The 138,752-nt window shown below is 51.6% G+C and overlaps 6 protein-coding genes, 2 long non-coding RNA genes and 1 pseudogene across 21 annotated transcripts; all 9 read right to left on the reverse strand.

Moving 5' to 3' along the window:
• Positions 1–25,747: 25,747 nt before the first annotated feature.
• On the reverse strand, positions 25,748–26,532 carry LOC130682286 (uncharacterized). The gene is made up of 2 exons (XR_008995529.1): positions 26,269–26,532; positions 25,748–26,183 (listed from the first exon to the last, which is right to left on the reverse strand). It is a non-coding gene; the product is annotated as an uncharacterized LOC130682286 (long non-coding RNA).
• Positions 26,533–26,550: 18 nt separating this feature from the next.
• On the reverse strand, positions 26,551–48,238 carry NCR1 (natural cytotoxicity triggering receptor 1). Its single transcript, XM_057496675.1, has 14 exons — positions 48,061–48,238; positions 47,945–47,980; positions 47,468–47,752; positions 46,106–46,384; positions 45,826–45,873; positions 44,994–45,041; positions 44,669–44,858; positions 34,395–34,821; positions 31,161–31,212; positions 29,729–29,806; positions 29,351–29,626; positions 28,833–29,132; positions 28,392–28,436; positions 26,551–26,947 (listed from the first exon to the last, which is right to left on the reverse strand). The coding sequence occupies exons 1-14, from the start codon at positions 48,092–48,094 to the stop codon at positions 26,658–26,660; spliced, it is 2,388 nt and encodes a 795-aa protein (XP_057352658.1). The 5' UTR covers positions 48,095–48,238; the 3' UTR covers positions 26,551–26,657.
• A 1,048-nt stretch (positions 48,239–49,286) lies between these two features.
• Positions 49,287–56,652, reverse strand: FCAR (Fc alpha receptor). The gene is given in 6 exon segments (XM_057496676.1): positions 49,287–49,308; positions 51,576–51,792; positions 52,141–52,414; positions 56,121–56,332; positions 56,335–56,409; positions 56,631–56,652. Coding segments are annotated over 6 exon segments (822 nt in total).
• A 2,110-nt stretch (positions 56,653–58,762) lies between these two features.
• Positions 58,763–81,930, reverse strand: LOC118911582 (leukocyte immunoglobulin-like receptor subfamily A member 6). Its single transcript, XM_057496652.1, has 10 exons — positions 81,882–81,930; positions 81,700–81,735; positions 81,235–81,519; positions 80,792–81,094; positions 65,003–65,299; positions 61,815–61,967; positions 60,679–60,840; positions 60,232–60,322; positions 59,342–60,097; positions 58,763–59,033 (listed from the first exon to the last, which is right to left on the reverse strand). Exons 1-7 carry the CDS (start codon positions 81,913–81,915, stop codon positions 60,821–60,823), a joined length of 1,128 nt encoding a protein of 375 aa, XP_057352635.1. The 5' UTR covers positions 81,916–81,930; the 3' UTR covers positions 58,763–59,033; positions 59,342–60,097; positions 60,232–60,322; positions 60,679–60,820.
• LOC130682283 (leukocyte immunoglobulin-like receptor subfamily A member 6) lies at positions 77,213–93,294 on the reverse strand. Of its 10 annotated transcripts, none has more exons than XM_057496621.1 (11): positions 92,881–93,293; positions 92,438–92,740; positions 91,947–92,228; positions 91,469–91,771; positions 90,982–91,098; positions 90,635–90,677; positions 90,525–90,559; positions 90,306–90,355; positions 89,980–90,137; positions 89,529–89,570; positions 89,022–89,346 (listed from the first exon to the last, which is right to left on the reverse strand). In XM_057496621.1, exons 1-11 carry the CDS (start codon positions 93,272–93,274, stop codon positions 89,316–89,318), a joined length of 1,758 nt encoding a protein of 585 aa, XP_057352604.1. In that variant the 5' UTR covers positions 93,275–93,293; the 3' UTR covers positions 89,022–89,315. The 10 variants fall into 10 exon arrangements, 9 of the variants coding, with proteins under 9 accessions (XP_057352609.1, XP_057352604.1, XP_057352607.1 ...); XM_057496622.1 differs by having other exon boundaries at positions 89,190–89,346; positions 89,529–89,573; positions 89,984–90,137; XM_057496617.1 differs by having other exon boundaries at positions 89,190–89,346; positions 89,424–89,573; positions 89,984–90,137; positions 92,881–93,291.
• Positions 93,295–95,876: 2,582 nt separating this feature from the next.
• On the reverse strand, positions 95,877–103,642 carry LOC118911578 (leukocyte immunoglobulin-like receptor subfamily A member 6). 4 transcript variants are annotated; one of them, XM_036883815.2, is made up of 8 exons: positions 102,531–103,641; positions 102,291–102,326; positions 101,858–102,139; positions 101,437–101,736; positions 100,981–101,259; positions 100,385–100,684; positions 99,961–100,068; positions 95,877–98,533 (listed from the first exon to the last, which is right to left on the reverse strand). In XM_036883815.2, the coding sequence occupies exons 1-8, from the start codon at positions 102,577–102,579 to the stop codon at positions 98,412–98,414; spliced, it is 1,476 nt and encodes a 491-aa protein (XP_036739710.2). In that variant the 5' UTR covers positions 102,580–103,641; the 3' UTR covers positions 95,877–98,411. The 4 variants fall into 4 exon arrangements, with proteins under 4 accessions (XP_036739710.2, XP_036739711.2, XP_057352631.1 ...); XM_036883816.2 differs by lacking the exon at positions 102,291–102,326 and having other exon boundaries at positions 102,531–103,642; XM_057496648.1 differs by lacking the exon at positions 100,981–101,259 and having other exon boundaries at positions 102,531–103,642.
• Positions 103,643–110,292: 6,650 nt separating this feature from the next.
• LOC118911577 (leukocyte immunoglobulin-like receptor subfamily A member 6) lies at positions 110,293–114,578 on the reverse strand (annotated as a pseudogene).
• A 6,967-nt stretch (positions 114,579–121,545) lies between these two features.
• LOC118911526 (leukocyte immunoglobulin-like receptor subfamily A member 5) lies at positions 121,546–126,449 on the reverse strand. Its single transcript, XM_057496650.1, has 12 exons — positions 126,352–126,449; positions 126,170–126,241; positions 125,713–125,988; positions 125,270–125,572; positions 125,023–125,073; positions 124,060–124,176; positions 123,711–123,753; positions 123,601–123,635; positions 123,382–123,431; positions 123,064–123,216; positions 122,612–122,653; positions 121,546–122,429 (listed from the first exon to the last, which is right to left on the reverse strand). Exons 1-12 carry the CDS (start codon positions 126,383–126,385, stop codon positions 122,283–122,285), a joined length of 1,323 nt encoding a protein of 440 aa, XP_057352633.1. The 5' UTR covers positions 126,386–126,449; the 3' UTR covers positions 121,546–122,282.
• Positions 126,450–129,759: 3,310 nt separating this feature from the next.
• LOC118911575 (uncharacterized) lies at positions 129,760–132,572 on the reverse strand. Of its 2 annotated transcripts, XR_005024495.2 has the most exons (4): positions 132,487–132,572; positions 131,710–132,007; positions 130,870–131,311; positions 129,760–130,330 (listed from the first exon to the last, which is right to left on the reverse strand). It is a non-coding gene; the product is annotated as an uncharacterized LOC118911575 (long non-coding RNA). The 2 variants fall into 2 exon arrangements; XR_005024494.2 differs by lacking the exon at positions 130,870–131,311.
• Between the last annotated feature and the right edge of the window lie 6,180 nt (positions 132,573–138,752).

The raw sequence follows: 138,752 nt of genomic DNA on the forward strand, positions 1-138,752 counted from the left end.
AGGGACGGAAGGAGAAAAAAAAACAGCATATAGGTAAAGGTGAAGATAAAGTAAGCTGGGCCTGGAAAAACCTGGACTGGATCACTGACCGACGAACCAAGTGGCACTGGGAAGTCTTGGAGTGTTGAGGGTTTATTTTACACCGACGGGCTCAGAAGGGAGTTATCTACAAGGTCTGAGCCCCCAAGAAAGGCAAGGGGAGCAATATGTGTCTTTCTGCTTTGCATCTGCACCATTTCTACTTACACAGCAAACGAGCAGCAGAAGGGAGCCACCTGGGCCAGACTGCTGTCCTTGCAAGGGGTTCCCTGTGAGTCACACTGCTCCGACCGCAAACATCCTGCCCTTCCTTTCCCGGAGGCCCTCCCCCTACTCTGACTACACCCGCGCTCCCTGTCTCACAAGGACTGGCGATCTGCATCAGCACGAGCCTCTGCCCTCCACGCCTTCCTGGCCAGGTCTCCCTGGGCAAGTCTTTGAACACAGAGGAGGGTTGAGCTCTGACTCCAGGACGAATGGCGAAGTGCAAGGGTGGTTACTGGGGTGTCAGTGTGAAGAACCGCATTCCCCTCAGGTAGACTTTTCGTTTCACATTCTAGTTTCCATGTCCCTCTGAGTTCCAGGATTTAATTAAATTGCTTCAATTGACTTTAATTGCAGGGAGGTTCCTGGATCCAACCACGGCTCCACGGCCACCTCCAACCCCCCACCAAGGTCCTGGTTCCCAGCTTCTCAGTTGCTTCAGCCTCACTGGCAGAACTTGTGTCCATCCCGCTGGAAAAAGCTTTTCACTTGAACTGTTCTTCACTGTGAGGGAGAAGCCGTCTTTCCCAGCGTCAGTGGTCCTCACAAATCTGCAACATTGTATCTTGAACTGTCTGAAACAGAGATAGGCAGGATGCAGCCCTTCGCGGAAAAAGGAGGAAAAGGTAGTGAACTAGGGACCTTCCAGCAGGGGGCGGGGCTGACCCCGCCCAGCTCAAGGGCTGGGCCTCACCCTCCGCGGTCATGCGCAGACCGGTCCGGCCCCCGCCCCGCCCCCGCCCCGCCCCCAGGCCGCCCGCCTCATCGTGCCCCGCGCTCAGGTCCCCGCAGAACAGGAAGCGCCCAGCGCGAGGGGGTGGAGTCCGGGAAGAGCGTGAGTCCTGTCGACCTCCGTCCCCCACACGCGGTCCGGGGTCCCAGTGGCCTGTTCCCTGCCCACCACCGTGGTACCACCGACGTCGGTGCGGGCGCCGCGAGCACCCCTCGCGGTTCACAGCCCCCTGAGGCTGGGACCCGCCCCCGGCCTCGCTTCCACGCGCCTTTCTCGTTTTCTTGCCCGAAGCCCTTCCCTGGCGTCTCGGGCCTCCCGCGCCGGGTGACCCTCCGCCACGGGCTGTGCGGCCCCCGAAGCGCGGCGCCGGCCGCCCAGCTCCAGGACGAGGCCCACCGCGCCCGCCGGTCCCCTGCTGGCCCCTCCCGACTCCCCTAACCGCCACCCCGCGGCCCCTCGCCGGGCCCTCTGCCCCCCAGGCCGCCCCTGCGAGGCGCCTTCTCCCCGGACTGCGGTGCTGGAGGGGACACCGGGCTCGAGCCCCGGATTCCGCCGACGGTGAACGTGCTCTCCCGGGAACGTGCGCGCCCCTGGGCTCGCGGGCGACGGCGCTGGGGAGAAGCCGGGCGGGAGCGGCGGGGACAGAAGCGGGACGAGTGCGGAGGCAGGGAGGCTGCGGGAGAGCAGGCGCAGGGAGAGGACGGGCGAGCCCGGGAAGGAGCAGGCGGCGGAGCCGGGGAGGCTTAGAACCTGCGGGGCCTCGGGGTGGACGTGAGTCCCCGGGGAGGGAGGCCCTTGGGGGGCGGTGGGGAGGCGCTCGGGGCGGGAGTCCGGGGAGGGTGCGCGCTGGGAGCCGTGGCCGCAGGGCGGCGTTGTGCAGGGCCCGAGAGGACCGGGGCGGCCCGGAGGGCATCCGAGCGAAGCAGAGCCGCCCGGGGTGCTGGAGAGGGGACGGGGAGCGCGTGACCGGGCGGGAGGGCAGGGGAGTGACTGCGCTGGAGAGTGTAAGAGGGCGGGCGGAGGGCGGGAATGCGGGGAGAGCGGGGACCGTGAGGAAGGCCGGGGAGAAGGGGCAGCGGGAGGGGGACCAGTTGCAGTGCGCGGAGCAGGGGGGAGAGGAGGCACCGAAGGGAGAGACGGCCGGAGAGGGGAGGGCACCTGAGTGAGCAGCAACCCAGCGGAAAAACACAAAATCAAAGAGAAAACGAAATAGGGAGGTGGATATACAAAGTGAGAGACGGAAACACAGCATTAGAGAGGCGGGGGTGGAGGCTGGCAGGGCGGTGGTGGTGAGGCTCTGGATCCTGGTGATGCTCCGTGATGCAGCTGTGATGCATCGGTGGCTTTGAAAATACATCTAAAATTCGTTTCAGTGGTGGAGGGAACACTGAGAATTTCAAAGCTTCTAATAGGCCTGGGCAATTTATATTGTATGTCAGAGAACAGCTGACATTTGCGACTTCTTTTAGCCTGAGGGCAGTGACCTGACTTGGTCAGTGGTGGGTCACCCCCTTCCTTTTTCCTGGGGTGAGTTAGAAGTTGGGAAAGACAAGTGTGGACGAAACGACTGTCACTATACGGTGCTCTTTTTAAGGGTACAGTAAAATGAATGCTTTGTTTTTTAGTTTTTTTATCATGGAATTTTATATATGTACATATATGATATATATAGACACATTTAATTCATAATTTTGTAGTTTGAGATACATGTTGGTTCTTTCATTTTCTACTTCCTTATTCTCAAATAAGTTTTGGTGGCCTTTAATAAACTCATGTCATTCTTTTATCAGTTTGATATATTCTAACATTTACTTTTGACATCAAAATGACTTAGACTTGAAAAACTTAGACATCATTTCCTTTTTTTTTTTTTTTTTTTTTTTGAGGGCATCTCTCATATTTATTGATCAAATAGTTGTTAACCACAACAAATCTCTGTATAGGGGGGTCAATACTCAATGCACAATCATTAATCCACCCCAAGCCCAATTTTCGTCAGTCTCCAATCTTCTGATGCATAACGAACAAATTCTTACATGGAGAACAAATTCTTACATAGTGAATAAGTTACATGGTGAACAGTGCAAGGGCAGTCATCACAGAAGCTTTCGGTTTTGTTAATGCATTATGAACTATACACAGTCAGTTCAAATATGAATATTCATTTGATTTTTAAACCTGATTTATATGTGGATACCACATTTCTCTATTATTATTATTTTTAATAAAATGCTGAAGTGGTAGGTAGATACGAGATAAAGGTAGAAAACAGAGTTTAGTGTTGTAAGAGAGCAAATGTAGATGATCAGGTGTGTGCCTGTAGACTATGTGTTAATCCGCGCTAGACGAGGGCAATAAACATCCATGTATGCAGAAGATTTCTCTCAGAACAAGGGGGGTGAGGTTCTAAGCCTCACCTCTGCTGCTCCCCATTTTCTCACCAGATGGCCCCCTGCGACTGTGCCTGTCTTAGGTTGTTCCTCCCTTGAGGAATCTTACCCGTCTCTGGCTAACCAGTCATCTTCCGGGGCCATACAGGGAAATGTTAAGTTGGTAAGTGAGAGAGAAGCCTTATCGTTTGAAAAGGTTAGCTTTTTACTTCTTTGCATATTTATGCCCTGTGGCTTCTATGCCCAGCATTTGTCTTGAGGTGTCTTTACCACTTGGAAGAATTATGATACTCGGTAAATTCGACATGTGGCACGAGTTCTATTTAAAGGTTGTGATTAGGTAGGAAGAAGAAAAGCTACAGAAGTAGCAGGCGGAAGAAAACCTGGGAAGATTGATTATTTCTTTGACATATCTTCTTGTAGAGTAACTTCAGCATGGATAGGTTTTAAACGACTAATTAAATTGTGCACACACATTAACATAATAGGAATATAGTTACCTAACCAAAGCATACCTGTAATTACCAGCCATCTCCAGTGAAACCAAGAAAACCAGTTAGGCACCTTAGGCATTTGTGAAAACTTATCTATGATATGGTGGATATTGTCCGACTGAACTTAAACAGTCTGAGAGAATTCAGATAAACTAGAACACCCCATTCCTGGGGACTGCTCATATCCCATATGTTCTTTTAACGATAAATAGTCTGTGGTTGTAAGATTTTGGAGTGCTACAATTTGCACTTCTCCTAATTCTTGGTTGAGTTCCAACAGTATAGATCCAGTCCAATTTTTGTTTTACTGCATACACAGGCCAGCTTAGATATCTCCTTCATTCCCATGGCAAGTCCAGGAACTGGTGGGATGAGTGCATCTACACCTGTGACAGTGCGTGGATCTTTGTTGAAGTTTTTTTTTTTTTTTTTTTCTGATCATCTTCTGTCATGAGTCTTCCCGAGAGTGCTGATGTTGGAAGTTCTTTTTCATATCGTATCTTAGTTCATTTTCGGGGTAGCCAAATTAGGCTTTGATCCTCTGTATAAACACAAACAGACCCTTTGCCTACACTTTTATATGTCCTTTATATCATTGTGTAGAACTCATTAGAGGTCACCACATAGGAACTGCATTTTTTTTTTTTAATCATTAATCTACACTTACATGACGAATACTTTGTTTACTAGGCTCTCCCCTATACCAGGTCCCCCCTATATACTCCTTTACAGTCACTGTCCATCAGCGTAGCAACCTGTTGTAGAATCACTACTTGTCTTCTCTGTGTTGTACAGCCCTCCCCTTTCTCCCACCCCGCTATGGATGCTAATCTTAATACCCCCCTACTTCTCCCCCCCTAATCCCTCCCTACCCACCCATCCTCCCCAGTCCCTTTCCCTTTGGTACCTGTTAGTCCATTCTTGAGTTCTGTGATTCTGCTGCTGTTTTGTTCCTTCAGTTTTTCCTTTGTTCTTATATTCCACAGATGAGTGAAATCATTTGGTATTTCTCTTTCTCTGCTTGGCTTGTTTCACTGAGCAAAATACCCTCCAGCTCCATCCATGTTGCTGCAAATGGTTGGATTTGCCCTGTTCTTATGGCTGAGTAGTATTCCATTGTGTATATGTACCACATCTTCTTTATCCATTCATCTATCGATGGACATTTAGGTTGCTTCCAATTCTTGGCTATTGTAAATAGTGCTGCGATAAACATAGGGGTACATTGGTCTTTCTCATACTTGATTGCTGCATTCTTAGGGTAAATTCCTAGGAGTGCAATTCCTGGGTCAAATGGTAAGTCTGTTTTGAGCATTTTGATGTACCTCCATACTGCTTTCCACAATGGTTGAACAAGTTTACATTCCCACCAGCAGTGTAGGAGGGTTCCCCTTTCTCCACAGCCTCGCCAACATTTGTTGTTGTTTGTCTTTTGGATGGCAGCCATCCTTACTGGTGTGAGGTGATACCTCATTGTAGTTTTAATTTGCATATCTCTGATAATTAGCGATGTGGAGCATCTTTTCATGTGTCTGTTGGCCATCTGTATTTCTTTTTTGGAGAACCGTCTGTTCAGTTCCTTTGCCCATTTTTTAATTGGGTTATTTGTTTTTTGTTTGTTGAGGCGTGTGAGCTCTTTATATATTCTGGACGTCAAGCCTTTATCGGATGTGTTATTTTCAAAGATATTCTCCCATACTGTAGGGTTCCTTTTTGTTCTATTGATGGTGTCTTTTGCTGTACAGAAGCTTTTCAGCTTAATATAGTCCCACTTGTTCATTTTTGCTGTTGTTTTCCTTGCCCGGGGAGATATGTTCAAGAAGAGGTCACTCATGTTTATGTCTAAGAGGTTTGTGCCTATGTTTTCTTCCAAGAGTTTAATGGTTTCATGACTTACATTCAGGTCTTTGATCCATTTTGAGTTTACTTTTGTATATGGGGTTAGACGATGGTCCAGTTTCATTCTCCTACACGTAGCTGTCCAGTTTTGCCAGCACCATCTGTTGAAGAGACTGTCATTTCGCCATTGTATGTCCATGGCTCCTTTATCAAATATTAATTGACCATATATGTCTGAGATAATGTCTGGATTGTCTAGTCTGTTCCATTGGTCTGTGGCTCTGTTCTTGTGCCAGTACCAAATTGTCTTGATTACTATGGCTTTATAATAGAGCTTGAAGTTGGGGAGTGAGATCCCCCCTACTTTATTCTTCTTTCTCAGGATTGCTTTGGCTATTCGGGGTCTTTGGTGGTTCCATATGAATTTTTGAATTATTTGTTCCAGTTCATTGAAGAATGTTGCTGGTAGTTTCACAGGGATTGCATCAAATCTGTATATTGCTTTGGGCAGGATGGCCATTTTGACGATATTAATTCTTCCTAGCCATGAGCATGGGATGCGTTTCCATCTGTTAGTGTCCCCTTTAATTTCTTTTAAGAGTGACTTGTAGTTTTCAGAATATAAGTCTTTCACTTCTTTGGTTAGGTTTATTCCTAGGTATTTTATTTTTTTTGATGCAATTGTGAATGGAGTTGTTTTCCTGATTTCTCTTTCTGTTGGTTCATTGTTGGTATATAGGAAAGCCACAGATTTCTGTGTGTTGATTTTGTATCCTGCAACTTTGCTGTATTCCGATATCAGTTCTAGTAGTTCTGGGGTGGAGTCTTTAGGGTTTTTTATGTACAGTATCATGTCATCTGCAAATAGTGACAGTTTGACTTCTTCTTTGCCAATCTGGATTCCTTGTATTTTTTTGTTTTGTCTGATTGCCGTGGCTAGGACCTCTAGTACAATGTTAAATAACAGTGGGGAGAGTGGGCATCCCTGTCTAGTTCCCGATCTCAGCGGAAATGCTTTCAGCTTCTCGCTATTCAATATAATGTTGGCTGTGGGTTTTTCATAGATGGCCTTTATTATGTTGAGGTACTTGCCCTCTATTCCCATTTTGCTGAGAGTTTTTATCATGAATGGATGTTGAACTTTGTCAAATGCTTTTTCAGCATCTATGGAGATGATCATGTGGTTTTTGTCTTTCTTTTTGTTGATGTGGTGGATGATATTGATGGACTTTCGAATGTTGTGCCATCCTTGCATCCCTGGGATGAATCCCACTTGGTCATGGTGTACGATGGTTTTGATGTATTTTTGAATTCGGTTTGCTAAAATTTTGTTGAGTATTTTTGCATCTACGTTCATCAGGGATATTGGTCTGTAGTTTTCTTTTTTGGTGGTGTCTTTGCCTGGTTTTGGTATTAGGGTGATGTTAGCTTCATAGAATGAGTTTGGGAGTATCCCCTCCTCTTCTATTTCTTGGAAAACTTTAAGGAGAATGGGTATTATGTCTTCCCTGTATGTCTGATAAAATTCCGAGGTAAATCCATCTGGCCCGGGGGTTTTGTTCTTTGGTAGTTTTTTGATTACCGCTTCAATTTCGTTGCTGGTAATTGGTCTGTTTAGATTTTCTGTTTCTTTTTGGGTCAGTCTTGGAAGGTTGTATTTTTCTAGGAAGTTGTCCATTTCTCCTAGGTTTCCCAGCTTGTTAGCATATAGGTTTTCATAGTAGTCTCTAATAATTCTTTGTATTTCTGCGGGATCTGTTGTGATTTTTCCTTTCTCATTTCTGATACTGTTGATTTGTGTTGACTCTCTTTTCCTCTTAATAAGTCTGGCTAGAGGCTTATCTATTTTGTTTATTTTCTCGAAAAACCAGCTCCTGGTTTCATTAATTTTTGCTATTGTTTTATTCTTCTCAATTTTATTTATTTCTTCTCTGATCTTTATTATGTCCCTCCTTCTGCTGACCTTAGGCCTCATGTGTTCTTCTTTTTCCAATTTTGGTAGTTGTGACATTAGACCGTTCATTTGGGATTGCTCTTCCTTTTTTAAATATGCTTGGAGTGCTATATACTTTCCTCTTAAGACTGCTTTTGCTGCGTCCCACAGAAGTTGGGGCTTAGTGTTGTTGTTGTCATTTGTTTCCATATATTGCTGGATCTCCATTTTGATTTGGTCATTGATCCATTGATTATTTAGGAGCGTGTTGTTTAACCTCCATGTGTTTGTGAGCCTTTTTGCTTTCTTTGAACAGTTTATTTTTAGTTTAATGCCTTTGTGGTCTGAAAAGTTGGTTGGTAGGATTTCAATCTTTTGGAATTTACTGAGGCTCTTTTTGTGTCCTAGTATGTGGTCTATTCTGGAGAATGTTCCATGTGCACTTGAGAAGAATGAATGTGTATCCTGTTGCTTTTGAATGTAGAGTTCTGTAGATGTCTATTAGGTCCATCTGTTCTAGTGTGTTGTTCAGTGCCTCTGTGTCCTTACTTATTTTCTGTCTGGTGGATCTGTCCTTTGGAGTGAGTGGTGTGTTGAAGTCTCCTAGAATGAATGCATTGCATTCTATTTCCTCCTTTAGTTCTGTTAATATTTGTTTCAGGTATGTTGGTGCTCCTGTATTGGGTGCATATATATTTATAATGGTTATATCCTCTTGATGGACTGAGCCCTTTATCATTATGTAATGTCCTTCTTTGTCTTTTGTTACTTTCTTTATTTTGAAGTCTGTTTTGTCTGATACCAGAATTGCAACACCTGCTTTCTTCTCTCTGTTGTTTGCTTGAAATATCTTTTTCCATCCCTTGACTTTAAGTCTGTGCGCGTCTTTCGGTTTGAGGTGAGTCTCTTGTAAGCAGCATATGGATGGATCTTGCTTTTTTATCCATTCTATTACTCTGTGTCTTTTGATTGGTGCATTCAGTCCATTTACATTTAGGGTGGTTATTGAAAGGTATGAATTTATTGCCATTGCAGGCTTTAAGTTTGTGGTTACCAAAGGTTTAGGGTTAGCTTCTTTACTGTCTTACTGTGTAACTTAACTCGCTTGTTGAGCTATTATAAACACAGTCTGATGATTCTTTATTTCTCTCCCTTCTTCTTCCTCCTCCTCCCTTCTTCATATGTTGGGTGTTTTGTTGTGTGCTCTTTTTAGGAGTGCTCCCATCTAGAGCAGTCCCTGTAGGATGCCCTGTAGAGGTGGTTTGTGGGAGGCAAATTCCCTCAACTTTTGCTTGTCTGGGAATTGTTTAATCCCTCCTTCATATTTAAATGATATTCGTGCTGGATACAGTAGTCTTGGTTCGATGCCCTTCTGTTTCATTGCATTAAGTATATCATGCCATTCTCTTCTGGCCTGTAGGGTTTCTGTTGAGAAGTCTGATGATAGCCTGATGGGTTTTCCTTTGTAGGTAACCTTTTTTTTCTCTCTGGCTGCTTGTAATACTTTGTCCTTGTCTTTGATCTTTGCCATTTTAATTATTATGTGTCTTGGTGTTGCCCTCCTTGGATCCCTTGTCATGGGAGTTCTGTGTACCTCTGTGGTCTGAGAGGCCATTTCTTCCCCTAGTTTGGGGAAATTTTCAGCAATTATTTCTTCAAAGACATTTTCTATCCCCTTTTCTCTCTCTACTTCTTCTGGAATGCCTATGATTCTTATATTATTCCTTTTAGATTGATCACTCAGCTCTCTTAAAATTCTTTCATTCCTGGAGATCCTTTTATCTCTCTCTGCATCAGCTTCTCTGCGTTCCTGTTCTCTGTTTTCTAGTCCATTAATGGTCTCTTGCATCTCGTCCATTCTGTTTTGAAGTCCTTCCAGAGCTTGTTTTATTTCTGAATTCTCCTTCCTTAGTTCTTGCATATTTCTCTGCAAGTCCATCAGCATGGTTATGACTTTTGTTTTGAATTCTTTTTCAGGTAGACTGGCTAAATCTATCTCCCCAGATTCCTTCTCAGGGGAAGATGTAGCAGATGCTGAAGCTGTCTGGGTTAGTCTTGTCTGGATCATATTTTTTTGCCTTTTCATGTTGACAGGTGCTATTGACTGTCAGCTGGGAGGGCCAAACTTTTCACTTGCTACTGGCCTTTCTTTACTGGGACAACTGCGACCCCTAGTGGCTTGTGTTGGGTAATTGCGTGTAGAGTGGGTCTCTGTGTCTTGCCTGGCCGGGAGGGAGAAATTTCCCTTTCTGTGGGCGGAATTTGTCTCAGGCTGCTTCTCTGCTTTCGCAGCTCCCGGTGGGGTAATGGATGGGGGGGCTGCTTGACTGTTTGCCTCTGTGAGGGGTCTCAGAGCTGTTGCCCAGGGGGTTAGTGCGCCCGGTTTTCCCTGTAGTTTCCAGCTGCTGCACTGTGACCTGGGTTGTTTCCGTCAAGCTTTTAAGTCCCTGTCCCTTTAAGACTTTCAAAAAGCCCCCGCTTTTCTTTGTCACAGGTGCATCAGCTTCAGCACCTGCTCAGAGGTCTTACTCCCTGTTCCCCCAGTATCCAGGGCCCCCTGGGCATGTACTGTGTCTGCGCTCTGGCCCGGATGGCTGGGGCTGGGTGTTCGGCAGTCCTGGGCTCCGTCTCCCTCCCGCTCTGCCTATTGTTCTCCCGCCGGGAGCTGGGGGGAGGGGCGCTCGGCTCCCGCGGGGCCGGGGCTTGTATCTCACCCCTTTCACCAGTCGCTGGGTTCTCGCTGGTGTAGCTGCAGTCTGGCCACTGTCCTGCGTCTTCTGGTCTCTCTTTTAGGGCTAGTTGTGTTTGTTGTATTTTCAAAAGTATATATGTTTTTGGGAGGAGATTCCCACTGTCCTACTCACGCCGCCATGTTCCATTTCCTTTTTTAACTTGTTTGTGGTTTAAGTCAGGCCTGCAGGCTTTCTCCCCTGTATCTTCTGTCTTGGACGTGTTCTTTGGTGACCAGTTAATAATTTTAGACTGTTTGACTGGTAGTTGGTAGGGATGTCGGTAATGTTTTAAGAGTCAAAGACTAATTTAACCAGTTTTGTAGTACTCAGTTTTCCTCCCTTTTATGTGATTTCTTAGCATAGTGACCTGTGACCTCAGAGTAGTTGTTCCCCTCTGGTCTCTCCCGTCTTTTTTCTGCAGTGTTGAAGATGTGCCGGATTGACTTGGAAGCTCTGTGCAACAGAGCCCAACTATGTCTGGTGCAGCAATATTCTCAAAACAAATAAAAACAAAACCTCACCCATCTGTAAAGCTGAAATGAAAAGGAAATACGCTCAGCACTTATTTCTGTAACTTACTTGTTCAGTGTTGTGCACACCTGTAGTCGCTTTTTCACAATTCTGCATTTTAAAAACACTTCACAATGACTTTCTGGAAAGGAATTAAGTGTTGGTATCAGGGTGAGAACCTGGATGTGTAATCCTGACTCGTGGATGTTACTTCGGTCGCAGCCACAAATGGTGGTATGTGCATCCGAAGCACACAGAGGATCCCCGCACACAAGCACAGGCCCACTATGCCCTCCATTCTCCCATCTTTAAAAGCAAACGTTGTTGTACACACTGCAGCAGTGGGGACCCTGGCTGTCCCCACACCCCTCTTCAGGTCACAGACCTGGCCTTCATCACACCCCATGGAGGCCTGATACCCCTCCCTGCAGCACCGCCAGCCTCAGGAGGCCTGACACCCCTCCCTGCAGCACCACCTGCCTCAGGAGGCCTGACACCCCTCCCTGCAGCCACCCCCAGCCTCATGAGATCTGACACTCCTCCCTGCAGCCACCCCCAGCCTCAGGAGAGGGGCTCAGCGCCCTGGTGCTCACTGCTGCACACAGATGACTACGTCAAGGCTGGTCCCGTCTCACCTCCTGGAAGGAGAACCTCTGGTCAGGTGACACTATATAAAGGTTTTCACGCCGATAGTAACACATAACTCCGTTTCCAGGAAATAATTGTTAAATATTTAAAAAATACAGAATTGCAAAAACATAGCTATATGTGTGTAAAATATTGAAAGAGAGTCAGTTGTAAGCTCTGAGCAGATTTCTTTTTAATTTCACCTTTACTGATGCGTAGGTTTTTGGTGCAGAGTGTGCGAGGGCTTCCCAGGAGGGCGGGATCTGAAGAGATGGTGGGGGAACTCACCGGTTGGCCTAAGGAGGCTTCTGTCCGCGAGTCCCTCCTCAGCAGTGGGCAGCAGGGGACCGTCCTTTCCACACCGGGAGGTCCTCCATGTGGTTGTAGCAAAGGAAGGGAATGCGATGACTCTAAGCATTAAACGGCATGTTTTCTGCCTTCAGGATTGGCTTCTAAGACAGACTCATGTTCCCTGAGGCCAAAGTCTGGAAAAAGAGGAGGAGGACGGCAGAGAAGGAGCCAGGAATGGCTGTTCCTCAGGTAAAGTCCCTACCCTTTGGGTGACCTTCTGTGTCTCCTTCCTGAAGGGCCCTTCCTGGGTCTCCCTGAGCCCTGACCCTGACTGCGTGTCCCCTGGTCACTGCACTCGCCCGTCCGCACCTCTCATCCCCACTTAGGTTCCATGTCAGCTGACCCAGTGACATGGGGCCTGTGCGGGGGCTCCCTGGGCATCGTCCTGGGCAGGGCTTCCCACCGTGTTCAGGGGACAGGGCGTCGGGGTGGGTGGGCAGCAGGGATGCGTCGGGGGCTGTGCCTGGATGCACCGTCAGCTCTCCGTAGCCCGGATGAAAGAGGCTGCAGGGGGAAGCCACGTACTGATGTTCATAAGTATGTGGTAAGTTGTGGGAAAGGAGACCAAAAAGGGGCAATCTTCTCTGCCTGATTTTGAATATATTTGTAGCTGGACATGTGAGTCACTGGCTCAAAATCTTAATGATTGGAAACACCATCAGAGACAGAGGGCGTGGGATTCTATCATGCATTTTAAGCTATGGCGTCCACCTTTCCGGCACGGATGGCTCCTGCTTCGTGTGCGTCGTAATGACCTGGCTGGGACTTCCGGTACTTCAGCACTTTGCACGGTACTCCGGGCAGGGTGCATCCTGGGCCGCTCCCCAGGCTTGAAGGGGAGCTTCCAGTCTCAGCACTGCGTGTGCCGTTCTGTGTGTGCCTTTCATATAGGGCCCTGCTCGCGTGTACTATTCCTGGTTCCTTCAGTGTTTATCTTCAGAGTTTGTCAAACGTTGTCAACGACGTTTTTCCCATTAACTGAGATGATTGTGTGTTTCTTTTCCCTTCCTTCCTATTAATGGAGCGCATTAACATTGAGTGGTTTTGTATGTTGAATATTCCCAGCTGTGCAGGAATAATTCCACCTGTGGTGGTCTGTACTGGTTTGAATGTGCTGTTGAGTTCCATTTGCTCGTGTGTTAAGGATTTTTGCATCGATGTCCTTCAGGAATATCGGTCTCTACTTTTCTTCCTGTGTCTTTTTCTGGGTTTGGTATCAGAATCATGCAATTCCATAGAAGTGTTTCTGAAGATTTATAGCAGGATTCGTGTTTATTCTTCCGTAAGTATTTGGTAGGCTCCTGGGGAAGCCTTCTGGCCCTGGGTGTGTGTTGGAGGTTTCTGAGGACCGCGTGACTCTCTCTAGTTGTTAACTGTTCCCATTTTCTTTATTACTCGGTGATGCGGCTGCGAGGTTGTATGTTTCTCTGAATGTTCCCGTTTTTCTAGGATATGTAATTTCTTGGCATATAATTGTTCACAGTATTTTCTTGTAGACCATTTTCCACATTTCTGGGACACCTGTTGCAGTGTCCCCCTTTCATTTCTGATTTTCCTTGAGGGCTCCCCCTCTCTCTCTCTCAGCCTAGCTAAATGTTTGTCAATTTCTAAATCTTTCAGAAAACCTGTTGTTGGTCTCTTGATTTTTAGGTTTTCCTAGTCTCTGCTTCATTTCTCCCTGCTCTGATCTTACTCCTTCTGCTAAATTTTGGGCAGTTTGTTATTTTTCTGATTTCTTGAGGTATAAAATCCTATTTCTGATTGGAGACCACTCCTTTTCTGTAATGTAAGACTTACCACTGCAGGCAGGCATCCTCCTCAGTGCCGCTGTCACTGCGTTCCCCGAGTTTGCTGTGTTGTATTTCCATTTTTATTGTGATAGTTCTAAAAATCCATGTGATTTCTTCTTTGATCCATTTATTATTTAAGCACGAGGTGTATTATTTCCACATGTTGTCGAGTTGTCTCTTTTCCCTCTGCTATTTGTTTCTAGCTTCACTGTGGATAGAGAAGATACATATTATTATTTAAATCTTCTGAAATTTTTAGTTTTGTGTCACAACATGTGGCCTGTCCTGCAGAATGTCCCGCGTGCGCTTGCGTAGAAGGTGCCCTGCGGCTGTGGGGGGGGTGTCCTTCCCGGCTGTCGGGCCCGTCGGGCTGTGGAGCCGTGTGAGTCCTCGGGCTCCTTGCCCGTCTGGCTGGTTGTTCTGTCCGTGTTAACACTGGGGTGTTGGCCCTCATACTGTTTCTGCGATGCTGTCTGTCTCTCCGTCCCCTCCTTCCGTGTTTGCGTCATCGCTGTGAGAGTGCGGGCATGTTCGTAATGGCTGCATCTTCCCGGGAATGGTCCCTCTTGCCATAATACTGCCCTTTGTCTCTTGTGACATCTCCCGTCTGGCCTCTTTCCTGTGCCCTGATACGGCTGCTGCTGCTGTCTGGGGCGTCCCGGTGGCACCGAGGATCTTTCCCTCCTTCCTTTTGAGCCTCTCCCTGTCCTGAGATTCATGCGTGTGTAGTTTGCCTTGACAGGGGTGAATGGCAGGAGCCCTGGGCAGTGCCCTTTTCTCCACAGTCATTTCAGAAGAAAAGCACCCAGTGTTGTAGTGATCATGGCGTTTGTTGAAATTTCTAGTGTAATAACAGTTTTTTTCCCCAATATCCTTTCTTCATGATTTTTCAATTATCCAATAGTTGCTTCTAGTGTTCATTTTTGTGGTCTTTTATTTTTCTTAATGAGCTGTAATGTAATGTGTAAAGCTGATAACTTCCTAAGCTCGAGTCATTATTAGTGTCGATTTTTTTCCTTGTACTTTCCCCTTGTCCTCCCTTTGAATGATGTTGACAAACTAAAATTAGTACCATTGATTTATTTTCATTGTCCCAAAGATGGTGAAATACATACACATTTTTATGTGTATGTGTCGAAAAAAATCGACACTAATAATGATGAAAAAAGAACAATCCAAAAATTTGTCAAGAGACACCTTTTCCCACGGCAGGTAATTGGTGTATTTGTAGGTACATGTTACAAGTACATAGATGTGTAAGTCCATTGTTGTTTTAAAAGATACCTTATGGTAAGCAAGTTTATATTTTTAGCAATGGAAATTATATCTTCAGTATGTTCCTTGGCCTTCTACCTATTTCTTCCACTGTTGTGTTAATTATTTAAATGTACTTTTTGCATGCATATGTGTGTACGTATAATTTCCTTTTCTGCAGTCCCATGTTGTTAACCTTGGCGTTATTTCCAGTGTCCTGGCAGAGGACCCTCTGTCCGGGTACTTGAGTGCTCTGTTACTTAGCTGTTGGATTCTTTCTGTTTAAATGTAAAGGTCGACCGCCTGAGTTCAGGCGCTTGCTGTGTTGTTTCTTAGCTGTTGGACCAGAGGCCAGTTTCCTACAGTGTCTATGACACAGTTTTACCTCTGTAACATGAGATGGGCAGAGAACTTCCTCAGATGAACTATTAATGCTGATAACATGTTAGTACATGTAAAGCATTGAGTAGCACCCAGCATGATAGAAGCGTTAAAGCCTTAAGCCACTGCTCTTGCTGTCCTCACAATGTTTAGTTTAGGTTCCTTCTTTTCTTTAAACGTCCCCTGCTTTACTTCGTCTGCATATGGGACACCACTCATTATGCAGAACATGCCTTTACACTTCTCTATAGAGCATCCAGTGCTTCATTTGTATTTCTGTGTTCAGTGTGTGGTCCACCCGATTGAGAAGTGCACAGATTTAGAGCACATCGTGGCCTCTTATGGAAAAGCATAAGATAGTAATGTTAGAGGCACATAACTCACTCAGAATTCCTATATGCGTATCTGTCAGAACATACAGTTCATCCACATCTCCCCCGACACCTCTGTCTCCTCATTTCGTGTGAGGATCTCCCCTCATGCTCCTTCATGAAATCTGTTTTCATTTCAGGGACGGTTGGCCTTAAGGGATGTGGCCGTCAGATCCCCCAAGAGGAGTGGGAATGCCTGGACCCTGCTCAGCGGGCCTTATACTGGGACGTGATGCAGGAGAACTACAGGAACCTGGTGTCCCTGGGTGAGGATGGCGTTCCTGCAGAAGTGGGGGTTGGGTATCTCTGCCTTTTCTCTGGTTTGCCCCCAAGGAACCCTCGCAGTGTGCTACTGAGGCCAAAGCCCCTTCAGTCAGACATGGAGAGCTTTGTAATGTGGCGTCTGCACCTTCACTTTACTCCTTTTTCAGATGACACGGCTGAGATAAATATGTGTAAAGCCCTGTGCTGTGCTTTCCAGTAGCCACTTTCCTGTTTGCTGCCTCTCTGCTTTCCATTCAGCAGTTCTTGGAAGAGACCAGATGTCTCACTGTTCTGTTCCCTGTGCATTCAGGAGGCAGGTGGTTGGAGGGGTTTGTGCAGTAGGTTTCTAGACCTGTCTGAAGTGTCCTTCTCTCCTCACCTGAGCCCGGAGCTAGGATTCTAGAAATGCCACAGCACGTCCCATTCCTTTCCTCATAAACTGATTCATCCTGTGGCAAAGTCCATGGAAGGTGTGAACTTGGAAAATGAGGAAATTATCTGCTTTCCAAAACCCAGGGGTTGAAGAGGCAGAGGATAGGTATTCCTGTTGGACGAGGGAGAAGCAGAGAAGAAGGATGCATTTATGGCCCCCAGGCAGGTCCGAACCCCAGCATGGAAAAGTCCGTGAGGTTTAAGGCTAGAGAACAATCCTTTTTACTTTGTGTTCTGCCCTCCAGACCTGCTGGACAGCAGACCTACTTCTGGACCCAGTGTGTCTGGGGTTCTGCCCCACCCTGGGTTCTCCTCGGCTGGGATGAAAGCCCACAGTTCTTTGGGGAGGCATCTGGCGTGTTGAGTGTGAGGCAGTGCCCTGCACTTTGAAACTGGCCAGGAAGCCCTGGTGGCCGCTGACTTGCCTTTTGGGTCATTCTTTGTGCTGACAAAGAGAGCAAGTTCGCAGGCAAGTATCTTAGTGGTCCCGTCTTGTAAAGTTCAGTCTTTCTTTTGTCTCCCCTTTCCCTTCAGTTCAAACTGACAGTTTTCCTTCTGATGTAGTTTATTGAGGCCTGTAGTTCAAACCCCTAGTAACCAAGCAGTAGCTTGGCCACCGCCTTAGTGTTCTCCTGCACATGCGTCCTCATGTTTTTGCAATACGTTAGGCTGAGGATTTCCAAATCTTGATGTTGCTGTTTGCTTCATAACTGTCTTCAAGTTATTTCCCTCATCACATTTAAGCACGAGCAGTTGGAGAAACCAACCTGTACTAAAACCCTTGGCTTAGAAATCTCCTCAGCTAAACATGCCATTTCATTGCTTATAACTTCTATCTTTTGCAGAACTCTAGAACATGAACACGAGTCAGCCGGGTTCTTTGCCACTATGTAGCAAGGCTTGCCTTTTCTGCCTTGTACAATAAAATACTTCTCACTTCCTTCTGTGAGTGCATCAGAATGGACTTTACCGGATTATCACCATTTGATACACGATTAGATACGTTCTCTCTAAGAAGAGGGTTGCTTTGCTTTCTGCACACCTCTCTCCTTTCCTCTCTGAGCCATCTCCTGAATCACATTTGACTTTGCCTTCGCCTTCATAGGCCTCACCGTAAAGCATGCACCTCAAAACGTCCAGTCTTGGCCGATGACCCCGTTTAAAGCCGCTTGCATATTTTCAGTATTTCTTAGAGCAGCACCCACTCCTCGGTACCAATTTCTGTCTTAGTCAGTTCATAATGTTACAGCAAAATACCGAAAACTGGGTGGCTTAGGACATTTGTCACATTTGTTTCTCACCATTCTGGGGATGGGAAATCCAAGATAGGGTGCCAGCAGGGTCAGAGGAGGATCCACCTCCTGATTGGGGCTGCTGACTCCTCGTGTCTTCTTGGGGGACAGAGAGAGAGAGAGACAGGGCTGGTGCTCCGCCCCCTCGCTGTGACGGCACTGCTGCCATCTGTGGGGACTCCACCCTCACGCCTCCTCACCTCCCAGATGGCCCACCTCCAGACTGGACGTTTGATCACAGCATGTGAATTTAGGGGGATCCACAGGTACTTCCTTAATTGCATATGCAAATTCCATTTTTAGTTTTCAAGGAACTGCTCTACCGCTTCCGGTTGCAGCTGCATTTTACTTTTCTTTCCAGATTAAAGAAGAATTCCTATTTTTTGACATCCTCAGTATTTCTTTCCTGTTTTTTTTTTTTAAATAGTAACCATCCTCATACGTGTGAAATGAGAGATTTCTTCGTGGCTATAGAACTTACATTTCTCTACTGGCTAGTGATACTGAATGTCCTCTCCTATGTATGTTTGCCGTCTGTAAGTCCTGTGTAGAGAAATGTCTATAGGTCCTTTGTCTTTTAATTAGAATCATTGGGGTTAGTTTTGATTGAGTTGTAGGAGTCTGTGGTATTATGATTTATAATCGAAAATATGTATTCGGTACCCATCACCTTTTCTGCTCAAAACTCCTAGAACCCGTGTTACTTCCTGAATGATAACACCAATGGGAACATCTCTTGTTAATATATTTGGTCTCTTGTCCTTAGTTGCTAAAATTCTTTCAGTCATGAAGGTGAAATGGGTGTCTTAGTCATTACAAGCCCCTTCAGACACATCTGAGTTTGGGAATGAGGTGCATTTTTGGAAATCTAAGGATGGTGGGCTGCTTGCCAGGAAAGCCCACCCTGTGGGTACAGGGGTCCTCTGGTCCCACCCCCTGACTTTGAGTCCAGTCAACAATGGCCAACGATTCAATTCGTTACGCCTGTATACTGAAGCCCCCATGAAGACCCAGACGGACCCTTTGGAGAGATTGTGCATCGATCAGCACCTGGAGGTCGGGGAGTGGGGTGCGCGGGGAGAGGTCGCGGATGCCCCACAGCCTTTGCCCCTCTTGTGCCCTATGTGTCTCTTTCATCTGGCCTTTCTGGACTTCCCTGAGGGACTGGTAATTTAGTAAGTAAAACGTTTCTGTGAATTCTGAGAAATAATTGAACCAAAGGAAGAGGTTCATTTCAACCTGTACTGTACAGCTATTTGGTCAGAAGTCCAGGAGTGACACTTAGATGTGATTGGAATTGGAAGGTGGCCTGGGTCCGGGGCAGCCGTTTACGACTAAGCCTTTGCTTAACTTGTCGTATCTGACACTGTCTCCAGGTAGTGTCCAGATTGCGCTGAAGTGTAGGACACCCAGGGGGTGCCGGAGCACTGCTTGTTGGTGTGGGAACCCCCCGCCCATGGAGGAGAGACCAGACCGTTTCAGCATTCTTATATGTTCTCAATATTACCCCGCACGTGATTTGTAAAATTTTTCTCCCATCCCGTATATTACCCTTATTTAACTCTATTGTGTCCTTTTATGTGCTTCACTTTCTGATTTTGATGTAGTTCCACTTACATGGTTTTCCTTTGTTGGCTGTGCTTTGTGTATTTGACAAATCTTTGCTGAGTCCAATATCATGAAGCTTGTCCCATTTTCTTCAGGAATTTTATATTTTTAGCTCTTCAGTCTAGGAAGTTGATAACATTTTGAGTTAATTTTTGTGTATGGTGTGAGGTAATACTATAACTTCATTCTTTTGCATGTGGATATACAGTGTTCACAGCACCTTTGTGGAATAGCCTGTTTTTCCCCCTTTGAGTGCCCTTCACAGCTTTGGGGACATCGATTTACCACACGTACAAGAGTGTGTTTCTGATGTGTCTGTTCTGTTCCACTGTCTCTGTATCTTGTCTTTGTACTAGTACCATGTTGTTTTGATACAGCTTTTTAATACGTTTGAAACTAAGGAAGTATGAGAACTCCAACTTTGTTCTTTTCAAGGTTGTGTTTGCTGTTCAGCGGCCCTTGAAATTTCATACAAATCGAGATGGATGGATGGATTTCTTCAAAAGATGCTGTTGGGACTTCGCCGGGATTGCCCTGTGTCTGTCAGTTTTTTAGGTAGTGTGACGTCTAGACAGTTTTGAGTCTTCCATCCGTGAACTTGGGATGTTTCGTATTTGTGTCTCTAATTGCTTTCAGTCATCTTTTCAGTTTACAGTGTACAGCTCTTCCGTTCTTAGGCTAAGGTTATGCCAAACTGTTTTAGCCTTTTCAATGCTATTGGAAATGGAATTATTTCTTCATTTCCTTGTGGATATATAGGAACAATTAATTTTTCCGTGTGTATATCTTGAGCGTTTTTTAACTCATCCAATACTTTCTGCACTTTTTTTTTTTTTTTGCTATTGAATCTTCAGGGTTTTCTCTGTTTCTATCATGTCAGCTGTGAACAGAGATAATTTGCCTCTCCTCTTTCTAGTTGGCAGGCAGCACAGGCTTGTTCCTGATGTTAGAGAGAAGTTTTCACTCCGTCATCAGTTTGACGTTAGCTGCAAGCTCTTTATGTGTGGCTTATTATGTCAAGGTTTTTTTTTTTTTTCTGTTCTTAGTTGACTGCGGGTTTTCATCAAAAGGATTATCTGTTGACTTATTCATGAATTTAAATGAATGATCATGGGGGTGTTTTACTCATTCTGTTAATAGGGAGTATTACGTGGAATGATTTTTATATGTTGAACCATCTTACATGGAATGATTGTCATATGTTGAACGATCTTTGCTTGCCAGGAATATATGCCCTCTGGTCATGTTGTATAGGCCTTTTTATGTGCATTTAAAAATGGTTTACAGTTGTTTTGTTGTTGATTTTTATGTCATCCATTAGGCATCATTGAGTATTCTCGTGGGTTTTCTCATTAATCTTGCTGTGGGTTTTTCAATTTTGTCAGTCTTTTCAGGGTACCAGCACTTGATTTACTGCCAACTGTTATGAACTTTCATACATTTTTTTGTCTCACTGTTTTGGGGGTAGTCATTTGAGAGCTGCAGCTTTTGGACTAGTTTTATGTAGATTCCAAAATAATTTTTTCTGTGTATATCATTGTTAATTTAGTGTCTCCATGGGTAGTGAGTGCCTGGGGTTTACTGCTCTCCTTTCCTGATGGCCACGTCTATTTTATTAAAGAGATTGTGTGAAGAGACTGAGGGATATGAGTTTAAGTATTTACAGAAGCCCAGCAAAAAGGACACTATGTTTTTAACAAAAAACAAAGGATCTACTCCTATCACATTTGTATGTGAAATTTAAGCTTCTTTTTAAAAACTAAATTGTGTAATTCGTGATGAAGTGAGATTCCTTTTTAAACTCATTTGGTTGCATCCTTGAAATGCTCTGTCTTGTAAAAAAGCCTCATACTAGCTTTGCTTCCCAAATAAACTGCCCACCAAGCCAGGAGATGAGCATTCAGAACCCGTCTCCCTACTTTGTTTTACTGGTTGCAAAATTTTATTGTCTATGAATGTGTGTGTACAGAATAAACTCATCCATCATTTTTGATGGGCATTTCTTGGTTTTTCTTCCCCAGTCCTGCTGAAAACATTGCCCATATCTCCTGGAAAATCTCTATATGTTTCTCCTGAATATATTCTTAGAAGTGGAGCTCATGGGATATTAATCTTAAAAAATTTTATAGCAAACATTGCAATAGACAAAATCTTTCTCTGTGCAACATCACGTATTGTCCCTTTTAAATCTCTTCCATTTTTTCCCATGCTTATAATTCTAAAAGTCAGAAACAGCATAGTATTCTTGTACTTTTTAAACAGTTCTTTTCTAAAAAGAATGGTATTTTAGTTGCCCTTGTATAATTACATTTGTACAGATGTGCGAGCAGAAGCTCTGCTCCCCTTGCCCCTTGGCCCTCTGCTCCTCTCCTGCCCTGCCCAGTGCAGACCTGTCCTCACGTGGGAGCTCGATCGGGATGAAATACACTGTTGCTTCCTAACTCATTAAGTCTGTACTCCTGAGCTCCCACTTTCCACAGCACTTCTTTTACCCTCTCTCCTCAACAGTGCAGTAAACACACTATAAAAATGCTCCCCCCTTTAAAAATTTTTTTATTAAGCTATTATTGATACACACTCTTATGAAGGTCTCACATGAAAAAACGTGGTTACTACATTTACCCATGTTATCAGGTCCCCACCCAAACCCCAGTGCAGTCACTGTCCATCAGTGCAGCAAGATGCCACAGACCCCAGTGCAGTCACTGTCCATCAGTGCAGCAAGATGCCACAGATTCACTATTTCCCTTCTCTGTGCTACACTGTTCTCCCCGTGATCCCCCACACCATATGCAGTAAGCATAAATACCCCTCAATCCCCGTCTCCCTCCCTGTCCACCTGCCCTCCCACACTTCTCCCCTTTGGTAACCGCTAGTCCCTTCTTGGAGTCTGAGTCTGCTGCTATTTTGTTCCTTCAGTTTTGCTTTGTTGTGATACTCCACAAATGAGGGAAATCATTTGGCACATGTCTTTCTCTGCCTGAAAAATGCTCCCTTTTTAGCCACTGAACAGCTTTCTCGAGACGATGTAATTGGGTGTGCACAGGGGTGATGTCTCAGAAACCATTCGTAGGAGGGATGGCTGAGTAATTGTTACTGACTCAGCTCAACTCTTGTATTTCTTCCCTTCAAGTATTTCTTTCTAAACTGGTGGTATTTGTTGTAATCTTTTGTAACCTGTACTGCCTGGGTGGGCAGTCATTTTTTTGTTTTTTAGACCTTTTTTTAAAGGTATTATTGATATACACTCTTATGAAGGTTTCACAGGAAAAAACGTGGTTACTACATTAACCCATATTATCAAGTCCCCCCATACCCCAAGGCAGTCACTCTCCATCAGTGTAGTAAGATGCCACAGATCCACTATTTCCCTTCTCTGTGCTACACTGTTCTCCCCATGATCCCCCACACCCTGCATACTAAACATAATACCCCTCAGTCCCCTTCTCCCCCGGCTTCCCACCCCTCCCCTTTGGTAACCACTAGTCCCTTCTTGGAGTCTGTGAGTCTGCTGCTATTTTTGTTTCTTTGGTTTTGCTTTGTTCTTATGCTCCACAAATGAGGGAAATCATTTGGCACTTGTCTTTCTCTGCCTGACTTATTTCACTGAGCATAATACCCTCCAGCTCCATCCATGTTGTTGTAAATGGTAGGATTTGTTTCTTTGTTATGGCCGAATAGTATTCCATGGTGTATAAGCACCACCTTTTCTTTATCCATTCATCTACTGGTGGACACTTAGGTTGCTTCCATATCTTGGCCATTGTAAATAGTGCTGCCGTAAACATAGGGGTGCATATGTCTTCTTGAATCTGAGAAGTTGTTTTCTTTGGGTAAATTCCTAGGAGTGGAATTCCCGGGTTGAATGGTATTTCTATTTTTAGTTTTTTGAGGAACCTCCATACTGCTTTCCACAATGGTTGAACTAGCTTACATTCCCCCCAGCAGTGTAGGAAGGCCCCCCTTTCTCCGCATGCTCGCCAGCATCTGTTGCTCCTCTTCTTTTCTGTGCTGGCCGTCCTCACTGGTGTGAGGTGATGGCTCATGGTGGTTTTCATTTGCATTTCCCTGATCATTAGCGACGTGGGTCATCTTTCCATGGGCCTGTTGGCCGCCTGAATTTCTTCTTTGGAGAATTGTCTGTTCATATCCGCCCATTTTTTAATAGGGTTATTCGGTTTTTGGGTGTTGAGGTGTTTGAGTTCTTTATCTCATACTGTAGGATGCCTTTTTGTTTGGCTGATGCTGTCCTTTGCTGTACAGAAGCTTTTTAGCTTGATGTAATCCCATTTGTTCATTTTTTATTTTGTTTCCCTTGACTGAGGAGATACATTCAGGAAAAAGTTGCTCATGTTTATATTCAAGAGATTTTTGCCTATGTTTTCTTCTAAGAGTTTTATGGGTTCACGACTTACATTCAGGTCCTTGTCCATTTTGAGTTTACTTTCGGGTATGGGGTTAGACAATAATGCAGTTTTATTATCTTGCATGTAGCTGTCCAGTTTTGCCAACACCAGCCAGCTTATTCTTTAACTTAACCTGTTTGCTGTTTCTTCCTCTTCTTCCAGCTCCTTAATGGAATAACTTTGTAACCAGGGCAGGAGACAGACCTCCAAAGTGTAAATAAACTTACATGGACAAAGAATGCTGAAGTCTGAACCAATGCAGTCACCTAAATAACCCTATTCTTAAGACAAAACTTCGAGGGAATTATGAATCACCTGTGTACATCATGCCTTATGCAGACCCTTACCCAAAGGCCCTATAAAACCCCAGACCCTAAACCCTTAAGTGCACCTCCTCTCTGAGGTTGCCCACACTCCCCTTTCTTTGAGTGTGTTGCTCTCCCTGTTCTACTCCAGATGAGTAGGGAGGGGCTACTGAGCTCCGATCCTGGTGGGCTCGCAAGTCCCTGCTGCCTGGGTGACCCAGACAGGACTGCAGCTTTATGATTATGCTCTTTAGTAGCCTGCCTGAAAAATGTCCTTTCTTTGCCTTTAGGAAGTTCTCAGAGCATCATCTCACTCCATCCAGTGCTCTGAGGCGCCCCCAAATCCTGGGGTGGTAGGGCTTAGTCCCCATGCTGTGCAGATCCAAGCGGACAGTGGACGCCAGGCCACCCTGGCTTTGGGAGTTGGCAGGGGATCTGCCCTATGCGGAGCAGCAGTTCAAGAGCTCCCCTTTCCTTCCTCTATTTCTCCTTCCTCTCTGCTGTATTCAGGCACACCTGCCTTTATCTGTCTTGACTCTAGCCCACTCTTCCCCCCCCCCCCCCCCCCCCCCGTGTGTACGCAAATACCCCTGCCTTTGTCTGCCTTGACTCTGGCCTGCCCCTCCCTTGAAGTGCTTTCAAATAAAACCTCCACTCTGCTTCACTCCTGTGTCTCCGCCCTTCAGGTCTTTGTTGCGGTGGGACAAGGACCGAGGCCAGTGAACTCAACCCACAAAAGAATTAAAAACAATTTTTTAGTTGATTTGAGTATGCAACCAAGCTTGAAAATCACAGTGCTAGACCCTTATCTCTTCAGGGGTTGTCTGGTAATTGTCTGGCCTGGAACAACTGGGGATTTTGTAAAGGATGCTGTTTGCTGCAGTGTCCTTGGCTGGGTGAAGGAGCGTAGAGTCAGTCCTTAACTTCCTCCTCCATCGGTCACCCCCCCTCCCCCGCCTGCCCTCCCATGCCCTGTTGCGCCCAATTCTGACTCAGACTGAAGTTTGGGAACCATTGCACCCAACCAGGGGTTGGCAGGTGTTTTCTGTCAAGGCCCCAATAATGAACATTTCAGCCTCTGAGCCACCTGGTCTCTGTGACAACTCTTGCCATTGTGACATGAAATGAACTATTTCACAGGTAATTTTGTAAATGAACATGCGTGGCCATGTTCCAATGAAACTTTACTTATGGATACTGAAATTTGAATTTTCTGTAACTTCCATGTGTCAGAAAATACTATTTTCTTTCATACGCTCTCATCCTAGACCCTGGGCTTCGTGGGCATGTCTGTCCCCTCGATTGTGGAGAGAGGTTTGCCTGCGTTCAGACGCACTAAATTGTTCACATTTACCATGTACGATTCTTTGTAAATCAATTATCCCCTAGTAAAGCTGTTAAAAATACGATTCCTATTCTGATTTTTTCCAACCATATAAAACACAGTGGAGACGATGGTTGTACAGTGATGTGAAATGTACTCAATGCCACAGAACTTCACACTTGAGAATGGTTAAGATGGTAGATTTATGTTCTATTTACTTTGCCACTAAGAAAAAAAGCCAACAACAAAAAAAAGCGAAAAAATGTCAAAATGCAAAATGTAGGGACTGTACACAAACAGGCGACTTGCCAGATCGGGCTGACCCTGTACTGGGCGGCCAGCTCTTTGACGATGGTTTTAGGATCTTCGCTGTGCACCGAGTCTACAACATAAAACCTGGCACTTACGAGGATTTAAAGTATATTTGTTTAATCAACAAATAATGAAACCTTTGCCGTGTGACCCTATCATTCTCCCGATAACTTTGGAGGGTCTCAGGCATCGCTGGGCACTTTATTGTCGTGGTTCTGGAGCTGACTGAGTGAAAATGTTGAGGTCTCTAGATTCAGGGGGCAGCGGGGCCTTCTGAGTGACACAGGGCCCCTCAGCTTCAACTTCAGGACCAGCAGCTCCAGGGGGGACCTCCCCACAGGCAGCTGGAAGTCCTGGTGGCCGGATGAGACGCTGGGCTGCGGTGCATGACTCATCTGAGGGCCAGGGTTGCATACTCGCTGGGCTGGGTCTCCCTGGGCACTGAGGAGGGCGTCTCAGCCGTACCCCTGCTGGGGGTGCTGCAGGTCAGCTGGGAGTAGGTGATGTCCTGTGAGCCTACGACTTCAGAGGCCTAAGGAAGGAAGGGAGGATATGAAACGGTGCTGTACACGGGGCCCCAAGGGGCTGTTGGGGGTGGGGCAGGGGAGGAAACTTACCTGCCCGCGCAGCGGTGCGGCCGCCTCTGGCTGTCTATCTCTCCGGGCAGCATCTAGAGGGTGGAGGAGGGGAATTCTCACCACAGGGTCAGTGTCCTTGAGGCTGAGGACGGAGCTCTGGCTCCCTCCCCACTGTGAGGACCCCGCACGAAGGCGGCCATCTGCAAGGGGACCCTTGCCAGGAACCGGAACGCCTGCCTCTCCATCTGGGACCCCCAGCCTCCAGAATGGGAGGAAGAAGCCCACTATTTGTTGTGAAGTCCCCAGTCTGTTCTGTTGCAGCTGCCAGAACGGACAAGGACAGAGGTGGTCACGTCTCCACACAGGGCTGTTGGAGGTGATCCCAGGCCTGGCCTCTGACTTCAGTGGGAGCCTGGGGCAGGGCACTATCAAGAACACGGGGCCAGCCAGCAAACCCCAGACCTGCCCCACACTCCCTCTCCCCTTCTCCTCCGGCAAATGCTGCCTCCCATTCCGGCAGCCCTGCGGCCCTGGGGCTCTGGGCAAGCTTGCCGGCCCTCTCGGGACCTGCTGCATCTCATGGACTTACTGTTCTTGGCTTTGCGCAGGCGGAGGAGGAAGAGGAAGATGAGGAGGACCACGAGAAGCATGGTGGCCCCTGGGATGGCAATCAGAAGGTTCTGGTGTCTCCCCTGGAAGGTGTGGTTGGACGGCAGGGCTACAAGGAGGACATAGAAAGGAGAATGCGTTGGAAAGCTGTCCCTCACCACGTCCTGGGCCTGTGTGTCCCCTCAGACCCCGTCCACTCCTCTCCAAGCACAGGGCTGCGGTCCCGCTCCCTACCCAAGGGAGGGGCTCTGAGCCCCTCATTTGCTTGCTCCATGACGTCATGGCTACGAAAGAGCACTTGGAAACGCGGCCCCATGTGCATCCACACAGGGTCCACACGTGATGGCCCCGGGCACCCCTGGGCCACGCTGGTTCTGTGGCCGCGAACTCAGAATGGAGTTTACACCTTAAAGCCACCGACGTGGATCAAAAGCACTTTGCCACCTGTACCAACAACCTGAATCCACATTTCAGTGCCTGTGCCGGGTGTTTTGTGGGCATGTGGATGACACTCGCTCTTGGCTGGGTATTGTCTGTGGCTGCTTTTGTTTACAGGGCCAGAGGTGAGGACTGGTGAGAGACCAAGAGTCCACGAAGCCCCAACACCCACCAGCCGGCCCATTGCACCCTGGCCACCCGCCAGGGCAGAGGGAGAGCAGGTTGGAGCCGAGCCGGTGGAGGGAAGGCGACAGTGTGACCACAGCGAGGCTGATGGAGGAGCTCATTTCAGGAATTAAGAATTGAGTGGCTGTGTGGACATTTGTGGACACAGGGTGCCTTTGTATTACACAGATGCAACTGGATTCTCAAAAACCTTTCACGTTTCCTTTTTAACCAAACAGGCAGGGAGCCGGATTTAGCCCTCGGGCCACGGCTTCCAGATCTCCATCCTAGATTTTGCAGGTCCATGTCGTCCCTGAGGAGTCCCTTCCGTCCACCACAGTGCCTGGGACGTCCACCACTTACTCCGCAATCCTGGTGCTCATCAGCTCCACACCCACTTCTCCAGCCTGCCCTCTTCTAGCCCGAGGCTTACACAGCCAACCTCCCGTTGCCCATCTCCCTGGGACTCGGGGCTCCAACTCCAAAGCAAAGTCTGACATGAAAGTCCTCACGTGTCTGCCGCCCCAAGAAAGGTCCTCCACAACCTCAGATGGTCTAAAGACCAGCAGGGCGACATAATGAATTGGCTGCAGATGCAACCCTCGTACTCTTTGTGTCAGGGCAGTGTAGGGTCAGAGCCTCTCGAGCACAGGGTGAGCCCAGAGCCGCCCCTGCCATGATTCTGAGCTGATCCAAGCCTCCCTTCTGGGGGTAGAGCTCAGTGGTGAGGGGTTATCAGTTCTGGGAGCTCAGGAATATCGGCAACACGGATGGCAAATGGCTTCTGTGGGTCCCAAGGACATTATCTGTGGTCTGCAGACCCCTGCCTGCCGCGTCTCTTCTCTCCCTGCCCACAGCCTCTGTCTCTGGTACGGAGCCCTTCTTCTGCTCCAAGTCAGAGAAGAGAAAATGGAAACTCCTAAGTCCTCCATCTAAACTTGGTTACTTACCCGTGGACCAACCTGGTCTTGTGGGATTGGGACGGTCAGGAGCTTCTGCAAATGGGGATGAAACAGGAGGGGTTTTTCTTGACCTCTGCTCAGACTTCTATCCAGATGCCTGAGCTCCATGGCCCTACGCTGAGGGTGGCATGTCCATGCTGGCAGTGTGGCACTGCCTCCCCCCCACTGACCTGCGTTCCCCCCGCTGACCCGCCTTCCCCCTGCTGACCTGCTTTCTTGCCACTGACCTGCCTTCCTACCCTTCCTGCCTTGCTCCCACTGACCCGCCTTCCCCCTGCTGAACCGCCTTCTCCCACCATCCGCCCTCCCCCCTACACCTGCCTTCTCCCCACTCACCCATCTCCCCCAACCACCCACCTTCCCAATCACTGCCCACACGGGATAGTGTCGTCTCGGGGGCACACAGGCTGATGGGCAGGGCTTCCTCACCTTTGATCACAAGCTGGAATGGGTCACTTGGGTGAGACCACACGTAGGGGTGGTTGTGGAAGGCACCGTAGCATCTGTAGGTCCCCCCATGTGCGGAGGAGCTGCGGTTCAGGAGGAAGATGGCCTGGCGTTCGGAGCCCTTGGGGCTGGAGGTTCTGTTCTGGGTGGTGGGAATGCCTTCTTTGGTGAGAATAAATATTTCAAACGTGGTTTTGGAGAAACACCGCAGCTCCATGTCGTCGTCTCCTGAAGGCACCACGGTGCCAGGAGCACACGAGAGGGAGGGCTTGTCGAAAGCCCCTGAGGAGGGAGGGTGTTGGTGGCAGGGGCAGCTGCCTCCCTGCAGGTCCCCTCGGCCCCCTGCCCAGGCCAGGCTCCAGTTCCCACCGTCCTTGTCCCGTCCTGAGGGATCCTGGATCCCTCCCCGGGGACAGAGGTACAGCTGCTCTGTGCTTCCCAGCTCCACGACCGGACTCTTCCCTTGGCCGAGGTCGCTTCTGGCTCTGCGGCCCACTCACCAGTCATCACCAGCTTCAGAGGCTCGCTGAGCCTGGACCAGCGGCCACGGCTCTTGTAGGAACAGCGGTACGGCCCTGAGCGGTCTGATGTGATCTCTGTGAGATTGACCTCCCCGGACTTCTGTGCTTTCAGTCCATCCGTGGGCTCAGGCCATCCTTCTTGAGAAATCCTGAACATTTCCACATCTGCAGCCGCGTGGCACCGGATGGTCACAGGACGCCTAACTGGAATCATGGACCCAGGCCAAGCTGTGATTTGAGGTTGGGGGAGATTTCCTAGAAGAGAGGGCCAGGTCACGGACCTACAGGCGTGTCTGCCCCTCCGCCAGCCTTCCATGCCACCCTCGTCTTCCAGCCACTGGCTAAGGGCGCTGATACCTGGCCCAGCAGAGGGGACCTCAGGAGTTTTGAAAGTCTCGCCACCCTGTGCCTGAGCTCCCTGGGCCGCAGACAAGCCTAGAAGGGAACAGCGGGTGAGCAGCGGCCAGCCTAGCAGACCGCCGACCTGCCCTCCCGCCCCCTCCCGTGTGGACCCCGACCCCCTCCCGGGCTCACCAAGACAGAGCAGGGTGGGAAGAACCAGGGCCATCTCTCTGGCAAGCGGCATAGCCTCCTAGGAAGCGGGCGGGGCCCACTCACACTGTGACAGCGAAAATGGCCCACTTCCTCTTCCTGCACGCCCTCCCGGCGGGCCGGGGGACGACTGGTCGCAAAGCCGTCCCTCATCAGAGCTCCAGACCACAGCCGGGCTGGATCATCTGATTCCTCTTTTCTGCTTCCGATCCCACACCGGCATTTTATTTATCTGTCTTTTGAATGTTAAATTATTTAAAAGCATTTCCATCCATTTTAATTTGAAATATAGTTGACAGATAACACCCTATTGGTTTCAGATACACACAGCTTATGGTCATCGATCATATACATGATTAAATGCCCAGTAAGGTGAACTGCAGCAGTATTTTACTCTTTCCATAGGAGGCAGGGGGTGAGGGACTCACCGGATGGAGAAAGAAGAAGAAACAGTTTCCGATCGAGGCTGCACTGAGCTACCATGTGGGACGTGGCCCCTGCTTCTTAAATCTGGGTACACAAGACGGGGCAACGGGCTGGCTCTGAGCTCTGAGCAGCTACCGTCACACGGCTGTAAGTCGTCCAAAAGAGCCCTCGCTAGGGGGGTGCCTGCATCAGCACCCCCTCCCGTCCTGCTCTGTAGACCCGGCAGGATGGCCGCACAGACTCTGCGCCTGGGTTTCGACGCTGCGATCCTCACATGAGGCTGTCACACTTCGGTTCTTAGACGTTCTCATGAACCTTTATGAAAGTCCCCGCATAGCTGCACTGTGTATTCTGGAGAAACAGGGTTGATTCAAAGCCTCCCCCACCATACCTGCATGGCGCTATCTTTGCAAAAACCCTGAGAGAATGGAGAGCCCGCCTGTCGTTTTATTCCAGATAGGCGGGTTACCCTGAGCAGGTTTGCAGTTCGTCCTCCTGGAAATGGTGGTAGTTTGGACGACTGTCGGTGGAAACCTGTTGTAGATCTGAACGTGTGCAGCTAGGATTCCACCAGAACGTTGGCCCTGTGAGGGGCCCTTATCTCAGGGATGAGAATTTGTGCAGTCGTGTTTGCAGGTAAGGCTTCAGATGAAGCCATTGGGGCTGCAGCCGGTGCTTGTCCTGGTGTCACAACGTGCATGTTGCCAGGGTGTTGGAGGGAAAAGCTGTATAGGATGAGGGGCAGATTGGGCCATGCCGCACTCTCAAGAGAAAGCACTGTGGCCGGCTCCCACATCTCTGATTTCCGTACACCTTCCGGCATCTGACGCCACGTCGTGGTCAGGCCGGACCCACGGCAGTTTCTGTGGAGGCACAGCAATGACTTTGTCCCAATGGCAGCAAATGCTGGGCTGCCCTCTCCCCAGCCTCCATCCTGTGAGGTCCCTCGTCCAAATGTGGACATGCAAGCTGGCTTTGACACGGAGCATGCACTGCTCTCTCTGGTCTCAGGGGTGGTGCTGCTCGGTGGAGGAGTGGGTGCTGCCTGCAGCGAATGAAGTCCCAGCGAGCCGGCTGACGCGCCCGGGCCTGGCCCACATCAGACCTGGCTGCCAGGGACTCAGAGGGCTGCTCCTGCAGGCCGAGTGTCCAGGCTCACTCACCAGCCCTCCAACGTTCTGAAGCTTCAAACCCTTATCTAACACTTGTTCACGAAGCAGTAGTAATGGCTTCCACTGAAGTTATCTAAAAACGGCAGATTTAAAGTGAGGGGGTGGTTCTGGGGCTGATAGGAAAGGAAGTAAGCATCACCCAGGTCTTACCTGAGTTACTGTTTCAAGGCTGGTGCCATGAGCAAGGAGGGCAGGAGCTAGCACGTGCGTGCATGTGCGTGTGCGAGCAGGTGTGCGTCCTGGAGTCAGCATGTGCATGTGTGTCTGTGAGCAGGTGTGCGTCACGTCCACATGGCATTTTCATTCACTGTATTACCTTCAGGCTCTATGCCTTTAGAACAGAGTGGGCCCTGGAGGGCTGGGCTGCAAACTTGTGCCTCTGCTTGTGTGGGGATTCCCTTTACCCGTTGAAATGCCTCCATGTGTGACCATTTCATATATCCCACGCTCTCTGATGCTGGCCACTGCTTGCCCAAGTCCACGGTGTAGACACGTATACCCACAGCTCTTCATCTGTTTGCTTCTCGTGTGGCCTTGTAGACGTCGGGAGAACCACACCTGTGGGCGCGTGCACCCACACCCATGGGTCTGCTTCCCATGGGATTCCCCCCACTGGCATCACCACGGCCTGGCCCACTGGGCCCTGGCCAATTGGATCCTCTGTGTTTATACACCCAGCTCACAGGGGCACAGAGAAGTGTGTGAAGAGGTTGTAATTTGAGATGTCTGTGGAGGACGGGTTTCCCCAGGACTGAGAATATAATTGAACATTATCTATGGTGTCTATTCTAACAGGTGTGAGAGGCAATTTCATTGTGATTTTTTAAAATTGAAGTATAGTTCATGCACAATATTATGTTGGTTTGAGGTGTACAACATAGTGGCTTGACAATTATAAACATTACTAAATGCTCACCATGACTCACAAGGTTACCATCTGTTATGCTACAAAAATAATGGAATATTCCAGTATTTTAAGCAGACTGTATTCCATAGCAGACTACATTCCCTCTGTTGTCCTTTATCCCCCAAATTTATTTTATAACTGGAATTTTGCACCTCTTTGATTTGTATGTCCCTGATGATCAGTGATGTGGAGCATCTTTCATGTGTCTGTTGGCCATCTGTATGTCTTCTTTGGAAAAATGCCTATTCAGATCTTCTTCCCATTTTTTAGTCAGGTTTTTTTTTTTTTCCTACTGAGCTGTATGTGTTTTTTATGTGTTTCGGTATTAACCCCTTATCAGATATGATTTGCTCATATTTCCTCCCATCCTGTAGGTCACGTTTTCATCTTGTTGCTGTTTCCATGCTGTGTCGCGTCCAGTTATATGTCTGCTTGCACGTGTGCTGTTCTGCAGGGGCCCGCGTCTGTCTCCGTCTCTTCCTCCTAGGTCACAGGAGGGCCGTCTCTCCATCTCTGGGTGCATCTCTGCTCTGTATTCAGTTAAAAAAGAACCTGAGCTTTCTGGGTGTGAATCACAGCTTCCTGAGTGTCCTCAGTGAGGAATCTTTGTAAGCGAATAATCTGTCACCTGTCACCTCCAGGAAGTGTTAGTGCAAGCTGGTCTTGGGACAGTGACCCTGGGTGTCTTTAATGTGAGAGCAGTGTTTGAATACCTGAGCAGGCTCTGACCAGCCAGGTGCTCAGAACACAAAGAAATGAGATGGTTCTTCCCTTCCGTGTGTCTACAGGGCAAACCATACGTCACAGTGAGTCGCTGTCATGAAATCTGGCCAGGAGCCTGGATGCCTCCGTACATCTGCTACGGGCCATATTTGAAACAGACTGGAGGAAATACAGGTACCTGCATGTCAGGGGACCTGGGAGGGAATTGGGGAAATATTCTAGAGAGCAGATCCAAATTCATGAATAATAGTGTGTTGGTGAGGCCATGGTGAATTCACGACGGAAAATCTGAGTAAGGCAGGTCGCGGCAGGTGTAAAGCGTGATATGGGCCACCGAGGCAGGGGACGATTAGGACATCCTTTTAAACTAACACGGTCAAGGGATGAACCTTCCAAGTCCTGTTCAAAATTACATACAGAACATTGCTGAAACCTTTCCCCGACCAGCATGCCTAGAAGGCTTTAATTAAGCCACTGAAAATATCATGCTGTTTACTTGGAGCAAATAGCTGTGCCGAACATCAGTTGTACCTGCTGACACAGGTGACGGGCAGCTTGCTTGCCTCCGTGCCACGGGGCTTGTGGGTTTGGGGAGGAGGCTATTTCACAACAGGGGGGTGGACTACCGGTTTAGAGGGACTAGATTAGAACAGATTAAGAAGCTTTAGAGAGAGAAGTGAAAATGAAGATCCGAAATAAGAGTGTAGCAGAGGAGGCGGGAATGTGGGCGTCGATTCTATCTTCCCTTCGGAAGGATTAAGCGTGCTTTAAAGAGTCACTTCCTGCTGTGTACGTGGGGTAATTTATGAGCTAGATTCATTATCGCGTAACATGAGGTTGATTCCTTCTCTGAAGAAGGTGACACAGACCAGGTGCCGAGAGAATCTTACCTTTTTTTAAAAATGCTGACCTGTTTCTGGAAGCCCAGAGTTTGATTAGAGAAAATCTGTTATATTCCATTTAAGATTTACTTCAATCCCATTTAAAATTCCACAACCATGCTAGATGACAGGAAAATTAAAGATAAAAAAACAACTCTTATGGTCCATGCCTTCAAGGAGTCTGTCATTCGCTTGCTAACATATAGACCGTAACTTACGGCGTAAGTGAGAACCGAGCTGTGAAAGGCAGATGCACCGCGGGCGCATGTGAGGTGTGACCTCTCCTGACGAGAAGGCAGGAGCCTGCGGGGGAGGGAGGAAGTGCGTGCGCGGAATGTGGGAGGAATTGACGGAGGGGATACCGACATGAGGACCGCGACATTTTGTCTGAACGGCGGCTTGAGCAAAACCGAGGGCGTGGCTGCCCGTGCGCCGCCGTCCCCCCTGCCGCTGCCGCGAGTAGGCCGCCTCTCCTTCCGGCGACCCCTGCAGGCTGCCCTGTGCCGGTGGGCGAGCTGGAAAGTGAGCGGCCGCCCGGACTGGATTCCGTGCTGAGCCGGGGACCGTGTTCCCAACAGAACACGGACGGGGCTCCGGCCTCTCTTCCCCAGCCGGCTTGTCTGCGCATTGAGTGCTGAACCCCGATGGGAGAGAATCACCCAGAATTGTGCGTCATCCTCCAGCTTACGAACGTGGTATTTCAGATGCGTGTTGCCTGCCTTTTGTGAGTCAGAGCGGCCGTCCGCCCGCCCGACCGTGGCAGCCGCAGAGGCGTCCAGCGTGGGGCTCCTGGGAGGGCGCGGGTCAGCACCCGCCCCTGGGCACCGTGTTGCCCCCTCGACGTAGCTGGATTCGCTGGGCTACCTGCGGGGCACCTCCCGACGTAGACACCTGCCCCCCCCCCTTGGTCTCCTGCATTTGGCTCCCCTTCTCTCACCCCTGCCTCCCCAGGCTTTGATCACTAGCGCAAGACGGGGTGGGAATGAACACGCAGGACCGTCTGCAGGGAGCGCGGGCGTCGGAGGTGTTCTCTCCGTCTCTGCTCGGGCGGCACTTTCGGAGGCCGGCGGACTGTCACCTTACCGAAGCCTTTGCGGGGACCTCTCTTTTCTCTGATTGTCAACCAGAGGCCGACACACCTGTGCTTGGCCGATGACAGCCTTGGCGATGGTGGGCGGAAACCTCCGTGTGAGGGCTTGAGTCACCCCGAATGCCAGCCACAGACCCTGGCCTGAGTCAGTGCGCACACACCCGTTTCATGTAGACAGATGTGAGGGCACGTGATAAGTCCGATTGAAACTGGCAAGACCCTGGTACAAACTGAGTCCGTAGGACGCGGCCGCATCGTGGCACAGTTAATGCGTTTATCAGGTTATTTTGTGAGCTTGTCAACCTTGGTATAAGCATTTTCTATGACAAGCGAGTGGATCCGTATTTGTTCCGTGGCAGAGAGCGTTCTCCATGGCCACGCCCTTCCTGTCTGTCTGGCTTCCTCTCTGCTTTCTGCCCACCTCGGGGTGCATCTTCCACCAGCCCCTCTCTCAGGTCCCCGAACACGCCCAGTCTGTCTCCACTGCAAGGCCTTTGTCCTCACTGCTTATTGTTTCCTGACTAGGTGCTCAGCTCCTGCGATCTGCAGGGCTGTCTGCTAATACTTCCCTTCCCACCTTGGTTATTCTGGGGGAGCAAACTAGTTGTGAGGATTCTGAGGTCTTCCACTCTCCTAGTGCACCACGCTCTGTTCTCTGTAAGAAAGAATATATTGGCCGTTAACATCTCCTTGCCCTACCTAGAATGATACAATTTTTAATTTATTTTTTATGGAAGTGAAATTCACATAATGTAAAGGTAATCACCTTTTTTTTTTAAAGTGTCCAACTCAGTGGCATTGTGTATACTTAATTTGCAACTCCTACCCCTGCCTAGTTCTGGAATGTTTTCATCACCCTAGGTGGAAACTCCAGACTCACATACAGTCACCGTCCATTCCCCTCAGCCTCCTGGTAACCACAAATCTGCTTTCTGTCTCTTCAGATCTACTTATGCTGTACATTTCATATAAGTGGAGTCATACAATAGGCTTTTGCTTTGGGCTTCTTCAGTTGATATAATGTTTCCAAGAGCAAATATTTCCTTCCTTACATGGTCAAAAAATATCCCATTCTATGACCATACAACAGTTTGTTAATCCATTTACCCACTTTACATTTCATTTTGGACAGGAATTGAATAGATTTTCTGTATCTCCAGTGCCTCCAGTAATACCTGGGACGGCAGAAGGCACCACACCGGTTGAGGGGTCCGCCTGGGTGGCATCAGCTTGCAATGCTACAGATCAGCTAATAGGTGCTGCGTCTCCCCTACGTGGTACCTGCCTCTCTCCTCCACTGGCCAAGGCATCTTTTAGTCTGGAAGGAGCTCTGGGAAAGGGAGGCGATGACAACACACCATGCCTTACTGAGCATAATTAACCTGGTGTAAAGTCTAAAGGAAAACAATCTAATTCTTCTGTCCACTGACCCTGAGGCCTCCCATCTTATTCCTTCATTTGACCCCTCACATGCACATCATTCTGAGGCATCTTCTTCCAGACCTAGGGCATGTCCCGCGCCTCTCCGCTGCTGACGCTCTCACCGGAGCCACCAGCGAGCACGCGGGTTGTCGCCGAATCTCTGAGCCGGGCTGCAGGTATGGTTTTGGCCCTCGATTTCCTCGAGTCTGTTGTCAACCCATCACCCCGAGGTACCTTTCAAGTTGCAGGCCAGACCCCAGGACCTTTGTGTCCAAAGACTCAAAAGCTCACATCTGGATGTAGATAAAACCCTGTGATGTACAATAAGCTACAGTACCCTACGGGGTCCTCTTACCAGCTATGAGCCACTCTTTCTGCTCCCCCTTTGCTTGGTATTGCAGCTGCTCTGGCTTATTTCCCCAGTTACTGTAACGGCCTCCTTTCCACCTTCCTTTAGCTCCTTCCCAGGGAGGAATTCACTGACCACAGTCTGCCAGATCCTTCTCTGTGCGGTCTACCTAATCTTATTTCTTTTGTCCCACTACCATTATCCTCTGTCTTCAGTACAACACATCCTGACGTCTGATGTCATTAAAATCAGCTCCATGAAGTATATATATTTACTTCATTTCTTTGCTACTAGGTCCCCAGCAAGGAAGAGTGTCTGCAACACGGTCAGTTCTAAATGAGAACTGCGACCTGCGCAGCGAACCAGCGGGTCTGTGCTCTCTCTCCGCAGGCTCTGGGGCCGTCCTCCGTGCTGTCAGCATCTCGCACCTGCTCTCGTCAGCAGCCCACGGCCGGAAGCTCCGGACAGCACGCCTCGGGGCAGAGTGGAGTATTGGTGCTCTTTGCGGCTTTCAAACAAAACAATGGCCCCTTAAAGACACTGAGGTTGAAGAGGGATGAATCTAGCGTGGAAATGCAGAAGCTGTGGACGGGGGTGAAGGACCGAACCCAGACGTGACAGCTGAGTGCAGAGACGGCGGGGCAGCAGATCCCCGTGCCGGGGCCCCCTGGCCTGGGCACCCTGACATCATTCTTTAGTCGTTACTAAAGCGCGGGTGCTCTGATGTGGCTAAGACATCTCATCAAGGAGACCGGAGGTCAAATGTAGAGCTTAGGACAAATAAAACCCCTTTATTTTTATGCTTTTGTCTGGAGTACACTCACTTCTGCTCAAGCTGCACACCCACTTGGTGTCAAGGTGTCTGTTCTCTCTCCCAGGACATAAGGGCAGCAAAGGCACAGCTCGCTGCCCGGAGCCGGACTCACTGATGTTCCCGTGACGTCACGTGAACTCCACTCTGGGCGCACTTAGTCCAGGAAAAATATTACAGAACTCACAGGTGACTATGTTGGTTTCTTCTGTTTTTTGACCCCACCTCAGGTATTTCCTGGCCTAATGTAATGGCTGTCTGATAAGCTACACGATCGCTGTGGTTTGTGGCCTCTTTAACCCGTTTTGTGATCCTCTAACCCAGGAGTTGGTAGATGTTTTCTATAAAGGGCCAGAGGGCTGGTATTTTAGATTTTGCAGGCCATCCGGTCACCGTCAAAGTGACTCAACTTTGCCTTTGTAGCATGAAAACAGCTAGAGACAACACATAAATGAACATATGAAATGTCATTTATAGCAGAAGACGGCTGTAGTTTGCCGAGCCCTGTTCTAATCTATCCTGTTACTTACGCAGCACAGATCTGATCATGTAAGTGTTCTCTTTACACTTTCACTGGTTGTGTGTGTGTGTGTGTGTGTGTGTGTGTGTGTGTGATCCACTGCCCTGGAAAACAGCCTCTTCCGAAATTAATGCACAACCTATTGCCAGTAATTCACAGAAAAGGCATCAGAACTGCTCTAGAACTTTCTTTAAAAAATAATCCATAACCACCACTGTGGGGAAGTTGGGGTTCCAATGGCCAGGATCCTCACTGAACTTAAACCACCTGATGACGTAACTGGCCTGTTGCTAGGCTACCGCTTCCACACCTTAGGCAATAGCCACTATTGTGCTATACAGAGAGCTCGGCCCAGTGCTCTGGGTGGAGGCAGAGACGCTAGTGCTCGACCTTCCGCCGGGGGAACAAGCCGGGTAATAAACCCCTTTCACCCCAAAGAACGTTTTGCTGTCAATTTCTTTGGTCACATGGAATCCATAGCAAACTTGCCCCGGGGCTGAAACCCATTGGCAAGACAACCACTTGGCACAAATTCCCAGGCACTGACAGAAGTGAGTCTATACTTAAAGCCTCACTTAATTTTCCCACCGGATGTACGGGTAGCTGACAGGATTGCTCCTCAGAACACTGACCCGGGGCGCCATCCAGCCCCAGTCACAGGAACCACAGCCTGTGCTTAGCTGCTTACGTGGAACTGGGCTCAGGATAGCGTTTTGTCTCACTGAGGTTTTCTCCCCCACAGGTTTTGCCCGGTGTAACTATAAAAAAGCCCCAGATTGTCAATTTTTAGGTGAGATGAAAAATAGCTTTCTAAAATCGTATCCTTAACGACTGCACGCTCTGCGGTGGACAGTGGAGGTGCCCCCCCGCCTGCCCTCACTGTTGCTGCTGGTCCGGCTGCTGTGTCTGGGGGTCATTCCGTTCCTTTCGTTCTGGCTGTTGTCGAGAGATTCTCTTCCCTGAGCCCTGATGTTTGAGGTGTGGATTTCTTTTCCCTTTGTTTCCGATTTCTTATTTCCTATTTTTTCTGCTGGTAGGGACTCAGAATTTTGCGGAAAAAAGTTCAGCCTTTGTGTCTTTATATACTGTCTGTCTTCCGAATTCCGTGCAATCTTGTTTTATCTTCTGTGTCTTTTACTCTTGTTCACATTTTGGTCACTGGGCCACACACTAGGAGATAGAGGCCACAAATGAACGCAGAATTCTTCTTATTAACTCCAGTGTGGAAGGGGTGTGGCTTAACACAGCTGCTCAGGGGGCCTTGAAGGAGACAGTTTCCTTGACCATTTCAGGCCCTTGTTAAGATAAATAGGCTCAAATGCTCAAGGTTGCTGCTGTGCTTGGGGTTACACTCAGCTGATAGCAACTTAGTGGGACCTGGACAGGTGCAGATGTCAGGGGTGTGTGTGGTGGAGGGATTGAATGTGGGTCAGGAGAAGAATCAAGCTGCTAGGCTGAGTCAAAATTCGGGTTTTCACTGGGGAGACAAAGCTCATGGGTAAGATTTATGTTAAAACAAAACAGATACAAACACGGTGGAGGGAGACCCTGCTGGGGAATATCTGGATCAGACCCTCTGTTGGAGGCTGGGTATTTTAAACCCACTTAATTGAAACTTGTAAGAGACCCCTATGCGCCTCCCCGCTCCCCCAGATCATGTTGTCCTCTATCTATTTGTAAGTAAGGAAACATAGGACTCAATGGCCTGATGTGACACAGCCCCTAAGAAGCAGAGCAACACTCGAATCCAGTGTTCATCAGACAGTAGAGCCCACAGCTTGTGCCGAAGCTCCCTTTGTGCAGACATTAGAGTCTCGAGGGCTTGGGGGACAAACCAGCATAGACATTAGGACACTGTGGGTCAGTGTCCCATGGACACCGGGCAACGTTTGGAGATATTTTTATTGTCCCAACTGGAGAGGGGCTCTCCTGACACCTAATGGGTGGAGCCCCGGAGAAGCAGCTAACCTGTCAGGAGGCAGGGGACAGCCCTGCAGCAAACGACCGTCTGGCTCAAAAATCTCAGAAGTGCTGAAATCGCAAAACGCTCCAGGCGATCCATCACCAGAGGGGGACAATGGGCCTGGCCTGGGTGCGATTTGGCCCCCAGGGGACACGAGGCAAATGTCTAGAGACTTTTTTTTACACATAACGTCCAGTTTTACTATTTTCATCATTTCACAGCGTACAATCCGGTGGCCTTTCATACATTCACGAGACAGTGCCGCTGTCACCCCCATCTAGTTCCAGAGCACGCCACCCCGCCCGCATGCGCGCGGCTGCTCTCCGCCTCTGTGGAGGTGACGCCCCCAGGGACTTGGGGCCAGAAGTGGTTGTGCTACTAGCTTCTAGTGCGCAGAGTCCGGGGTGCTGCAAAACACCTGACAACACGCGGCAGCCGTCAGCAAACAATCAGTCCCGCGTCCGGAGGTTGAAAACCAGCCACAGGGGGAGAGCGGGCGAGGCCCCCTGTCTGATCCACGTCTTCAGGATGCTGTGCCCTCCCTCTCGCTCCACACGGGGTAGACAAAGCCCTGAGGAGGAGGCTATTTTTCCTTCTCTCTCCCCTGCCAGAGAGCAGGTGTTGAGAACCTCAGCCTGGAGGTGTCAGGTGGCCCCGCACCCCAGCCTGCGGCTCCCCCTGCCCACCCTCAGCTCTGCAGGGGCCCAAGGGCCTCAAGGGCTGCAGACTCACGTCTCCTTCTCTTACCACCCTGCTGAGCCTTGGCGAGTCTCAGAGAGAAGGTGAGGGGCCGGACTGAGCCCGGAAAAGGGGGGAAAGTGGTAAGTTTGGGGCTGACCTCACCAGTCACCAGGGCTTCTCTTCCCGGCGTGGAAGGGGGCTCCTTGTTGAGCACAGGTGGGTGGGAACACAGATTGGGGTTATCAACTCACTTCCCTTACGAAAAGTCTTAGTAGAGGATGGCTAAGACCCAAATCCAGGGAGACTCAGGGTTTGATCCTCTTTTGCCCCCAAAATACTTGCCAGCCCTTCTCCAGCTCATCCTGATTCCAGAACTCCGAGCCAGGGGCCTGTGGCCGCCACGTGTCTGATGTGTGTGACTCACCCTTCCAGCAGGCAGAATAGGGAAGGGAGCAGGGTGGCCATGAGCACGCTTGGGGTTGTGCCAAGTTAGAGGAACAGCTTTGGTCCAGGTTGGTTGGACAAAGCTGGTAACATAACCTGAACAGCCAGGAAAAAATAATTAGGGGTTCAAAGAAACAGATGTGGGCGCCCAGCTTAGAGAAACCGAAGCCATGGCATTAGATGAGATTGATCCAGACTTGCATCCAGAGAGAGGTGAGTCTCCCAACAGCCCCCCGACTGCCGCCGGGGAGCCCGTGGCGTGCCCGTGTCCTGGAGGAAGTGGTCGGGTACAACCGACAGAGGAACCGACCTCAGAGGAGGTCTGAGAAGGTCCACTGCGTGTTCCAGGAAGCTTGTTGGCGATTGTCACAGAAACAGCTTCAGAGGAAGCCCGGGGTGAGAAACCTGTGGTTGAGGAGTGAGCCTCCGGGGAGCAAAGAGCCGGTGTGGGCGATGCCTCGGGGGGTCGGCTCTCAGGGCCGGGCTGGGAGAGCAGAAGGGGTGGGCTTTCTCCCACTGGAGGGCCGTGTTCTGAGGCTGAGCTCCTGGCCCGCACCCAGGGCTGCGGAGCTTCGGTTCCGGTGGGGCTGGGAGGCACATGGATAAATGCCCAGCGCGGCGTCACCGCTCACTACAAGGCTGTAAGGAGCCTCCCTCCGTCCTGTCGGCAAATGAAGGTGGAAACAGCAGGGACCTGTCTTGCCACAGGGGCGCAGGTTTTCACAGACTCGGTCTGGTCCTTCCCCTGCCTCCGGGCTCTGCAATAGGTGTGTTGTGCAAAACGAGATGAAGAAACCAGGGAGGGCAGACTTGGGGTCCCGTATTCCGCTGCCACTGGGAATAGGGAAGAACCCGGGGCCAGTGCAGAAGGAAGGGCAGCAGGGCTGAGTAGGGGAGGGAGACGCCACCTTCCCTCGTACCCGTGAAACGGGGGTGCTGTGGCATCGACCTGCAGAGACAGATTCTCCAGCCCAGCACCTTGAGAGGAAGGGAGCACGGCCTGCTTTGCCAAAATGCTTCAACGTATATGCACAATGTAATATTGTTTAGTCGTGAGAAAGGAGATGCTGCCATCCGTGGCAACGTGGATGGGCCTGGAGGGCACCGCCAGGTGAGATAAGGTGGACAGAGAAATACCGTGTGACCTCACTTACACGTGGACACGCAGAAACAGAGGGGGACCCACGTTTCCCAGGGGCTGGGGAGGGGGAATGGGGAGATGTGGTTTCAGGGCACAAACTTACAACTAGTAAATGAATTCGTAAATAAATTAGACTTCATGCACCTCATTGTGATTATCAACAGCTCTGCGTTATAAACAACAATGCTGCGTGACTGCTGAGGGGCGAGATCTGAACTGTTCCCGCCCCAAGAAAAGAAAAGAAAAAACGTGGCACGGGATGGCGGTGTTGGTGGGCTCGTGCCAAGGCGGCAGCGGTGCTGCGGTGTGCCGGCGCGTCCCATCAGCAGGTGTACATCTTAAACTTAGACAGTGTTGTATGTCAGTTAAAAAATGGAAAATGCTTCTCAGTTTGGGAAGATGGACCCCTCGTTTGTGTCCCTGACTCTGCCCCAAATGTGCCCGCTGCACCTCTCATGGTTCATCCACAACATCACTACCAACCAGACCAACTCCCTCCCTCCCTCCCCCACGTCTCCCCTCCCCATGCTTCATCTTGCTGTCTGGAATATAAGCCATGTTCAGTATTTCAAAAAGAGGAACGCGGCCCCTGCCCATTTGGCCTCGCCCTGTGGACCAGTTCTGCAAGACTGACCTTGGTGAGGAGGAGAGCAGGACCCCAGTGGCAGAGGCGCCTCCCGTCCTCTGAGGGGGCCCCTTTGCCCAGGCCAGGCCCCTGCTCCTGTATCTGGACGCCAAGGCCCCTCTGCCTTATGCACTCTCCCCATGAGGCTCTAGATCTCTTGCAGTAAGTTAGGTTATGGAAAACCTGGAATGCCACGACGCTCCAAGCAAGTCCATCTTATATTGGGACGGGAACTGTAATTTGATAGGAACTTAGAAATTCCTGAATCTCAGAACACCTGGAGGCAGAACGGAAGGAAGAAAATTCAGGACTGGGGCCACTGGTAATGAGGTAATAATTGGTGGGATTTTCAGTCCCCTATAGGACAAGGAATCCCCTGTAGACAAGAAAACTGATGTACAGCTTTACATTGCAGATGGTAGGAATTCCAGGGGGATTGCGGATGCTAGGAGGCACGGAGCAGCTTCTGTCAGAGCCCTGTGCTGCTTACTCGGTGTTCTTTATATCATCAAATATCCACGTTATCCCTCTGAGGCTGGAATTCATGGTCTCTGATATTTAACAGAAAACTCAGATTTAGAGAATGGATTTGACCTGGGTGAGGGGTCGGAACACTGGGGCGGGTGGGAGGGGCCCACGTAATGGGTATATTCAAGGGCCGATCACGTAGGAATTCTCAGGAGCACAGAGCTCACGGTGCCCGACGGCATTGCAAGGACCATCGTCGGGAGCCTCGAGTCCTAAGCTGTGCTCTGGCCCCGTTTATGTATCCGCTGAGTCAACGTACCTTCCCCGCGGGAGCTGGGAACACGGCCATCAGACCTGCCATGATTTAATGCACGTGAGTGCCTGGCAGAGACGGGAAAACGGACACGAATGCCGTGCTGGAGTTCAAGTACCTGCTAGAGAGAAACAGCAGGTGCTCCAGGAGTATGAATGTGGACTCGTAAGTCAAACTGGAAACTTCTTTGGAGGAGATGATGTGTACTTGGAGACATGAAATGAGGCAAGGTGTGGATGAAGAAGGGAAGCAGACAGCATCTTGGGGTGGCATAGGGTAGGGGGTCGGCTCGTGGCTGAGATCCGGCGGGGACAGGCTGCCGTAGCTGTGCATCAGTTTTCTTGCCTACAGCCTGCATCTCCATGACCTGGAGGTTGCCTCTCTGGCTCCTGTTCCATGTGCTAAGAGCCTATTCTGTAAGGGTTGCTAAACATATTGAATGACATGTTGCAGAGAAAAGACAGAATACTTAGGAATAAGGACCCCAGTAGGAAGGCAATATTCCCGTGGCCACAATGTTAATGAAGGTGATTTCAGGGGAAACCAGAGGGGTTGAAACTTTGGTTTGCAGTAAGAAGGCACAAAAACACACAGACTCTAGCAGAGTTGATGGGATCTGTCTGCAGAAGAAATTTAGCACCCTCTCTCCTGCCCACTCCAGCATGCTTCGCCAGCCCCCACGCATCTGTCCCAGTGTCCAGCAGTGGCTCCCTCCTCCGAGGGCTCAGTACAGAGCTCACACAGCCCAAGGTCACCACCCAAGGTCACCATCAGCTCTCAGCTCTACTGGGGGCCACCACATCTCTTGTCATTCGTTCAGGAGTCTTCGAGTTCTGAACCTTCTCCTGCCTTCCCGGCTTGCAGCGGTGTTGGCTTCCTCTCTAGCCCTCTTCCTGCAAAGCCAGTCTTCAGCCAGGAGGCCCCCGAGGGCCATCAGGACCAGGAAAGCCAGGCCAATCCGCAGGAGATTCTGGGCCGTGTGATTCCAGAGGGCAAGGTCTGGGGTCAGAAGAGCAGAGTGCGCGCTGGCAGGGACCCACGACAGGGTGAGTGGCAGGGCGCCTCACCGTGCCCTCGCTGCCCTCTGACCCGCTCCTGCCCAGCTCCTCCCTGGGGGGCCGGCTGCCCGCTCACCTTGCTGGAATCCTGCCTCCGTGGTTAACGAGGGCGGGTCCCCCGAGTCTGCAGATGGTGAGGAGTGTGAAGACGTCAGGAAGAAAGCTGGCGTCGGCCTCTTCCATCCCAGCCTCTCCTTCCCTGGACTACAGCCCCCCCAACCCCCACATCCTACAGCTTTTCGAGGTCCCCACCCCACATCCCAGGTCCTGGGGGCTCCATCGGGCGGCTACAAGGGGAGGGTCACCTGGGCCTCAGTTTCACCATGAAGCTGATAACATCATTTCTTCTTCCTCACATGCAGTAAAATACAAAGTCTTACCATTCTCTTCAAGGCCCTAAACGAGCTGTCTGGTGCCCGCCATCACCTCCCTGACGTCATTTCCAGACCCACTTTGCTGTTCTTTCATGAGGCTGGCCATCCCTCCGCCTTAGGGCATAGGCACTGGCCAGTCCCTCTTTCTGGAAACTTCTTTCTCCTGCTGGCCACGGGACTGACGCCCTCAACTCCTTCAGATGTTTGCTCTGATGCCCCCTTCTCTGTGAAGCCAGTTCAGACGACCCTTGCCCCCTGCCCTCCCAGTCACCTTTTCCCTGTTCTGCCTTTTTCCCATATCATCGCCTCCTCGCGTGCTATGCAATCGGTTCCGTTATCCTGACCTGGACTCACGGTCTGCCTTCTGCTGGGCCACACGGGCCCCAGAGGCAGGGCTGCTTGTCTGCCGGGCCGACGGAGCCACAGCTTGCAGCCCATGCTGTGTGCTCAGCGGGTATCCCGAGGGGACAGCACGTTCGCAGGGCCCCTGGGGGGTCAGTTCCTCCCCCCATGCTAGAAGTCACTGTCACTCACCGGAAGAGGTGAGCTCTGTGGGCGCAAGGCTGCTGTCCCCAGCATCTCCTGGCAATGGGGACAAGGGAGAGCAGGGGTTTGGGCTTTCTCTGGGCTTCCTCCCTGCCTGGCCCTGTGGCATGTCCTGTGGGCAGCCTGCTGCGCCTGTCCCCAGGGAAGGGGCGGATGCGGGTGGCGGGATGTCCCCTCCTGTCCTCCTCTCGCACCTGCCCCTCCACTGCCATCCTCGGTGCTGCTGGGGGTCCCAGAAGGACACGGAGAGGGCGGGGGCTTTCCTCACCTGTGACCAGGAGCCTCACAGGCTCACTGGGGAAAGACCAGGCATGGCTGTTGTAGGAACCGAAGCACCTGTACGACCCTCTGTGGGCCGTGCTCACGGGGCCCAGGAGGAACGCCGCCTGGCCGCTCCCGTGTCTGCGCTGCGGGCGGCCGGGTTGGCCCTCCTTGAGCAGGAAGAAGGTGCTGGTCGCAGTCTCTAGACGGCAGTAGAAGGTCACATTCCCTCCTGAGACCACCTGCGGCCCGGGATGGACTGAGAGCGTGGGGGTGTCATACATTTCTGTGGGGGAAGGTGGCCGGTGGGTAAGGGGCGTCTGTGTCCTTCTGCAATATCTCCCATCCCCTCGTCCATGAGACCCAATGTCGTTCCCCAGAATCCTGGTCTCTTCCCTTTCCTGGCTGCCGTGGTCACGGACACACGCTCCGTGCTCTCCCCCATCAAGACCGAGGCGCTTCCAGGGGTGTTTGGGGTGAACTCCCCCCATCAGTGGTCCTTAGAGTAGGTTCCTGGGGCAGCAATGTCAGTGTTGCCTGGGAGCGTGTTAGGAACGAGGATTCCCAGACTCCACCCCAGACCCACTGCGTCTAACATCGGGGTGCAGCAGCCACCTGCGTTCTTAAAAATTGTTACTATTTTCAGTTGCTGTAGAATACAGGTAACACGAAATGTACCACCTTAACCATTTTTAAGTGCACCGCCGAGAGGTGTCTAGTACATTCACACCGATGCTCAGCCGCCACCGCCACCACCCGTAGCCTTCTTCTTGTCTTGCAAAACTGAAACCCTGTCCCATTAACCAGTGCCCGCCCTGTCCCAGCCCCTGGCCAGCGCTGTTCTACCTTCTGTCCCTACGCAGCTGACTATTCCAGGGACGCCATCGAAGTGGAATCCCACAGTGTCCGTCCTTTAGCAAACGGCTCTGTAGGAGGGGTTCTCATCTAATCACTGGTTGAAGCTGGGAGGCCCAGAGCCCCCGGCCTCATTTCGAGACTCCCCTGAAGGGCCGTCCCAGGCCTGGAGCTCCACACGTGCTGGGCTGGGGTCTCTGGGACGCAGCACCGCAGTCCGCCTGCGCCCTCTGCCCGGCCCGCTGCCCTTGCCCTCCTCAGGGGCTGTCTTTGAGGACATGCCCCAGGAGCCCCCTGCACAGAAACATCCACTTCGACCTCTTAGCGGGAGAACCTGCCCTAAGTCACTAGGCCCCTCGGACACAGACGGCAGTCAGTAGGAGACCCCACAGGTCATCACGGGTTACTCAGTCTCTGCGTGGGGCTTGGAGGGGCCCGGAGGGGCCTAGTAAGCGGTGACGCTGCCCTGGATTCAGGCTGAGATGACTCCACAGCTGCAGAATGGGGCGCTTACCTGTTACCACCAGATCCAGGGGGTCACTAGGCTCGGACCAGAGCTCCCCACTTCGGTACAAGCAGCTGTACTGCCCCGCAGTGAGGGGGGTCATGGCCGAGAGGGAGAACTTCACTTTGCTCACCACTCCAGGTGGTTTCTGTCTCTCCAAGGCCACAAGGCGTCCCTCGAAATATAGCCGGTACTCAACGGCGCCGCGAGCGCCCTGGCACCAGATGGTCACCGGCCTTCCCTTTGGAACCATGAAATTGGGCTTGGCCCAGATGACGGGTTTCCAGAGAGTCTCTGGAAGGGAATCAGAGCCTGGGGTTGCAGGCAAAGTCCCCCCCACCGCCCACCTGCGCCCAGCAGCTGGCCCCACACCCTAACCGGATCCCCGGAGCCCGAGCCCCGGCCTGGCCCCCAGCTGTTGCTCCCAGGAGGATCCTGAGCCTGAACCCCCAGGAGTGACTCTGGGGCTTCGAGGGAGGGGCTCACGTGTCTGGCCGCTGATCCTCTGGCTCAGATACAGCCCTGGAAGACAGGGTAGTGAGCTTCGCTGTCTCGCCCACCCAGACCCCTGGGTTCCGTCTCCCTTCCATGCAAGACCTCACCGAGGCAGAGCAGGGCAGCCAGAGCAGAAGACATGGCACAGATCCTGGCACAGGTCCTGCCCGGCTAACGTGGAGCAGCCGGCGGCACACAGCGACCAGGAGGCACAGGATGTGGGGGCTGAAACTAGCACCTGTGACCATGGGGCTTTTTACGAGAGTCACAGCTCTCCCCTCCACCTCTGACCACGGGGCACCAGGAAAGGACATGATTCTCACCACACAGCCGGTCGTATCCGGGGCCTAACCAGGTTCACGGACAATGGTCTGCCTCATCTGAAACTCATTTCTGGGTCCAGTTTTTGAAATGTGGACATTATATGCAGGGAAAGCATAGGGCAGGGTACAAAACAAAAACCTTAGAATCACCAAAAAACTGAGTTTGACCTTGGTTTTCCTGTGCACCATGTGTGTAGGCTTGGATAAGCTAACTGGCTTCATCAGAATGGAAGAGATTTGTCGCGTTTCAACAGAACGCTGCTTGTAAGCAGAAATGTTCTATTTCTTACCTAAGCACATGCCTTTAGTCTGTTATAAAGCAGGCATTAAATATTAAAATCTCAGATATTCTAATATATTTTAAAACTCAAAATGTGCCCATTGTTCTTCTGTTTTAAAGGGTTTAAACAGTTTGTGGAAATGAAATGTGTGTCAGTTTATATTTTGCCTCACATCCTATGAGAAAAATCTCCGTCCCCAATCTATTTTCTTTTGTTCTTATTTCTGGATGTTGTCAAACATTCTCCATTTACTTTCTTATTTATATACAATAAAATTTACTCCTTTGGTGTCCAGTTTTATGAGTTTTGATAAATGCATATAGTCCTGTGACCAACACCTTAATCAAAATATAGAACAGTTTCACCCTCATGTAAGTGAAACCAGTGTTATTTGTCTTTGCGTGTCTGGCTTATTTCCTTTGGCCTCGTGTCCTCTGGATTCAGTCATGTGATTGCAAACAACAGCTTTTCCATTCCGTTCTTTTCTTTTGCCTTCAGTCCTCAGCTCCCAATGCCAGAATGCCCCTTCTCCAGCCAGCCAACAGCCATCCAGTCTGCCTGTCTCGAGACTCCACCTGAATGTCCTTATAACATTTTGAGGGGAGGCTTCATCCTCGTGTGTGTGACGCCGTGCTCAGAAGCCCCCCTGAGGAGGACAAGCTGCAGTGGATCCCTCGCTCTCGGTCAAGAGGAGAGCGTGGACAGCAAACCCCGAGGCAGGTTCTGACCTCAGATCCGGTGCGCGGCTCCCCTGTGGACAGGGCCACCCACCGGACTGTTGCTGTCTTGTCCTCCTACTGGGGGTGTCCAGTATAGGGCTCAATGGGCATGAAGTTGGGGGCTTCTCCAGCTGACTCTCTGTCTTGTGTGATTTGGAGACTTTAGCCTTGAAAGACAGGAAAGACAGTGTGGAGGAAGTGGGTGACGACCCAGGGCCACCCGTCAGTTTCCATGTCGGCCACATACAGAGAGAGCAGACACAGAGCACGCCAGTGAGAAACCTGGCTGAACGCTATGGTTTTTTCTTTTACTGAAGTGTGCTTGATACAAAAGACTATATTGGTTTTCAGTGTACAACACAGTGATTGGACAGTTACGTGCATGATTACATCTCCACCCAACTAGTCTAGTTACTATCTGTCAACATACAAAGATGCTACAGAGCTATTGACTATATTCTCTATGCCGTACTTTTATCCTTGTGACTAATTTATAGTATGATTGAGATTTTGAGCCCCTTTATCATCGCCTTCACCTGGTCCATGCACCCATCCCAGCCCCTCCCCCATGTGAGCCTCCGGTCACTTGTCAGTGTCTCCGAGTCTCCTGCTGTTTTGTTCATAGATTCCACATGTGAGTGAAATCGTATGGTATTTGTCTCTCTGCCTGGCTTATCTCACTTAGCATATACCCATCTATGGTTTTTGATCACACTTGGCCTGAGCGGGAGGCAGGGAGAAGACGCGGGGCCAAGAGGGCGCGTGGCCTCCCCGCCTCCCGGAGTCCATCTGCTCATCTTGTCCCGCCAGACTCCATCCACAGCCTGAAGGGAAGTCGCTAATGAGTCCCTGTCAGGAGGGCTCATTGTCCTTTGGGGGTAAAGCGACCCAGGGCATAGAAATAGCTCCCCTGCAGAAAGCTCCTTAGAGACACTGGGATTCTGTTTAAAAGGCTCATTGATATCATGTTCCTGGGAAATTATTTTGCAAGTTGGGAGGGAAGTCCCTGGAGTCTGAACCAACCCCCTGGCACCACCGAGGATGAAGTTAGTATCTCCACACGTGGTCCTAACTGGGGTCGGCAGGGACTTAAGAAAATGGGTCAAGCCTCTGTGTCCTTAGGGTTTCCTCTCTTACTATTTTAATAATTAATATAGACAGAAAGCAGTTCTATGTCTCAAGTCCTTTGGGGTTGCTAATTCTTCTGTAATAATTTTGGGGTTCTTTGTTTCCGCATGAGGTTTGCAGTACTTACTGATGGTCATTTACAGTGAGTTTTCCTACCTAAGGGGTTCCAGCACCCATGTTTCTGTGCACTGACAGCAGGTCTTGTCTTCCGCTCTCTTCTCTGGGGTTTCTCAGATGTCCAGTGGGCTGCAGACAATTTTACATTCGTTTATGGGTTTGGTCCCACACAGCTCAGAAAGGAAATTTAATCTCCTGTTCTTGTGAAAAGACATCTGTGTTTTTGATTTTTCATAAGTCTGCTTCCAGACTTTCTGGCAAAGGCAAGTTTTCTTGTCATTCTGAGATGGTGATCGGAGCAATTCTAGAAATGCTTTTCCTAAGAGGGAAATCCTCGCAAAGACTTGCCTTCACACCAGTGTTTTCTCTGGGCAGTGTTAACTCTGTGCAGAGGTCTCTGTTCAAAAGACTTGCACCGTGAGGTCTTAAGACCAGGTCTGTTTTTTCTGGAAGGTACTGAAACCACATCCCAGCACTTAGACATCATATTCTACCCAGGAGCCAAAAGTTCAGAACTCCATTTAATCAAGACAGTTTGAAGTTCCCATTCTGGGAGTGGGTGAATTCCCTTTTCACTTCCCCCTATTTGAAAAACTTCCTGGCTTTATTAAGGATAATACACAAATAGAAAATTGTGTATATTTAGGGTGTACAACACAATGATTTAATATATTTACACATTGTGAAATGATTAATACAATCAAGTTCAACACATTCATCACCTCCCCTGTTATGGTTTTGATGAATTTGATAAACATTACTACATTTGAGACAAACTGAAGATAATGAGCTAGAATTTCTACAGAGGAAGGGTGGAAAGCAGTCAGCAAGGAGAACTGAGAATGCCTTGCATTATTTTTATCACAAGGAGTGTGATGAGTTAAGCTAAGACTTCACTGAGAATTTAATCACTGACGTCAGAAAGGTGGGAGGTGCAAGCGCATCGGCTCCACGAAGGGAAATCCCATTTGACCGGTTTGAAGATGGGCCCACGCTTGGTAGCACCTCTCTCCCCCGCCTTCCACATGCACTGGGGCACCCTGCAAGGGCCAACCCATCCCAGGTGTCTGCCCGGGGCGCTGAGGGCTTGGTCCAGAGCTCCATTCTCTGACATTTCTGTCGACTCCAGCTCAGGCCAGGCTGGTCTTCCTTGCAGGAAGCCTGGCGGCTGAGCCAGTTTTCAGCCAGGACGGCCACGAGAGCCACAGAGACCAGCCCTGCCACGCCCATGCGGGTCCCGGTCTCCATGGTGCAGTCTTGGTTCGTGATATGCAGAGATACAGTCCAAAGGAGAGGAGCCATCACTGGTCACACTCCACCCCTTCCCCAGCCCAGGGCCCTGAACGGGGAGCTCATCTCCCTGTGTGGGGTCCCATCTGACCCCCTCCTCAACAAGCTCCTGCGTTCGTGAGACCCACATGGAGGCCGCCTGCCTGGGTGCGAGGGTGAGGAACGGCGGCCCCTGGGGGAGTCTTGTGCACGGGGAAGGAGGTGGTTTGGGGGATGCTGTGCTAGCTTTTCCTGGCAGAGCACCTGTTTATGTTCTTGCCTGATACCAAGGCCGTGGGCGGCCTGGAGAACCCCAGGGAGGACACAGGGACGGGCTGGGCTGCACCTACCGGTGACCACAAGCTCCAGGGCCTCGCTGGGGGCCGACCACACGTAGGGGCTGCCACTGTACCAACCGTAGCAACTGTAGTTCCCTGAGAAGCTGGGGTTCACAGGACCCACGATGAAGTTGCCGCGGTGTCCCCCATTTTGGTGCTGGGACAAGGCAGCTTCTCCATCCATGGCCAGTGAAAATCTATCAAACGGGACGTGCGCTGAACCACACTGGAGGGAAACCCTCTCTCCAAGCCTTGCCACGCGGCCTCGATCAGCAGGGAGGAAGGGCTACCATACAATCCCAAGAGAGGAGAGGGGGGCCCCTCAGCAGGCTCTCCCTCCTTCCCCCTCACCCCCGCCATGCACGCTGGGTCCGCGCGGAGAAGGGGAAACGCAGACGGTCCCTGCTCCAGAGGGACGGGAGCTGTTAGCGTCCCGTTGCACCAGCACAGGACGCACACTCTGCAAACAGCGCTGTGCAGACAAACAGCCTGCGGGCAAGAAGAGATGCCATCTGCGGGAGATGGAGAGCTGGTCTCTAAAGCCGGATGACACAGACGATTCTGTTCCCAAGTGTAATGTGCGGGATTTCCCCCACCCCATCGAGCAATTCTAAGACACCGGCGGGGCGTCCTACAATTCAGCTCAATTCTGATACTATCCACATGGGGATCACGTCAGATCCCTCGGTGTGAGGGCTCCGTCCTGTAAGACGGCCCCCGCTTCGGACACCAGCTGAAAGTCCAGGTGATCCCCTGGGCTTCTGATGGACAGGCTACAAATCAGAAGTTCCCACGACCCTCTCTGGGTGTAATTAACTTGCTAGAGTAGCTCCCAGAACTCAGAGAAGCTTTTTACTAGATCACTGGTTTATTATAAAAAGACGTAACTCGGGAACCGCAGGTGGAAGAGATGCTGGTGGCCAGGTGAGGAAGACGCACAGGGCCAGGGGGGAGAGGGCGAGGGGCTTCCATGCTCCCTGGGCCCCCCACATTCCCCCAGTCTGCACGTGTTCACCACCCTGGAAGCTCTCTGAACCCTGTCCTTTGGGGTTTTTACAGAGGCTTCATGACAGAGGTGTGATCGATTAAATCATTGGCCGTTGGTGATGGAGTCAACCTCCAGCCCCTCTCCCCTAGTTCCAACCCTCCAACCCTCCAGTCACCTGGCGGGTTCTCCTGGTGACCATCCCAGTCTTTAGGTGCTTACCTAACGCCAGCTCATTAGCCTAACCAAAGACACCTTCAGGGCGCTCATTACAGGAAATTCCGATTCTTAGGAGCTCTGTGCCAGGAATGAGATGAAGACCAAGTATATACTTCTTATTGTACATCACACTGTCACAAATCATATTTTAGCAAAAAAATAAAAAAAAGAGGGGGGATGGCATCCAAGAGTTTGAGGAGCTATGTGAGGGGCTGAGAGAGGTGACATTGTGTAAAAGGAATGTCAGGAGACAAAAGTGTGGGAGTCCAGCTCCAGCGGGCGGGGGGGTGAAGCCCAAAGGATGAGACGGAGTCGGCGTGTGGAGAGACAGGACACGGAGTCAGATGGAGGTGGTCTCTCGACAAAGTGTCGATGACAGCTTTATTTATACCATTTTGCACAAGGATATGATTATTTTTTATTATTCTGATGATTAATTAGTATAGGCAGTTGGTTAATAAGTATAGGCAAGCTTTTTTTCTTTCTTTTATTTTCTAATCTATTCATGGTTGGTCAAGCGTTAGACAGGTGATTGTTTCTCTGTTCCTTGACCAAAGCTTTTCCTATCAACACGTACTCTATTGTGTTTTACGTTTCTATGCAACGCAGTTTCTAAGTAGTGCATGTGACCGCAGGAGCCTGCAGTATGTAGCAGCGACTATGGAGTCTATCAGCTCAGGGTGAAGTACAGGTCACCTAGTGCCACAGTTAGCTAGGATTCTTTTCCACAAAAATATTCTTAAAAGCTTTAATAAATTTATAAGCAATCTAAAATCATAAACTCATATCTTCATTATACACCCCTTTACAGGGCACAGTAGGCAGCAAACTAAATTTCCCCTTCTTATCTACATTTCTCTTTCTTCTGTGTGGATACCAAAATCTCCCTGACATATGCTGCACAGGTCTCCATGACTCCACTACTGCAGGGACTAAACAAGTTCTTACATGGTGAACAATGCAAGGGCATTCATATCATAGAAACTGTTTCTGTTTAAACTACAAACCTTAAACTATAAACAATCACGTCAAATATAATGTATGATTATTCATTTGATTTTTATACTTTATATATGAATCTAATAAAATGTTGATGTAGTAGGTAAATGCAAGATATAGATAGAAAGCATGATTTAGAACTGTAAGAAGGCTGTAGATGATCAGGTGTGTGCTTACGGACCAGGTCTTAATCCAAGCTGAACAAGGGCAACAAAACACCCACACGTGTAGAAGATTTCTCTCAAAACTAGGGGGGTGAGGTTCTAAGCCTCACCTCTGTTGATCCCCAATTTCTCACCTGATGGCCCCCCTGCGACTGTGCCTGTCTTAGGTTGTTCCTCCCTTGAGGAATCTTACCCGTCTCTGGCTAACCAGCCATCTTCCGGGGCCATACAGGGAAATGTAAAGCTGGTAAGTGAGAGAGAAGCAATATTCTTTGAAAAGGTTAGTTTTTCACTTCTTTGCAGATTTATGCTCCGTGACTTCTATGCCCAGCACTTGTTTTGAGGTATCTTTACTTCCTGGAAAATTATGGTACTTGGTAATTTCACGTATGAGGCACAAATTCTAGTAAAGGGCCATAATTAGGAAAGAAGAAAAACAAACTATAAAAGTAGTAGAGGGAAGAAAACATGAGATGATTAATTAAGTGTCAACAGGGTTATTCTATTCAATATTTTCTCATGACTCTATTTCTATAAAACTTTCCATCACTAATTTCACTAGCATTGTAAACAAGGGGGGCGTTCTCAGTGGAAATGGGGTCGTCAATGTTTGACTAACTAACAGCAGGTTTCAGTACTTTATGCCAAGATCGCCATTGGGCCCCTGCGTGTTCTATTCTTCAGGAGCACCGTCCTGAAAAGCTTCTGGGAAGTTTATGTTCTCATCCTTTCCACACTGCTCAGCAAAGGATAGCTTAGCTCTTGGCAATAATGCAAGCAAAAAACAAAGCCAATAGTATAATGGAGAAAAACAAAATCAAGGTGGGTAATAGGGGGAGCCGGCTGCGAAGGCCCCTGCCTTATGGGGGTCTTCTTCCAGCCTGAGCTTCGCTACACAGCTTGAGTAGCATGGCTCCCGGCACAGAAGCACCTGGAAAATCAGGGCCCACCCTCAGAAACACAGGGTCCGGCCACCCTGAGGACAGAGCTTAACACTGAGGGCTGGACTTGTGCCAGGAACATAACTCCCACGCCGTGCAGTTTTCCTTCCATATGGAAAAGCAAATTTCTGGGGGAGAAACCCAGTGCACACTACCTCAGCCAGGTACTCAGGGCCAACATCAGCGCCCGTGTTCCTGGGTGCGCGATGTACCCTTCACACAGAGCGGAGACGATGGCACTGAGCTCCTGTGGTCTTCCTCCCAGGATCCCAGAACCCCTGAGCCATCCCGAGGGAAGCATCGGGTGACTTCCAGGAGCCGGGCCCCCTGCAAGTACCTGACCAGTCCTCAAACTGCCCCGGTCGTCAAGGCCAAGGACAGTCTGACTGGAGCCTAGAGACAGGACAACGCAATGCCATGTGGGATGGGATCCTGGGACAGGTGAAGGACACTGGGTGGACCCTTAGAAATCCAAGTAAACCGTAGACTGCAGCTCATAATAATGAGTCGATGCTGGTTCATTAGCAGCAAGGCAGGTACCGTAGTCCTGGCAGATGTCACCGTCCCCCATGCCAGCTGCATAGGCTCTTCTACATTTTTCTGTGAATCTGAAACTGTTCTAAGAATAAAGTCTGTGAAGAGATAAAAAAAGGACAATGCATGAGGGCTGGAGACCCCAGCCACCTGCTCCCCTGTCCCCACCAGCTCCAGGGGGTCACTGCGCTCTGACCAGCTGTGCTGTTTCTCGTACCGGCCCTGATAACCCGCGGTGTCTGCGTCCGTGTGGTTAATGATACATTCAGCCTTCTTCTGAAATCCCAGTTTCTTCTCCACCACCTTGTATGTGGAGTTTTCCAGGGTCTCCAGTTGGCACAGGAAAGACTCGGGAGTCCCCAGCACAGGACTGTCACGGACTTGTTCCCTGGGACCACAGAACCAGGAGCAGCAGATATGACAGGGACTGCAGAGTCCCCTGCAAGGGAACAGAGCTGGGACTCGGGCAGACCCCCCGGGGAGAAGCCGTGCTTTCCTTCTCGATGGGGGAACACATATAAATTATGGTGCGAAGGACCTGTAATTCCTTCCTTTTTAAAATAGTTTTTTTGGGTGTTTTCTAATTGTGGTAAAGTATATATAACATAAAATTTACCACTTTAACCAGTTTTTAGGCTGCAGCTCAGCGCTGCTAATTACATTCGCCATACTGTGCAGCCATGACCTCTATGTTCAGACATTTTTCATGATTCTCAACAGAAACGCTAAGACATGAAGCAACGACTCTCAGCTCTGTCTCCCCTCGGCCACTGGCAGTCTCTAATCTACCCTCTTTCTCTGGGAAGTTGCCTATTTGAGGTACTTATGTCGGTGGAGGAATACGATGTTTGTCTTTCTGCGTCTGGCATATTTCACTTCACGTAACATCCTCAAGATTCATCCATGTTGTAACACATGTCAGCCTGTCCTTCCTTTTTACACTGAATAATACTCCATTGCTGTGTCTACCACATTTTGATTATCCCCTCCTATCAGTGGATATTTGGGGGGTCTCCACTTTTTGGCTAATGTGAATAATGCTGCTACAAACATCGGAGTACAAATGTGGGTTCAAGTCCCTGCTTTCCATTCCTTTGCTTTTTCACATGTGGATTGCATAATGATTCTCTGTTTAGATTTTTGAGGAACTGAGTTCCTTCCTTCGCATTCATTTGTTTTTTGTGGTACAGTTCACATAGCATAAAATTTTAGTGTCCAATTCAGTGGCATGTAGTACATTCACAATGTTGTGCGACCGTCACCTCTCTGTAGTTCCATCTCATCACCCCTAAAGGAGACTGCATGCCCGTGAAAGGGTCACCCCCCCGTTCTGCTCTCCCCACAGCCCCCAGCAACCACCAGTCCGCCGTGTTTGGCACCAAGTTTGTTTGGTGTCTGGTCACCATGGTAATCTTCACCAGCATGCAGTTCTGCTCTTCCCTCTAAAGGGAGGGGCTGAGACTTGGAGAAACCATGCCAGTGGCCCAAGAGCACAGACTGAAGGGTTGTCAGATCTGGTTTGGCGACTAGGAAACTCCCTCCAGACTCTGTGCTGTGCCCCCTGCCAGGTGGGCAGAGCATGCCGTCCTGAAGCAGGTGGAGGAGGCAGTGGACAGGGGTCTGCTGCATAGGGTGACCCGCTCTGTGAGACGGGGCCAGCAGGCTGGTGCCTGCAACCTGACCACTCCAGGGGCAGGACAGAGGACAGACAGGAGTCTGGAAAGGTTTGGGTGTAGAAGGGGGTGCCGTTCAGCTTTTGGCCCCAGTCCATTTGTGCTGACTGGCTTTGAGCAAGTGACTGTGCATTTGGGAAATTTCTGCTCTCAGCGTCAATCCCCAAGCAGAAACTAGCAAATGGGGGTGAGGGCGGAGAGGGGCTCTCAAAGCCGGTTCCCTGTATCGAGGCGTGTCATCTATTCTAGACCTGATGGCGGGGCGCTCGAATGCGGCTCCGGGAAGGAGGACGAGGGGAGCTATCCGTCCCCGAGAGGGTCGTCATTAAGCAAGACACACCTGCCCTGGCAGTTGTGGAAGCAGCGGACCAGATTCCCCACAGCTTGCAGGGCTGCCTTACAGTCAGTACCATTACCCACCTGTACGTCCGTGCATCTGTGGCTCCAAAGTGCATGGACGGATGCCTCCACTAACCCAGGCATACTGTTGACTTACTATCGTGACCTAGACCTTCGGTTCTTAACATGGGGCAATTTTACCTCCGAGGGGACAGTTTGGCAATGTCTGGATACACCTTTGGTTGTTACAACTGGGGTGGGAGATAACATGGGCGTCTACTGGGTAAGGACCAGGGGCCCTACAGTGCACAGAACTGCCCCCAAAACAAAGGATTATCTGGTCCCAAATGTCGGTAGTGCTGAGATTGAGAAACTCTGACCTAAACAGACCTGGTGAATATCTTTAATGAGACGATGATGTGGGGAATGTCAGATAGTAATTTAAAAATGCACAAGTATATCGCTGTAGATCATGATGTGTGGTCTGCGGTATAAAGACGTGAAATTTGGAGGCCTGGTAACAGACGTGAGGGTCCTGAGGCACGTGAGGATGAGGCCTGACTGCCCAGGCGAAGTGGGCAGCAGGTTTGGGGGACCACGGATGATAACAGAAGGACCTGAGTTAGTAAAATGGAGCAAGTGAGGGAGAAACTAAATCAAGGTCAGCGTGGATGAAGAGCAAAGACGTGGAGGGACAGTGTAAAGTGTGCCAGAGGAGACACAAGGCCAGGCGATGAGGGCTGGGGGAGCCTGGGGAAGTCAGCAGGCTTGTCTGAGGATAGATGACTGAGGAGTTTTAAGGGGAGATAAACATATTTATATTTCAAAGGCTACAGTCTCTAGAGGGAGCTGGTAGAGAGGAGATGTGGAGGCACAGGGGGTCACACCCATTAGGAGGCCAAGCCAGTAGCTGGGTGGCACACCTGGTCCTGGTACCACCTGGTGCTCAGCGCTGGGGTGGTGCACAGGAAAACACCGGCTGCACAGTCGGGCTGCCCCAAGGCGACATCCCTTTAAATGAAGTCAAGTGGATAGTCCGGAGAGAACTGGGCTGTGGAAACACGTAGACTCAAAACAGGAAAGGTTCTTTGGCAATGGCAGCGAGCTCCTGACGTCCTTATCCTTCCCCTTGCGAACACTCAGTGAGACACATGGCTTGAAGGGCAGAGACTGACGGGGGCAGAGATCCGCCTGGGTCTGAGCACGCTGTCTGAGGGGTCGGCAGAGGCAGGCCAGGGGGGCGCAGCTCGGCCAACTGGAAGGCGGCTCCAACGGGGACTTGTCTGTCCCCTCAGTGGACGGTCCCTCCAACCTTCCCGCCCCAGGGCACAGGCAGCTGGGAGACCTGGGGGCACTTACGTCCCCGTGCCCCAACCTCCTGGCTCAGACAGAGCACTGGAAGAGAGGGGTTCCGGGTAGACCAGCCCTCCGGCTTCCTGTCTCTGTTGCAAATCATCTTTTCTTCTACAGTGACCATAGGTGTGGAGACTCATTGTTTGGCTTTATCTTCTAGATCCCATCAGGCTCTCATTTGTGGGAACTCCGGAGCCGCCAGGGATCCCCAGAGAGCTTGACATGGGCTGGACGAGGCCCTCAGGGCCCAGCTGATGACCTGAGAGCTGAGCTGCCTCGAGCTCCCCTGGGCTCGTGTGGCCAAAGGCCGTCTCTCCATTTAGGAGGCCAGAATGTCCTTGGCAGCCCCCCAAAGCACAGAGTCCTCAAGCTAAGAGGGACACTGACTGTGTGGGGGTCCCCCTTCTTCCTGTCTAGCCCACCTGCGTGTCAGACTCACCAGGACAGAGGAGGGTGACAGCTCTGGAGGCCATGGCCCGACACGGCCTCGGCCCAGCCCGCCTCCCGCTGGTGCACGTCTGCAGGGTGACAGACGCGGCAGGGAGACCCACGGGAAGTATGAGATCAGGGAATTTCCACATCTGTTGGCGCCCGAGAAACGGTTCCTTCGCAGAGAGCTTAGTTGTGGAGAGCTCCCGGGTGGGTGAGGGGAGCCAGGCCTTCCAGCTCAGGTTTCACAGGACAAGTGGGTGTTTCCTCAGCCAGCGTCTAACGGGGCTCCAATCCTTCTTCAGACCAGATCCCACATTCAGATGGAAGGGCCTGGGGCAGAATATAAGACGGTCTCATACACACAGAGATTTTTCTTCATGGGACCATCAATCAAAAACCCCGTGACTGTGCCTACTATGGACCCACGCGTCCTCCCTCTGGCCTCCGGGACTCCGGACACCCACCTGGGCCTGAGCAGGTGCTCAGTATATTCTCCCACCACGGATTTTCTCAGAGCAGGCTGCACAGGGATTTCTCAGGAGCTGCTTGTCATCTCTAAAGAAAGAACCTCCTGTGTCTGTATCTATGTATCTAAACACCCACATCTCTCTCTCTCTCTCTCTCTCTCTCTATCTCTCTATCATCTATCTATCTATCTATCTATCTATCTATCTATCTATCTATCTATCATCTATCTATCTATCTATCATCTATCTATCTATCATCATCTATATCTATCTATCTATCATCTAGCACCATCTATCTATATCTATATCTATATCTATATCTATCTCTATCATCATCATCATCATTATCTATCTATATCTATCTATCTATCTATCTATCTATCTATCTATCTAATCTATCATCATCTATCTATCATCATTTATCTGTCTATCTTACCCACTTACCTCAGAGATGCAGAAGGAGACTGGGCAGCGAGGGCCTTTAATCTCTTGCAGTTTTCAAGGCAATTTTTCCCAAATCAGAGCATGCGTGGGCAGCGGGCGGTGTTCTGGAGTTGTGAATATTCAGTAAAATACATGGCTTTTCTCAGGGGGAGCACAGCACATCTTTCTGAAAATAAAATTGAAACTTAGAGTTTTGAGAAATGCTGAGAGATGCTCAGGAGATTCCAATATGTGAAATACTTATATTTTATATAAAAGGAAATGGAAGTGTGGCCGTGTGTGTGTGTGTGTGTGTGTGTTCCTCCTCACAAAGGGTGGGGAAAAACTCTCACATGCAAAGATATGACAAAATTCCAACATAATGTTGAAAGAAAGAAGCAGTCTCAAAAGTTCATACTGTCTGATTGCGCGTAGATGGAATTCAGTAACAGCAAGGCAGGGGGATGCTCGACCTGTGGTGTCGCCGGTGACACAGTAAGGGAGGCCGGAACCTACCTTCCCATGTCCAAGCAGGACTTTTCAAGTCCTGACTTGGGAAGAGTTGAGGGGTCCTTCCAGAGCGTTCAGAATAGTCTACGTTTCGGTATGGGTGTTGGTTGCAAAGAAGCAAATATGTAAAAATTTGTCTAACTACACACAAAGATATTCTGAACCAACATTAAAGAAAGAAACAATGATTATCTGATTATAGATGTAGGAGTGATTTTTATCTATCTCTGTTTTCGAAATTTTATACAAAGAATGACTCTATAACATTTTACTATGTTGATAGTGACCGCAAGGGAGGGGGTGAGGATTTGATAATACGGGCGAATGTTGAACCCACAGTGTTGTGAATGTGAAACCGTCAGAAGATTGTATATCAATGATACTTTAATTTAAGAAAAAGAATGAATGTCTTTTCTGTAAGGAGAAGAAGTCGTCAAAATTATTAAGGTATCTCTGACGTCCTGGTGTAAGTTTCATATTTCAGCCCATGAGAGCAGGTGGCTGTTTAGCCCACCTCACGAACAAAATTATTTACCAGAGGGTTAGTCCGGATGCCCGTGACTTCATGCCGCTTGTCCTGTCTTAACCCAGCAGGTGAGATCACTGGTCCTGGCCCGGGCAAGGGGACACTCGCCTTGTCCTCCCACTTTCCTGCACTGTAGCATCAGCTTCCCCAAATTCGTCTTGTCTGCCACCTGCCGTAGGCGGAAGAGACGCCTCCACCGCCAGATGCGCCCCATAATCCGTGATCAGGTCATACTGCACGTCAGGGAGGAACGAGGCCTGCTCGACGGTTGGCTCTAAAATGGGGAGGTTATTGTACGTGATCTGGGCGGCCCCAGTGGCGATCCCCCGAGAAGGAGGCAGGCAGGGGAGAGGATCCGGCGGGAGGTGTGGGGAGGGGCGTCAGCGCGGCTCTGCACGCGAGGGAGGCCTGGCCGGTCATCAGCCCCGAAGGGGGAGGCGGGAGGCCTCGGGCAGGGAAGGCGGGCAGCTCTGGAGGCTGGGGGACGGGACATGCGCTGCCCCGGAGCCCACGAAGGAGGTGCCGCCTGCTGCCCTCTTGATTTTAGCCCAGTGAGACCCGCTTCTGGCTGGCTTCCGACCTCCAGAACTGAAAGATGACTTGAAAAGAAACTGCTGCTTTGCTCCACTAAGCTTGTGGAGACCTGTTACAGCGGCGGCAGGAAAGAAATGCACATAGATTCCCAGTGCGTGGGGCAGCCCGGAGCGGCTGCATCAGTGCCGAGTCCTTCCCCCGTGGGGGCGGGAGACCGGGTCCCAGCTCGCTGCGCGTCTGGGCACATGGACCCCCTCTATGCACGGGGCCTCCCCCACCAGCCGCCCCCTCCTCTCCCCCTCAAGTCCCCGGGAGGCTCATCTCCAGGCAGGCCCGGGGGCGGAGCACGCGTGCGGCATCCCTGAGGGGTCAGGGGGACTCCCGTCGGCTGCCCCGGAGGGGGTCTCTGCTGCAGGAAGTCAGAGGTGAAGCCTCCTCGGGTGCCCCGCGCCCACCCAGGCCCCTCCTGCCCTCGCAGAGCCCGGGCATCAGAGAGGGAAGGGGACAGGCCCGAGGTCACAGAGCAGGAAGGCGGCAGGGCCGACCCTGGAACCCAAGGACCCCCTCTCCCGGGCGCCCACAGCCAGCAAAGGGGTCCTCAGTCACCCTCTGGAGCTGTGGCGCTTGGCTCTGTGGGTGGAAGGGGACCATGTGAAGGAGAGTGGGGAGAAACGGGGCTCCACCTCCCGCCCCTGGGGCTCCCTCGTCGCCTGCGCTGGCTCCTGGGGGTCCGGCCCCCCTTCCCAGAGCCCAGGGGGACTCGACGCTCCCTCTGAGATGTCCACGCGGACAGAGCCTCTGACCCTTGTGCGGGCTGCCCCTGTGCCGCCGGGGGCGAGGGGTCAGCAAGGGCCCCCAGGAAGCAGACAGTGGTGACGACCCACACGGCCTCTCATCCCCCGAACTGAGCAGGGCCTGCCCTCCTCCGAGGTCTGCTGGACCCCCTCCTCGTCCGCCTGGACCCCTTTCTCGTCCGCCTGAACCCCTTCCTCGTCCGCCTGGACCCCCTCCTCGTCCGCCTGGACCCCCTCCTCATCTGCCTGGACGTGCAGATGCCAATGCGGCCTCACGTGGGAGGCGAGGCGGGGCCTGGGGGTGTCTCCGCAGTGCTTTCCCCCTCCCTTCACGGCTGGCTTCCTTCTCCCCAGAATGCCTGTGCAGGACGCCCCTCAGATACGGCCTGAACAGTGCGGACCTCCACACGGGGAGCGGGGTGGGGCTTCCTCACCCGGGACAGGAAGGTGCAGCCGGTCACTCTGGGCGGACCACGCGTGGGGAGACGCTGTCCCCTATCCGTCACCTATCAGGGGGTGCACTCCTGTGGGCTGGGTCGCAGGGCCCGGGGGATGCAGCTGGGAGCCCCCCGCGGCTCCGCCCTGCAGTCAGCTGGTCGGTTCTCTGCTGGTCGCCCCAGGGCCCCCGGGGTGCTGGGGGACGCAGGTTATCGCGTTTTCCCAGCAGGAGAGCCGGCTGCCCGGGTGGGGAGGGCTTCTCTCTGCAGCGCCTGCAGCTGGCGGGGAACCCGCCCTCCGCGCTCCCGGCCTGGCGCCCTTCTCTCCTGGCCCCTCCTCCCTCTGTCTCTGACCTCGCCTCCCTTTTATTTACTCTTCCTATTTGTATTTTTTATTCTCTTTGCCTCTCCTTGGGTCGGTTAGGTTTGATCTGTCATTTTCTTTCATCCCAACTCTCTCATTTTGTCCTGTCCCCATCTTTCTGCATTGCCTGTCATCTGACGCCGTCACCTCCCCATCACCTGTCAGCTCTCAGCTGTCATCTCTCTCTCTCATCTGTGTATCGAGCTATCGAATCTTCTATCATCTCCATCTCCGTGACTTTCTCTGCCTCTCTTGGGAATCTCTGTCAAACCCCCCCAGCACCCTCTTTCTCTGTCTTTGTGACCCTCACTTAGGGGTCTGCTTTTTAGGGCTTGGACCTGCCCCCTCCCATCTTTCTCTCCACCTCTGTATCCTCTTCTCTTTCTCTCCACCGTTGTCTTTCTTGTTCCCTGTCTCTGAGCCAGTGTTTCTCTCCCATCCCTCCGGCTCATTCTGTGTGTGTGCATGTGAGTATGTGTGTGTGCAGGCACGTGTTTCTATGTCTCTGCTTTTCATGGACTGATTTCTCTCTGTTGCATCTCTCTGAGGGCTTTGGACCTCAGGAATCCTATAACTTCTGGAGGGACCTGAGACACAATTTGGGGGGGACCCATAAAACATACCCACATTCAGGGGCTGGTGCTTGGCTCCTCCACCCAGGACCACGGTAGCCTGGGACACATCCTGGCTCAACCACGTGGAAGGAAGTCATGCCAGAATAAAAACCAAGCGTCTGTAGCACCACATGGCATGAGGACCCCGGGCCCACGGGATCAGCCTGGGACGGGCCAGCCTGACCCTGAAACTTAGGTCAGGTACCTGGTGTCTTTGGGCCGTCCTGGCAGAGAAGAGAGTGTGGAGCTAAGTGGAACTGAGCTTCTAAACGGCCCCAGGTCTCTGAACAAACAGAGTGGAGAGGCGCCCTCCCCCTGCCATGTGTGCATCTGCCTGAGTCTCTCCCTTCGCCCTTATGCCCACTCTGCCCCCCTGCCTTCGCCTCCGTGCTGTCCTTCATGTGGTCCTGGACGGTCCCCACCCGGCGGTCTGTCTGGATGTAGCCCTCACCCAGCCTGTCGTCATAAGAACCTCACATTCATCCCCGTCACCTGCTGGGGCTTCCGCGACCTGGGACTTGCCGTCTATACCCCGCAGAGGATGGGGGTAGTGTGGACACTCTCACCTGTGATCACGATGTCCAGGGGGCCCCCGGGGGCCGACCACGCATGGGGGGTGTGGCTGAGAGAGCCGAAGCCTCTGTAGGTCCCCAGAAGGGCAGTTGCCACAGGGCCCGTGGAGAGGCTGGCATAGCCCCCGGCACGGAGCTGCCCACCGAGGCCAGGGGCCCCGGACGCTCCATCTCTGTGAAGAATGAAGCTTTCGTACACAGTCTCTGAGCAACACTGCAGGGTCATCACGTACTCTTCCAGGTTGGCCAGGGGACCCGGCTGGGCCAAGAGGGAAGGTTTTCTGTAGAAACCTAAGAACATACATGGCATGAGTTTAGGGAAGCCATCCCTCCCCACCACATTCCAGGGGACCCAAAATGGGAGACCCCTGCGTCGGTCTCTCCTCTTCTCTGCATCTCTGTGACCCCCTCTGCCTTCTCCCTCCTTTCCTCTGCTTCTCTGCCTCTGGTGGAGCCCAGCTCCATTCCCACAGTGCTCATCTGAGGCATGTTTGCTCTCGACCCATTTCCCACAGAGCCCTTCCTGAGTTCTCCGGTGGGGTCAGGAGAGAGGCCACCGCATGCTGCGGGCAGCCACGTGTGCACTGGGGCCTCCCCGGCCGCCTTCCCCCAGGCCCTGCGACCCACCAGCTATGGCCCTTTTGGCCGCTCTTCCAGTGGGACGGCAGGAGCCGCGGGCCCCACGGAAATGCTGGCGAGCTTGAGTGGTCATCGCGTCTGTGCCCTGTTGCTCCTGGCACCGCTTACTTCCTGCACCACAGCTGACACCAGAGCCTCCCACACCCGCTCTCTGAGCACCACAGTCTCCAGGTGCCCTTAGAGCCTGGCTCAGCCAAGGGGAGAGTGGCTGAGGAGGGTCTCTGGGCCAGTTTCCTTGGAACCCCCCTTTCTTTTTCAAAGGGATTCACCCACAAGGCTCCCTGTGGTAGACCCACCACTCATATTTGGGGTGGGTGGCAGGCAACCCAAGGTTGGGAGAAGGGGCTCAGCCACTTGTGCACAGATCCTCTGGATCAATAAGAACCCTGGAAAAAAGACTCGTGAGGGATGATCCATCGCCATCCAAGACGCGGCCTCCCGCCCCGGCCCTTGCTTGGCCCGTGAGCCTCGCCAGCCAGGCCCGCGCTCGGCTGAGGATGAACTCGGCCATCAGAGCCCACCTTGCTCCCACGGGCAGGGCTTCCTGCCATGGGGAGGCCCAGACTTCTAGGCCAGCACTTCCGCCCTAGCACCCCCTTCTCTTCCTTTCCTTCCAGAACTCACCAAGACTCCTTGCCAGGCACTCAGTCGCAGGCAGCAAGGTGCAGCTTCTGCTGAGCAGTGACCCAGACAAGTTGCCTTTATATGTCAGATGTTTTTTTCATTGGTCCATAGAAATGCAACTGATTTCTGTATGTTGGTTTTGTATCCTGCAACTTCACTGAATTCATCAATTAGTTCTAGAGTTCTTTTTGCTGGAGTCTTTAGGATTTTCTTTTTTTTTTTTTTAAATAATTATTTTTTATTGAAGGGTAGTTGATGCACAGTATTACATTACATTAGTTTCAAGTGTACAACACAGTGGTAGAACATTTATATACATAATTCTAGGTTCCAGCTATCACCCTACCAAGCTGTTACAATATCTTGACTATATTCCTTATGCTATACATTACATCCCGGTTACTTATTTATTTTACCATTGGAAGTCTGTCCTTTTTTTTTTTTTTTTTTTTTTTTGTGAGGGCATCTCTCATATTTATTGATGAAATGGTTGTTAACGACAATAAAATTCTGTATAGGGGAGTCAATGCTCAATGCACAATCATTAATCCACCCCAAGCCTAATTTTCGTCAGTCTCCAATCTTCTGAGGCATAACAAACAAGTTCTTACATGGAGAACAAATTCTTGCATAATGAATAAGTTACATAGTGAACAGTACAAGGGCAGTCATCACAGAAACTTTCGGTTTTGCTCATGCATTATGAACTCTAAACAGTCAGTTCAAATATGAATACTCATTTGGTTTTTATACTTGATTTATATGTGGATACCACATTTCTCTCTTTATTATTATTATTTTTAATAAAATGCTGAAGTGGTAGGTAGATACAAGATAAAGGTAGAAAACATAGTTTAGTGTTGTAAGAGAGCAAATGTAGATGATCAGGTGTGTGCCTGTAGACTATGTGTTAATCCAAGCTAGACCAGGGCAATAAAACATCCACGTATGCAGAAGATTTCTCTCAGAACAGGGGGGGTGAGGTTCTAAGCCTCACCTCTGTTGATCCCCAATTTCTCACCTGATGGCCCCCCTGCGACTGTGCCTGTCTTAGGTTGTTCCTCCCTTGAGGAATCTTACCCGTCTCTGGCTAACCAGTCATCTTCCGGGGCCATACAGGGAAATGTGAAGTTGGTAAGTGAGAGGGAAGCCTTATTGTTTGAAAAGGTTAGCTTTTTACTTCTTTGCATATTTATGCCCTGTGGCTTCTATGCCCAGCATTTGTCTTGAGGTATCTTTACCACTTGGAGGAGTTATGATACTCGGTAAATTTGATATGAGGCACGAATTCTATTTAAGGGTTGTAATTAGAAAGGAAGAAGAAAAGCTATAGAAGTAGCAGGCGGAAGAAAACATGGGAAGATTGATTATTTCTTTGGCATATCTTCTTGTAGAGTAACTTCAGCATGTATAGGTTTTAAGCTACTACTTAAATTGCGCACACACATTAACATAATAGGAGTATAGTTACATAACCAAAGCATATCTGTAATTACCAGCCATCTCCAGTGAAACCAAGAAAACCATTAAGGCACCTTAGGCATTTGTGAAAACTTATCTATGATATGGTGGATATTGTCCAACTGAACTTGAACAGTCTGAGAGAAATCAGACAAATTAAAACAACCCATTCCTGGGGACTGTTCACATGCCATATGTTCTTTTAACAGTAAATAGTCTGTAGTTGTAAGAGTTTGGAGTGCTACAATTTGCACTTCTCCAAATTCTTGGTTGAGTTCCAACAGTATAGATCCAGTCAAATTTGTTGTTTCACTGTATGCACAGGCCAGCTTAGATATCTCCTTCCTCATTCCCATGGTAAGTCCAGGAACTGGTGGGATGAGTGCATCTACAGCTGTAGCAGTGCGTGGATCTTTGTTGGGGTTTTTTGATGATCATCTGGCATGAGTCTTCCAGAGAGTGCAGATGTTGGAAGTTCTTTTTCATATCGTATCTTAGTTCATTTTCGGGGTAGCCCAGTTAGGCTTTGATCCTCTGTATAAACACAAACAGACCCTTTGCCTACACTTTTATATGCCCTTTATACCCTTGTGTAGAACTCGTTGGAGGTTACCACACAGGAACTGCCCTTTTTTTTTTTTTTTGCTTTGTTTTTGGTATCACTAATCTACACTTACATGACGAATATTATGTTTACTAGGCTGTCCCCTATACCAGGTCTCCCCTATAAACCCCTTTACAGTCACTGTCCATCAGCATAGCAAAATGTTGTAGAATCACTACTTGCCTTCTCTGTGTTGTACAGCCCTCCCTTTTCTCCTACCCCCCCATGTATGTTAATCTTAACACCCCCCTACTTCTCCCCCCCTTATCCCTCCCTGCCCACCCATCCTCCCCAGTCCCTTTCCCTTTGGTACCTGTTAGTCCATTCTTGAGTTCTGTGATTCTGCTGCTGTTTTGTTCCTTCAGTTTTTCCTTTGTTCTTATATTCCACAGATAAGTGAAATCATTTGGTATTTCTCTTTCTCCGCTTGGCTTGTTTCACTGAGCATAATACCCTCCAGCTCCATCCATGTTGCTGCAAATGATTGGATTTGCCCTTTTCTTATGGCTGAGTAGTATTTCATTGTGTATATGTACCACATCTTCTTTATCCATTCATCTATTGATGGACATTTAGGTTGCTTCCAATTCTTGGCTATTGTAAATAGTGCTGCAATAAACATAGGGGTGCATCTGTCTTTCTCAAACTTGATTGCTGCGTTCTTAGGGTAAATTCCTAGGAGTGCAATTCCTGGGTCAAATGGTAAGTCTGTTTTGAGCATTTTGATATACCTCCATACTGCTTTCCACAATGGTTGAACTAACTTACATTCCCACCAGCAGTGTAGGAGGGTTCCCCTTTCTCCACAGCCTCGCCAACATTTGTTGTTGTTTGTCTTCTGGATGGCAGCCATCCTTACTGGTGTGAGGTGATACCTCATTGTAGTTTTAATTTGCATTTCTCTGATAATTAGCGATGTGGAGCATCTTTTCATGTGTCTGTTGGCCATCTGTATTTCTTTTTTGGAGAACTGTCTGTTCAGCTCCTCTGCCCATTTTTTAATTGGGTTATTTGTTTTTTGTTTGTTGAGGCGTGTGAGCTCTTTATATATTCTGGACGTCAAGCCTTTATCGGATGTGTCATTTTCAAATATATTCTCCCATACTGTAGGGATCCTTCTTGTTCTATTGATGGTGTCTTTTGCTGTACAGAAGCTTTTCAGCTTAATATAGTCCCACTTACTCATTTTTGCTGTTGTTTTCCTTGCCCGGGGAGATATGTTCAAGAAGAGGTCACTCATGTTTATGTCTAAGAGGTTTTCGCCTATGTTTTCTTCCAAGAGTTTAATGGTTTCATGGCTTACATTCAGGTCTTTGATCCATTTTGAGTTTACTTTTGTATATGGGGTTAGACAATGGTCCAGTTTCATTCTCCTACATGTAGCTGTCCAGTTTTGCCAGCACCACCTGTTGAAGAGACTGTCATTTCGCCATTGTATGTCCATGGCTCCTTTATCAAATATTAATTGACCATATATGTCTGGGTTAATGTCTGGATTCTCTAGTCTGTTCCATTGGTCTGTGGCTCTGCTCTTGTGCCAGTACCAAATTGTCTTGATTACTATGGCTTTATAGTAGAGCTTGAAGTTGGGGAGTGAGATCCCCCCTACTTTATTCTTCTTTCTCAGGATTGCTTTGGCTATTCGGGGTCTTTGGTGTTTCCATATGAATTTTTGAATTATTTGTTCCAGTTCATTGAAGAACGTTGCTGGTAGTTTCATAGGGATTGCATCAAATCTGTATATTGCTTTGGGCAGGATGGCCATTTTGACGATATTAATTCTTCCTAGCCACGAGCATGGGATGAGTTTCCATCTGTTAGTGTCCCCTTTAATTTCTCTTAAGAGTGATTTGTAGTTTTCAGAGTATAAGTCTTTCACTTCTTTGGTTAGGTTTATTCCTAGGTATTTTATTTTTTTGGATGCAATTGTGAATGGAGTTGTTTTCCTGATTTCTCTTTCTGTTGGTTCGTTGTTAGTATATAGGAAAGCCACAGATTTCTGTGTGTTGATTTTGTATCCTGCAACTTTGCTGTATTCCGATATCAGTTCTAGTAGTTTTGGGGTGGAGTCTTTAGGGTTTTTTATGTACAGTATCATGTCATCTGCAAATAGTGACAGTTTAACTTCTTCTTTACCAATCTGGATTCCTTGTATTTCTTTATTTTGTCTGATTGCCGTGGCTAGGACCTCCAGTACTATGTTAAATAACAGTGGAGAGAGTGGGCATCCCTGTCTAGTTCCTGATCTCAGCGGAAATGCTTTCAGCTTCTCGCTGTTCAATATAATGTTGGCTGTGGGTTTATCATAGATGGCCTTTATTATGTTGAGGTACTTGCCCTCTATTCCCATTTTGCTGAGAGTTTTTAACATGAATGGATGTTGATCTTTGTCAAATGCTTTTTCAGCATCTATGGAGATGATCATGTGGTTTTTGTCTTTCTTTTTGTTGATGTGGTGGATGATGTTGATGGACTTTCGAATGTTGTACCATCCTTGCATCCCTGGGATGAATCCCACTTGGTCATGGTGTACGATCCTTTTGATGTATTTTTGAATTCGGTTTGCTAATATTTTGTTGAGTATTTTTGCATCTATGTTCATCAGGGATATTGGTCTGTAGTTTTCTTTTTTGGTGGGGTCTTTGCCTGGTTTTGGTATTAGGGTGATGTTAGCTTCATAGAATGAGTTTGGGAGTATCCCCTCCTCCTCTATTTTTTGGAAAACTTTAAGGAGAATGGGTATTATGTCTTCCCTGTATGTCTGATAAAATTCTGAGGTAAATCCATCTGGCCCGGGGGTTTTGTTCTTTGGTAGTTTTTTGATTACCTCTTCAATTTCGTTGCTGGTAATTGGTCTGTTTAGATTTTCTGTTTCTTCCTGGGTCAATCTTGGAAGGTTATATTTTTCTAGGAAGTTGTCCATTTCTCCTAGGTTTCCCAGCTTGTTAGCATATAGGTTTTCATAGTATTCTCCAATAATTCTTTGCATTTCCGTGGGGTCCGTTGTGATTTTTCCTTTCTCGTTTCTGATACTGTTGATTTGTGTTGACTCTCTTTTCTTCTTAATAAGTCTGGCTAGAGGCTTATCGATTTTGTTTATTTTCTCGAAGAACCAGCTCTTGGTTTCATTGATTTTTGCTATTGTTTTATTCTTCTCAATTGTATTTATTTCTTCTCTGATCTTTATTATGTCCCTCCTTCTGCTGACCTTAGGCCTCATCTGTTCTTCTTTTTCCAATTTCGATAATTGTGACATTAGACCATTCATTTGGGATTGCTCTTCCTTTTTTAAATATGCTTGGATTGCTATATACTTTCCTCTTAAGACTGCTTTTGCTGTGTCCCACAGAAGTTGGGGCTTAGTGTTGTTGTTGTCATTTGTTTCCCTATATTGCTGGATCTCCATTTTGATTTGGTCATTGATCCATTGATTATTTAGGAGCGTGTTGTTAAGCCTCCATGTGTTTGTGAGCCTCTTTGCTTTCTTTGTACAGTTTATTTCTAGTTTTATGCCTTTGTGGTCTGAAAAGTTGGTTGGTAGGATTTCAATCTTTTGGAATTTTCTGAGGCTCTTTTTGTGGCCTAGTATGTGCTCTATTCTGGAGAATGTTCCATGTGCACTTGAGAAGAATGTAGATCCTGTTGCTTTTGGATGTAGAGTTCTATAGATGTCTATTAGGTCCATCTGCTCTACTGTGTTGTTCAGTGCTTCCGTGTCCTTACTTATTTTCTGCCCAGTGGATCTATCCTTTGGGGTGAGTGGTGTGTTGAAGTCTCCTAGAATGAATGCATTGCAGTCTATATCCCCCTTTAGTTCTGTTAGTATTTGTTTCACATATGCTGGTGCTCCTGTGTTGGGTGCATATATATTTAGAATGGTTATATCCTCTTGTTTGACTGAGCCCTTTATCATTATGTAGTGTCCTTCTTTATCTCTTGTTACTTTCTTTGTTTTGAAGTCTATTTTGTCTGATATTAGTACTGCAACCCCTGCTTTCTTCTCACTGTTGTTTGCTTGAAATATGTTTTTCCATCCCTTGACTTTTAGTCTGTACATGTCTTTGGGTTTGAGGTGAGTTTCTTGTAAGCAGCATATAGATGGGTCTTGCTTTTTTATCCATTCTGTTACTCTGTGTCTTTTGATTGGTGCATTCAACCCATTAACATTTAGGGTGACTATTGAAAGATATGTACTTATTGCCATTGCAGGCTTTAAATTCGTGGTTACCAAAGGTTCAAGGTTAGCCTCTTTAGTATCTTACTGCCTAACTTAGCTCGCTTATTGAGCTGTTATATACACTATCTGGAGATTCTTTTCTTCTCTCCCTTCTTGTTCCTCCTCCTCGATTCTTCATATGTTGGGTGTTTTGTGCTGTGCTCTTTCTAGGAGTGCTCCCATCTAGAGCAGTCCCTGTAAGATGTTCTGTAGAGGTGGTTTGTGGAAAGCAAATTCCCTCAGCTTTTGTTTGTCTGGGAATTGTTTAATCCCACCGTCATATTTGAATGATAGTCGTGCTGGATACAGTATCCTTGGTTCAAGGCCGTTCTGTTTCATTGTATTAAATATATCATGCCATTCTCTTCTGGCCTGTAGGGTTTCTGTTGAGAAATCTGACGTTAGCCTGATTGGTTTCCCTTTATAGGTGACCTTTTTCTCTCTAGCTGCCTTTAAAACTCTTTCCTTGTCCTTGATCTTTGCCATTTTAATTATTATGTGTCTTGGTGTTGCCCTTCTTGGATCCTTTCTGTTGGGGGTTCTGTGTATTTCCGTGGTCTGTTCGATTACTTCCTCCCCCAGTGTGGGGAAGTTTTCAGCAATTATTTCTTCTAAGATACTTTCCATCTCTTTTCCTCTCTCTTCTTCTTCTGGGACCCCTATAATACGGATATTGTTCCTTTTGGATTGGTCACACAGTTCTCTTAATATTGTTTCATTCCTGGAGATCCTTTTGTCTCTCTCTATGTCAGCTTCTATGCGTTCCTGTTCTCTGGTTTCAGTTCCATCAATGGCCTCTTGCATTCTATCCATTCTGCTTATAAACCCTTCCAGAGTTTGTTTCATTTCTGCGATCTCCTTTCTGGCATCTGTGATCTCCCTCCGGACTTCATCCCATTTCTCTTGCGTATTTCTCTGCATCTCTGTCAGCATGTTTATGATTCTTATTTTGAATTCTTTTTCAGGAAGACTGGTTAGGTCTGTCTCCTTCTCTGGTGTTGTCTCTGTGATCTTTGTCTGCCTGTAGCTTTGCCTTTTCATGGTGATAGGAATAGTCTGCAGAGCTGGGATGAGTGACAGCTGGAAGAACTTCCCTTCTTGTTGGTTTGTGGCCCTCCTCTCCTGGGAGAACAGCGGCCTCTAGTGGCTTGTGCTGCGCAGCTGCGCGCAGACAGGGCTTCTGCTTCCTGCCCGGCTGCTATGGAGTTAATCTCCGCTGTTGCTGTGGGCGTGGCCTGGCTCGGGCAGCTGCTCCAAAGTGGTGGAGTCGCGTTGGAGCAGGAGCGGCTGGGAGGCTATTTATCTCCGTGAGGGGCCTCCCTGCTCCCTGCAGCCCAGGGGTTAGGGTGCCCAGAGATCCCGGATTCCCTACCTCTGGATTAAGTGACCCACCCTGCCCCTTTAAGACTTCCAAAAAGCACCCGCCAAAACAAAACAACGCCCACCAAAAAAAAAGAAAAAAAAAATTTTTTTTTAATTAAAAAAAAAAAAAAAAAAAAGGTGGTTGTTCCTTTTTCTTTATTCTCCGGTGCCAGCCTCAGGCCTCTGCTCACCGGTCTTTCTGCCCTGTTTCCCTCGTATTGGGGTCCCTATCCCTTTAAAACTCCCAAAAAGCGCTCGCCAAAACAAAACAGCAGAAAAGCAAAAAAAAAAAAGGTCGCGCCCTTTTCTTATGCCCTCAGTCGCCCAGCCTCCAGTGCCTGCTCACTGTTCTTGCTGCCCTGTTTTCCTAGTATCGAGGGCCCTGCACTCTGGCCCGGATGGCGGGGGCTGGGTGCTCGGCAGTCCTGGGCTCCGTCTCCCTCCCGCTCTGCCTGCTCTTCTCCCGCCGGGAGCTGGGGGGAGGGGCGCTCGGCTCCCGCGGGGCCGGGGCTTGTATCTTACCCCCTTCGCGAGGCGCTGGGTTCTCTCAGGTGCGGATGTGGTCTGGATGTTGTCCTGTGTCCTCTGGTCTTTATTCTGGGAAGGGTTGTCTTTGTTATATTTTCATAGATATATGTTGTTTTGGGAGGAGATTTCCGTTGCTCTACTCACGCCGCCATCTTCTGCCCCTCTCTAGGATTTTCTATATATAATATCATGTCATCTGCAAAAAAAAACAGTTTTACATCTTTCTTTCTGATTTGGATGCCTTTTATTTCTTTTTTTGCTCTCTGATTTCTCTGGCTAGGATTTCAAGTACTATGTTGAATGAAAGTGAGAGTGGGCATCTTTGCTTTGTTCCTGATCTTAGAGGAAAAGCTTTTGACCTTTAACTGTTGGACATGATGTTAGCTGTGGGCTTGTCATATATGGCCTTTATTGTGTTGGGGTATGTTCTTCTGCACCCAATTTGTTGAGCATTTTTTCATGAAAGGGAATTGCATTTTGTCAATGCTTTTCGGCATCTGTTGAGATGATCATAAGTTTTATCTTCCATTTTATTAACATGATATATCATATTAATCAATTTGCCTATGTGGAACCCCAGGAGTAAATCCCACTTGATCCTGGTGTATGTCACTTTGAATGTTTCAATGAGTTTGGTTTACTAATATTTTGTTCAGAATTTTTGCATCTATATATGGTCAGTGGTCTGTAATTTTATTTTCTCGCAGTGTCCTTATCTGGCATTCATATCAGGGACTGGCCTCATAAAATTAGGGATTTTGTAGTTTGGGATTATTTCCTCTTCAATTATTTGGAAGAGTTTGAGGATGGAGGTGAGAGGACTGGTATTAGTTCTTTAAACATTTAGTAGAATTCTCCACTGAAACCATCCATTCTTGGGTTTCTGTATACTGGGAAGTTTTTTATTCTGATTCAATTTCTTTACTCATATTGGTCTGTTCAGATTTTCTATTTCTTCTTGACTCTCGGTCTTGATAGGTTGTATGTTTCTAATAATTTATCCACATCTTCTCGGTTGTCCTGTTTATTCATGTGTGTTTACAGTAGTTTTTCATGATCCTGTGGGTTTCTGTGGTATCACTTGTAAAGTATTCTCTCTCATTGCTGATTTTATTTATTTGAGTCCTCTCATTTATTTCTGAGAAAGCAATTTCTCAGATAAAGGTCTGTCAATTTTGTTTATCTTCCTTTGCTAGCTTGGGGAAGCCTTTCTCCCATGGGTGAAAGTGACCCTGGGTCTAGTGGTGCAGGATTTATATTTTGTTCGGGGGTGATGTCGCCAAATTTGGGGGTGGTGGTGGTGATGTCTCTTTGGCTCACCCACTTGGGTGCATGGCATTAACGACTGTGTGGCCCTTAATCGGGTGAGGCGGGGGCGGTCTGTGGGGGCTGGGAGGGCTCTTGGGGTCTTAAGCAGTGCCCCTGGGTCCGGTAGCTCAGGCCTGGAGCAGGCAGCAGCGGCACCTGGAGCTGGGGGTGCACTTTCCTAACGCTGCCCTGTCTCAGTGGAGGCCAGAGACGGGAGTCGGGTCCCAGCTGGAGGGGCTGATGCTGAGTGTGGGCACAGTGCAGGGGGTGCCAGGGAGTCTTGGCTGGCATCCTGCTCTCACACGGCTGCAGAAGCCTGATGTGGCTGCTAGCATGGCTCCCGGGCACCAGCAGGGGCAGGGAGAGACTCAGAAAGCTGGTGTCGGTGGATGCGAGCACCTGGGCCAAAGCTGGCAAGACCTGCAGAGGCTGTGGCAGCTGCACTGGGCCTCGTGCTCGCTGGAGGCAGAATCTGCTGAGAGCACGTCTGCCCGCAAGAGCTTCTGCTTTTCTTCCTCGTTCCCATGGGGCTCAACCCATCTCCGCTTTGCCGGTTTGGGCTGGGTGACGTCTTGGGGTCCGCTCACAGCGCCCCTCCTCTTCCTTCCCCAGTGAGACGAGCTCTTCCTAGCTGTGAAGTTCCTTCTTGGCGGTTCAGTGCTCGCTCAGGGGATGGGATGACGCTGCCAACGGGTGTTGTTTTCCATCTCTTCTTGTGCAGCGATTCTCAGATTTTTTTGTTCCACAGTTGCTAAAACTTCCTAAGTGGACGTTAAGGTCTCCCAGAGCTGTTTTGTTCATGAGAACAGTTCACTCGTTGATGTTTTCCGGGGTGTGAGGACTCGCCCGAGGACCAGGTCTGGGCGGGTGCCCCAGCAGGCCACACTCCTCCCCTCTGGAAATACAGGTGGGGCCTGCGAGGACCCAGGCGGGGCCCAGCCTACTTGTCCGGCTCAGTGCCCGTGAGGCGATCAGACAGAGCCAGACGGACAGAACCACGGCCTGGCAGACGAGGGCCTCTGACACAGGAAAGCGGGGCTGATTCTCTCTTACCAGTGTTCTTATGAATGGGTCCCGGTGCACATGCACACATTTCCTTTAAAGTATATACTTATGATCATCGCCGGGGGTCTCTTACTTTACTGGGTAAGTCAGTCTTCTCTCTAATTGATTGATGTGATTACCACTCCTACAGGGAGCCTATTGGAATTCTGTGTGTCCACTACTCTCTCCCACGATTGATATTCACGGAAACTGTGCCACACCACTGAGTAGGGAAGATCCCCACACATCAAATACAAGGAAACTCCAGCACAGGCTGGGGCTCTCAGGGTGCAACAAGAGGGGTCCGCCTCTGCTTTACTGGTTTGTGAAAGTCAATTCTGTGCATCACTTCCCGACTGCACCAGGGCCTCACGTGGGTCCTTAAACTTGGCCGTGAAGGGAGCATATACACCAGAGAAACAGGCAAATGCCGTGAGTCAGCGTTTTTAACAGCAGGTCAGTCCAGCTCTCCCTTCAAAGGATGTCTTGGCTCCAGGAGGATATTTCTGAGCAGACTGCACAGCGGCATCTGATGACAAGTGGAAGGCTTGCGGGGCCCGGAGAGGGTGTTAGGGCATCACTTGGATTTATCTTTATCAGGCTGGATTGTCGTTATTGTTGTTGTGACAATTTATTAAAAGAGATTGCGTGCTCTGCAGTGGAGAGATGGAGATTCCTTGGTGTCCTTCAAGGTATGTATTAACTAGCAATAAATAACAATTTATTACACAAACACGTACCAGAGCAGATGTGTCTGGCGGTGGGGACCCAACCAGCATGCAGGGCATAAGCAGATTTCACGGAAGTGGGGAGAGACAGGAGCCAGTCAAGACCCGCAGCTGTGGCCGGGAGGGAACATCCTGCAGCTTAATGGCAGAGGAGTCCAGGCATCGTCGCTGCACGTGAGCACCGCCTCCTCCACCCCACCGTGGCCTGCACACGGCTCGCACAGCCTGCGCCCCAGACGCTTCTCCAGAACCCCCGGGGGCAGCCAAGGTCACTTCCCAGGCTCTGCCCCCGGGATCCTTGGCTTGTTCTCCTGCGTGGGCCTCCTGGCTGCACCTTGGTGGTTTGCAGGGCCGTGTCGAGCCTGGAACAGCAGCACCCCGAGGACCACCAGGACCACACCAGCCACGCCCATCCGGACGAGATTCCCCACCGTGTAATCCTGGGGGTGGGGGGCTGGGAATTGTGGGCAAAGAGGTCACAGAGGTCAGCACCGACCGCAATCACCCCAGGATCCTGGATGTATACCCTGGACACCCACATTCCCCTGACAGGATAGGACCCTCGGCCCGGCCCCATGGCTGAGAATTGCTCCTGTTCACCTTTCTTGGGGACCGACTGGTTCTGGGATGGGCTGATGGGGTCAGCTGCCCCTGAGGACAGTAAAAAGCGGGGCTGGATGAGGAGTTGAGGAGCTGGGGCTCCGTGGCCTTCCAACCCCCCCGTTTTTCGCGAGATGCCCGTCAAGCCGCCCGACCAGCCCTCCCTCTGCTGCAGGAGGACCCCCTCTGCTCCCATTGGATGCTTTCAGTCTCCCTGTCTTTCCAATTCATGCTTTGCTTCTGAGTCTGTTTGGAGCAGATGTGGCCCCGAGAACTCAGGCCTCAGAGGAAAAACGGTCTCGATACAGAAATAACTGAGCTCTTGTCCTGTTTATCCTTGGGTCGGGCACCATGTGAGCTCTCTCTTCTGGATGTGAGAACTTCCCTTCACTCAGTGACTGGGGACCCAGATCCTAGGCTGAGGGGCTGGCCTCGGGGTCGCCTGAATGCAGGAGCACAGAGGGTTAGGCTCTGCCCCGGGTCCCCCGCTGCACCCCCACCCCGTTTCCTCCCTTTCAGGGCTGCATTTTAATCACCACCTGGAGTTGCCCATCTACTTATTCTGTCATTAAATCACACTTCACAGACTCAGGCCTACTCGCAGGGGACACACAGAGACAAAGATGCATTTTCTGAAGGGTGGTATTAATTCAGAGGGACGTGCAAAGTGAATTTCTGCTTTGTGAGTGTGGTCCTGTGTGCGTCAACCAAGGCAGGCCTGTTGTGAGCAGTGCCACAGACACAGTCACACTTGACATGACATTTAAGCTGATTCCTGAATCAGACACGGACACGGTACCCTAGAGGGCCACATGAAGACCCAGACAAGGCACATCACAGGCTACAGGAAAAGCAGGTCCCCAGACGGGTCTAAGCATGTTCTTGGGGAAGGAGTGAAGTCATGTCTGTGGGGTGGAGGGAGGGTGCAGAGGAGAGGCGGGCGCTGGGCGCTGGGCACTTGGGGCACGTGAGTCAGGCGGGGGCGCAGGTCAAAGGAGGGAGCCCACCCTCCTCCTCCTCTGCCTCACCTCTTTCTCGCTCCACGAAACTTTGGAAACTGCTGCACATATTCAAGGAGAGAAGACTAATCACTTGTCTTATACCTTAAAAGACTATCTACCTTTCCCATACATAATGTCCAGAAAGAGGAGGGTGCAGTTCTCGTCTTCAAATCGTTAAGGAACAGAGAAAATCAGAGCTGTTGTAAAACTGGGTGGGCACAAAAAAATAGGGAATCCTTCAAATCCACAGAACCCTTTTGACATAAAAAAAATATTAAGAGGTCAGTCTCCTTACAGATCTCCATATGAAGCACTGAAATAGGCTTATACTTTTCAGAAGCTATGAATGAGTGACAGACATAACCTTGTAGGATTAGCATCCTAGTATTTGATACCAAAAGACTTTTAAATATATCTCACCACGATTATAAATCAGAGAAAATGTAATTGTTCAGGAGACATACAATTATCTGGAAAAGAAATTCACAATTTAGTTTTTCAAGAAGTTTTTTCCCTAAGGAAACCCTGCTGAAACAGAGAAATGAAGAGAAATGGTAAGTCCATCGTGCTGTTGCAGAAAACAGAGATTTTTCAGTGTGTTTGCCACAGGGTGACTGGGGCTAACCATGGGATGTTTCCTTAAAATGACACTGTTACATTTAGCATTTTACATTGTCGTCATTATCAAGAGGTATTTGATGTCAGTGAATTTGGTGCACAATGACGAGTGAAATTTCAGTTTCCTTGGGGTTGGTATAAGTGTTATCAGTAAATCAGTGATCAATTGAAAAGTGACTGATTTCTGAGGGGTCTGGGCAGATGGCAGACAGGAGGCCACTGTGACAGCCCCCTCCCAGCACACACGCAGGCAGCAACCACACATCACGAAACTCACTCAGAAAACGACCTGAGGCCCCGCAGAACGGACCTTCCCCAGCTGATGCCGCAGAGGAGGCCACACTGACAGTGTAAAAGGGGCAGAGCTGCTTGGGCTCCAAGCCCAGCCCAGCCCAGTAGCTGGAGGGAGCGAGGCACAGAGGGGAGGAGGGATCAAGCCCAGGAAACGCTTTGCCTGGCCCGTGAGAGCCGCCCTGGGAAGATGAGCTCCTACAACACCAGGCTTCAGCCCGCGGGCTTCCCTGCGCCCCAGCCTTCCCCTGTGCAGGCACCTCTACAAGGGACTCCCACCCAGCACACCCGGGGACCAGCCCCTCCCTGACGGAGCCCCCAGAGCGTCCCCAGCCCCGAGGAGGGGAGGAGGTGGCCCCACTCACCAGCACACCTGTAGGAGATCCAACCAGGCCCCCCGGGCACCTGGCCAGGAAGAAGCCTTCCTCAAAGTGCAGCTGCAGTGGTCGGGCCGCCAGTGCCGCCAGCCGGGCAGAGAGGCGGGCTCCCCACAGCCCACTCGCAGAGTCAGGGCTCAGACACACGGGAGGGTGGAAAGAGCCTGGCAGGGGACGCCCCTGGGGCACCTGGTCCTCATGGCAGGGATATTGCCCTTCTGGGCAACACAGGATGCCTATCACATCAGACCACTGCTTTGAAGACCGGGAGACACTGCCCACCTCCCTGATACATGGAAACACATGCAGCCCACCCCCTGGGAGCAGAGCCCCTAACCTGTCTGGTGTCTCCAAACCCAGAGGGGACAGGGCTGGTCCTCACCTGAGACCAGGAGCTCCAGGGGGTCACTGGGCTCCGACCACACCTGGGGGCTCTTCCTGAAATACCCGTAGCATCTGAACGTCCACCTGTGGCTGGGGGTCACGGGGCCCACGGGGAACAGGGCCTCGGTCTGCCTACTGTGGGATCGCTGTGCATCCAGGGTCCTGGAGGGCTTGTGTTCTCCATCCTCAGTCAGAATGTACCCACTGAATCCCTGCCATGAGTGACACTGAAGGGTGACGTTCCCTCCTGAGGTCATGACAGGGCTGGGCAGGGCTGAGAGGCTGGGTTTGCTGTAGGCTCCTAGGAGAGGGGAGGCGGCTGCGATAAATGGGGCTCACGTCCCCACATACCCCCAGGGCTGGGCTGGGAGAGGGGACACCCGAGAGCAGACCCCCTTCCTGAGGGCAGAGCCTGGGGCTGGGGCCCTGAGTGGGTCTCACCTGTCACCACCAGCTCCAGGGGGTCACTGTGCTCTGACCGGCCAGTGGGGCTGTCATAGGAACAGCGATACGTCCCTGTGCGCTGCCTTGTCATGGTTTGGATGGAGAACGTGGCCTTGTCCCCGGGCCTCAGTGGGCTCTGTGTGTCCAAGATTACTGAGCTTCCCTCTTTCTCCAGACGGTACCACTGGGTCCCCAGGGTGCCCTGACACCAGATGGTCACAGGGCTCCCCTGGGGGACCACAGAGCCTGGCTCAGCCCAGATGGTGGGTTTGGGGGGTGTCCCTGGAAGGAAACCAGAGGCTGGGTCCCAAGCCCTCCCACCCCGGATCCCCAGCTCCGCCCCAAACCTCCCAGGCGCCCAACGGCTCAGCCCAGACCTGCAGGTCTCCATGCCCAGCTGCCCAGGGGGTGGCCATCGTCCCCGTGAGGAGGAGGGGGCTGGGCCCCTGGGGACAGACTCACCGGCCTGCACGCTGGTCCTCGGGCTCACACTCAGCCCTGGGAGAGAGTCCGGTGAGGTCCCTGCCCTGGAGCCTGAGCAGAGCCCCCCTCCCCGTGAGGCTGCTGAGCCCCAGGGTCCCCCGACAGACCAGGCCAGGCTGGGGAGCGGGTCCCTCCCTGACCAGGGCGCCCCCGGCGCTCACCGAGGCAGAGCAGGGCCGTGAAGGTGGGTGTCATGGCGGCTGCTCCCTGCGGCAACGGTGCCCAGGGGACAGGCCGACCACAGGGCGTGGCAGTGGGGGGAGGGCTCTGTGTCACGGGGCCCACGTGTCAGCAACACCTCTAAAGCCGAGAAATGGTCTCTGTAGTATTTCTGAAATATGCAGCCACAGTTATGCAAAAAGGGGAAACTAAAGTTCCTGAAATTGAGAGGGAACCACAGCGGGAGAGGCCAGACTGAGTGGCCTCTGGTGCTGAGTGGCGTCTGGTGCCCGGCGCAGCCCGGGGTCATCAGAGGGGAGGTGTCCTTCTGGGGGGACAGGAGAGGGGGCCCGTTTCCTCAGGAGGGAGGCTCCGGGCTCCGGGTGAATAGAGGGGATGTCCCCCCACCCAGGTTTGGGACGGGCGCTGGCACCCCTCTGCCCCCCGCCCCCGGCCCAGCACTGACCCCGCCCCCGTGTGGGGGGGGAGCAGGGTCTGTCCAGGGGAGTCTGACGGGAGCGCGTCCCCGGGTGAGTGTGAGGTCCCCTTGGGGCCGTCCCTGCGGGCACAGCCCTGGTCAGATGCCACGTGGGGAGAGTGGGCGCCAAGGGCCGGGGCCGCTGCCACCACTCGCGCCTGCGCCCCGCCCCTCGGGGCGCCCCGGAGAAGCCCCTGCAGGGCAGGGGGAGGGGAGTGTCCGCCCAGGTGGGCGCGGAGGGGTGACCCCGATAATGGGGAGTCGTGCTGCGGAAGAGGGTCTGCAGCCCCCTGCACGGCCTCTGCGTACGGAGGACAGAGGCCCCGAGGGCGTATGCGACTCACTGTAATTGACGCACGTTTAAGTGTCTGAACATGAAGGAGGGAATCGGCTTCTTGGAACAACATCGGGGTTTGTATTACAGAGGAGTACAGAATTTTATAAATGAATTTGAGAAATATCTTAGAAATATAATACTTCCTTATAATACATTCAAAATAATCCTTCCATCAGGGAGAAGATGATAGTATGAAATTGGAATACAACTTACAGGGCATCTTTTACGATGCAACGCAGGGAGTCCAAAATTAGAAAATTAAGATCCATGGGGAACGGAATGAGAGAGGCCAGTGGATATTGTGAGAGTCGGAAGGAAGGTGTGAGAGGATGTGCGGAACAGCCCAGGGGACAGTGGCTGGGCACTTCCCTTTGATGCAGAAATACACTTATGTGCCAGGATGCAAAATATGAGCATGAAATCTGAGTCCCGGTATTTCATGGCGAAGTGAAGGAAATAAATGGGATCTGATTTTCAAACAGAAGAAAAATACCTAAAAATATGGGAACCCTACATTCCAGGAATTCACTGTGAGTGAAGCAATCTAAACACACCCCGATATTTATAAACGGCAAAGGTGGACGGTCATTAGGGGAGAAATCGTGGTACAAGGACATGTCGGTGGCACATCTGATCTCTTGGGACTCATGTCTCCCACACTGAGCCCACGCGTTGGGGCTCCTCCTCTGGAGGTGAGGGCTTTGGGGTTGGAGCCCCGCCGTCACATGGATTTGCCCTCCTGGTCACTGTAGCATATCTTTTACTTGAAATTAAAAAATGCTTTCAAGTATCTAAATAGAAATGGAGAGAGAAAGTAAGGCATTTGAAATATGCAAGTTCTTAGACATTTTCCTCTTTAAATACTCACTAAACACAAAAGTGAAATGTGTAATAAGTTAAAAGCAATCTATGCTAAATAAAGGGAGATGCAAAATGAGAATAAATGGCAAAACAACTAACATTGGAACTATGTTTGTATATACATCACATGTACACTTATATTTAAGGGAGCCGAATCAAAATATTTGTGTCTGTGTAAGGGGGGGGGAGGGAGCTTTTGGAGGAAGGTAAGTGCTAAGAGCTTAGCTTATGGGAAATCTTTTTATCTAAAGGGGAAATTTAAAAATTGTTCTAAAGTATAAATGTTAATACCAATATTAACAATGGCCATAACTACCAAGAATTCTAAATACAATGCATAACCTCCAAACAAGTTGATGTAATTATATAAAACAAATAAATCTCAATCAAACCAAAAGTGGTCTGGAAATTTGACAAGAAAGCTAATATAAACTGGTGTATCTTAATGTATGATGAACTAATACTTCAACAAAATGGTTGTACTAATGCAAAATTATTCTTTTATTTAAAACATTGCAAGTTTAATTGACCCATACAAGGACGAGATCATAGTACACCCCTCAGGAAAAACAGAATCATGGTATGAATAGAATCTCAAATAAAACAAAGTCATTAAAGAATACTTTATTTCAATAGAGGATGCCTTATTGTTATTTAATAAAATGAGCTGGAAGCTATATAAATATTCAACAAAGCTGAATGTAAGACACAAATATTTTTTATTAGTTTTATCTTGGTATCATTAATCTACAATTACATGAAGGACATTATGTTTACTAGTCTCCCCCCTTCACCAAGTCCCCCCCCACAAAGCCGTTCACAGTCACTGTCCATCAACATAGTATGATGCTGTAAAATCACTAAGACACAAATGTTTTTATAAAATACTTTATCATCTTAAATAATATTTAATTTCAACGATATAGCACTCATAAACACTACTCATCGAGTCACTATCTATTATGTTTAATTAGTCAATAATAAGAAGATATTGTGAAAGAACAACAAAACTGTATAAATAAGTAAAAACAAACACACGGAGTATTTGTTTACCTTTATGAAATATTAATAAAAAGGTATGATGAAATTCCATCATATCAAAGCTGGGAGAAAGCCTGAATCAAGAAAGCAGACACACAGAGATGTCATCAGGATGGCTTGGGGGTGCCAACCATCAGGCCTCACAGAACAATGATTTTTGACAACCAAAATCAAAGACAGCAGGTGAACCCCATCTCTGAAATACCCCCAAATCCATACTGCTGACCTCCATCCCATTCAGATTCCCAAGACACGAGGGGCTCAGGAACTCACAGGAGCCCATGTCCCATTCGTCCCTACACGTCCTGTGATGTCGGGCAGAGCATCTGTTCAGGGCCTCAGCTGCTCACCCGGGGGTGCCTCCTGTCTGATTAGGCTCAGGTGTGAACAAACAGGTAGACGGTGGTCACGATCTGAGGGAACCTCAATGCCAATGCGGTATCAGTTCAGCAACACCTTTGGTTGGTACTCAGTTTCTGCACTCTAATTCAAACCCACCTCACTAAACTGTATGGAACTAAGTATAAGTTCTAGATAGAAATGCCTTGTTTACCAGTAACAAGCAGCCTTAGGCGCTGACAAACGAGTCTATGAGAACATAGCCAGTGTTCCGGTATACATACAACCAGTAATGCCAGTCTGTCATGAGGTGGGCATCCCTGCTGGATTATCCTGCATTTAATTAGTGGGCAAAGATGAACATCTGGGGCTTCAGTTTGTCCTGAGAGTCAGGGCAGGAAGGGGTGAAAGGCTGGAACCTCAGCCAGCAACTGTTGTCTCTGACTCCGTCTGATGTATTTCCAAGCCACTTTCTATTCTTCTAACTAGCAAACTATCCTTTTTAAGAATACAGGATGGAATATCTGCAACACACCAGGCAATCTTCCAGGAGCAAGTATCACCACAATTAGCATAAACTCCAATCACTCATTCATTTTGTTGTCTACTAGGGTTACTGATAAGACACAGCAAGAAGAGGTGGGCGGTACTCTCCTGAGGGAGACAGGGAGCCTGGTTAAGGAGGGACCATGGCCCCCCACGCCCCAGGTGTGGACTGTGAGGGGTAAGGTCCCCTGAGGCCACATGGATCCTTCCCCTGGCAGGGGTCCCAGCTCCTCCTCTTGCCTGTCACCACCAGGGTCAGGGTGTCACTGTGCTCGGAGCTGCTGCTCCTCCTGATATCCACACTGGTACCGTCCTGTGCAGTGTGAGCTCGTGGTTCCAGCAGAGAAACTGGCCTTGTCCCTGGACTCCTGCTGGGCCACCAGGGTTCAGGATCCAGGGACTGTCCCTTTATACAGATGATGGACAGCAGCCTGCACAGACCGCTAACACCAGATGGTCCCAGGACCCCTTGGTGACCACGGGGCCTGGGTCAGCCCAGATGGAGGGTTTGGGGAGGGCCCCTGGAAAGGAATCAGACCTGGAGTCCAGGGGTGCCCTTCCCCCATACCCGGCTGTCACTCCAAGGTCCCCAGTGGGGCCCCATCAGCCCAGACCCTCTGTGCTCCCAGCTGTCCAGTGGTTGTGAAGCAGGAGACCTGGGGAATACTCACCTGCCTGCACATGGTCCCAGGGGCCCCGACACAGCCCTGGACATGTATGTAGATATAATACATACAACAACTGCTACACGGAGGCAAGAGGCTAAAGGGACCTATAGGTTTGCAAGGCGTCTACATTTCACTTGAAGAGGTAAAATACTAACTTGAACTTGGCTGTGTAAAGTCAGGTATGTATATGATAATATCTATGCAGCCACCTAAACAGGGTTCATAGAGTTATAGTTAAAGCACCAATAGGGAAAGTAGAATACCAAAAATATTTTTAAAGGTAAGAAAAGGTAGGAAAGGGAAAATAGAAAAACAAACAATGGAGGGGACCAATAGGAAAAATAAATGATAAACCTAAATACAACCTTATCAGTGACTACACTACATATAAATGGTCTAAACACAGTAATTAAAAGACAAAGATTACAAGATGGGTTTAAGAAAAAGCAACTACAAACAAGACCCTACCATATGCAGTTCTAAGAAATTGACGTCAAATGTAGCGATGTGGCTCCTCTCCTCTGAGGCTGCCTGCGCTCCCCGTTCTTCAAGTGTGTACTTTGCCTTAAATAAAACCTTGCTGCTCAGCTTATTGCAACACACACACATATATAATATATTTATATACGTATAATATATATAGTGATGTAACTAGTGAAGTAAAGAAATGAACACTGTGGATGAATCTTGAGAATATTATGCTAAGTGAAAAAGGCCAGGGACTCTGTGATCCCACTTCCATGAACTTCCCAGAGCAGGCAAATTGCTGGGACGGGAATTAGAGCAGAGAGGCCCGGGGCCTGGTGGCAGAGGACCAGGGGCCCTGCTGTTTAATGGGCAGAGAGTTTCTGTTTCAGATAATGAACATGTCCTGGAGACGGACAGCGGCCACGATTGCCCAACAGGCAAATGTACTTATGTTGCTGAATTGTACACTTGAACAATGGCTAAAAACATGAAGAAAATGTAATTGGTGGTATTAGATTCCAATTGCTGCTGTCACAAATCCCCACAGACTTCATGGCTTAAAACAACACAGACATATTATTGTACAATCCTAGGGCTCAGAAGTCCAAAACCAGTCTCACTGGTATCAAGTCAAGGAATAGGGAGACATTCGTGTACTCCATCTTGGTCCAGAACCGGAAATCTAAAATGCAATGGGTTTCTGTATATTGACCACGTACCAGAGATAACTGCAAAACTCCCTTTTCATTTGTAATACGTCTTTTTATTATTGTGGGTTTCCTGTGCACATGACTGTGTCATCTCTGCATAATACAATAATATTCTTATCCGTTTCAGTGCTTTCACTTCGTTTTGCTTTAATGCAATAATTTATGTAATATTTAATAAAATAAATTGTATTTTGTTATTTAATCATGCTAACATGGTACCAAGCTAACAGAACTGATCATAGGAAACATTTGGATATTCTCAGTCACAGAGGGAAGGAGCCCAAGGTCCCACCTTTACAAATGACGTCTAGTGTCCATGGCTACATGTGCCTTTACAGGTTACAGAAAATTTCCCTGTTGTTTCTGATGAGTTTTTATTTTCATTATGAATTATTGGTGCATTTTGTCAAGGGCTTTGTTCACATCTGTGGAGATGATCATTTTTTACTTATTCTGCTAATGTGTTGGTTTATGTGGGTTGATTTTGAAAAACTTAAGAGACCCCGGTGGCCATGAGGTGTCCTTTTCATACATCACCGAATCTTGTTTTGTGATGTTTTGTTTACGGATCTACGCCTAGGTCCATGTGAGGAGGCATCCTGTGATTTCCCCGTTTTACAATTTCCTTGTCCGGTTTTGGTGTCAATTTTTTCCTTGACTGAGAAAATGTGTTGGGTGTGTTTCCTCTTTTTCTAGTCACAGGAAAGGTTTTGCAAGGTTGGGGTGTGTGTGTTTCACAAGTGCATAAGCGTTTGGGGGAAGTGGCCAGGGCGGCCTCCTGAGCTGACACATCGACATATTGCAACACGATCACCGTCTTACTGTGTCAGCTCACACCTCCGTGCCTGCACGAGTTGCCGTTTCTTTTCTGTGGTGGGTACATTTAAGGTCCGCTCTCTTAGAATCACTCAAGAACAGGATACAGTATTATCAGCTATAATCGCTAAGCTGCCCATCAGATCCCCAGAACGCATTTATCTTTCAACAGGAAGCGTGTGCCCCAGGCCAGCAGCTCCCCATTTCCTGCCCACCCCGGTCCCGGGAACCGCCCTCTACTCCCTGTTTCTCTCAGTCATGTTTTTAGATTCCACAGTTCAGTTGTGGGACAAGTTTTGATTCTAACATCAATGTATACATAAGGGGATAGGTATCTTCCATTTATTTTTATCTCCGTCATTTCGGTAAATTATATTTTTGAGGATTTTGTCCATTTCGCCTGCAGTCTCTCCCTTGCTGGCCTGCAGTGGTTCACAACGGTCCGTTCCCCACAGTCTGTGGCACCTGCCCTGCTGTCCTGATGAGGGGCGGGGGGGCCTTCTCTCTCGTTTTCCTTGGCCGTGTGGCTGGGATTGATAAATGTGATTAAAGTTTTCAAGAACGAGGTTCTCTGGCTCTGCTGACTTTTCTCTAGGTTCGCTGGGCCCCCTTAGTGCCGCTCTCGGCAGTATTCCCCTCCTTCCGCCTTCGTCTGGAGCACCGTGACGCTTTTCCCACACGCCTGATACAGTACCTTAGGTCGCTGACTGTTTTCCTACATTCCTACTATATCCTGATACATTCACCCGCGGTTCCTAACTTTCCGTTTCACGGGTCTGCCGTGTCCACGTCCCTTCTGACTCAATGTAAAACCCCCTCTCACTCCCGCGTGGTTTTCCCATTTCACCCGGGGATTACTGAGACGTCTGCGGCTTTATTTCCCAAACATAAAAGTATCGGCTGTTCTTGCTGCAGGATCAGGGGCTCCCAGAGGGTCCCAGGAGCTCTTGGGGGTCCACGTGAGGAGTCCAGGCTGGCGGGTCGTTAGGTAGTGTCAAGGGGGCAGGTTTGGGGTGCTGGCAGTCTCCCCCTGGCGTGCGGGTCAGGCCCTCCTGGCTAGCGGGTGGCCAGAGCCGCATAGACGCTGGGCTCTGCTGGGGGCTGCCCTGCCTGGGAGGGAGGGGACGCTGGGGTCTCCCGTCTGAGGGTCAGGTGGTTCAGCTGGGCGTAGGTCACCTCCTGGGGGGCGTCAGGTGCAGCAGCCTGCAGTGGGGGAAGGGGAGAGGGCAGGCATGTGGTTGGGGTGGGGATGCCTGGGACCCAGAGAGGAGGGGACCCACCTGACTGTCCATGCGCCTGCCCTCCTCTGCTTGACTGTCCGGGTCCAGCAACATCCCCTGAGAGGTGGCCACTCCCCTGCTGAGTCTTGACCTGGAGTGGCTCACCTGGGCATACGTGCCCCCCGGGGCGTCTTCGTCCTGCGTGCTCTGCTGGAGAGACAGTGGGGAGGTTGGTCTGGATCCCGCTCACCCTCCCTCAGCCAGTTTTCCACACGGCTGCCAGGGAGATGCTTCAGGACTTCCAGTCAGATCCGGTCCCTCCCCATGGGCTCCTCAGGGCCTTCCTAGGCTCGGGCCATTGGGATGCTGTCCAAGGTTCTGACTCCCACCCCGGCACCATCTCCTGCTCATTTGGCTGCAGCCACACTCCGCCTTCCTGAAACAGCGCGTCGCTGCCCCGGGACCTTGGCACCTGCTGCTCCCTCCGCCCCACCCCTACACTCTCCCCTCTCGCTCCCTTTTCCTTCACAGCAGAGCACCCAGGACCCTAACCCCGTCCCCACATGTCTCCCACCTCAAGGTGAGGCAGGAGAGAGCACAGGGGTTACCGCTGCACCTACAGATGCGGGGGAAGGGTGAGCCCGTGCAGCCCTGTCGGGGAGGAACGCAGGGCCCCAGGGACCTCGGGGTGGTTCCTTTGCAGCTGCACCCTCCCGGGCCCTGGGGCGCGTCCGATAGCCAGCCGGTCAGACAGAGGACGGGGAGCCAGGAGGGCTGAGGGCACAGCGACCAGGAGGACTGAGGTCCCAGCAGCGCGACCCAGGTGCCCGAGGAGGGAGAGGCCAGCCTGAGTGGGGTGCGCTGAGCTGAGGGACGCGAGGACAGAGTGTCCACTGGGTGAAGTGCGGCAGTGGGTGGGCCCCGGGGAAGCAGGGGCCTCACCTGGGGGTCCGGCTCCACCCCTTCCGGCTGTGCGTCCGTCACGGTGGCATCTGTGGGCACAGAGAGGTGGCTCTTGCTCAGAGTCCCTGCGACTGTGAGGCTGCAGGCCCCGCCCTGCTCCCCAGGGGCCGCCCTGACCCCGGGTGAGGTGCTGTGGGAGTCGCGCAGTGTGGGGCCCCAGCCCGCCCAGTCCGTCCCCAGGGCCCCCCTTCTGCTCACAGAGGGTCTCCTGGGCGTCAGCAGCGGGGCCGGAGCTGAGGGGGAGACGGGGCGTTAGGGGCCGGGGGCTGCGGGCGGGGTGGGCCCCGGGGCCGCGGGGACAGACTGACCTGCGCCGCGGGCCTCTGTCCCCGGGCTCGGCGTCCGCAGCACCTGCAGGAGGGGGAGTCAGCCTCTTCCGGGCTGGGGGTCAGGACGCCCCTCCACGTGGATCCCAGAGGAAACCAGAAAGTGGGGGTGCATCCCTGCCTGTCCTTTCAGTGTTTGAAGAGATCGGAAAGATGAAAAATTGCCTTAAATTTGCAAGCGTGCCCTGACACGGGGTGTTTCCTGCCTAGACTGTGGGGTTTGAGATTCCGGAGGGTCTTTTCCTGAACTGACCTTTCCCCGCCCTGGTTCTCCCCCGGCTGGGCCCCGGGAGCCCCCCCTGCGCCCCGGCTCCCCCGTCCCCACTCACCCGGCTTCCTGCGCCTGCGCAGCCGCTGGCGGCGGAGCAGGAGCAGCAGCAGGACGGCCAGCAGGAGGGCGCAGGCCGCGGAGACCCCGGCGAGGACCAGCACCGGCCACTTCGGGCCTGGGCGGGGCGGGGCGCAGGGCCGTTCAGGGGCGCCCGCTGGGGGCCAGGCAGGGTGTCCCTCCATCTCTGCTCCCAGGCCGCCCACCACCCACGTTACAGGCGGGGAGCGGGGGCGGGAGGGGCCCGGGACTGGCTCCCTGTGCCCCCCTCCTGGCCCCGGGGGGACCCGGCTTCGGGCTTCGGGACCCCATCAGCAGGACCCCTGAACCAGAGTCCCCATCTGGGCCGAGAGTCCGTCCTCACCACCTTGTTAGCTGAACCCTGGACCTCGCCCTGCCTCCCCACCCTGAGCAGTGTCCCCCTCACTGTGCAGACGGGACAGGCCCTGAGCTGACAGCTCAGGACATCTCAGCAGCCCCTTCCTCACCTGAGACCCGGAGCTCCAGGGGGTCACTGGGGTGTGACAGCACGTAGGGGGCGCTGCTGTTTGCACTGTAGCACCTGTAGGTGCCCCCGTGGGCTGGGGTCACAGGGCTCATGGGGAATTCGGCCTGGCTCTGCTGTGCCCCGTTCTTTGATCTGAGACGCAGGGGGGGCTGGGCTGCTCCCTCCTTGAACAGAAGGAAAGTGTCCCCCGGGCTCCCCAACTGGCACAGCAGGGTCACCTTCTCCCCTGAGGCCACCGTGGGGCCCGGCTGCACCGAGAGGGAGGGTCTGTCCGGGAGCTGTCCTAGGGAGAGGAAGGTGGGTGAGGGGTGCTGCCAGCCTGTTCTGACGGAGCCCCCAGCCTCTCTGCCTCTCTCCCTCCCTGGGGTCCCCACACCCCCAAACTGGATATCACCACCGGGGCCCCCGGCAGGCCCTGTGCAGAGTCTGGACCCCTGACTGACCTACCGGCTCCTCACCTGCCACCAGGACGTCCAGGGGGTCGCTGGGGGCCGACCACTCGGAGGAGAGGCTGTGTCCCCCGTAGCACCTGTACCGGCCCCCGTGTGAGGGTCTCACAGGGCCCAGGGGGAAGTGGGCCTGGGGATGCCACACAAGGCTCTCGGGGAGGCCTCGTCCCCCATCCTGGGTCAGAGCGAACCTGTCATGGCCGACGTCAGAGTGACACTGGAGGGTCAGGTTCTGCCCAGGGGTCAAGACAGGGCCCTGCTGGCTCAGGAGGGAGGGCTTCCTGGACACACCTGGGGAAAGACCAGCATGCATAGCAGGGGCTGCTCCCCAAGCCCCCTCCCATCCCTACCCGGGTCTCACTGACTCCCACCCCCTGTGTCTCTGGCCCAGGAGCCCTGGGCTCCCCTCAGCCCACCCCCTGCTCTGGGCTCCCCTGGGAGCAGAGCCCCCTATCCTGTCTGGTGCCTCCAAACCCAGAGGTGGCAGGGCTGGTCCTCACCTGGGACCAGGAGCTCCAGGGGGTCACTGGGCTCCGACCACACCTGGGGGCTCTTCCTGAAATAGCCGTAGCATCTGAACGTCCACCCGTGGCTGGGGGTCACGGGGCCCACGGGGAACAGGGCCTGGTGCTGCCCACCAGGGAGTCGCTGTGCGTCCAGGGTCCTGGAGGGCTTGTGTTCTCCATCCTCCATCAGAATGAACTGTTTGAATCCCTGCCATGAGTGACACTGAAGGGTGACGTTCCCTCCTGAGGTCACGACAAGGCTGGGCAGGGCTGAGAGGCTGGGTTTCCTGTAGGCTCCTAGGAGAGGGGAGGTGGCCGCGATAAATGGGGCTCACGACCCCACATACCCCCAGGGCTGGGCTGGGAGAGGGGACACCCAAGAGCAGACCCCCTTCCTGAGGGCAGAGCCTGGGGCTGGGGCCCTGAGTGGGTCTCACCTGTCACCACCAGCTCCAGGGGATCACTACGCTCTGACCAGCCAGTGGGACTGTCATAGGAACAGCGATACGTCCCTGCATAATGCTCTATCATGGTTTGGATGGAGAACATGGCCTTGTCCCCGGGCCTCAGTGGGCTCTGTGTGTCCAAGATTACTGAGCTTCCCTCTTTCTTCAGACGGTACCACTGGGTCCCCAGGGTGCCCTGACACCAGATGGTCACAGGGCTCCCCTGGGGGACCACAGAGCCTGGCTCAGCCCAGATGGTGGGTTTGGGGAGGGTCCCTGGAAGGAAACCAGAGGCTGGGTCCCAAGCCCTCCCACCCCGGGTCCCCAGCTCAGCCCCAAACCTCCCAGGCGCCCAACGGCTCAGCCCAGACCTGCAGGTCTCCATCCCCAGCTACCCAGGGGGTGGCCATGGTCCCTGTGAGGAGGAGGGGGCTGGGCCCCTGGGGACAGACTCACCGGCCTGCACGCGGGTCCTCGGGCCCACACTCAGCCCTGGGAGAGAGTCCGGTGAGGTCCCTGCCCTGGAGCCTGAGCAGACCCCCCTCCCCCTGAGGCTGCTGAGCCCCGGGGTCTCCCGACAGACCAGGCCGGGCTGGGGGGCGGGACCCCCCTGACCAGGGCGCCCCCGGCGCTCACCGAGGCAGAGCAGGACCGTGAGGGTGGGCGTCATGGCGGTTGCTCCCTGCGGCCACGGTGCCTGGAGGACAGGCCGACCACAGGGCGTGGCACTGGGGGGAGGGCTCTGTGTCCCGGGGCCCACGTGTCCGCAGCCCGCAGGAAGGGGAACAGCCCCCCTGAGCCGGGCCCTGGGTCCCTGCAGAGTAGCTGGCAGCCCCAGGCCTCCCCGAGACGCCCCTTCAGGGGAGGGGGACCAGCCACGGCCCTCCTCCCAGGGCCTCCCAGGGGGTCTCCCTCACCCCACCAGCACATTCCGCGGGGCCTCGCCCGGGACGGGGTCCCCCGGCCCTGGGGGTGCTTCAGGGGCCACGCCGTCCAGCTGCCCTCAGAGCCCAGGGCCGCAGACCCGTGTCTGCCAGGTCACTGCGCGTTCAGGGCCGGGGCGCCGAGGCCGTGAGCCCCGGGGGGATGCGGGGAGCAGGGCAGGGAACCGGCCGCCTCAGCCCTGGGCTGGGGGCTCCTCATCCTGCCCCTTAGGGGCTTCCCTTGTTGCTGAGCACGGCGTCCCCCCTACCTCCTGGGTCCTTCCTGCCTCCTCAGGCCCCTTGTTCCTGGGGCAGGGCTCTGCCCCCCACAGGGTCCGCCTCAGCTTTGGGGGGGCAGTGCGTGGTTAGGGCTGGTCGGGACAGAGCTGATTCCTGGGTAAGTGTTCCTCGCCGCCCACTGCCCGTGTGTCCGTGGGTGTCACCGCCTCGTCTCTGAGCCTCAGGCTCCTCCTGGGCCGCGTGCTGTCCCGACCCCGCTCCCGGGGTGGCCGCGGGTCAGTGGTGCCCAGGGACGGTCAGTCATTGTGAACCTGCAGGCCTGGTGATGCGTGTGGCGTCTGCGGCGGGAGAGGTCGTGGTGTCGGCCCCACAGGGCAGGTGGGAGATGGGTGTCCCCACTCCAGAGCCCCATGTGCCCGTAAAGCCGAGAAATGGTCTCTGTATTTCTGAAATATGCAGCCACAGTTATGCAAAAAAAGGGAACCGAAATTGAGAGGGAACCACAGCGGGAGAGGCCAGACTGAGTGGCTTCTGGTGCCGGGCGCAGCCCGGGGTCATCAGAGGGGAGGTGTCCTTCTGGGGGGACAGGAGAGGGGGCCCGTTTCCTCAGGAGGGAGGCTCCGGGCTCCGGGTGAATAGAGGCGATGTCCCCCCACCCAGGTTTGGGACGGGCGCTGGCACCCCTCTGCCCCCCGCCCCCGGCCCAGCACTGACCCCGCCCCCGTGTGGGGGGGAGCAGGGTCTGTCCAGGGGAGTCTGACGGGAGCGCGCGTCCCCGGGTGAGTGTGAGGTCCCCTTGGGGCCGTCCCTGCGGGCACAGCCCTGGTCAGATGCCACGTGGGGAAAGTGGGTGCCAAGGGCCGGGGCGCTGCCCCCACCCGCGCCTGAGCCCTGCCCCTCGGGGAGCCCCGGAGAAGCCCCTGCAGGGCAGGGAGAGGGGAGTGTCCGCCCAGGTGGGCACGGTGGGGTGACCCCGATAATGGGGAGTCGTGCTGTGGAAGAGGGTCTGCAGCCCCGTGCAGGGCTCTGCGTACGGAGGGCAGAGGCCCCGAGGGCGTATGCGACTCATTATAATTGACGCATGTTTAAGTGTCTGAACATGAAGGAGGGAATTGCGTTCTTGGAACAACATCAGGGTTTATATTACAGAAGAGTACAGAATTTTATAAATGAATTAGAAAAATATCTTAGAAATGTAATACTTCCATTTAACACATTCAAAATAATCTTTCCATCAAGGAGAAGACACGGCTTCTTCTCCATCAAGATCATAGTATCAGATTTGAATACTGTGTTGAGGGTGTCCTGTAGGACGCAACACAGAGAGTCTGAAATTAGAAAGTTAAGGTCCATGTGCAACAGAGAGAGGCCAACGGATACTGTGAGAGCCGGAAGGACGGCGTGAGATGCTGCGCAGGAACAGCCCGGGGGCCGTCATCTCCCACATTTCCAGGAGGCTGGGCATTTCCCACGGATGCAGAAACACACGTATGTGCCACTGTGCGTAAGTACGAGCAGGAAATCTGAGTCCTGATACTTCGTGGCAAAGTGAAGGTTGATATATAAAATGACCAAATGGAAAGTAAGAGAAGAAATGTTTCCATCCACACTGAGCCGACACTTAAGTAAAATGGTAATAATTCATAATTTTCATACATTACCAAACAATGAAAGATTAATTGACCTACTCAATGGTTAGATGAAAGCATGCCCCCAGAGAAAATAAATTTTTAGTAGCAATAACCTGTCGTCCAAAACAGCATCATAAACGTGAATTTTAAATCAAGGGAGGATGTGTTTTTATTATTTAAGACAATAAACTGATAAGTATATAAATATTTAATCTCATTGAATATAAGGCAAAAGTGTTAAAAAATTTTCATCTTTTAAAATAATATGTTCACTGCAAAAGTAAAGCACTCCAAAACATAAGTTCTCTAATCACACATTCTTGAAATACATAAAGCATGTGTTAATACATAATTGGCGATTCAACCAAATGTTTAAATTAAGAAGGTGAAAAGAATTTTTAAAAATGTAAGTGACACACTTTAATGCATAATCTGATGTGTCTAAAAAGCTTTGCATTATTTATATTATATATAATGCATAAAATGATTTCTGAAAAATATTGTATAAAAATAAGTAAATAACACATAATGTTATGTGCATGGTAATAGAGAACAAACATATTTACGGCCCATGTTGTCCCTAAAATGTTAAGCATTTATTAGACAAAATGTACTCCAATTATTTTCATACTGTCAGGGTAGACATCATATTCCCTGAGTAATCTGCAATTTTATTTGCAATCAGCAATAGGAAGGTGTTATTTAAAAATCCAATGTTTCATGAAAGAAGTAAAATACTAAAACATGGAATATTTGTTCAACTTGTGAAATAGTAAGACAAAAGGATGATGAAATTACATCACATGAAACACGGAGAATGTGAGAATCAAAAAAACAGGCTCAGAGCCATGTCAACAGGATGGCAGAATGAGTTGCTCCCATCAGGCCCTATGGCATTGATATTGACAACCCACACTAAGGCAGGTGAACCCCGTCTCTGAAATACCCCCAAGTCCATATTGGTGACCTCCATCCCATTCAGATTCATGGACATGAGGGGCTCAGGAGCTCACAGGAGCCCACGTCCCATTCCTCAGTACATAACCTGTGATGTTGGGCAAAGTGTTTGTTCAGAGACCCGGTATCTCAGCGGAGAGTGGCTCCTGTCCAGTAGACTCAGGTGAGGCTGAACAGGTAGAGGGTGGTCATGCTTTAAGGGAACCTCAGTGCCAGCATGTGAAGTGTTTGCTTAATCAGATCAGGAGCAACTTTGGTTGGTACACAGTGTCAAGGGAAGGCCGTGGCTTTCCCCACCCTAACCCAATCCCATCACACTAAAACATGTACAATATAAGCATAGGTTATAGATAGAAATGTGTTACTTACCCATGACAATAAGTGGACTTAGGGGCCCATAAATGAGTCCCTGAGAACATTGCCAGTTCCAGATGGCGGCTTCCATCTTGAACCAACCATCGTAGTGGCTACAAGGGAAACCCTGCGGTTTCCCTTCAAATATTTACAGGCCTAAACAGAATTATGTCCCCCAAATAATGCTTGTTTCTCCTTTGAACTTAATGCACACAATGGAATGACTACCTCATGCTTAGTATTTCCCTTTGCTATTGTGCTTGAAAAGTGATCTGTATTCCTGTTTACAGTTTCAGTGTGTGCTTTTCCCGATGTAAAATATTCCATTACACATATATAACATCACATGCACTGGCTGTGGTTTCGATTTCTGTAGTATTTGTCTAGATTGAATGACATGCCTGTCAATATTCTTTTGGAAGTGCCACACGCTTGCCCACACACGTTCCTGTGTGCGGTTACGGGCCAGAGCCGTGTGTCCTCCTCAAACAGACAGAAGCAGCTTTCAGTCCTCCCAGTTTGTGTTGGGATTCTAGGCACTCCCTATTTCTCCCGCAATGGCCCATTTTCTCCTTTTGCCTGTCATGTGGATGTACTGGGACTTGGGCATCACGATCTCACTGAAACTGTGGCATAACCTTGAGGCAGAAATCACCATGGCCTTTAAAACAGAAGAAATACGCGTGCAGCTCAGGGTCCCTGGTGAGCTGGGCTCCGGCTGGACGGTACACACTCGCGAGAGGCGTCTTATGCATTCCACCCCAGCTGCACGTACACTGGCGTCTTGAAGTTGGCCATGAGGGAGTATTCACACCAAAGGAACAGGCAAATGCCATGAATCAGGGCCTTGGGAAAAACTACTTTTCAGAGTTGGTTTGCCAGCACGGCACTGCGTCTGTCATCTGATGGAGAGAGAAGCACCTGGTGAGTCCCGAGGGGGATTTAGGAAGTGGGTCTGGATTTACCTCTTCCGTGCTGGACCCGATTTTTACCCATTTTTTCAGCTACCTAACGCAGATTCTGTGCTCTGAGCTGAACAGAAGTACATCAAGGAATGTGACTGATCAAGACAAGGAAGAGTGGGTGTGTGTATGTAAACGTGGGTCACAGCATGAAGGCTGTACAGGTGTGGTCCCAAGCCTGCCATGTGGATGGAGCCTCACATGATATGTGTGTGAAAAGAAGGGGATCAGTGGGGCGCAATCAATAGTGGAGGAGAGGAAACACCCCGTGTTGATGGCAGATCTCCAGGACGTCTCCCCACGGCAACTGCTGCCCATGCCTCCCACTCCTCTGACCTTCTGGGCAGGCAGTTCCCTCAATTCGTGCTCCAGATTTTATTCCAGAGCCTCCTGGTCACACACGATTGCTTTTCCAGGATTGCCCTGGCTGGATGCTGGGATGTCGTCTCTTGTGTTTAACTCCTGGTCGCCTCTTGGGTTGTTTTCGGGCTGTGTCCAGCCTGACACAACAGCACCCCGAGGACCACCAGGATTAAGCCAGCAATGCCCATCCGGATGAGATTCTCCACTGTGTGATCTAGAGGGTGTGAGAGTAGGGATGGCAGACAATGAGGTCAGGGTCAGGGAGAACCGGAATCATCCTGGGGCCCCTGTGTGTCCACAGAGGGCACCTGCCTTCCATTGACAGGGCTTGACCTTCTGAGCCCAGCCCCTATAACTGAGAACGTCTCCTTCTCATCCCTCCTGGAGTCTGACATGCTTTGTGATGGGCTGAGGGTATCAGCTCCTCCTGAGGACCAAGAAGATACGGCGTGACTGGGGTAGGGGCGTGGGACACGCAAATGCTGGAGTGATCTCTTCTCTGATCTCCAGGGAGTCTCTCAACTAGTAATGCCAATGCAGTCATGAGGTGGGCATTCCGGGGGGATTATCATGCATCTAATTAGGAGGCAAAGATGGACATCTGGGGCTTCAGCGTGTCCGGAGAGTCAGAACATGAAGGGGTGAGAGGCTGGTCTGCCCTTTCATTCCCCCACCTCCGCCAGCAACTTCTGCCCCTGACTTTGGTTTTCTGTTTCTGAGTCATGTTCCTTCCTTCTACTTAGCTTCCTTTTTGAAAATAAATGATGGGAGATGTACAACACATCAGGCAAATTTTTTTTAGGATCCAGAGTTACACACAATTAACATAACTTCTTATTATGCAACCCGTGTGTACTCTAGACAGGAAGCTTGATAAGAAACAATCAAATAAAGATACATGATAAAGTAGAACATTCATCTGGACAAAAATACAGGCGTCTGTAGACCTAAGACAGGCTCTGATAACCTGACGCAAGGACCACCAAGAAGCACCAGTGCCCAGGGTGGGGAAGGACCACGCGTTGTTAGGGAACCCGGTCCAGCTGACGGCCAGCTGCTCGTGGATATTGGGGCAGAAACCCTGCCTTTCTCTCTCTCCCTCATAATGACAGCGCTTACTGGGGAGCCAGGACCTTCTCAGCGTGGCCTGAAGTCCCAGGAGAGAGAAAGGACCCCTGCGCCTCCTTCCACAGAAATTCACTGGCCCTGGAGTCAGAACTGACCGGAACAGCTTCTGCCTATGCCGGCTGGCAGAACAATGTCCCAGATACGGATGGGGTTTGTCAGTGGGTCAGTCCAAGAGTGGCTGAGCCAATCAGGGCTCGGCTTAGGCCCCCAACCGTCCTACCCGAAGCGGAGAGGCGCCCCGGCTCTTCCTGCGCGGGCTGAGACCCTCGGAGCCCCGGTGGGGCCGGGATCCTGGGATCAGCACCAAGGACAGGGGCCGGGCCTGGGGTCTCTCTGCCCGCCTCGCCCGCCTCAGGGGGCTCCTTCCTCTCTATGGCTACGCTCCACACTGACCACCTGGCAGGCCCCGGTGACCTCGAGGCTGCCTGAGACCGGAGGCCCCTCCGCAGACCCCGCCTTCCCCCCCAGCCACTGGGGGAAACAGCGCCTTCTGTGTGCGTCTGGCATGTTGACCTGAGAATCTGGCAAAGCCTGGTGGAACCTGAACCTCTGGGCATGGAGGCCTTGTTACCCAGCAGACATGAGGTTCCTCCGTGGGGCTGAGGGTCTGCACCCCAAATGCTGTGGGAACAGGACAGGAGAGGCTGTGGGGCTGTGGCCCATCTTCATGTATCTTACCCCAGAGCTTTGCCTCAAAAGTCAGCTCTTTACACCCTCAGTCTCTGCCCCACACAGCCCAGCCCTGCCTCTGTGTGTCTGTGAGGTGGGGTACAGACAGAGCATGGGGCTCCCCACCTTCCATCACTCCACGGGGTGGGGTCCCCAGTGGCTGACCTCACGGTGCCTCCTTTCCTCCCACCCCAGCCCAGAGCTCCCTGGGGACAGGCTGTGAGCCAGGGGTCTGGGCCCTTAGTGGACATGGGCTGGGGCCCCTCACCTGAGACCCAGAGCTCCAGGGGGTCACTGGGGTGTGACAGCAGGAAGGGGGCACTGCTGTTTGAGCTGTAGCACCTGTAGGTGCCCCCGTGGGCTGAGGTGACAGGGTTCAAGGTGAAGCTGGCCCGGAAGGGTGCAGCTGTGTCTCTCCCTCGAAGGTGCTGGGGAGGAGCAGGTGACCCCTCCTTGGACAGATGGAAGGAGTCCCCCCAGAGCTCAGAGAGGCACTGCAGGGTTACAGTCTCTCCCCAGGACACAGAGGGCCCCGGCTGGACCGAGAGGGAGGGTTTCTCGGACATTCCTGTGGAGGGGAAGGGCTTGGTGTGTAGAGAGCTGCCCCTCCCCACACACCGTGCACCCGGAGCTGAGGGTCCCCGTCCTCTCTGCAGAAACTCTGACCCCTCTCAGCTGCCCTCAGTCTCTGGGGAGGGGTCTCTGTCTCCGAGCCCCTCGGTGCCCCTTTCTCACTCCCTCCCCTCGGACCCCTGGCCCACCTCAGCCTCTGCTCCAAGATCCTTCCCTGGCCCCCATCACCACCTGGGCCACCCGGGGCCCAGCGCCTGAGCAGACAGGACCCAGGCAGGGAGGGGACCTCACCCGTGACCAGGACGTCCAGGGGAGCGCTGGGGGCCGACCACGCATGGGACACATTGTGTGCCCCGTAGCATCTGTACCGGCCCCCGTGGGTGCCATTCGCTTGGCCCAGGGGGAAGTCGGGGCTGGGCTGCCCACCCAGAGGCTGGGGGGTCGGGAGCCCCTCCTTGGTCAGGGTGAATCTGTCAAAGCCGGCCTCCGAGTGACACTGCAGGGTCAGGCTGTGTCCAGACGGCACCAGCGCACCAGGCCGGGCTGAGAGGGAGGGCTCCTTGTACACGCCTGGAGGGGGACAGGCCCCTGGGGCTGCAGTGGCCATGCCCACTGGTCCCTCCCCAGCCTCCCGCCTGGGCTGCTGGCCCCAGGCCGCCAGCGTCACTGGCCCTCCCCCGCCCAGGCTTCCACAGGCCGGTCACTTTGGGGTCAGGAAATAGCCATGGCTGAGCCAACCTCCCTCACCTGTGACCTCCAGGGTCAGAGGGCCGCTGGGGAGTGACCACACGTAGGGGCTTTTAGTTTCAGAAGTGTAGCATCTGTAGGTCCCGGCATGGGAGATGGTCACGGGGTCCACAGGGAAGTGGGCCTGCCACCCCCCAGCAGAGAACAGCGGGACCACGTTTTGGGGTGAGTCAGCTTCTCCCTCCTTCAGCAGGTGGAAAGTGCCCCCTGTGACCTCTGACCTACACCTGAGGGACACGGTCCCTCCTGACGCCACCACAGGGCTTGGGTCAGCCGAGAGGGAGGGTGGGTCGTACACTCCTGAGGGAGAGAGCGGAGCCGGGTTAGAGGTGCGGAGGGCGAGGGGGGCGAGGGGGCAGGTCCCCTGGGGGAGGGCCCGGGGGCGGGGTCTCCGGGGGAGGGGTCTGGCGCCTCCCCTCACCTGTCACCACCAGGGTCAGGGTGTCACTGTGCTCTGACTTTCTGCTCCCGTTCTGGTATCCACACTGGTACCGTCCTGCTAGGCTTGAGCCCGTGGATCCAATGGAGAAATCAGCTTTGTCTCTGTACTTCCGCTCGCCATCTACTGTCCAGGATCCTGAGACCTCTTTATACAGAGTGTAGTTGGCAGCCTCCAGAGGCCCCTGACAGTGGATGGTCACAGGGCTGCCCTTGGTGACCATGGAGCCTGGGTCAGCCCAGATGGAGGGCTTGGGGAGGGTCCCTGTAAAGGAATCAGACCTGGAGTCCGGGGGTGCCCTTCCCCTGTCCCCGGCTGTCACTCCGAGGCCCCCCGGGGGGTCGCTGCGGGCCCAGAGCCCCTGTGCTCCCAGCTGCCCAGGGGCCGTGAAGTGGGAGGCCCGGGGAGGACTCACCCGCCTGCACGCGGTCCCGGGGACCCCGACACAGCCCTGGAAGAGAGCCCCCCTCTGAGCGGCCCACCCGGAAGCTCAGCCTGGCTGGACCCCGAGCGCTGGGGTCCCTTCTGGGGCTGAGCGTGCTCTCCCCCACTCCCTAGAGGTCCTGCCCCACTGAGCTCCTGTGCCTGGGGGGGTCAGGCCCAGGCCTGGGAGGGCAGGGCAGCCCCATCCCTCCTCTGTCCCCCCATAGCTCACCGAGGCAGAGAAGGGCAGCGAGGGTTGTGGTCGAGGCGCTGCCCCCCATGTCCCCGTGGCCAGACAGACGGACACGGGGCGTGCTGACAAGGACAGCTCCCTGTGCCTCGTGTCGGGTTCCTCTCCAGGGGCCTCTCCGGAGGGAACAGCCCCCAGCGCCCCGCTCTGCTCCCTGAAGGACGGGGCCGAGGCCGCAGCAGGCTCTGGGACCCTTCAGAGCAGAGCTGTCTCCAGACCCCACAAGCTCCACCACCCGCAGAGGGCAGGGCGCCCAGCCCGACTTCTGCTCCAGTGGTGACTCTGCCTTTTAGAGCCCGTGTGACCTTGAGCAAGTCACTTCCCCTCCTGAGGCTCCGTAAATGCAGCTGTGCTTCCTTCCTTCCACCATCCAGGCAATGAGCCAACGTCTATTGAGCAGTGACCCTGTCCTGGCATGCGATTCATTGGTGAAGGTGACCAGTCCCTTCCCCGGGCGCACGGGGCTGGTCGGTAACCACAGAGAACACACACGTGGGGACAGTGACGCTTTGGCTGCGTGGGTGGTGAGTGGCAGAGAAGGGAGAACAGGGGACAGAGGGACTCAATGGCAGGTGGACATCGAGCAGCCATAGACACGGGATTGTGGGGACCTTCTGGAGAAGGAGAGGCCAGGACAGGACGGGGGTCCGTCCGGGTGCGGTGAGGGGACGCCGTCCTCGGCCAGCAGGGGTGTGACCTCCCCTGAGACACGTGAGTCTCAGAGGGTCTGCGCCCCTGCAGGGGTCCTCGGGTCTCATCCTTCAGGCAACAGGACTGGTGTCAGTCCAGGGGCGTGTGGGCAGGTGGCCGTGTGGGAAGGTCGCCACCCTGCAGGGTGCAGCGTGGGGGGTCGGCACTCGTGAGGAACCGGTCGCCTCCGGCCTCCCCACCGCTCGTGAGGAGCCCTGCTCTCCGTGGCCGTGCGGGTCTCCCGGGCAGCCCCGCCACCGTCCCGAGACCGCGAGCACGTTCCCCGGCGAGCGGGAGGGGGCGGGAAGCGCCCCTGCAGCTGGGCCCCTGCAGCCGCCGCGGTCCAGGACGTCTGCAGGGAGCCTGCGTGCCCAGCCGGTCAGGAGGCGCTCGGGGAGACACACGTGTGCGTGCAACGCAGGGCGCGCGTGTGTCCGGGGAGGAGGCGGTCGGCTGGGGGGTGGGGGGGTGTCTGCGGGGAGAGTTCGGCCCCGCCTGGTCTCCCCGGACTGTCGGGCGGAGCCCGGGGGCGTCAGGGGAGGAGGGCGGGGGCCTGCGGAGGGGTCTGTGCGGGGCGGGGGCCCTGACAGGCGAGCCCGGGGTGGCGGGGAGGCTGCCCCGAGCCCCGTGGGGGCCGTCGGGGTCCTGGAGGAGGGGCCGCTGGGTTTGTGTGGGTGGGCGAGACGGGAGAGCACGGGCCCCCCAGTCCCTGCCCTTCCCGGGCCGTCACAGGACGGGCGCCCCCGGGCAAGGGGGCTCGGAGAGGTGTTCACGCCCTGTTCTGACTCGCCGGGGGGCCGCCCCTCCCTCCCGGCCTGGGTTTGTGCTCCTGTTCCTCCGGGCACTTCCTCTGACTTGCCTGTTTCCACACAGCCGCAGCTGTCCCCACAGCTGTCCACGCGGCCTCCGCGTGCCCTGCGCCTCCTCACCACCTCTGTCCCTCCGAGGCCTGGACCACAGCAGGAGCTGGAGACAGTGCTCAGCTGGGCTTTGCTGTTGGCTGTGGTTTCTGTTTTCCGTTCATCGACTGACAGGCATTTAGATGGTTGCTGCTCTTTGTAGATCTTCAATAGTGCGTCTGTGAAGGCCGTTGCATCAATATTTATTCCAATATCTGTAGACAAGGCTTTATCCTTTCTCTTCTCTTCTGCACTGTGGGGGGAGTACTTACCACGGGATGCACCCTCTTTAGGAATTTTCGTGCACGGGACAGTGTGAGTTCTAGGCTGCACCATAGGTCTCTAGAACTTATGAATCTTGCATACCTAAAACTGGGAAGTGGAATTCCTTGGTCATATGGTAGTTTCAGTTGTGACTTTTTGAGGAACTGCCAAACTTCTTTCCACAGTGGCCGAACCATTTCACACCCCAACAGCAATGCCTGTGGGTTCAGATTTCCCCACATCCTCGCCAACTCATGATTTTTTACAAAATCTATGGTGTGTGATTTGTATCTCATTTTGCTTTTTTTTCCTGAATTTCCCTAGTGACTAGTGGGTTGAAAATATTTTCATATGCTTGCTATCCATTGGCACATCATCATTGTAGACATGTCCATTCAAGCCATGTGACTGCTTTTTTATTTTTAATTTTTATTTTGATATCGTTAATATACAATTACTTAAACATTATGGTTACTAGACTCCCCCTATTATCAAGTCCCCCCCCCACCGCATACCCCATTACCATGTGTGACTGCTTTTTAAACTGGTCATATATTTGTTGTTGAAGTGGATGTATTCTTTATAAATCTGTCACGGAGTGACAGAGTGGCTCGTCTGCCTCCACACTGTATCTGTCTCCTTTGCTGCCATAACCTTTGGGCCAAAAGGGAAAAAAGGAAGAAGGTTTTTGCCCAGCCAGCCTGCAGCACTGCATGCAGGCTTGTCGATTACCAAAAGGAATTTTGCTCCCTGCTTAAGATTTCTGCAAATAGCTCCTACCTGAAGCTTGCCTCTTCCAGGAGATGGGGAAATAATGTATGAAAATAACCATTGCCCTGTCAAAGAGTTGTGGGGACATTGTGACCAGACCTGGGTTGGCAGGAGTCGACCAACCCAGGGCATGGAGTCTCTCATCTCCCTCTGGACCCTTGCTGGTGCGCAGATGTCTGCTGCCTTCCTTCCTCCCTAACTGGTTCCCCCTTCTGCTCCCCTTTCTCAGGCGTAAAAGAAGCTTGCAAACAGCCCTGAGTTAAGATGGGGCTTTTGGACACGAGTCCCCCACCTTCTCTGTCGGCTGGCTTTCCGAATAAAGTCGCTTTCCTTGCCCCAACACCTTTTGCTTAGCTTATGGGCATGTCATGCACCGAAGGACAGAAGCTTTGGCTCAGTAATGGGCTGTGGGTACTACATTCTGACCAGATAGGATTTGAACATGTATTTTCCAATTCTGTAGGTTGTCTTTTTTTTTTAATTAAGGCATCATTGATATACACTCTTATGAAGGTTTCACATGAAAAACAATGTGGTTACTACATTCACCCATATTATCAAGTCCCCCCCATACCACAGTGCAGTCACTGTCCATCAGTGTAGTAAGATGCCACAGTCCCTATTTGTCTTCTTTGGGCTACATCGTCTTCCCTGTGACTCTACACACACAATGTGCACCAATCATTATATCCCTCAATCCCCTTCTCCCTCCCTCCCCACCCACCTTCCCCCACCCCTCCCCTTTGTTAACCACTAGTCCCTTCTTGGAGTCTGTGAGTCTGCTGCTGTTTTGTTCTGTAGGCAGTCTTTTATATATGCTGTTTAGTGGCTTTTGATGCTCAACATTAAAAATTTTGATGCTGTTCAGCTGATGTATTTATTTTTCCTTTGCTGTTTGTTGTTTTGGTGTGGTAGCTAAGAAAGTGTCATCAAATCTAAGGTTATGAAGATATACCCTCTATTTTCCTCTGAGAGAGTTGTATAATTTTAGCTTTTATATTGATCTACTTTGAGCTAGTTTTTCTATGTGTTGTGTAAGGCCCAGCTTCATGGTTTTGCCGGTGGATCCAGTTTTTCCAACGCCAACTGCGGAAGAGTCTACTCTTTCTCCATTGAGAGGTCTTGGTCCCCTTGTCAAAAGTCAGCTGGTCTTTTGTGTGGATTCGTATCTCCTCCTTCAGTTCTATCCCGTGCATCAATGTATAGATCCTCACACCAGCACTACCCTGTTTTGATTACTGGGGCTTTTTAGTACGCTTGAAATCAGGAAATGTAAGTTCCCCAACTTTGGTCTTTTTCAAGATGTTTTTGCTCTTGTGGGTCTTTTGGAATTACTTTGAAGTAGAGAAATGGCCTTATGCATTTCTGCAGAAATGGCCTTTGGGATTTTGACACGGATTGAACCGATTCGGTCGATTGCCTTGAGACTTTTGTCAACTTAACAACGTGAAGTCTTCCAAGCCACGACCCTGGGAAGGTAGCCCATTGATCCAGGGCTTTTCAAATTTCTTTCAGCAGATTGAAGAATGCCGCAGTGTGTGAGTGTGCACCTCCTTTGTATATTTTCCTTTTCAATGCTGTTGTGATTGAACTGCATCACCTAAAACGATATGGCAATGTCTTCATCCCCATTCCCTGTGAATGTGGCCTCTTTGGAAATAGGGTCTTTACAGATGCCGTCAGGTAAGGTGAGATGATTCTAAAGTAAGACGGGCCCTATTCCAAGGTTTCTGGTGTCCTTATCAGAAGAGAAGAGACCCACGGAGAGATATGTCCCTACAAGATCAAGATATATAAGGAGATGCAGCCCTATGAAGATGGGGACAGAGATTGCATCAGGCCGCCACAAACCTGATATTGCATGGGGCCAACGGAAGCCAAAGAGAGGCAAAGAAGGATTTTCCTCTAGAACTTACAAAATGAGCTCGGCTCTCCTGGCACTTTGGTTGTGGACATTTCCTCTCCAAATTGCAAAAGAATAAATTTCTGTTGTTTTAATCTAACTGGTTGGTGGTAATATTTTATGGCAGCCCTAGGAAAGTAATAGGAAGTGAAAGAACACAGTGTTTGCCATCCTGGCTTGGTCTCTGGAGCCTGGGCTTATCCTGGACCTTTACTAGTTGGCTATTCTCCAGAAGTAAGGTTTACAAGGGACAAACTGCTTTTTTTAGGGTATCAGTTGTCGAGGTCTGTCATTGGAGATTTCCTTCTCCTGGAACCGGTTCACACCCAAGTGTTATCTGCACTTTACATGATACACCAAGGCTAAGGGATCCTGCGTCTGCCCTTCAGGGTCAAGCCTCCAGTTTGTTTCCATCTGGGAACGGCATGGAGAGAACCGTGACCCCAGGGGCCGGCACCCCCTGTATACAGCCGCCTCCCATGTAATTGCAGAGATGGGGTGAGGTAGGGACCAGGATGATGCTGGGAGGGAGGGTCCTGCCAGCTGCTCAGCAACACTTGGGCAGGACCGGGTTGGGAGGCAGGGAGGAGGAGCTGGCAGATTCTGGGAGACAGACCTATGTTGTTAGAGGGTCGCCCTAATCCAGCATGCTTTAGGCCAATTACTTCATGAGCTGAGATCATGTTTACAAAGGAGGAGATGCCGCCACCTAAGGGTTACGTAGTGAAACTCAGTGTTGGGGTGTGTGCAGGCTCTGCACACAGGAGGCACTTGGAAAACGCTCGTCTGCACTGTGGTATGCAAGAGCCACATTGCGCAGGGCTCCCTGCAGAGCCGCCTTGTGGGTGCTGAGCAGAGTGATCCCCCCCGGGCTCCCGGTTGGTCAGGGCTCTGCTGTCACTGTCTGGAACTGGAAGGGAGATGCTGCACATTCATTCTGCACTTTGCCCCAAATGAGGGAGGGGTTCTTACCCCTGGGAGTTTGTTTCTGTATTTGATTGGCTCACTTCAATTTGACACTTTTTTGTTTTGTCTCAGCTGTCTGCAGTGCACAAGGGACATTTCTTGGGCAGGGAACTGAGAGTGAGACCAGATTTACTGAAATGAAAGAGGAAGGTGGCAGGGGAGCATGCTGGCTTGATTCACTGCAGATGGCAGTCAGTGTGCGTGCGTGCGTGCGTGCGTGTGTGTGATAACATGTAATCCTTTCTTTCCTCTGGGTTCCCATTTACAATCAATCCATTCACCCCTCCTTTCTGTCAAAGAATATACACAAATATCAACCAGGTTCCATACAATGCAGCAAGCATGAAAACTCACACGGATGGTATTCTCTGACCCTTCTAGTCTCGGGGATGTGATAGACATCAAATACCTAACTGCAAGATATGTAATGACACATGACCACAGGTGTGATGTGGACCAGATCCCTGGAGATCGGAGAGGTCACAGCAGAGTTGCATAACTAGTCTGGGCATCATGGTGGGTCGACTATGAGGAAGTAGAAGTGTGAGGACAGAGCTGAGAGGAAGAGTCGTCACTGAAGGGGACAGGCAGGCTGAGAATTCGGGAGGAAGAGTGTAGATCAAGGTCCCGACTTGAGAGGGATCATGGCCACAAAGCCCCTGGGTCCCTCGGAGTCCCGGGATCCAGCCGGGCTGACTTGCTGCGGTCACCCTGGCCGTTTCTGACTACAGGCAACACCGCCTCTATTCAGAGCAGCAAGGGCCTTGGCACGCCCCAGCCCAGCTTGCAGACTGGGAGATGTGGGGGTGTTAGGGTGGGACACAACAGATCGCAGACCACGGTAACGAGAACCTCTGACAGGAATTCCACAGGAAGGGGAGCTCGTTCTCATGCACATTCCCCAGCCCCCCTACTGGGACAAGGGGGGGGTCAGGCATCCAGACTGTGGGTCACTCTACACCAAGACCTGGTGTGACCCCCAAATCACTGCCTACTAGGGTTGAACCCCAGGCCTGAAGTGACCACAAGTCCTTACGGATGACCTCTGTCCCATTCAGATTCACAGACATGAAGGGTTCAAACTCACATGAGCCCATGTTTCAATGCTCACTGCATACACTGAGATGTTGGGCAAATTGTTTGGTTAGGGACCCAATTTTTCACCTGGGAGGTGGCTCTTTGTCCAATTAGGCTCAGGTGAGTCTGAACAGGTGGGTGGTGGTCATGCTTTCAGGGAAGCGCAATGCCAACATGTGAACTATTTGTTTTATTTAGATCAAGAGCAACTGTGGTTGGTACTCAGTGACAAGGGAAGGCCGTGACTTCCCTTGTCCTACTTCAATTCCACCTCACCAAATTGTATGGAAAGCAAGTGTAGGTTATAGAGAGAAATGTGTTATTTACCAGTGACGGCAAACAGACTTAGGAGTCAAAGAAATGAGTCCATGAGAACATCATCAGTTCCTGATGGCGGCTTCCATCTTTCACAAAACCTTCCATCATCTCCTTATAGTTTACCCTGTGACGGATCACACAGGAATGTTTTCCTTCTGTTATTTGCAGGGTTAAAATTAGTTATGCCTCTTTAAACAATAAATATTGTCTCCTCGTCAACATTATGTAATTTCATAATCCTTAACCCACTCTTTTAAAAATTTACTCTCATTTATTTAATATCATGTCTGAAAATTGATCTGCATTCTGTTTCTAGTTTGAGTTTGTGCATTTTTCCTGCTGTAAAATATTCCAGTCATACATATACCACAAGTAATCATTCATTCTGACATTGATTTCTATGGTTTTTGCCTAAAATGAGTGACATACCTGTCACTGTCTCATGACTGTGTTATCATGCCTACTCACGCATCTTAACCTGGAATACATAATTATGGGCCAAGGCTGCATGTCTCTTCCTTTTACCTAGTGATTGTTATTTACTCCCCAAACTGACTGGGGTCATTGGTACTCCCACCAGTAAGGTACTGGAGTTCTAGACACTCAGAAATTCTCCACATTTGATCTTGCCATTATTTACTTTCACCTCTTATGCGGGTGGACCTGTGGCATAATGTTTAAGAGAAAATTACCATGACCTTTAAAACAGAAGGAAACATATGTGCACATTGGGGTCACCAGTGAGGTGGGCCATAGCTGCATTGGAATCCCTTGTGAAAGAAGGTTCTACCCATTCCCTCCCAAGTGCACATGCAGTGAATTCACACAGGCACCTTGAACTTGACCATAGGGAGTTTTTATTAAGAGACAGACAGATACCCAATCATGAATTTTAGAAAAACAGTAATTTTTTAGAGCTGATTAACCACAACACCTGGCTGCCACTTCAAACTGTGGTCTGCTCATTCGGATAGCTGGTATTTCTGGAAAATGATACAGGGTATGAGGTGATGAAGAGAAAAGGGCTTAATGGGTCCAGAGAGGGTTTAGGAAATTGTTTTGGATTTATCCGTTCCAAACAGGACTTGATTTTTCTTCATTCATTCACTTACTTATTAAAAGAGCTGTTGTGTTTTGGGCTGAGGGGATGGAGGTACCAGGGCAAGTGGGGAAAAATGCAAGGAATGATGTGTGCGTGAAGGGGGACCACAGCATCAGGCCATATGAGGTGTGGACGCAGAGCAGCCATGCGGGAGGAACCCTCATGCAGCAGAGAGGAGAGAAGATGGGGAGGGGCGGCCAGCTAGAGTCAGGAATGGAAGGGAGGGGAGGCAGCTCAGTCCAAGAGAAAGATCCTGGATGGGGAGCAGCTCAGACAGTTCTCCTGCCCTAAACTGAGTTCTCCTCCTCAACTGTTCTAAGCAGGGAGTTCAGCTCACATCTAGCGCATATTCCATCCCCCCCACCCCCGCTGAAACTCCTGCGATTACCAGATTAATTTTCCCAGGCTCCGCCCCTCTGAACGGTGAGTCTCTTCCTGTTTGCCTCCAGAGGTCGTCACGGCGGCGCGGAGCCTGGAGGAGCACCGTCCCAAGGGCCACCAGGACCACACCAGCCACGCCCATCCGGACAAGATTCCCCACCGTGTAGTCCTGGGGGTGGGGGGCTGGGAATTGTGGACAAAGAGGCCGCAAAGGTCAGCGCCCACCACAGTGACCCAGGATCCTGGATGTGCGCCCAGGGAACCCATCACCCCCTGACCGGACACGACCCTCAGCCCAGAACTGAGAATTTCTCCTACTCACCTCTCGTGGGCTCTGACTGGTCATGAGTTGGGCTGATGGGATCAGCTGCTCCCGAGAACCGCAGAGCGAGTGTGTGACTGAGGCGCTGGGCAGAACCCAGCCTTCCCTGGACTCTGTTCTCCCAGCCCCCCTGCTCAGGACAGGCCTGACGCAGCTCCGTGAGGAGCCCTTTACTGCCCCTGCCAAGCTCCTCCAGCCCTTCACGGATTCTCTCAGCCTCCCTGTGTTGTGGAGGGCTGGAAGTGAGGCCACCGGAAGTGATTATGGCAGAACCGGAAGTGACGATACCATATATGGTTAGGCGTCAGTGACGTCATTGTGAGCCTGTGTATGTAAGCTTTGCTCAGAAAAAAAATGCGTTACTTGTCTGTCACCAGGGGTCAGTGGAGCGTCCTCACCCAAACTTTGGTTTCTGCATCTTTCTTCTTATCTCTGTGTATTTCTTATATCTCCCATCCACCCCTCTCAGGTTCGGCTGGTTTACGGAGCTAGTCTCCGCACTGTGTTATTTGAATTCACAACCTGCTCTAAGGCACTTTGGAGCGGAGTTTGGCTGTGGCCCACGAGCTCAGGATTGGAGAGAAAAGTGGTGTCTCACACACAGAACTGGGTGTGTGTGTTCTGTGTTTGACCTGAGACACAGCAGGAGGGGTTGGTGAGGGGCTCCCGAATTTCCTCTGAGGACCCCCTGAGCCTCTCATTCATTCCTGTCGCAGACCCTCCTGAGGATGGGGACCAGGGCTGACCCAGCTCAGACAGGACAGATCAGGGGCCCCTCACCTGAGACCCGGAGCTCCAGGGGGTCACTGGGGTGTGACAGCAGGTAGGGGGCGCTGCTGTTTGAGCTGTAGCACCTGTAGGTGCCCCCGTGGGCTGAGGTCACAGGGCTCATGGAGAATTTTACTTGATTCTGCCAAGTTTGGGACTTTAATCTGAGATGCAGTGGGGGCTGGGCTGACCCCTCCTTGGACAGATGGAAAGTGTCCCTCGGGCTCCCCGACTGGCACAGCAGGGTCACGTTTTCTCCTGGGGCCACCATGGGGCCCGGCTGCACCGAGAGGGAGGGTCTGTCTGGGAGCTGTCCTAGAGAGGAAGGTGGGTGAGGAGTGCTGCCGCCCTGTTCTGACGGAGCCACCAGCCTCTCTGCCTCCCTCCCTCCCTGGGGTCCCTACACCCCAATATCTGGACATCATCACCGGTGCCCCCAGCAGGCCCTGTGCAGAGTCTGGGCCCCCGACTGACCCACTGGCTCCTCACCTGCCACCAGGACGTCCAGGGGGTCGCTGGAGGCCGACCACTCGGAGGAGAGGCTGTGTCCCCCGTAGCACCTGTACCGGCCCCCGTGTGAGGGTCTCACAGGGCCCAGGGGGATGTGGGCCTGGGGCTGCCGCACAAGGCTCTGGAGGAGGCCTTGTCCCCCATCCTGGGTCAGAGCAAACCTGTCATGGCTGACGTCAGAGTGACACTGGAGAGTCAGGTTCTGCCCAGGGGTCACGACAGGGACCTGCTGGCTCAGGAGGGAGGGCTTCCCGGACACACCTGGGGAAAGACCAGCGGGCATGGCGGGGGCTGCTCCCCAAGCCCCTCCTGTCCTGACCTGGGTCTCACTGTCTCCCACCCCCTGTGTCTCTGGCCCAGGAGCCCCGGGCTCCCCTCAGCCCACCCCCTGCTCTGGGACCCCCGGGGAGCAGACCCTCCTGAACTGTCTGGTGCTTCAAATCCCAGAGGGGGCAGGGCTGGTCCTCACCTGAGACCAGGAGCTCCAGGGGGTCACTGGGACGGGACCACACCTGGGGGCTGAACGTGTAATAGCCATAGCATCTGAATGTCCACCTGCGGCTGGGGGTCATGGGGCCCATGGGGAACAGGGCCTGGCGCTGCCCACCAGGGAGTCACTGTGCATCCAGGGTCCTGGAGGGCTTGTGTTCTCCATCCTCAGTCAGAATGTACCCACTGAATGACTGCCATGAGTGACACTGAAGGGTGATGGTCCCTCCTGAGGTCACGACAGGGCTGGGCAGGGCTGAGAGACTGGGTTTGCTGTGTAATCCTAGGAGAGGGGAGGTGGCCATGATAAATGGGCTCACGTCCCCACATACCTCCAGGGCTGGGCTGGGAGAGGGGACACCCGAGAGCACACCCCCTTCCTGAGGGCAGAGCCTGGGGCTGGGGCCCTGAGTGGGTCTCACCTGTCACCACCAGCTCCAGGGGGTCACTGTGCTCTGACCGGCCATCATAGGAACAGTGATATGTCCCTGCATAACTCTCTGTCATGTCCGGGATGGAGAACGTGGCCTTGTCCCCGGGCCCCAGTGGTTTCTGTTTGTCCCAGGACTCTGAGCCTCCCTCTTTCTCCAGTTGGTACTCCTGGGCCCCCAGGGTGCCCTGACACCAGATGGTCACAGGGCTCCCCTGGGGGACCACAGAGCCTGGCTCAGCCCAGATGGTGGGTTTGGGGGGGATCCCTGGAAGGAAACCAGAGGCTGGGTCCCAAGCCCTCCCACCCCGGGTCCCCAGCTCAGCCCCAAACCTCCCAGATGCCCCACCGCTCAGCCCAGACCTGCAGGTCTCCATCCCCAGCTGCCCAGGGGGGTGGCCCTCGTCCCCTTAAGGAGGAGGGGGCTGGGCCCCTGGGGACAGACTCACCGGCCTGCACGCGGGTCCTCGGGCCCACACTCAGCCCTGGGAGAGAGTCCGGTGAGGTCCCTGCCCTGGAGCCTGAGCAGACCCCCCTCCCCGTGAGGCTGCGGAGCCCCGGGGTCTCCCGACAGACCAGGCCAGGCTGGGGGGCGGGTCCCTCGGGTCCCTCCCGGGTCACTCCCTGACCAGGGCGCCCCCGGCGCTCACCGAGGCAGAGCAGGGCCGTGAAGGTGGGTGTCATGGCGGCTGCTCCCTGCGGCCACGGTGCCTGGAGGACAGGCCGACCACAGGGCGTGGCACTGGGGGGAGGGCTCTGTGTCACGGGGCCCACGTGTCAGCAACACCTCTAAAGCCGAGAAATGGTCTCTGTAGTATTTCTGAAATATGCAGCCACAGTTATGCAAAAAGGGGAAACTAAAGTTCCTGAAATTGAGAGGGAACCACAGCGGGAGAGGCCAGACTGAGTGGCCTCTGGAGCCGGGCGCAGCCCGGGGTCATCAGAGGGGAGGTGTCCTTCTGGGGGGACAGGAGAGGGGGCCCGTTTCCTCAGGAGGGAGGCTCCGGGCTCCGGGTGAATAGAGGGGATGTCCCCCCACCCTGGTTTGGGACGGGCGCTGGCACCCCTCTGCCCCCCGCCCCCGGCCCAGCACTGACCCCGCCCCCGTGTGGGGGGGAAGCAGGGTCTGTCCAGGGGAGTCTGACGGGAGCGCGTCCCCGGGTGAGTGTGAGGTCCCCTTGGGGCCGTCCCTGCGGGCACAGCCCTGGTCAGATGCCACGTGGGGAGAGTGGGCGCCAAGGGCCGGGGCCGCTGCCACCACTCGCGTCTGCGCCCCGCCCCTCGGGGCGCCCCGGAGAAGCCCCTGCAGGGCAGGGGGAGGGGAGTGTCCGCCCAGGCGGGCGCGGAAGGGTGACCCCGATAATGGGGAGTCGTGCTGCGGAAGAGGGTCTGCAGCCCCGTGCACGGCCTCTCCGTACGGAGGACAGAGGCCCCGAGGGCGTATGCGACTCACTGTAATTGACGCACGTTTAAGTGTCTGAACATGAAGGAGGGAATCGGCTTCTTGGAACAACATCAGGGTTTATATTACAGAGGAGTACAGAATTTTATAAATGAATTTGAGAAATATCTTAGAAATATAATACTTCCTTATAATACATTCAAAATAATCCTTCCATCAGGGAGAAGATCATAGTATGAAATTGGAATACAACTTACAGGGCATCTTTTACGATGCAACGCAGGGAGTCCAAAATTAGAAAATTAAGATCCATGGGGAACGGAACGAGAGAGGCCAGTGGATATTGTGAGAGTCGGAAGGAAGGTGTGAGAGGATGTGCGGAACAGCCCAGGGGACAGTGGCTGGGCATTTCCCTTTGATGCAGAAATACACTTATGTGCCAGGATGCAAAATATGAGCATGAAATCTGAGTCCCGGTATTTCATGGCGAAGTGAAGGAAATAAATGGGATCTGATTTTCAAACAGAAGAAAAATACCTAAAAATATGGGAACCCTACATTCCAGGAATTCACTGTGAGTGAAGCAATCTAAACACACCCCGATATTTATAAACGGCAAAGGTGGACGGTCATTAGGGGAGAAATCGTGGTACAAGGACATGTCGGTGGCACATCTGATCTCTTGGGACTCATGTCTCCCACACTGAGCCCACGCGTCGGGCTCCTCCTCTGGAGGTGAGGGCTTTGGGGTTGGAGCCCCGCCGTCACATGGATTTGCCCTCCTGGTCACTGTAGCATATCTTTTACTTGAAATTTAAAAATGCTGTCAAGTGTCTTAATAGAAATGGAGAATGAAAGTAAGGCATTTGAAATATGCAAGTTCTTAGACATTTTACTCTTTAAACACTCATAAAACAAAACTGAAATATGTAATAAGTTAAAAGCAATCAATGCAGTTCATGATGCGTGATCAAAACCGAAGGTTTCTGTGATGGCTGCCCTTGCACTGTTCACCATGTAAGAACTTATTCACTATGTAAGAACTTGTTCACCACGTAAGAACTTGTTCGTTACGCTTCAGAAGATTGGAGACTGTTGAGAATTAGGCTTGGGGTTGATTAATGATTGTGCATTGAGTCCCCTATACAGAATTTTATTGTTGTTAACAACCATTTGATCAATAAATATGAGAGATGCCCTCTAAAAAAAAAAAAGCAATCAATGCAAAATAAAGTGAGATGCAAAAATGAGAAAAAATGGCAAAACAAGTGAACACTGGAACTATGTTTGTATATACATCACATGTACACTTATATTTAAGGAAGCTGAAGCAAAATATTTGTGTCTGTGTAAGAGGGGGGGAGGGAGCTTTTGGAGGAAGGTAAGTGCTAAGAGTTTAGCTTATGGGAAATACCCTTTTCTTTTCTAAGGAGAGGAGGAATTTAAAAGCTGTTCAGAGTTATAAATGTTAATACCAATATTAACAATGACCATAACTACCAAAAAATTATAAATACAATACATAACTTCCAAATGAGTTTGTTATGATGTAATTATATAAAACATCTCAATCTGGAAGTGGTCTAGAAATTTGAAAAAAAAGCTAATATGTTGCAGGATATCTTAATCCATAATGAACTAATACTTAAGCAAAATGGTGGTAATTATACAAAATTATTCATTATATATGACAAAATGATTGAATCAAAACACACACCCCTCAGGAAAAAAGCAGATTATGGTAACAAAATTTAATCTGAAACAAAATCATTAATGAATATTTTAATTCAATAAGTATGTGTTATTATTATTTAATAAAATTAACGATAGCTACATAACTATTGAACCAAACTGAATGTAAGATAAAAATGTTTTTTAAGGAAAATTATATATTTACTTTGAAGACATAACACTCATAAACAACATTCACTGTACCTTAAATTTAATTAACAGTCAACAATAAGATGATATTTTGAAGGAATGGCAATACAGCAAACCAAACACTGAAACATTGAATACTTGTTTAAATTTATGAAATATTATGAAAAAGCAATGAAGAAATGACATTATATGAAAATGAGGAGAATGTCAAACCAAAAAAGCAGGCACACAGAGATGTCATTAGGATGGCAGAATGAGTTCCTATCATCAAGCCCTATAGCATCAATTTCGACAACCCAAAGTAAGGTGGGTGATCCCCATCTCTGAAACACCCCCAAGTCCATACTGGTGACCTCCATCCCACTCAGATTTATGGACTTGAGGGGCTCAGGAGCTCACAGGAGCCCAAGTCCCATTCCTCAGTACATAGCCTCTGATGTTGGGCCAGGTGTTTGCACAGGACCCAGTTTTCCACGTGGAGGAGGCTCATTGCCTGAGTAAACTCAGGTGGGGCTGAACAGGTAGATGGTGGCCATGTTTTCAGGGAACCTCATTGACTACATGGGAAGAATTTGCTTTGTCAGATCAAGAGCAACTTTGTTTGATAGTGTCAGGGGAAAGCTATGGCTTTCCCCGTCCTCGTTCAGTCCCATCACACTAAATTGTATGGATATAAACATAGGTCATGAATAAAAATATCTTGTTTACCAGTAACAACAAGTGGACTTAGGAGCTGAAAATGAGTCCATGAGAACGTCACCAGGGGTTGCTATGGTGGCTTCCACCTGGAACATTACGTGCTGTTCAAGGCAGCATCTTGAACATCTGCGCAGGACGTCTCCCCAGGGCTCCTGCTGCCCATGCCTCCCATCCCTCTGGCCTTCTGGGCAGGCAGTTCCCTCAATTCATGCTCCAGATTTTCTTCCAGAGCCTCCTGGTCACACACAATTGATTTTCCAGGACCAACCTCACTCCATGGCAGATGCCGCCTCCTGGGCTTACATCCTAGCAGCGCCTTGGGTCCTTGTCTGGCTGTGCTGAGCTGGAAAGAGCAGCGCCCCAAGGACCGCCAGATGGTGGCAGCCATGTCCACGTGGGTGAGATTCTCCACTGTCATCTCGGTGGCTCGAAGCCAGAGTCGTGGACAAAGCAATCACTGTAGTGAAGGCTGGCTAAAATCACCCTAGGTTCCCAGCATGCATTGGAGGGCACCTGCCTTCCAGCAATGGGATGTGACCTTCTGAGCCCACCCCCATAACTGAGAATGTCTCCTACTCATCCCTCCTGCAGTCTGACTTGCTTTGTGATGGGCTGAGGGTATCAGCTCCTCCTGACGACAAAGAAGATAGGGCGTGGCTTGGGGGGGTACACAGGAATGCTGCAGTGATCTCTTCTCTGACCTCCAGTGACTGTGAGCTAGTAATGCCAACCTCAGTCATGCGGTGGGACTCCATGGTGGATCACCCTGCCCCTAATCAGGATGCAGCGATGGACATCTGGGGCTTCGGTTTCTCCTGCGAGTCAGGGCAGAAAGGGGTGGGAGGCTGGGTCTGCCTTTTCATTCCCTCCCCTCAGCCAGCAACTTCTGTCTCTAACTTTGATTATGTATTTCCAAGTCATGTTCCTTTTTCTCTATCCAGAAATCTATTCTTTTTAAAAATATAGGATGGAATATCTACAGCACACCAGGCAGTATTTTAGGAGCAAGGATCACCACAATTAACATTAGCTCCTATTACCCATTCATTTTGTTGTCTTTTAGAGTTAATTGATAAGACACATGAAAAAAAGAACTGGGCTGTACTCCCTTGAGGGAGAAGGCGGAGCTGTGTTTAGGGGTCCCATCACCCACCACACATACTCCAGGTGTCTATCTGAGGGCTGAGGTCCCCTGAGGCCACACACAGGTCCTTCTGCCTGGGAGGAGAAGCTCACAGCGGGGAGAGGCCCCAGCGCTTGCGCGGCCTCACGTCTCACCAGCAGGGGCAGGCGGTCACTCTGCTCCGAACAACCCTTTGAGCTCTGACACACACACACCAGTATAGCCCTGCAATGTGCAAGCTCTTGGATTTAATGGGGAAATTAGCCTTATCGCTTGAATGCTGTGGGACCCACATGCCCAAGGGTAGAAGGACCCTCTATACAGATAGTAGATAACATCCCACAGAGCTCCTCCTGGTGACCATGTGGACTGCGTCATCCGAGATGGAGGGCTTGGGGAAGGCCCCTGGAAAGGAATCAGACCTGGAGTCCAACAGTGCCCTTCCCCTGTTCCTGGCTGTCACTGCAAGGCCTTCCCAGAGGGTCCCCGTCAGCCCAGACCCTCTGTGCTCCCAGCTGCCCAGGGGTTATAGGCTGAAGGAAGGTGCCCAGGGGGGGATACACCCACTTGCAGGAGGTCCCACAGACCCTGACACAGCCCTGGACATGTATGTAGCTATAATACATACAACAACCACTACATGAAGGCAAAAGGCTAAAGGGAACTATAGGTTTGTAAGGCGTCTACATTTCACTTGAAGAGGTAAAATACTAACTCAAACCTGGCTGTGTATAGTTAGGAATGGATATGATAATATCTATAGCAGCCACCTAAACAGCGTTCATAGAGTTATAGTTAAAGCACCAATAGGGAAATTAAAGTAGAATACTAAAAATACTTTTAAGGGTAAGAAAAGGTAGGAAAAGAGTAACAGAAAAAAAATAGAGGGGACCAACAGAAAATATAAATGATAAACCTAAATACAACCTTATCAGTGACTACACTACATATAAATGGTCTAAACACAACAATGAAAAGACAAAGATTACGAGATGGGTTTAAGAAAAAGCAACTACAAACAAGACCCTACTATATGCAGTTCTAAGAAATTGACTTCAAATGTAGCGATGTGGCACCTGTCCTCTGAGGCTGCCTGCACTCCCCGTTCTTCAAGTGTGTACTTTGCCTTAAATAAAACCTTCTTGCTGCTCAGCTTATTGCAACACACACACATATATAATATATTTATATACGTATAATATATATAGTGATGTAACTAGTGAAGTAAAGAAATGAACACTGTGGATGCATCTTGAGAATATTATGCTAAGTGAAAAAGGCCAGGGAGTGTGTGACCCCACTTCCATGAACTTCCCAGAACAGGCAAATTGCTGGGACGGGAATTAGAGCAGAGAGGCCCGGGGCCTGGTGGCAGAGGACAAGGGGCCCTGCTGTTTAATGGGCAGAGAGTTTCTGTTTCAGATAATGAACATGTCCTGGAGACGGACAGCGGCCACGATTGCCCAACAGGCAAATGTACTTATGTCGCTGAATTGTACACTTGAACAATGGCTAAAAACGTGAAGTTTATGGTATGCATATTTTGCCACATCAAAAAAATAGAAGGATGAGAAACATACTATACAAACATTAATCCAAAGAAAATGTAATTGGTGGTATTAGATTCCAATTGCTGCTGTCACAAATCCCCACAGACTTCATGGCTTAAAACAACACAGACATATTATTGTACAATCCTAGGGCTCAGAAGTCCAAAACCAGTCTCACTGGTATCAAGTCAAGGAATAGGGAGACATTCGTGTACTCCATCTTGGTCCAGAACCGGAAATCTAAAATGCAATGGGTTTCTGTAATATTGGCCACGTACCGAGAGATACTGCAAAACTCCCTTTCCATTTGTAATACGTCTTTTTATTATTGTGGGTTTTCTGTGCACATGACTGTGTCATCTGTGCATAATACAATAATATTCTTATCTGTTTCAGTGCTTTCACTTTGTTTTGCTTTAATGCAATAATTAATTTAATATTATTTAATAAAATAAAATTAATTTTCTTATTTAATCATGCTAACATGGTATTTAATAAAATAAATGGTATTTTCTTATTTAATCATGCTAACATGGTACCAAGCTAACAGAACTGATCATAGGAAACATTTGGATATTCTCAGTCACAGAGGGAAGGAGCCCAAGGTCCCACCTTTACAAATGACGTCTAGTGTCCATGGCTACATGTGCCTTTACAGGTTACAGAAAATTTCCGTATTGTTTCTGATGAGTTTTTATTTTCATTATTAATTATTGGTGCATTTTGTCAAGGGCTTTGTTCACATCTGTGGAAATGATCATTTTTTCCTTATTCTGCTACTGTGTTGGTTTATATGGGTTGATTTTGAAAAACTTAAGAGACCCCGGTGGCCATGAGGTGTCCTTTTCATACATCACCGAATCGTTAGTGATGTTTTGTTTACGGATCTACGCCTAGGTCCATGTGAGGAGGCATCCTGTGATTTCCCCGTTTTACAATTTCTTTGTCCAGTTTTGGTGTCAATATTTTCCTTGACTGAGAAAATGTGTTGGGTGTGTTTCCTCTTTTTCTAGTCACAGGAAAGGTTTTGCAAGGTTGGGGTGTGTGTGTTTCACAAGTGCATAAGCGTTTGGGGGAAGTGGCCAGGGCGGCCTCCTGAGCTGACACATCGACATATTGCAACACGATCACCGTCTTACTGTGTCAGCTCACACCTCCGTGCCTGCACGAGTTGCCGTTTCTTTTCTGTGGTGGGTACATTTAAGGTCCGCTCTCTTAGAATCACTCAAGAACAGGATACAGTATTATCAGCTATAATCGCTAAGCTGCCCATCAGATCCCCAGAACGCATTTATCTTTCAACAGGAAGCGTGTGCCCCAGGCCAGCAGCTCCCCATTTCCACCCACCCCCATCCCGGGAACCGCCCTCTACTCTCTGTTTCTCTCAGTCATGTTTTTAGATTCCACAGTTCAGTTGTGGGACAAGTTTTGATTCTAGCATCAATGTATACATAAGGGGATAGGTATTTTCCATTTATTTTTATCTCCATCATTTTGGTAAATTATATTTTTGAGGATTTTGTCCATTTCGCCTGCAGTCTCTCCCTCGCTGGCCTGCAGTGGTTCACAACGGTCTGTTCCCCACAGTCTGTGGCACCTGCCCTGCTGTCCTGATGAGGGGCGGGGGGGCCTTCTCTCTCGTTTTCCTTGGCCGTGTGGCTGGGATTGATAAATGTGATTAACGTTTTCAAGAACGAGGTTCTCTGGCTCTGTTGACTTTTCTCTAGGTTCGCTGGGCCCCCTTAGTGCCGCTCTCGGCAGTATTCCCCTCCTTCCGCCTTCGTCTGGAGCAACGTGACGCTTTTCCCACACGCCTGATACAGTACCTTAGGTCGCTGACTGTTTTCCTACATTCCTACTATATCCTGATACATTCACCCGCGGTTCCTAACTTTCCGTTTCATGGCTCTGCCGTGTCCACGTCCCTTCTGACTCAATGTAAAACCCCCTCTCACTCCCGCGTGGTTTTCCCATTTCACCCGGGGATTACTGAGACGTCTGCGACTTTATTTCCCAAACACAGGGGTATCGGCTGTCCTTGCTGCAGGATCAGGGGCTCCCAGAGGGTCCCAGGAGCTTCTGGGGGTCCACGTGAGGAGTCCAGGCTGGTGGGTCGTTAGGTACTGTCCACGGGGGCAGGTTTGGGGTGCCAGCAGTCTGCCCCTGGCGTGCGGGTCAGGCCCTCCTGGCTAGCGGGTGGCCAGAGCCGCATACACGCTGGGCTCTGCTGGGGGCTGCCCTGCCTGGGAGGGAGGGGGCGCCGGGGTCTCCCGTCTGAGGGTCAGGTGGTTCAGCTGGGCGTAGGTCACCTCCTGGGGGTCGTCAGGTGCAGCAGCCTGCAGTGGGGGAGGGGGAGAGGGCAGGCATGTGGTTGGGGTGGGGATGCCTGGGACCCAGAGAGGAGGGAACCCACTTGACTGTCCATGCGCCTGCCCTCCTCTGCTTGACTGTCCGGATCCAGCAACATCCCCTGAGAGGTGGCCACTCCCCTGCTGAGTCTTGACCTGGAGCGGCTCACCTGGGTATGCGTGCCCCCCGGGGCGTCTTCGTCCTGCGTGCTCTGCTGGAGAGACAGTGGGGAGGTTGGTCTGGATCCCACTCACCCTCCCTCAGCCAGTTTTCCACACGGCTGCCAGGGAGATGCTTCAGGACTTCCAGTCAGATCCGGTCCCTCCCCATGGGCTCCTCAGGGGCTTCCTAGGCTCGGGCCATTGGGATGCTGTCCAAGGTTCTGACTCCCACCCCGGCACGATCTTCTGCTCATTTGGCTGCAGCCACACTTTGCCTTCCTGAAACGGCGCGTCGCTGCCCCAGGACCTTGGCACCTGCTGCTCCCTCCGCCCCACCCCTACACTCTCCCCTCTCGCTCCCTTTTCCTTCACAGCAGAGCACCCAGGACCCTAACCCCGTCCCCACATGTCTCCCACCTCAAGGTGAGGCAGGTGAGGCAGGGGTCACCGCTGCACCTACAGATGCGGGGGAAGGGTGAGCCCGTGCAGCCCTGTCGGGGAGGAACGCAGGGCCCCAGGGACCTCGGGGTGGTTCCTTTGCAGCGGCACCCTCCCGGGCCTGGGGCGCTTCCGATAGCCAGCCGGTCAGACAGAGGACGGGGAGCCAGGAGGGCTGAGGGCACAGCGACCAGGAGGACTGAGGTCCCAGCAGCGCAACCCAGGTGCCCAAAGAGGGAGAGGCCAGCCGTGGGGCACGCTGAGCTGCGGGACGTGAGGACAGAGTGTCCACTGGGTGAAGTGCGGCAGCGGGCGGACCCCGGGGAAGCAGGGGCCTCACCTGGGGGTCCGGCTCCACCCCCTCCGGCTCTGCTTCCGTCACGGTGGCATCTGTGGGCACAGAGAGGTGGCTCTTGCTCAGAGTCCCTGCGACTGTGAGGCTGCAGGCCCCGCCCTGCTCCCCAGGGGCCGCCCTGACCCCGGGTGAGGTGCTGTGGGAGTCGCGCAGTGTGGGGCCCCAGCCCGCCCAGTCCGTCCCCAGGGCCCCCCTCCTGCTCACAGAGGGTCTCCTGGGCGTCAGCAGCGGGGCCGGAGCTGAGGGGGAGACGGGGCGTTAGGGGCCGGGGGCTGCGGGCGGGGTGGGCCCCGGGGCCGCCGGGACAGACTGACCTGCGCCGCGGGCCTCTGTCCCTGGGCTCGGCGTCCGCAGCACCTGCAGGAGGGGGAGTCAGCCTCTTCCGGGCTGGGGGTCAGGACGCCCCTTCACGTGGGTCCCAGGGGAAATCAGAAAGTGGGGGCGCATCCCTGCCTGTCTTTTCAGTGTTTGATGAGATCGGAAAGATGAAAAAGTGCCTTAAATTTGCAAGCGTGCCCTGACACGGGGTGTTTCCTGCCTAGACTGTGGGGTTTGAGATTTCAGAGGGTCTTTTCCTAAGCTGACCTTTCCCCGCCCTTGTTCCCCCCCCCCGCTGGGCCCCGGGAACCCCCCCTGCGCCCCGGCTCCCCCGTCCCCACTCACCTGGCTTCCTGCGCCTGCGCAGCCGCTGGCGGCGGAGCAGGAGCAGCAGCAGGACGGCCAGCAGGAGGGCGCAGGCCGCGGAGACCCCGACGAGGACCAGCACCGGCCACTTCGGGCCTGCGGCGGGGCGGGGCGCAGGGCCGTTCAGGGGCGCCCACTGGGGGCCAGGCAGGGTGTCCCTCCATCTCTGCCCCCAGGCCGCCCACCACCCACGTTACAGGCGGGGAGCTGGGGCGGGAGGGGCCCGGGACTGGCTCCCTGTGCCCCCCTCCTGACCCCGGGGGGACCCGGCTTTGGGCTCCGGGACCCCATCAGCAGGCCGCCTGACCCAGGGTCTCCATCTGGGCCGAGAGTCCGTCCTGACCACCTTGTTAGCTGAACCCCGGACCTCGCCCTGCCTCCCCACCCTGAACAGTGTCCCCCCTCACTGTGCAGACGGGACAGGCTCCCCCGGAACCACATGGGGGGCTCCCTGTGGGCCCTCCTCTCCTGGGAGGGCGGAGCCACAGTCAGAATCAGAAGCACATCTCAGGTCTGGGCCCCAAACCCGCCCTTCACTTGGAGAAACTGAGGCCCAACAGGGGAAGGGTGAGTCCAGTCAGTGTCACAGACGTGCCTGAACTGAGGGCAGAACTCAGCCCCTGCCCCCCATGGACCCACTTCCCCCGAAAGACCCCCATGTCCCCCTCCCCAGGCTGGACTCCATGGGGCTGAGGGGCTGAACCTCAGAGCCTCCTGGGGATCAGGGTGGGGGCCGAGGCAGCAGCCGCTCCCCCTACTTCAGCCTGCCTCCTCCTCCCCAGGGACCCCAAGCTCTCCCTCCGCCAGATCTCCACCCATCAGCTGCTGCCTCAGAACCCCCGGAGCCAGGTGGTACCCCCAGCATCTGTGCTGACTCTCCCGGTCCCCCCTAGAGCCTGGGGGAAACTGTCACCTCCCAGGATAGAGACCCCTGAGACTCACCACCTGTGACATTGGGCTGTGCAGATGGGGGGCTGGGATCTCTAGAGGACCCTGGGAACAAGGCGGGCTTGGATGCGGCTAGAGTCCCCAGGACACCCCAAATCTGCTCACACACTTCCCCTGGGTCTCCTTGTGCCCCCAAAGCCCCCTCCTGGTGAATTCTGGTGACAGGGATGGGAGGGGGCAGGATGGGGAGGACAGGCCCTAAGCTGACCAAGCTCTGACAGGAAAGGCAAGGGGCCCTCACCTGAGACCCGGAGCTTCAGGGGGTCACTGGACTCCGACCACACCTGGGGGCTGTTCCTGAAGTAGCCATAGCATCTGAACATCCACCTGCGGCTGGGGGTCACGGGGCCCACGGGGAACAGGGCCTCAGTCGGCCTACTGTACGGTTGCTGTGCGTCCAGGGTCCGGGAGGGCTTGTGTTCTCCATCCTCCATCAGAATGTACCCACTGAATCCCTGCCATGAATGACACTGAAGGATGACGTTCCCTCCTGAGGTCATGACAGGGCTGGGCAGGGCTGAGAGGCTGGGTTTGCTGTAGGCTCCTAGGAGAGGGGAGGCGGCTGCGATAAATGGGGCTCACATCCCCACATACCCCCAGGGCTGGGCTGGGAGAGGGGACACCCGAGAGCAGATCCCCTTCCTGAAGGCAGAGCCTGGGGCTGGGGCCCTGAGTGGGTCTCACCTGTCACCACCAGCTCCAGGGGGTCACTGTGCTCTGACCGGCCATCATAGGAACAGCGATATGTCCCTGCATAACTGTCTATCATGGCTGGGATGGAGAACGTGGCCTTGTCCCTGGGCCCCAGTGGGCTCTGTGTGTCCCAGGTTACTGAGCTTCCCTCTTTCTTCAGACGGTACCACTGGGCCCCCAGGGTGCCCTGACACCAGATGGTCGCAGGGCTCCCCCAGGGAACCACAGAGCCTGGCTCAGCCCAGATGGTGGGTTTGGGGAGGGTCCCTGGGAGGAAACCAGAGGCTGGGTCCCAAGCCCTCCCACCCCGGGTCCCCAGCTCAGCCCCAAACCTCCCAGACGCCCCACCGCTCAGCCCAGACCTGCAGGTCTCCATGCCCAGCTTCCCAGGGGGGTGGCCCTCGTCCCCATGAGGAGGAGGGGGCTGGGCCCCTGGGGACAGACTCACCGGCCTGCACGTGGGTCCTCGGGCCCACACTCAGCCCTGGGAGAGAGTCCGGTGAGGTCCCTGCCCTGGAGCCTGAGCAGAGCCCCCCTCCCCGTGGGGCTGCTGAGCCCCGGGGTCTCCCGACAGACCAGGCTGGGCTGGGGGGCGGGTCCCTTCCTGACCAGGGCGCCCCCGGCTCTCACCAAGGCAGAGCAGGGCCGTGAGGGTGGGCGTCATGGCGGCTGCTCCCTGCGGCCACTGTGCCCGGAGGACAGGCCGACCACAGGGCGTGGCAGTGGGAGGTCATGTCAGCAGGAAGGGGAACCAGCCTCCCAGAGCCCGGCTGTGCTTCCCCGGGGCTGTGTGGGCTTCTGCTCCTGTTCTCACCATAGCTGTGGGCTCCCCTCACCTGGGATGTCCTGACCTCCTGGCCCAGAGCTCCTCAGTGATCCGAGCATCCACACATATTTTGTGCACATTTGCAATGTGTCTGTCCCAGAAATGCATCTGTGGACAAGATTCACACTCCGAGTTTATAATACTGACCTTAGCCAAAAAAAACCCCACAAATATAAAACAAATAGGAGTATTTGATTTCTGTTGCTGCCATAACAAATCACTACAAACTAATGGCTTAAAGCCACTCAGATGTATCATCCTACAGTTCTGAGGTCAGAAGTCCAAACCATACCCCCTTGAGTTAAAATCGAGGCTGTGTCCCTTCTGCAGACCCTGGGGTGCATCACCCCATGGCCTTCAGCTTCCACAAGCCACCTGCATTCTTGCCCTGCCTTCCCTGTCCATCCTTAAAGGCGCAATAAGGGCACCCCACCTGCTGCTTTGAAGTCTCACCTGAGGCTCTGACGCATCTGCCCACCCCCTTTCTCTAAGGGACGTTTGTGGTCATGCTGAGCCCACTGGGATCATCGAGCATCTCAAGATCCTGGATCACAGCACTGAAGTCCCTTCTGCCACACAAGGGGACATTTCTCAGTCTCTGAGGATCAGGACGTGCCCATCATTAGGAGCGCACATCATCAGGAGGTCATTATCCTGCCTAGAACACGCTTTCGGGAACTTGCACCAAGTGGCATATACACCACTTCTGGTTGATGATAAAGGCCTGCTGCACATGCCCCTTTGAGGCTCGGTCAACGACTGACTCCCCTTCCATGACGGCGGCTCGTGTCAGTGTGACTTGGGTCCTCATGGCCAAGCATTCAGTCTCTCCTAGAGCCCAGGAACAATCCGGGAGCCACTTCCAAAGGAGAAACATTCCCGGCAGAAACGGCACAGTGCGGCTCCCGTATCCTAAATGTCTGTGTTTTAAGTCATCAGCAGTGTCCTGCCGGAGTCTCCGTGCAATGACCTCAGCTGCCGCGGGGGCTGCGAACACCTCGGGACCACACAGCTCAGGCTTCTGCAGCAGCGGCCACTGCAGAGACTTCATCCTGGGACCACTCAAAAGCAGCAGCCTCTGAAGGCATTTCCACCCGGTGCAGGTGGCCCACCCGAGGAGGGGTGTGCTGGCCCAGGTCCCAAGGAAGGCCCGCTAGGGACTGGAGTTTGTCTCATTAGCAGGCGGGCCAGGTAGAGCAGTCTTCGCCTTGGATGGGCTATCTCAACAGGCCTCAGAAAGTTCTCCGGGGCAGCGAGAACCTGAAATCTGGGAAGATTCATTTCCCAATCTGTGGAACACGTCCGAGGCCAGTTGCGACCTCCCGTTTCACAGATGCAGTTGCGTGGTAGGAGACCGAGCGTGCGCCGTCCCGCGCAATGGAGGGGCCACCTTCGTCCCTGCAGCCAGGATAACAGAGGGCTCGAGGGTCAACACAGACCTCAAGATGGACAGTGAGGCAGCACTGCTGGCCCAACAGGCCAAAGCAGGCCAAACTGGCAGCCTTTACAGACAGAAGGAGAGGAAATACGTGCTCAGCCTGCCCACAGCCGCACACCTGCGGCCAGGGCCCACCCGGGTTCTCTCCGTGCATCTTCAGCGGGAGAAGAGCCGAAATGCGAATCACCATTGGACCCAAGAATCCCCAGCCCCCTCCGTCTGCCTCTGTGCGACCCCCGGGTGCACAGCCGCTCATTGCATGTCTGGTTAGGGACAGCGCCTTCCACCTAGCCTTTCCTGCACCGTGTCTCTGATTCCACGGATTGGAAAACCAGCGCTGCTGTGGAGGAGGTCTGTACCTCTGAGAAATCCAGAACCAGAGAAAATTGGCCCAGGCCGGGTTTCCTTTAGTCATACCCCCTCCTTCCGCCTCCACACAGACCCGGAAACCTGGGCAGAAGCAGTTGATTACTTAACAAAATGGCGAAGTCCACCGTGAATGTTTAAAATCCACAGGACACAGCCAGTTCCTCTCTTACCAATAAAGCAGGCGATGACATTGTTTTAATTGACAGGAGGCCAAGTGACAAGAGACTGAGAGGCCAGGGCATGAGACAATTATCGTTGGTAAAGTGGGGAGTGCCTTTCAGAATTTGTTACAACCATTTCGCAGACAAACAAAAGAAGTTGGGATTATAAGCCACGTCTTCTCAATATAAAGTCAACAGCCCTCTTCACGCTGTGTTGCAGCTCGGAGAAGGTGGCACACGGACATTTGCAGAATAAACAAATGTATTATTATTAAGTGACTGATAATTGCTTAATGGATGGGCGATGCTCAGTTTAAGACTATTTATCAGTGAATAATAAATTGCTGGCACACCAGTGAGAGACTGGTTGGGGCAATACATTATTAATAGTCAGTCATTCATTATCAATGAATATGTCATCAGGGCTTAATTTAAGACATTTGTGAATAAATAATATGTTAATAACTCGCCACCGAGAAGATAAACGAGGGAGAATACTCAAATGAAATTTAAGGCTCAGTCCAAAAGTACAAAATGATAATCATAAAACATGACTCATTTTCTTCTGCAGTGTGAGGGAGGGCAGGGTGGTAAGATTCAAAAGCTGTCATTTTCTGCCTCCCTGGGCTGTGCAGAGGGGCAGAAGGACAGAGCTCGGGAGGCCAGGCCGACTAAGAGGAGGCCATGGGCAGACGTCCATGACCAATGCCCGTCTAGGATTTAACACAGAAATTGTCACAGGGAGCAGAACAGCTATTTCCCAACATGCCAGCCTCTAGAATGGTCCCAAAGAGGATGTAGACTTCTCCTTTTTGAGAAACCATAAATCCACAGTTTGCATTTCAGACTTGGCCCAAATATGGCACCGTGTGCAGAGAGCCCAGAGCTGGGTGCAGAGCTGGAGGTCAGAGACTGATGGCGACTACCTCTCCGCACCCGGCAGGCACCTGTGCTCACCTCCACGTCTGGCTAGATCGTGGAATTCTGTCTGGATCAATGAAGTTTAAACAAGCGCGTTCCTTTGCGGGTGCCTTTCCGACCAGCCCTCAGTCAGAGCGAGGGTGGAAGAGGGGACGCGGCCAGGGCCGAGGGAGAGAGGGGCCGTTCTGGAGAGCAAGAACCATGACATAAAAGAAGAGACGCTGCCGGACATGCTGTGCTTGGATTCACGTCAGGCATCCTGGGGTGGAGCACCACTCCAGAGACCTTGTCCTTATTCTTCTTGGTGCTTTTTCTCTCTCATAGCTTGGTTAATGTGGCACCCCCTGGTGTCTCCCCAGTAGAGCTGTCACTTGCCCTTTGTAATCGATCATCAGTTTGTGAGGAGGTATTTTGAGAGGCTTCTATATTCCCCACTAAACTTCACTCACTAGTTCTAGCAGCTATTGTGCTGGAGAGAATGCCTTCTCTCCTCCCAGACGGATTCCCTTTGTGAACAACATGGTCTATGAGACCCCCTGCGCTTTTAAATGTCTGTCAAATGCAGCCACAATAAACAGACGCATCTAAGCCTTCTCCTTTCCCCACGATCCTCTTACTGCCATCTTGTGTTTCTCCAGCACTATTTTCTCTTCTCTTCGCTAGTTTGTGCCTTTCACTTAGCAGCACATTCTGACACTCACACTCTATGAAGACAGCTTCCTCTTGTCCTTCTTGGTGGTCTGTCACTCCGCCCTGAGCACGAACCTGAGTTGAGTTAGCTCAGCATTTGCGCATTTCGGGCTTCTTTCCCAGTATTTCACAAGTACAAATAATGCTTCAATCACAAATCAGTAGGCTTGGGATATATCGCTTCCTATTTTTGGAGGGCATTTCCTATGGCAAAAGCATAATTTAAATGTTATTTTGATAGACAGCAACAGTTTCCTCTAAATATGGATTGCACGATTTTGCATTCCTACTAACAATGTAAGATTATTTTTGTGTATTTGCAGATTTTTAAGAGCAGTAAGTTTGCAAGGATTTCACTTTAAATTTGCATTTCTTTTTATACAAGTAAATCCGAACAGCTTCTCATATGTTGAGTATGTCACTAAATAACGTTAAATATATTAGACATGTTTCATATCATTTGTCATTTTTCTGTTACTTTTATTTAATAGACATCCATATATATATATATAAAATCCATTTATGTGTAAGTGTACGTACATACACTTACATACAGAACGTTTGATATAAGTTACAAATATTTTCTCCTTGTTTCTCATTTCTGTTTTAATCTTTCCTATTTTTTTTGCCATAAAACGATGTGTTTCTTCTGATGTAATCCAATTTCCCCTATTTTCTTGCTACTGCACCTGGAATTTGAATTATATTTTATTTTATTTTAAAACACAAACATTTCTTTTTACCTCACCAAGCTCTACTGAGATGAGGGGCCTCAGGTGGGTGGAGGTGAGAGATGAGGGGTGCTGATGGGAAGCCGGTGTCTAGGGGGACAGTGGCGGGTGCAGAGCAGGTAGGGGTGGAGGCCAGGCTCTGTGACTGGGCTGAGCTGGCGGCGTCCCGGGTGACCGGGTGTCGCCTGTCCTGGGCGACAGCGTCACAGGAGAGGACCGAGGAGGTGTGGGTGAGGAACCGGGTCTGAGGCCCGGTGCTGGCGTGCTGGGTGTGGGAGATCCGGGCCATCGCGCTTCCTGCAGGGTTTGCAGTTTCATGGGAAGCAGAGCGGGACGTTCGCGGGGTGTCCGCGGGGTGCGGATCCCTCCTGCAGCCGCCCTGGGGTGGAGGGGTCCGGGAGCCGCGTGGGACGACTCACCCTCCTGCGTGCGGGACCCTGGCCCGGGCAGAGCACTGGAAGGGGAGCCCCAGGGTGAAACACCAGTGCCCCGTGTCCCCGGGGGGGTGAAGGTCAGTTTGCTCCAGGGAAAGATTCAGCTCCGACATCTCCACACCACCCCTGACCCACATTCACTCCAGGGAGAGCTCCCTTCCCGCCGCTGCTTCCAGAACCTTCCCTGGCGGCCTCCACCCCGACGCCCCTCTGGCCTTTCCTGTGTCTGACCCATCTCCACCCCGGTGTCTAGGACACGGAACAGGCCCTGGTCCCTCCACGCCCGGCTCAGGCCCAGCTGACTGTCCTCCCGGGGGCCCAGAGGGTCCTGGGCAGAGGCTGGACTGAGGCGAGGCCTGGACCCCACCCTGAGTCCCCACCCCCGTGTCCCCAGGTCCCCCCCGAGATACCGACTCACCAAGGCCCAGCGGGGGGATGGGACTGGGGACCGTGGCCAGCATCTCGCTGGCCCCCTGTCCTGGTCCTGGGGGTCCCAGGACAGTCCCTGCAGGTCGGGAGGTGCGCAGGAGGGACTCGGGGCCACAGCCTGGGGCTTGGGTTTGTGGTCACACAGGAGGGGAGAAGGGCAGCTCTCAGGCCCAGCCCGCCTTCCCCTTTTCGAGGCGCAGAGAGGCCTCGGCTTCCGGAAGGTGTTTCTGGGGAAGGAATGTGATCACCAGGCTGAATCCATGTGCAGCCGAGCCCCACAGTGTTGACTGGGCAGCACAGAGAGATAACGTGCAGGTAGAGATTCAGAGAGGTGACGAGTGGTAGGTAAGGGTAATAGATGCCGGCACACGTAAGACCGGTGACGGGTGGCGAGGTGGGGTGATGGGTAGAAGGGCGGATAGTTAATGGACTAAGATGGGTTATGACCGAGCACAGAGATAGGTGACAGGTGGTAAGTGGTACAAAACCAGTAGATACAGGCGCCCACATGTAGGTGGCAGATACATCGTGGAGACGTGACACACAGACGGAGTAGAAGCAGGCGGGAGCTCCCGGTTTAGCGTCTGGTCCTGCAGGCTGACTGCTCTCAGACCACGCATTTCCCCATTTCCGTTTCCCACATGCAAAGGGGGAGCGTCAACATCCCCGACGACTTCACCTCCCCATCCTGGCAGGCGCACAGAGAGGCCCATGCTGGTTGGAGGGGCGCCCAGCCCTCCTCCCCGCGCTCTGCAGGTCAGGGCACCAGGTCGGGTGGGTGGGTAGGTGCTCCCGTCTCCACCCTCTGCGCCCTGTGGCTCTGGGCTGCGCTCCGCACACGGGCGGCCTCCCAGCTGGTCCAGAGAGGCCCCCCGACGAGGGGGCTGGGGGGCTGCAGGGCTGGCGGGGGCGGGACCGGAGGCATTTCACACTCTCAAAGCTCCCAGTTGTAAGGGGAGCTTCCGGGGCTCCAGGTGCAGAGGCACTGAAGGAACAGCCCAGTGTGGCTGGAGGGCTGCCTTCTTGGACCCAGGAGCCTCGTAGGAGCCGGGTGGGTCTGGGATGGTGGGTGGAGTCCCGTCTGGAGTGGTGCCCCTCTCGCTCCATTTATGGCACAGAAGCCAGGGGCCGTGACTCGGCAGGGTGGTCAGTCGCTGTCCTTTCCTCCTCCTGTGTCAGGCAGTCTGCACCTCGCTCCCCGGCTACACCGGGCCCCAGGGCTCTGTCTTTCCTTGACCTTCAAGGCTTCCATTTCAGCTCCTGCGGTGCGCGGCAGGGACCCCAAATCTCCTTCGCTTGTGTCCCCCAAGCCTGTGTGAGTCAGGAGGCTGCAGAGAAACAGAGCGGCAGGAAGCACTGGAGGGAGAAGGGATTCAGGGAGGGGGCTGGCTCAGCGGTTCTGGAGCCGACGAGCCCAGGGTGTGCACGCAGCTGCCGAGTCCAAGGAGGGCCTGCGGCGGCCGCAGCACCAGACAGCAAAGCGGGAGCCAGGCTCCTCCAGGGAGCTAGGAGCACCCATGGATTCTGCGGTGTGCAGAGGCCTCGCCGCCGCTGCCCGTCACCTGCTCACACTGGGGGGGAAGGCTGAGGACTGGGTGTGCTGGGGGCTTCCTAGGCCTGCAGTAACGTCACATGAGGCAGAGCCTAGCCTGGAATGGGGGTGTGGAGGGGAAGACCTGACACTTCTCAGGGTCACAGCCCGAGGGACCTCCAGCTGAGCCACGGTCACCGGGCAGGCTCCCAGGCAGAGCCGGAGTCCCTGGGAAGGGTCTGTCCCAGGTGCGGGTTAGCAAGGTGGGGTCCCATAGAGGCAGAGGAGGGGCCTGCTGTGCCTCCTGGACTGGTGGGCTCAGCCTCTCAGGGGCGCAGGCCTGCTGTGCTCCCCAGACCTTGTGCTCAAGCCCGGGGCAGACCCAGCCCCCGTGGTCACTGTTTGTCAAGGAGAGAATCAAGCTCTCGGGGTCGGCCCTCCCTCCCGACGTCGAGGCCCACGGGCTTTACGATTCTTGGCTGACCCCCCACCCTGCCCAGACCTCCAGGTGCCCAGAGCAGCTGGCCCAGCACCTCTGAGAAACAGAAGGTCAGACCCCTGGGCTCTTCCCCGGATTCCCTGCAGATTCAGGGGCTGCCAGGTATCAGCAGAGGGCGTCCCACGTGCTGCAGGGAATCTGGGGTCTGTGGGCAGAGCCACTGCCCGAGGAGAGCCCTTCTCCTTCTAAGAGAAAACCAGCACCCTGGATTCCCGGGGCAACAGGGAAGAGCTGCAGGGCTCTCTGGACACGCCGCCCTCTGCAGACTCCCAGCGCAGCAGACAGGGGTGGCGGATCCTGCCCACCCGTCACTGCGCTTAGGACCCCTGCCCTGGGGGGACTGGCGGCCAGAGGGAGCAGAGGGCCCGCTCTGGACAGACCAAACCTTGGGAGCGGGCGTGTGCTCCGTGCACCGTGCCACCAGCCCACGACGGCTGTGTGTGTGTGCAAGGGTGCGTCCGATGGATTCTTAAGGGAAAAAACAGCCGAAAGGGGGCTCTAGATCATCTCTCAAGTTGGGAAAGCAAGAAGTGATATGTATGATTGTAACATCTGGGAGAAATAATAGCCAGCATCTATCTGTTCTAGCTTTCTTAGGTGGTGGGAAGGGAAATGAATACTGTTCCCTTATTCACTCTGTTGTCCAGTATCAGTTCTGATTCAGAGAATAGCCCAACCTAATTCTCACCTCACATTCTAATTTTGCTCCCTAGACCTTCAGTTTGGGTGCTCTTCCTTACAATCTAGAGAGAGTTAATAACACATATTTTCTATTTAACAAACCATGTGAGTACATTTTATAATGTTTATTATTCCACCTGGAGGAGGGGGTCTTTGAGTTGTTCACTTTTTGAATAAATTGATTTCAAACCAGCCATCAGTCGCTAACACTTTATCCAGAAAGTCCAGCTTTTGATAATGGTTTTGTTACTGTGTCGCACAACCTGACACCATTAGAACAAAAGTCATCAGAAATACTAAATAAAATAAAAATATTTTCTATAATTCAGAGAAATCACTCATTTTGATCATTTTATCTTCTGTCATATTGTGAAACAACATACCACTTGTTTTGAATCAATGATTTTCCGCTGATGGGGCACTGCTCTGTCTTGCGGAGGCACCGTTTAAAGTCCCACAGCACAGACGGCACCCCTTAGGAAATTAAAACCTGGACAAGTTAAATAGCTCTGCATATAAGTGAAGGTACCGTCCTAAGTATGCTTTATGTTCATACGTGTGTGTGCGTATGTGTGTGCGTGTGCGTGCGTATGTAGCAGAACATGAGGCAACTCAGTTCAGCAGGATAAATGTCTCTAGTTGGTGTGTCATTGATCTGATCTCACTTCTGAGCTGCCCTCACTTCATCGCAGGCAACGTGCACACATGATCCTTTCCGATCACGTCTCTCTGTGCTCCTTCCGAGGTGGCGTCCAGGGTGGAGGGAGCAGGCGGCTATGTGTCCTCCCGCCTGGCCCTGGGTCTGAGCTGCTGGGTCTGCAGGGTTTGTTCATCAGGTCACTGGAGGCCCCTGATGTCTGTGCCCAGTGGTCACAGGGGGCGTGTCTGGGAGAAATCAGCCTTGGACTCGCAGACTGTGGGAAGGGATGGAGGTGACCCCATCCAATCCCCGGGGCCCGGATAGAGCACAGCAGGACGGCGCAGGAAAGACACAGAAACAGAAGAATGAACTCAGAACAACGCAAACCATCTTATACAGCAAAACTGAAAGAAGATACTGTCACTAACATGTTAAATGCCCAATCTAAACAGTTTCTTTAAAAAACATATGTTTCCTAAGTAGGCAAATTACATAGATAAGCATTTCTCAGGAAAGAAAATGAAAACTGTAAGTTTTTTCAGAAGTGATCGTGCAGATGAAAGATTAATTTTAAGAGATATAGTTTTGTATTTAAAAATACATTTTGTTGTCCAGTGTTTGAGGTTCATAGCTTCACTTGGCATAAGGAATATTCTTTTTGATGTTTTGCATGGCCATGTCTACACAAAAATAAAATGAATCAATCATGGTTTCTCAGCTTGGCATTATTTAAAGGAGGATAAGAGTAGAATACTTCTACATTTACATGGTGCTACAAAGTAAAAGATACAGTTATGCCAGCCACGTTTGATTTGACAGAAAATTTCGAATCACCTAAAATGTAGATGTTTTCTAAAGAATCAAATCAGGATCTATCAAAACAGTAACTGTCTATATACTAAAAATGTATATTAGGTAAGTCATATATCAATAAAAAGTATCCATACAAAAACAAGAACTGTTCCTATTTTTATAGTATTATTTCACTTGTTTATGTTTATAATCAGCAAGTTTATTGAATTACATATGTAAACTAACTGGCATTAAAATTTGGAAACTAAGAGACTCATGGTAAAGTAGGATTTAGTTAAGAGACATAAATGCTAAAAGAGTCAAAAACATTTCTGGCCAAGTAGATGATAATCAAGAATAGTTTAACCCCTGTTGATAGGAGGAGAGTGGGAAAGGAACACACATTTCATGTACATGCACTGAAATCTGTTCGAAATGTCCTTCATGTTTTATAATGACACATTGAGAAACTTAGCAAATTTACAGTAGAGATACATTGACAGATTCAGACAAGAGAAAGAGGTAATGGCCCTTGAAATCATAGAAGAATCATGAAAATGCATTTAAATTGTATAAAAGGAGCCCATTGAGCAGACAGGAGAACATTTTGGCACATAATGGTCATAAGAAAATATCCGTGACCTTGGGGATGGACTGTGGTTATGGATCCCATGTGCCCAATTCTTCAAAAAACTGCAACTGCTCATGGAAAAACAAAGACTTTTCCCCCTTATATTAAAGTGATTTCTGTGGAGGTACAGAATTCAGAGCTCAGTGAGGCACATCTTCCCTCCTGGGACAGTGGCAGGAAGGCCCCCACCCCACAGCTCTCCTGCTGGAGCTCCGCGGTCAGAGCAGAGCCAATTCTCACCCGTGACGACTGAGTGCAGCAGCTGTAGAAACTCCAACAGATCTAGCCAGGGGCAGACATGTGGGGGCCATCGGAGCATGTTTTAGTCTGGTTACATGTCAGAGTCACACTGCAGCCTCAACACGTATATAGTTACCGATTATAGAGCTCCCCAAGCATGGCAACCTCCTGGCCACTTTTAAAAAAAGGTTTTTAGTTCTCTAAATGGGAAATACAGTTACCGTCTTCACACTGATCCCAGAAAATTTCTATAGGCAGGAAACTGCTGGTGCAGTAAAGTGCCTCCTGCCCTCCCAGAACCCGTAAGACAGGAGGTGGATGTATAAGGCTCTGCATGGATCCTGTGCAGTTTTCAGACATCCTGCCGTCGCCAAGCAGAGCGCGGCATGTCACTCCCGACTTACAAAGTCCGTCAGACAATGGGTGTAAGCGGGAGCCGGTAGGTACACATCCTCTCTTCTTCTTCACCCGTCCTCCTACTCCCCTCCCCAAGGCCACCACCATCTGTTCTCTGTTTATGAGGCTATTTCCATCTTGTTTGTTTCTTCATTTATTTTGTCTTTTTAGAGTCCACATACAAGGGATATCACACTATTTGTCTTTGTCTGAGCATAATGTCCTTTAGGCCCGTTTGTTGTCACAGACGGCAGGATTCCATTCCTTCTATGGCTGAGTAATAGTCCACTGCACGTAGGTACCACATCTTTATCCATTCATCTACCGATGGAAGCTGATAAATATCCTCTTACAAGCAGAAGACTGAAGACCAGGAGGGCGCGTTCACTCAGGCAGAGGATTTCGGAAGGGGCCACGGCGGAGACGGTGCACAAGAGATGAGAGCCCTCGGAAGGAAGCTTCGGTTTCATGTATTTTTCTGTTTGTTTTTGACTGTAGTGGGGTTAAGAATTATATGTCCACACCATTTTTTAAATGACGTTTCCAGAGAAGCATTCTATGCCTCTAAGAATACGGCTCTAGAACTGGTAGAGGCAGTGGTAGTACAACATTGTGAACTCACCAGATGTGGCTGAATTGTACACCTTTATATGGTTAATGACTGGAATAGGGGTAAAAGTAATGATATAAAGCGGGCAGCTCAGCCCTGACATTGTATGAGTGCATTCTACTGCGCCCATAACGTGCACTCGAAGCGCACCCAGAGAAGACAGCGCGACGGCCAAGTCGAGTCCAGGGTGTCCCGTTGCTGCCGCCCCTCCGCCCCAGCGCAGAGCAGGAAAGGACTGCGCTCCGCAGATGACGGCGTGCTGGGCCAATCCGATCCCCACCTACGTCTTGAGCTTCCCTGTCGTCTGCAAAATTCTGGCTCCTTCTCTGCGTGTCCCCAACACCCCCAGACCTATATGGAGCCTCCTCCTATTTCACCAATCAGAGCCCAGCCTCAGGAAGGGGCGGGGGTGGGGAGGGGCTGCGGTTGCTGTCCGCGGTGCTGATTGGGACCTGTCCGCACAGGTCTTGTTTCAGCACCATGGTCAGAGCCTAGAGGGGCCACACAGTTTCTCTCGGGTGTCTGGTAGCTCAAATGGCAAGTCGGCCTCAGTTGAGCCCCTATAGACTCTCCATGCAGGACTGAAACAGAAGTTCAATCAGGGTCTGAGGGTAAACTGGAAAAGCGCAGGGGACGGAGTAGTTGACGTTATCGGAGACTCCCTTCAGAATCCATGCATCCTGAGTAGAGATAAGAATTCCGAAGCTCAGGACATCAGCATGACATCTACGGTACAGCCCAGGGTGTTGTACAATGTTAGCTTTGTTATCCTCATCATTATGTGCCTATCTGCCTCAGAATATCCCTTATCAGACCAGGTTCAGGACACCAGCTGTCGGGTGTGGCTGAAGACAGACATGGGGTCACACCAAAAGGACGTGCCTCTTCCCAGCACCGCGTCCTTGGGAATGTCACATCACTCTCCAAGACTCACTTTCTTTTCTATAAAGTGACAATGGAAATGGTGTCTGTTCTGTAGGGGTGTTTGGAAGATCGATGGTCAGAGGTTATT

The sequence above is a fragment of the Manis pentadactyla genome (assembly GCF_030020395.1).
Source record: "Manis pentadactyla isolate mManPen7 chromosome 15 unlocalized genomic scaffold, mManPen7.hap1 SUPER_15_unloc_1, whole genome shotgun sequence".
NCBI lineage: Eukaryota > Metazoa > Chordata > Mammalia > Pholidota > Manidae > Manis > Manis pentadactyla.

Coding starts and splice junctions, on each gene's coding strand:
- NCR1 (XM_057496675.1), bottom strand. CDS start 48,094: ATGTCTTCTGCTCTGGCTGCCCTGCTCTGCCTCG. Junction 31,213..34,394: donor ATGTCGCGGTCCTCATGTCG/GTATCCCCTCCG, acceptor GTGCCTCCACAG/AAACTGCCGTGGGTCCGGCC. Junction 29,133..29,350: donor TCTGAAGCTGGTGATGACTG/GTGAGTGGGCCG, acceptor CTCCCTCCTCAG/GGGCTTTCGACAAGCCCTCC.
- LOC118911582 (XM_057496652.1), bottom strand. CDS start 81,915: ATGACACCCACCTTCACGGCCCTGCTCTGCCTCG. Junction 81,520..81,699: donor GAGGACCAGCGTGCAGGCCG/GTGAGTCTGTCC, acceptor GTTTCCTTCCAG/GGACACCCCCCAAACCCACC. Junction 61,968..65,002: donor CCTGGACATCGTGATCACAG/GTGAGAGTGTCC, acceptor TCCCCATTTTAG/AGCCAACCGTCGAGCAGGCC.
- LOC130682283 (XM_057496617.1), bottom strand. CDS start 93,274: ATGGAGACCTGCAGGTCTGGGCTGAGCCGTTGGGCGCCTGGGAGGTTT. Junction 92,741..92,880: donor CCTGGAGCTGGTGGTGACAG/GTGAGACCCACT, acceptor CCCCTCTCCTAG/GAGCCTACAGGAAACCCAGC. Junction 91,099..91,468: donor CCTGGAGCTCCGGGTCTCAG/GTGAGGAAGGGG, acceptor CGCCCCGCCCAG/GCCCGAAGTGGCCGGTGCTG.
- LOC118911578 (XM_036883815.2), bottom strand. CDS start 102,579: ATGGGGGGCAGCGCCTCGACCACAACCCTCGCTGCCCTTCTCTGCCTC. Junction 102,140..102,290: donor CCGGGACCGCGTGCAGGCGG/GTGAGTCCTCCC, acceptor ATTCCTTTACAG/GGACCCTCCCCAAGCCCTCC. Junction 100,069..100,384: donor CCTGGAGCTCTGGGTCTCAG/GTGAGGGGCCCC, acceptor CTGTTCCCACAG/CATTTGGGGTGCAGACCCTC.
- LOC118911526 (XM_057496650.1), bottom strand. CDS start 126,385: ATGACGCCCACCCTCACGGCCCTGCTCTGCCTTG. Junction 126,242..126,351: donor CACGGCCCTGCTCTGCCTTG/GTGAGAGCCGGG, acceptor GGCTCTGCTCAG/GCTCCAGGGCAGGGACCTCA. Junction 124,177..125,022: donor ACAGCCCAATGTCACAGGTG/GTGAGTCTCAGG, acceptor GCCCCGCCGCAG/GCCCGAAGTGGCCGGTGCTG.